Source organism: Denticeps clupeoides, chromosome 6, assembly GCF_900700375.1.
Source record: "Denticeps clupeoides chromosome 6, fDenClu1.1, whole genome shotgun sequence".
Lineage (NCBI taxonomy): Eukaryota > Metazoa > Chordata > Actinopteri > Clupeiformes > Denticipitidae > Denticeps > Denticeps clupeoides.
The window spans coordinates 12,336,966-12,461,928 of record NC_041712.1 but is presented as its reverse complement, the minus strand read 5'-3'; the positions used below and the strand labels follow the sequence as shown (position 1 = coordinate 12,461,928).

Sequence of the window (124,963 nt, the reverse complement as noted above, 5' to 3'; positions counted from 1 at the left end):
GTTATGCACTGGTCTAACTGGTTTGCATAGCAAAAGTCAGGAACTCATAAATCAAAGTGTATTTATTTATTTATTTCAGACCCAAAATAAGACTGGAAGTGTTAATCTTTATGGAACATCCTGAAAGCACTAGACATAGTCTCATGGCAATGCGAGAGCTTATTGTCTCTGATATTAAAAAAAAAAAAAAAACGGCTGTGGCGGCCACATAAAAGAAGATTTGATATCCGCAATTACATCTTTAGAGAGAACACTGATGCATGAAGGAAAAACTTGATCAAGACTCTGAGCCTTGATGTACGCCAGTCTCCGGCTGATGAATGATAAATCAAAAGAACACAATTACATTCCTTCAGCCCAGTGTGACAAATTGTTGCTGTGCTGCTGGTGTACTGGAAGTAACCCATGCCATCTGCCATCTCCAGGCCCCCCTATGGTGAGATCATTAATTAACCCCCAACTCAGCAGGAGATGGGAACTAAAACACTTATTTAAAACACTTAAGAGCTTGTCAGAATATCAAGAGTTATTTAATTTGCCAGTTTACTTATTAATGTATCAATTAGGTGATCATTTGCTTCCATCATTTGCTTTCTCATATAAAAATAGCATAGGGATGCATTCTAGGCAAATAAATAGATGAATTGCAGTGTGTGAGTTGTTTTTTTTTTTGGTTTTGCACTGTTGATTTTGCACTCTAGCTATAGTGGGAGAAGCCAGAGCGTACTGTGAATGGAATGGCCAACAGCTGCATGAACAGAAACCCAGTTCTTATGCGAATTCATGTCTGTCTGAAGCGATGCAATAAGGGCTGTGAGCTACGGCCACTTGGCTCTTCCCTTCTGCATCGAAAGCCCCCCGCCTCGCTGCAATGACTATATTAAAAACTCCTGCCTGTGTGTGTTTGTTTGCTATTGGGAGAGAGGACAGGCACTTAATTCACCACAGACCTCCTCACTGTTCAGTTTAGCATCTAAATTAGACAAAGACTTTACTCTGCCTTTTTTTTTTTTCCTTCCTCTGTCTCGCCCTCCCTCTCCCTCTCAGGGACTGGACTGCAGTTCTGATGTCAGGGCAGTGCTGTTTCCACAGTAATGAGCTGTCAAGGATATGAAACTGGCCGCTCTTTTTCACACGTCTGCCCCACCCCACCACCAGCAGCCCTCTGCAACCCACCACCTCGCAAATAAGAACTGGCGACCAGAGAAGCACTTCCTCAGCTGTGTCCCGTGAGACCAAGCCCTGGAGAGCTTGGTCTGAGTGCACCAGGGCTGGGACAACACACTGGAGAAGCTCCTCTCTCCAGCTGCAGCTGCAGCCTGAGTGACTGCTGCAATTAGACCTTCAGAGTCAGGCTCTTGAATGGGCAAAAAAAAAAGTCCCCCCTGTGATGTATAGCAAGTCAGTGGTTTGTGGGACTGATTAAATTCACCAACCTCTAATGAGGAAAAAATCCAAAATCCGTCCTCCCATGTGTTCATTTTTCTGCCTCTCAGCTGATTAAGGATCCACCATTGGTTTTGATCTCTCTGACTAAGATGCTGTGTATCTCAAATATGTTTTTTTTGGAGGTTTTGCCATTGTGTTTTTCATATTTTGCTCCATCCAATTGTCAATTGTTCAAACATCAAGTTGTGTAACTATTCATCTCTCCAATGTTCATCCATTTATTTGTCATCCATTCATCTGTTCATCCATTCATTCATCCATCCATCCGTCCATCCATTCAACATCCATTTGCCCATCCATTCCCATCAAACCTCTACCATCCAGCTGTTCATCCTTCAATCAACTGATCTACACATTCTTCCATCTCACATCCATAAAACCCTCTACTCAAGTCTTAGCCTATCCTGCAAGGTACACACACATCATTTTCACATTCAATTTAGCATTGTCTTTACACTGTGGGAGGAAATCTAAGCACCCAGAAAGAATCCATGGGGAGGACAAATGAACAAAGCACCCAGGATGCAAACCCAGTCAGCAGCACCAACCACTGAGTCACAAGCAGGCTGTGAAAATATATATTTTTGTCTTTTCAGAATGAAAGCCTCCTTACCGCCTGAGGTAGGCATTATAAAGAAACAACTGCTGCTCTTGTAAACTGGGTCTTGTGCTGATCTTCAGGTTACATGCAGGACCGAGCCTTGCATGGACTTGGCACATTACAGTCGCAGAGTTGCCTTTGCTTGGCATCCTAATCGCAAAGTCAAATCTAAATACCGAACGAAGGCTCTGTAATTACCCTATTATTCTCATGGTAAGCCAAAAACATGTTGCTTCATCACACCAGCGATTGTTTGTAGTGCTCCACGCACACTTACACACAGCAAGACCCTCTCATCTCAGCTGCACCTTCATGTTGAACATGGCCTGCTGAGCCAAATCTTTCCGAGGCTGAATCCGTGGAATGAAGCTCAGATGAACTGTGCTGTAATTGATTTGTATGTTTGTGTGTGTGTGTGTGTTTTATATGCTGCCTTTATTCTGCTCAGTATGTGTTTACTGACTCGCAGCACTGTAGTTCCTGTTTGGAAAGGTTTGCAGTGTGTAAGACGGGCATTGCCCACATAGCCACAATGTTTTCTTTCTGAAACTCCTTTCATTAGGTTAGTGTGATTATTAGTAGTCTGGTGATGTATGTGTTAGGCTGGTAGCACAGACGGCAGGAAAAAAAGCCTCTAGGACTAAAAAACAAACAAACAAGAAATAACGCTATTATATATTACTGGTACTGAACCTGAAAGCACTATATAAAATGTATAGAGATGGCAGCAATCTGCAGCTCTGCAATATTTGCATAAAGGATATTAAACGCTATTTGTTAATTTTGCTGGATTTGGTGTTGCTGGATATTGCACTGTGAATATATTACAGCAATGTGATATATTAAACTTTTCTGTTTACAATTTGCGTTATAAAATGTTGTGTTGCAGCAGCACTAGGCAATGTAATTGCATTGTGGTGGATAACAAGGTATTATGTATGCATTAAACAATTGCCACTGCGTTTGTGATAGAGCAAAGATGCGTGCATTAGGATTTTATACAATGTTCCTTTATATTAGTTGAGTTTATGTTTCCATAGTCTCTTATGTCAGATCAGATGTGAGCAGCAACAAACACTCTGGCCTGATGTGGAATGTGACATGTATGGCTGTACCTGCTGGCACAACGGCAGCTTGTCCAAACCTAGAATAAGGTAAGCATCCATTTACACGCTTACATCACAGAGCGCATAGTTAAATCCTGCTCTACGGCTGTCTGCACTGATCCTGCACACAGAGGCTCTTAATCGTTCTGTCTTTCGCTCTTGCTAAATGCTTTTAGTGAGGGGCAATTGTGTTTTTTTAAACTCTGTCTGTTGAGGAATTGTTCCAGATTTTCCACTAGAATAGCTAAAACGTCGATGATTGAGAGCCACTACAGCGTAATGTGTTTTATTTTCCCCATGAAGCAATCTCCATGTCAATGTCACAATCTAGACGTCCATCATGAGCAACGGCCCTGCTCCAGCATGACCTTTCATTACAAATAAAAAGCACTGAATTATCACCAAAAAATGGCTTCTGCCCAGCAGGCCTTATTTGTGGCATAACTCAAGCCATGCCATGTGAAAGAGGGTCTGGTAATTTGACAATAGCTGTCACCAGACCCCCTAACGGTCATTATCTCATTTTAATGGTGCTGTTGTTGGAATATCAAAGTGTCCATGTCAAAATAGCATGTCCACCAAAACTGCTAGCTCTACTTTTAAAATTGTTTGGGAGGGCCGGAGAATTGCCCCTGATAATTACCATTGGCTTTTCTGTAGGGTCCAGTCATTAGTCTTAAACACACACACACACACACACACACACACAAACACACACACACACACACACACACACACACACACACACACACACATACTTTTCAGCCAATGCAACCCACCATGTACTATTTCACTGCCTGGAAGACACACTCATACAAACACAGAGGCCTGGAGGCCAGCCCAGCAGAGAAGAAATAAACACAGTTCTCTGAAGCCGTCTGCCTGTGAGAAGAGGCGAGAGAAACAGTAGCTATATAATTAAAAAAAAAAAAAAAGAAGCGAAGGAAAGGAGAGGAAAAGAAATGAAAACTTTGTTTCACTTCCCCAGGTTGACTGCACAAGTCGAGCTCGCAGCTGCCTGTGGTGCATCCACTCTTTAATTAGAGAGAGAGAGAGAGAGAGAGATCTCCCGCACTCCACTCAGGGGGTCGGTTGAGGTGGGCTGTGGTGATGGTGGGAGGAAGCTGGCTGCTCGTGGCGTAACGCCGTCCTCCTGCAGCACCTTAAACAAGTTCCACTGTCACCATGTCACGATTTTACAAATTATATATTTGGAGACTGCATTGGTTAAGGTATCTGCCTGGGATGTGTACCTATGAATGATAAACCTGTCCAATTAACTTGGACGCGCAGGAATGGAAAGCGTGGTCCCTCAGCTATTTAGAAGCTGTGCTCCTGGAAACTGAAGCCAAGTCGATTTGGTAATTGCTCCACTGTGTAGAAGCAGCAAAAAAAAAAAAAAAAAAAAGATAAACAAGCGAAACATTTCCACCACTCATGGGAAATAAACACTGGCGGAAACATTTACGTCCACACACCCATACTTGCTTGAAAGATAAAAAAAGGCACCATAAAGGGCAGTAGACATGCACACAGATTTCAAAAAAATGTGCATTAGTTTAGATAATCACATGGTTTTGCTAATTTACATGGCTGACATGCAATGGCCAATTCAGATCCATTTGTTTGTAATATTTCAGAATATGATGGGTGGTCACCTTGTTTCTAATGAAAACTACAATTTTCACAAGACACAGAAATAAAGGAGAGGTAGGAATAACAATAATAAAAAAAAATCTCCAGCAGATAAAGGGCACACACTGCCACTAAGTGAAGCTATCTGTTTCCAGACTGATTCCATTCTTCACCATGGCTTTTTTTTCTGGTAAGCTGCCCCAATCCAAACATGGAGGCCGCTTTTTTTTGGGCTAAATGTCATTCAGGTTTTTCTTTTAATCACACAGATAAAGAGATACTCCCTCTTCTTGTTTCTGATCCAGGAAATGGCGGCTCATGACAAGCAGATCATGAATATAGAAGGAAAACACATAAGACTGCTACACCGCTCATTTTGCCACGTCAAGTGGAATTGCAAATCAAATTCTATTTTTTTTTCCTACCCCAACATGAACATCTCACCAGCCTGCCACATGTGATGAATTGAGTAAAAGATTCATTTTTCCCGAATGTAACAGGATCTTCTGGTTATTACTAAACGGTTGCTGCTTGAAATGTTTTCGCTGTGCGAGATAATGGTCCTACAGTAGCAGGAGAACAAATTGCACGGTTTTCTGCGTATATATAGATTTTAATCAGAAAGGGATTGGAAAGATAGAAAAGCGACTTGTCTTGCCTAGCATGCAGATGAAAGCCTTCATGAAGATCCATGTGCTCTGAGCACATCTGAATCTTAAACAAATTGCATTTTCATTTAAACATTTTATTTGTTTAGTTATTTTGGCATGGTAAGGTAATATAAGTTGTCTTTAAATATAGAGCTATGCATATAAGCTAGTAAATGGTATAATGTAATGAAAGCAACAAAATAAACATTGGCACAGAAGAGAAAAACCTGAATAAACATGCTTTCTGCACTTCATACCAGAGGCGGAAAAAACGGCCTTTCACCTGCTGAACATTTCTTCATGCATGAACACATAACAGGCCCGCATCCTGTGACCTTGGTGACTGGGTAGGGTTATAAATACTTAGTAAAGCGGTTAAGTAATGAGGAGTCAGATCATGAATTGCCTCACAGGTCAGCTGCAGAATTTTATAATCTATGCGATACTTGACTGTAGCCAGTGCTGGGCAGAAAAAAAGCAGGACTCTCAACACCTCCGTGGAATTGTGAAAGTTGCATCATCGAGTGACAACTCATTTCTAATCCTAGACAAGTTCAACATTACATGTCACCTCATGTCATATCACACAACTTCTATTGACACATCACTTGTCATTACTATACTGGTACATATTAATACTTTGGGTACTCCGTTTGCCGGGCTGGGGTTTTATGGTGTCGATGTTGTCTGCCTGTAATTCCAAATTGTGTTCAACCGTTGTTGCCTGTATATAAGAAACCCTTTTGTATCTATGCCTTGCCAGGTCATTTCATGTTTGTCTGTCTGTATTGATGCTTGTAGTCATGTATTGTACACCTTTGTTAAAATTAAATCCCCCTTGTCTATGTTAAATTGTGCAAATACATCCTGTTTTCTGTTCCTGCCACGCAGATCACCGTTGCCTGTGACATCTTTTTTTCAAATGTCTTTCATAGCGGTGGCTCTGCAACAGACATTTTAACAGAATATACATGGCACATATAATATGCAATTAGTACAGAAGTTTTAAAAGATATTTAAGAATCAGAAATGTAATTGTGCAATATACAGCGCTGATTCAGTCATCAGTGTGTGCATAGTATTTTAACACGGTGCTATGATGGAGTATAGTTTGAAGAATATAGGAAACAGAAGAAAGTTTCCTTACAACACTACATGTTTCTTGTATCAGATTCTTCACAGTTGCCTCTTTTCCATCATGACCACTTTGCATGCTATTGGCATCTTCATAATCAACTTCATGAGTTCCTCATTAACACATGTGAACAAAAAGCATCCAGCAAGGGTTCCTTAGCGTACGAACTATTTCAGCACTGTTCGAAAAAAAAAAAAAAACATCAGATGAGAGAAGCCAAGGGTGTGAAATGCTGCCATGACAGCAGATGTTTACTGCAAACCATTTTGCTTTGTTTACTATAACCTTGTGCATGTTATTTCATAGTTTTGATAAACTTCTACATTGTAATAAATTATCAGAAAAAGAACATGACTTATACATTGTATATCTGTAAGATTTGGAAATCTCCTGACATTCATTCCTCAAAACATTCATTTTTTACTGCAATCACTGATTATTAATAATTCCAAATTTTCGCAGACTCACCCTTCTCACAACTAAACAAGTTTTATTTGGAAGAAAATAACTGGTTACTGGGTTCAGCACAGCTTCTCCTGTCCTTTGCCTCAAGATTTTTCTGGTCGCTGCTTAAGGCAGAAAGCAAATGCTGCAGCAAGCCGCAGTCAGGTGGAGAACTTCCTGAGTTCTAGAGTGACAAGCATTTCTGCTTGGCTGTGTTTGAGCAGTCTTTTCAGACTTGGGTGCTTGTGAAGTGTTTTTCTATTTTCTGTGTGTGTGTGTGTGTGTGTGTGTGTGTGTGTGTGTGTGTGTGTGTGTGTGTCTTTCGGACCGTATGAAATTAATAAAATAACCAATAAATGAATAAATGTGCAGAAACAACAAACAAACTAAAAATAAATAAATGGGCAGGGCTACAAAGACGGAACCAACGGCTAGGAAAGAGACAGAGACAGAAAACAACACATTGTTGTAGGTTTTAGCGGGGTCATGGTTACATTAAGTTAGCTAATATTCCCATTGCCGGGCCTGCTGGAGTGTGGCTTGCTTATGCTGACCAAACACATTCCCTGGCCTGCAGCAGCGCGGATGCAATCAGCAGTGAGGGTGACAGCGGTGATCGATTATCGGACCGGTGCGGTGGCGGGGTGATTATATATCATTTGTATGTATTGTGTTTACTTACTTAAGTGTTCCAGACCCCAATCAAAGCCGCTCCGCAGAGACACAATGCAGATGCCATTGCCCAACACGAGGGCAGCGCTTTACTCCTGAGTCACTGATTTTATGCCCCGATCAGGCGTGACACTTTATCACTACACTGATAAAACGCCAACAGGCCACTAGTGATTGGAGTGGCTGGCGGGCAGGGCCAATTTCATTAATTCCCAGAAATCAGTCATTAGTGTTATGAAAAAGTAAAAATACATTCTAAAAAAAAAAAAGATAGTATATTGTGCAGCAATAACAGCCCCCCCCAACACCCCCACTTTTCCTCACCATTGCCATAGACACTGAAGGAGACAGATTAGCTCATAAGGGCTGGGGTTATGTGCCAATATTTTATCAGCGGAACGGATCTCAGCCGCTGGATTCGTCCTGTGTTTGCCCCAGTGAGTGTGTGTCATGCAAGTGTATGTGTGTGTATGTGTGTGTACGTGTATGTGTGTGTGTGTGTGTGTGTGTGTGTGAAATGCACGGTAGACAGATAGCGAAGTGAGTACATAGATACAGACCCTATTTCCCATTAGGGACGAAGAGTAATAGTAGCGGCTGTGTACACAGATATAGAGATGGATGATAGAGAGCGACGCTCGCAGTTGGTACCACTGCGCTTTCAGCCCCAACACGTGGATTCCCGCTTGTTCAGTTTATCGCGTTTCTTTTCTGGTCTGCTGGGCAGCAGTGTGTGTCTCTATCAGTGCCCAGCGATGCTGCATGGGCACACCACAGCCGTAAAAGACACCTAACAGTGTGCACACATTTAAGCAGAGTGCTTTATAAATGGAGTCTTATTCTCTGCCCTGGTTGTGGCAGGGAGAGAACCGTAAAATGTTCCAGTGCACGTCTGGCAGTCCTTTTAACAGTGCATGTGATGGCTAGATAAGGACATCCAACAAAAAAAAATGCACAGAAGAAATAAATCGAGCAGAAAAAAGCTGAGTGAATAGTTTCAAGTCTTTAATTTGCCCTTGGAACTTCAAAAAATGTTGGGCACAATGAAAGACTCACCTCTGTGGCTGAACTGGTATTTGTTCCAAATCTACCAAAGAAAAATGTCGATTTCATGAGAATTAGTCAGTCGTTTTTTGACTTTCTGATTCTGATAAGCACATTTCTATTATACTCAAAGTGGAGGTAAGTATGCCAACCACAGACTCATCCCTTTGTGAAAGTAGTGCATTATTGCTGTTAAATTTTAAATTGACGTATCGAATTGGCCCCGAAATAATTTTTAATACATCTGGACAATTCCAGACACACTCTAGACACACAATCCGGACAGATGGTGCCAAATATTTTGTAAAAACATTTTTTAAATTGTGCTATATTTTGAACTGTAGTTCAGCAACACTGTGGATTGATATATATTGCCCTACATGGACTATATGGTCACAGGGCTCCACATCATAAACAAATAAAACAAACGCATCGGCATAGTGTAATAGAAAAAAAAAGATTCTGACCTTTAACACTGGCACAGAACACTAAACATCTGCTCTCGAATGCTGCTGCACGACTCATTTTCAACCTTCCCAAATTCTCCCACACCACCTGATTACTCCGCTCCCTCCACTGGCTTCCTGTAGTGACCCACGTCAGATTCAAAACACTGACACTTGCCTGCAAATCAAAAACAGCCCACCACCATCCCCACGATCTTCCAGTACTCGTCCCACCGTCTCTCAAGCTACAAGAAAGATATGCATCTAGACCCTTCACTGTTCTGGCTCCTAGATGTCTGAGTAGCTGAATCACAAGGGGGACTCACATGCAGACTAAAGACCCAAAAATTCTGAGACTAGCACTTTCTGTACTTATTTGACACGCTCTAGAGGAAAAAATTATGTTTTTTTTAGACTGTTAGACTGATGGTATTCTTATACAAGATTGGTTAACCATCATCAGAATATTTTCACTGACAGGGATTTCAAAGGACTTATTATTGCTCTGGATAGGGGCATCTGTCAAATGCTGGAAATGTAAATCCGCTGGTATTTTCAGTCACCTTTCATGCGTTTTTCTGTTTTTTTTTTTTCTCGACACACCGATGGTCACTGAATCCACATGCATCCAACCGCAATCCACAGCCATTTTACTGCTCTCTTTCCCACTGATGTACATGCACGTCTGTCTAGAAATCAGCCTATTTGCTGTTTCTGTAGAAACACTAGCCAGTTGAGCAGTTTTGGTGACTGAAGCCTAATTGTATCATACGCTACACCTGTCTGGAAGCATCTGCACTCATTACGTTTCTCTGCTCACTTATTCGGCTTTTTTCCTTTAATCTGTCACCCATCTGTATATCGTTATGGGACGGAGATTCATGATATAAGAAACCAAGCCTTTATCATTCCCTCCTAATTTAATTTCCAAGCTTCCCCTGTTCTGTTTCAAGCTGTGCAGCTGCCTTGTTGTCCATGGAAATGTTCCAGGCTGAAAATATAAAATAAAACAGAGAATGAACAATCGCATTTTCTTTCTCACAAAAGCATCGCCTGGTAACATTTGAATGCATTTAGAGCGGACGTACAAATGATTTGGCGCCGCTTAGTCAGCCTGTCTCCCAGGTTATCTGCAGTTTGTGTTTGTGATTAATGCAGCTCATATAAGTATAATTACTGCTACCATCTCCATGATATTTCGAAATTAGGGCCAAGGAGAGTGGCATAACCAAGTAGACACTTGAGAGCTCAACACTCAAACCTCTTTTCTGGTGAAAACCTTACACCTGCTCCCAGAGAGTCTTTTGGGCAATGGAAATGTTCTGGTTTATGGTTATGGGGAAACGTGTGCGGGCATTAAGCAGATGTGTAATGCATCTTCTATCTTGTCTGGGCCTGAAACACACAGGCATGCATGTGGCAGGGCTTTTCATAGGCTCTTAGGTAGATGTGCACTGGTAGACGTGAGAGAGTTTTAGGATTTTTGATTTTGTAATCTTGAAGTTAAAAGACGTACAGGAATATGTGGTAGGATGAAGGTAGAGCATAAAGTATTACTCTAGTACTTCTCAACCGAGTTACCTGCTGAATTCTGTATTTGAGCATGAGTGTTCATATTAAAGAGGTGGGTTATGATGGTAAAACTGTCTAAATGATCGACCCATAGGATGTCTTGTTACAACACACATAAATAACGTGGCATAAATAAATGACATTTCAACTTTAAATGTCACTTATAATATGCCAGTGAGTCAAAAAAGTGGATGACCTTTGGAGAGCAACTAAATGCATTTTTATGAAGGAGCACAAGAGCAGAATTAAGAATTAAGTATTCGTGTTAAGTATTCAAAACTGAAGATAGCAAAATGTTAAGTTAAAAGTGAACTGTGTTGGGAATAAGTGAACAGCATTCCCTAAAATTCGGAACATCCTAGTCACCAGGCCATGATACAATAATGCGCTGATAAAAAGGAACTTGAAAAGGAGTTTTCATGGGATGAGGGAGCAGGGAGTTGGTAATATTGCTTATGTGCACTGTAGAACGGAATGCAGCTTCCTGGTAACAGGGATTGATCAGGTAAAAAAGGGTGTGCCAAGAAGAAGCCTGGCTGAAATGTGTCAATATCGACACAATAAGCCGTACAGATCACAGTTACAGTCTTGTCCTGTTCTCTTACTCACCACTGACTCATTATACATACTACACAGCTTGAAATTAGACAGATAGAAGTTTTTATTCTGTTTGTGTTTCTTACATAACACAGAATAAGCCACTGGCAGCAAATAAATAACACGTTTTGATGGGCTTTCAGTCACTAGCACAATTTTTATAAAATGTAATGGTGTCTGCTTAAGACAGAAAGATTGAACAGTGTAGTGTTGTGAATAGAGGTTTAGATAAGCAAAGGAAGACAAGACCAAAATTCTTACAGAAAAAAATAAATATCAAGAAGTTAAAATTTCAAAATGTATGAATACTGATATTTGTCTTTCTGACAAACTAAAGAAAGCTCATCAAGAGCTTGCTGTATGCTTTACTTATTTTGCAAATGAGATGTGGTTAGGGGGGTTCAAAGCCCAGAGAGGGAATTGTGGAGCATGTGCATAGTGCCGAGGCCAATTTTATCTAGTTTAATGTATACAGGAGATTGTGGAGTATCTTGACTTCCAACCACATTGTCTGGGTGTGTTAATGCAACTTTGCCAAGTTCAATTCAGTAATAATCAATGATTAGATTGTATTAGATTGTCATTTCTGGGAAGTCATGTATTATGTACTGCGTTGCTCCCATTGGTGCCAGTGGGAATTTCTCAAATGACCACAGCTGCTGGGACTTGTGTACATGCAATTAGTTAAAACGATGGTGTTATCACTTATTACCACTTGTAACTATGATAATGAGGCCTACTGCATATGCCTGGTAGCTGCAGTACTCTTGCCTCAGTCCAAACGCTGTCCTAGCACTCATAAATAAATCTAGGCATAATGTGGAGAAATAGCCTTGCTTTTAAGCCAAATCCTCCCTTAATTAGCTGTAGCACACTACTGTTTCTCTGCTTGAGGGTGTCCTGTTGTTATCAAAGCATGGAATTATTTCTTCACACATAACTAACACCTCTGTTTATTTTTAAGCTTCTCGCTGAGAAACGCTAATTATCAAAAGCATAAAACTCCTCTTTCCCAGAATGCCGCAGAAATGGGGATAAACAGCGGGCCACTTATTTTGTGATGTATGGACTTAATTATTTCTGCAGAGAGGTCAGGGATTTTGTTAACCAAAAACTGATAAGTGGGTACTCCGAGGTATAATCTAAAACTCAAGTGTGCGTTTGAGAAAGCCTTGTGCACTGTTCTTCACTGTCTATCCCACAACGCATTGCTTCGTTAACAGTGAGATGGCTGTGTGACTGATTTGCTTGATTATTAGCATTTTTTTTTATTATTGCCCCACAGTGATGTGTTTTTAATGTGTTTGATGCACTATCAGTGTATCAGACATGCAATTATACACTTTCTGCAACAGCTAATGAAAGAGTTTGCCACCTGCAAGATCTCATTACTGCCCTTTTTTGAGTGGTGCTATGGGTATAATCTGTGACCAAGCAAGCGACCACATTTGGATTATGCTTCTGATGGAGGAATAGACCCACGCATTTCGGTGTCAAGCGGCATCCGCTGGAAGAGAAAGTGCATTGTTGTCTCGTAAGAGCTGAGGGCGAAAAACAAAACCGCAAAAAGAAAAATCTGATTGCTACAAAACAGCATGGTCGTCTTGCAACATGAGCTAATTAGCGTAATTAAAATAACACCAATGCTCAAATGAAAGGTTGTCATGCTCCCAACATGACTGCCTAATGGCTGGTCGTGGCCGTAAATTTTTTGTCCACTGGCTTCCTCCCTGGGGTGCCAGGGGAAGCGAATCGGGGAGATTTGTAAGGCATTTAGTTGCGGAAAGCACCAATCGCTCTGTAGCATGGGGCCTGCGAGGACAGTGGAGACAAAGATGAGCTGCGCCAAAACTGTAAGCAGCAGCACGATTGAACTGCCTGATTAAGGTGGGGGGGGACTCATAATTCAGCACTCCGACAGCTCAATCCAGCATTCCCCTCACACAGCACACCCCGAATCCCCCTCCGAACCCCTTCCCGTTCTCTCCTTTCTTCAGTTTTACTCTGCCTCAGCCCAGTCTCTGTGCCTCGCCTTCTTTCCTTCTTTCTAAAGGAGGTGGGTGAGACTTGCCAAGCACCATCAAAGACCGAGGCTTACAAATCCCTCACAAACTTGGGCTGTCAAAAAAAAAAAATGCTGATATTGTTTTATAAATATTTAACACGCTAAACTAAAATGTTACAAGACGGGTGCAACGCACTTGCTGTGATGTGATCAGGATGTGATTTCCTCTCTATAACGTGCAGTACCATGTGACAGGTGGTTCAGAGCAATTTTGGGCGCATCATCCGAATCAGCCCTGAGGCAGAAATACAAACTAAATAAATAGTTGCTCAGCTTAAATATAGAGAAAAAAACAACATATTTCTCACAAAATGTTATATCCATTTTATTTACTCTCAGTCAGCAGGATGTTTTATTGAACAACAACAACAAAAAAAAGGGCAGCTCACTCCCCGGTTGAGCTTCTTTTAATAGTTTTACATATGTATTACATTTTGTCTTACAAAATAATGACTAATCCATTGCAAAAATGTGCAATTCGTGATTATTAGTATTATTTGTAATTATCCATTGTATTAAAACCATGTAGTGATGGGCCACCAAGTTCTAAAATGTCACTACCTATTCATCAGCTCTGTGACACTGGGCCACGCCCCCACTGCAGCACCTGCAAGATCTCATTACTGCCCTCTTTTGAGTGGTGCTATGGGTATAATCTGTGACCAAGCAAGCGACCACATTTGGATTATGCTTCTGATGGAGGAAGAGCTCAGGTTAGGCGCACCAGTGCATCGTCACCAATATGCTGATAAATACCAATCACATCGCCACATCCACCAAACCACTAAGGAGATCCCTTTAAGATGGCAGCAACACACGCAAGTCAGTGTCAGATCGCTACTTTTGTCAGTAATTGTACAGACCTGATTGTCGCGCATACAGATTCCCGACCGCCTCTTGCTAGTGGTCCAACGGTCATCCCTTTGAGGTCAGAACTAGATCTGTTATGGCCTTTTGTTTTGCGTTTGTGCTCTTGATCATTCCCCATGATGCAGCACAGGCTCCCGTGTGGAAATTAGAGCTCATTTTCATCCTGTGTTATTTAGTTAGATCACGAGACGGGCCACGCTAACAGATCTTTCTCTCTTTTTACTTCTTCTACCTTAAATAACGCTCGCCTCACTCTCCATGGCTTTAATTAAATCACCTTATTTACGGTGGGATCGTCTCTCGGTAGAATCATTAGCAGAAAGGATGCCGTGCCGGTTCTGCGCCTGGATGAGCTATAAAACTAACCGCCCTCCCACAACCCCCCACCCCCCCCACCCCCTCGCCTCCACCTCCACCTCCCATCCCAGCAATTTCAGGAGAACAAGGTTCCTGTGTGCAACTTATTTTGGGGCGGGGCACGCACGGCAGAACAAAACCCAATCAGGACATCCGTTTGGCGGCAAATAAAAGCAGGTAATAGTACTTTATTGTGTATCCAAGTCTTTCTTAAGCTCCGAGAGAAGGCACGGCCTGCCAAAGGCAGGCATCTGGGAAAAGCCACAGAGAAAGCAAAACATCTGGCCTCCGGTTTTTAATTAGACTCAGCTCACCTCTGGGATTATTTTTAGTTCAAGTAATGTGAGATCGCAGTTCCTGGCGGACCACCTGACAACAATGAGCAAGCACCTGTATATCTGTGTTCTAGATTTCCAAATGCACTTCAATTCCGCACACCGGGGTGCTTGTATAATGCATCAAAAGCCACCTAGCCAGTTAGACGCGTAAAGGACGGCTGCGTTGGCGTGAGCGTTCCATCAGAAAAAAATCAATCGGCCTGTGTTTCCGATGGGGCGCGGTGCCTGAACGCGCTGTGTCGTTCATCACGATACATTTTCATTAACAAATAGATATAAATGTGGCAATAAGGGATTCGTGTTTTATTGGTCCACTGTGACCACTCTTATCATTAATAATTCAGTATTGAGGGAGGCGGCGCAAGATTAGCTATTTAAACCAATGTTCCATCGGATGTCGTAGAAAAGGTCAGCCGGAACCAGTGCCATTTGGACACTGGTGTGCATTAAATTCTACAGAACAAAAAGAAGAGAGTCTTATGCGGAAATCACTGTGCTAAATCACAGGGGTTACTGGCCCATATTTCTGCCGCTGTTACTTTGTTCCATTTTATCCACCTCCCTGGGCTCAGACACAAATGGCTCAATAATGCAGCCCTGGCTCTCGAGGCGATTGGATGGAAACCGCAGAGGCCTGGCCGGGGCCGATTCGCCAGGCCCAGGGAGGCCACTCGCGTGGCAGAGATGCAGAATCGATTTGGTTTCAGTTAGCTCAGCCCGGCGCAGGATGAAGACCGAAGTGTCTCTATCACAGATGACATCATCTGGACCTGAGTCAAAGCGCAGCCCCCCACACACACGCGAGAAATTCGCCCCGTGCTCCGTTTTCCACTCTGTCAGAGAGGAGCTCGGCCGCTACTCTCACTGCGCTGGCTCTGCCAGACAGACAGAGAGAGAGAGAGAGAGAGAGAGAGAGAGAGAGAACTTCACTGACGGCCACAGTTGGAGCTCATGACATTTTGGGGTTTGATTGAGAGTGAATAATTACTCATGTCAGAGTTGCCCTCCATGAACTCTGTGGTTATAAGGACTTTTTATTTATGCAGTACTCACTACCAAAACCCCAGTTCAAAGTCAAAGGGTTGTATTTTATAAGCTCTAAATAAGACTCATTCATGTCACATTCACATTCATTATATGCATGTTTGGATTAATAGCAGCAATGATGCTGAGATGAATGCAAGGGAAAATACATTTTTGATATACAATGGAAAATAGAGAGCAGATAGCAGAAATACAGATGAAAGGCAGACTGGGCCATGGCCTGTTGGACTGGTGCTTACATTCAAGGAACTATTTGACCCTGAGTGTGTTCACCTTGTCTTTTTATTTAATCAATTTTGTATTGAATTTGTTTTATGTGATCAAACAGTAATTGCCCCAATTGTGTTTACAATGTTTTTGTGTTTGCCTGTATTTGTCCTATCTTCAGTCTGATTATTGTCAATCCGATAGTTGAAAGAGAGTGCTTTGTGTTTGCTGCCTTTTTATGTTTATCACCTGATCTTTAAGAAAATTTTACTGTTGTGCAATTGCACCTCCTTCATGTCCCTCAATCTCTGCTATTGTCACATATCAATTCTTTTCAGCAAAACCAGAAGCAGGCATTCGAAATGCAAAACTTAAAAATGATCTGAAAGATCTCAAATATGAACAATTAGTTGTTCTGGATTAAAGCTATTATGTTTGATTCTTGATAATTTATGTCTTGATAAGTAACATTATTCTCACTCAGCTTAATCCAACTCGGGGTCACAGCTGCTGAAGCCCATCATGGCTTCACAATTGGAGCAGGGCACACACAGACACACTATACGTTCACTCACACTCTCAAACCTACAGACAATTCAGAGCCACCAATCCACCTAGTGTACATGCCTTTTGACAGTGGGAGACAACTGAAACACTAAGCATAAAACTCACTGATCACCTCGATTATAGACTGGCAGGGTTTATTGGGCAATTTTAAACGTATGGACATCTTTGATCTGTGTTTTTTTGCGGCTTCTCTGTTAAAAGAAGATCTATCCATTCTGCCTCGCACAGTGGGCTCAGGCTATGCTTCAGAGGTAATTACTTTTGAATATCATGTTATTAACTGTTCTTCTATATTGATCTAACCAGTTATTAATTTAACAAATAGATTTGCAGCACAGCGGCAGAAAAAAAGTTATATTTCTGTTCAGTACAAACTAAAATGAAAAACAATTCATTTGACCTGTCCAACAGGCAAACGCGATGTAGCCGAAGCGCACACTTAGCGACTTGTTATCATTATTTCCAGGGCCATACCTCATGTAACCAGTCAGGCCTGTGCGTCTTGAGGTATGTGGCGGCTCTGTAAACTTGCGATTACGTGACGTTGGCTTGCTTGTTACCCAAGGTATTACGGAACATGCACCGAGAGGCACAGCAGGAGAACAATTCCTGCAAAAAAGTGGCGTGTTTGTGGAGCAGCCCCTTTAAGTGGCCGCTGGAGCCTCTGTGCCCTGTGGACCAGAATTTAATGGACTGGATTTATTTTATTTTATTTATTTGTCATTCGTGTGGATAATTTCCCTCACTGCACCATCGAGGGCCGGCATTGAGAAAGTGCACATAATCACAGGGAAGGGCTGAGGAACTTTTCATGTTTAATTAATAATGCTAATGAAACTTAATTAGCAGGGCTTATGAAAAATGCATTCAAATGAGAGATGAGCTTTATCCTTAAATAACAAGCATCCTGTGCTGGATTTGGTGTCCTATTACATGCTAATTAGACTGCACCGGGGACTGTTAATTTAACGAGCACAGATCATTTTAATCTTCTGTGTGGTGGAGGGGCAGAGGACCTTAGTGTGTGGGTGTATGGGGCGGGGGGAGGGGGGGTGAGAGTATTGTTAGCGTTTCATATTAACCACTAATGTAATACTAACAGTTTAGTCACCTTTTTCAATTTGCCGGCTCTCAGCCGCTTCCTCTGGTTCTCGTGAGGAGCAGGCGCATGCGGAGCTGCGTCTTATCATACGTAAATCTGGGCCGACTTGGGTGTAGAAGTGTGTTATCATGCTAATTAAAACTTGTGTTAACATTTGTGCAATCAGTGCCATAGCAATAATCTTCAACCGGTCAGAACAATAAGGAGTAAAATAACGGCTTAATTGAAAAAAAAAAAAAATGTTAATAAATAGCACAGCTTTTGCACTCTTTGTACGGCTGTTTCCTCTCGCCTCATCTCTCGCACTTGTCTGAAAGTTCGCGCTGGCTGTCTGTGTGTTTGTTAAAGAAGGGTCGTCGGGCTGGCAGTTCACAGTTTTCGGGGGGCCCTCCGCAGAAGGTGGTAGACTGTCACACCGAGTGCGTCCTTCTCCGCGCCTTCCTAAAAGCACAGCGACAGCCCAGCTCATCCGTGGAAAATGACGTTACACCCTGCAGGGAGGGCCTGTGATCTGCTCCCTCCCCCTCTCCGCGATGCCTCCCTGGAGGTCTGATTCTATCGCCACGTAAAGCCATTAGCCAGATCTGCATTGGGAGATATGCATTGCTCGTAGCGCCTGGGCTTTCCGCAGAATTACAGCAGATGATCCGTTCGCGCCGCATTTATTTATTTCAATATACTTCATTTTCTGCACGCATGAGTGTGCCCCTTTCCAGTCCGTGCTCCACAGCTGCACAACAGAAACCACCAGACAGCTATCCTCTCTATGCAAAGCTAATATTAGGACAGCACATGAATCGCTTAGGACAACTCTACGAAGTACAAGGTTTTATTTTAAGCATGTATTTATTTGAATTTTTTCTGTGTACGTTGTGTGCATTTGCATGTGTGTGTATGTATACACACACACACAATTACCACCTGATATCTGCACACACATTTTCGAATGCATGTTTGAATGTATATGTGAGGTGTGTGTGTGTGTGTGTGTGTGTGTGTGTGTGTGCGTGCGTGCATGTACATGGTACATGGACAGTGTGTCTGACAGACGCCAGCAGGGGTTGGTGTGTTGCCATGGTGACATGAGGCAGGCTTGAAAGAGCAAAAAGGTTTGCCCAACAGGACCAACCTTATATGGACTAGAGAATATCAGGCAGCTCCTCACACTCATCTGCCTCCGCGTCTCACCATCCGCGGTTCGACTGTCTCCTCAAATAACTTCCCGACCATTCACACAAACAGCCCGCGCCTTTCTATGCGTTTTCCCACATCACATCTAGACAATTTATTTCTCATAATCCGCATTTTTCAGAACGTCCATGTTTCTCATCATAGGCACAGTCTACGCCGCTTTGCTCCACAGCGGAACTCTGGGGAAATGGACTTTTGAGTAGATTATGATCTTGTTGCAGTGCAGCACCCCAGGTCGCTGTCTGACATTAAACATTTGTCATGATGGGGGGGAAACAGCTATTTACATTTCTGCATGCAGAACAACATACTAAACAGATTATCAGCAAAAAGATATTTATTTGCTGATATAAACAAATGTCACAGATGAATGTGACCTTTTCAGAATAAATTGGGCTTGACATGCTTTCCCTCATTACCGCAGATTGCTTTGAATGATTGGATTGGATTTTATTTATTTATTTATAACAGAATGTAACCAGGCAACGGTCTGTGGTGATCATTTCGGCATACCATGGCGAGTGAGGCATATATTTATATTAGATTAGAGTGACAATGCTTTATTTTCTGCAGCGTGTTGCTTTTCATCCACTCCTTTAACTCCTGTCATGACTGCCCCTCCCCGAGAGCGCCTGGCGCGCTTTCCCATTTCGCACGAGGCTCGGTGTACTCACGCGCTGCTGAGGGGAGTAATGCCCAGCTCGCCGTGGCCAGTGGAGAGTGGAGGTGATAGGCTGAGATTGGATCTTGAGGATTGGTGGAGAGTCATGGTGAAAGGTTGATAATGGATCTAGCGGGAAGGTTGAAGATTTCAGGGATGGCTGGCCGCTGGGAGGCCGTGGAGGAGAGGTGACAAGAAGGTGATGCTAGGTCTAGTGGATGAATGTGGAGGAGTAACAGACCAATATTTTTCTCTGTCTGCTCTCCACTCCTCTTGTCTCTCTCACTCTCTCTCCGTTTTTTTTTTTGGCTTGTTTCCATTGTGCCTTTTTCAGTCTGTGTGACTAGTACTGAGTCAGTCCTAGACAGTTCACCATATGTCACCTTTTCCCTGCCCATGATGCCTCACTGTGTGCTAAATGGTATGTGGGTGTGAGAAAAGTTTTCTATTTGTCTGCATGAAACATTAGGAGCATCTGTCTATTCTTTGGGGTTTATATTTGAAGAATAATTCCGAATGGATGTGTTTCCTGAAAATCACAGGGAAAAAAACTGTTAAGAATAAATCAATAAATTAACCTATTTGTGGCCCTTTTTTTCTTCTCCAATAAAAGAGGCATGTCTTCTCAGCGCCTGCAAAGATTCCGGTTCTCACCCAGTTCTCACTCTGAGAAGACTAGGGGGATGAGCCTTACCTTCAGCTGGAGATAATGCCCCGACACCCACTACAGACTGCACACATTATTAGATCAAAGCGCGTAGCTCTTATAAACACAGAACGCATTACATCAAAGCGGCAGGCTTCATGTACTTTACCCTGAAATGGCTCTTTTCCCACTTTACCCCACAAACATAATCAATGTCTTCAAGTTCAGCAAAGCCATGCAGATTTAAATGGAATCTTAATGTGCGCAGTGATTCTCTTGTTCCTTGATAGCTTAGAGGCATGCTGTAGGCAAGAACACTTATTGACACACACACACACACACACACACACACACTTACATAGATACATTACATACATACAATACATTAGTAATATGCCCACTGGGGAAATGGGAAAGATGTCTTGCCTAGTTTCACATTTCCAGTGGACCCCCAGTACAAACCCATGACAGTGTCTCAATGAATGTTTTTTTATACCCAAGACCTGCCCACAGTAATAATGAATAAGGATTTCACTATGAAAAATGTCCTTTAAAAGGATTTCTATTTTTCCATTATTTTCTTAAAATAATAAATTTAAATGGTTCTTTGTTCATTTTCTCCCAACTGACAGGGACAGTTCATGCTGAAATGCCGATTCAAAGACTGTTAATTTAAAAAAATGTATAAAAACAGGCTAGTATACCAAACAGCATTTGTTCTTCACATGGAAAAGAAATTTATGGGTGGATGTATGTGGATCTGTCCCCCAAGCATAGTTTTTGACGTTGCTAAAGGCCATGGTTAAGGCGTGTTATTAGGCATTAGTCACAGCCAAGAGCAGAATGATTAAAAATGCATTTCATTATTTCATTTAGTAATAATAATAATATTCCAAATTACTGAAAACAATTCCACCACCAAGCAACGCAGTTCATTAAAAGAGCTGCGGTTGCCTAGCAACATATCAGCAAAAAGGAACATGAAAGCAGCTCTTGGCACATTAATATATAATTCAAGAGATATGCGGTCACAGGTGTTCGGTATTCAAAAATATATATTTAAATATAAATTTATTTTTTTCCCTTGGCTTTGAACAAAGCTCAGCCAATCAGATTTCAGAGCTGTAACTAACCACTTTATAAAAGCTTGAATATAAAAGACAGAAAGGTGCAACTGGTGCAATTAATCATTTAATTAAAGTTCAGCTTTAAAGAATCAAAGCTCTTTAAAAGAACTTAATGGAAACTGGAACAAATACATGCATTAGCACGGCTTATTGACAAGGATATTTGCATTAAAGACCACAGGAAGCATTAGCACAGTGCTTTGGGAAAAATAGTTACATGAAGACAATCGAAAAAAAGAAATGTCCTTTTATCTATGATTGTAGTAGAATAATTATTCTTCCAAGTGTCCAATTATGTCTACTTATCTCAATTGGTTGTTAAGTTACTGAACAGTTAACCAGTCTCAGTAATAATGCGAGATTAAATTGATGAAACAATTACACACTAGATTACACGCTCCTGGGGCAGTGGTGGCCTAGCGGTTCGAATCCCGATCCGCCAAGGTGCCACTGAGCAAAGCACCCTCCCCACACACTGCTCCCCGGGCGCCTGTCATGGCTGACCACTGCTCACTCAGGGTGATGGGTTAAATGCAGAGGACAAATTTCACTGTGTGCACCGTGTGCTGTGCTGCTGTGTATCACATGTGACAATCACTTTCTCATTTCTATAGGGACACCAAATCATCAGTTCCTTCCTCCGAGTGCCTGACACACAGTGTAGAGGACATGCTATTTGACTTTTCCCCATCTTGTTTTCCCAAGATTATGATTTATTTTTCTCAGGATCACAAGTTATTTATACGAGATCACAAAATAACAACACTTTTCTTGCAATGTTTCTCACACTTCATGTGAGATTAACAGTGAAAATCTTCTCAAGTGACATCTGAAAATCATTTGTTACTGACAGACATACCGCTATTTCTGTTCGTGTGAATCCCTGATTAAAGTAAAACCAAATGCAAACTGCACAGAGAAGGGGTAAACTTCATTCCAGATTAGGCCTGTGTTTTGCTATTACCAGTAGCAAGCATTCTAAAACCTACTTCATGCCCGATGGAGATCTGAAAGGGTTGGGCTAGGTCAAGTGCTGGGTTTGTAGAGCAGGCACAGGGGCTGATGTGTACCAAGTTCTCTGGTCTGGATTTCTGTTGCCTTAATTTCCCCCTAGGAAACATGTTAGAATTATTCTGTGTGATTTTTTTCTCAAGGCATTTCTAAGTAGATTATACAGTTTAAACCGGACAAACTCTAAACCATAGTAAAAGCTTGGGGGAAAAAAAATTCCATTTACGAAAACAGCCAAGTCAGTGTCTTCTGAGTACAGAGAATGAATTGCAGCATTGCAGCTCTGATGAAATAAAATAATGAAGCGTGGTTTATTTTTTCCTTTGGGGGTCTTGGGCCTTCCCTCTCCAGACATTAACAATGAAATTGACACATGCATTTAAACTGCCACAAACGATGCATCCTAATAGGCTTCAGTAATTAAGTGTCTAAACCAAATATTCATTCATGACTCAGCCACTGTCAATGTTTTGCATGACTGATATTGCTGCTGGATGACTGACAATGTTTTCTGTTATTTCAATTTTAATACTGTCACTGCAGTCACCCCCCGCCCCCCTTCATAAAAGTAAAATACTATGTACCTTGCACAGTTTTCATTTAAAATAAGTAATAGGTGCTCACTCCAGTGTTCTCATTGCAACAGACATGATTTCACTTCCACAGGGAACAAATAAAAACATATTAAAAACTGATCTATGTTTCCCATTCTTTTTGCATTTCCAATAATAATGTGATCCTGTTTATGTACCATTTTGGCAGATATTATGAGGTACCATTAAAGCAGCATATGCAAGTTATTCTAAAAGCAAGGCCACCTGTTTTGATGGTAAATATACCAAATCATACACTTTAGTGAGGAAAACATTTTATGAAAAGTGTCCACAGTTTTTGTAAAACTTAATATTTTGCAATATAAGTGAAATGTTTCTTTTCTCTGCTCCTTTACTGTCCTTAAATCATTCTTAAGCTTTTAATTAATGTTTTTTTTTTTACAGTGGGGACTTCATAATTTCATACCATGACTCCCCCCACAACCAACGAAATTAAGAAAAACATAATTATGCAGTATACATGGGATATATAATGTAGCAGAGATAAGTAATACCATGAATGTGGCATATGATTACATTTTGGCTTATGCGTAAATAAGCAGTAAGTGTACAGGTCTTGCAAAATAAAAGCTCATTATTCTCCTCTTGCATTTGTGAGTCTCATTGACAGGTACAACAGAACAACAGACTAACGTTTTATCTATGTCAGACACTACCTCCAGCTCCACACGGAACTCAGTGCACCTTCTCAACAAGGCAAGCACAAAACAAGGAAACGCAAGGGCACTAAGTGGTATCATTACAGAAACAACTTTTCTGTCTTGAAATTGTACTTGGGAGCATCAAAGCACATGCCTCAGTCGCATCTGTCAGTTTGCATGTCTATCTGTGTGTATCTGTAAAACACACTCCGTGTCGGTCAAACGACAGAAGGCATTGCATGAACAGAGGCATCTGTGTGCAAAACAACATCCAACACAACAATGGCGTTCCTGTTTCAGCACTGAGAGATTTACCTCTCCTACTGTGGCTGGCAATTAATTATCAACAAATGATTTTACATTTGAATTTACATTTACGGTATTTATCAGACGCCCTTATCCAGAGCGACTTACAATCAGTATTTACAGGGACAGTCCCCCCCCTGGAGCAATTTAGGGTTAAGTGTCTAGCTCAGGGACAGAATGGTAGTAAGTGGGATTTGAACCTGGGTCTTCTGGTTCATAGGCGAGTGTGTTACCCACTAGGATACTACCACCCACCCTTGATAGTAGGACAATAAATGAAAAGTGTTCCAAAATTAATCATAAAGCACCATAATAAGAATAATAACACCAGAGGTAGAAAAAAATGCATTTTAAAATCCAGTTTGCCATAATCCATTGAAATATATTGTACTTTTTTGTTTTTCTCCCCACAGGGAATTTTTTTAAGGACAGACAATCGACTTCATTTTCTGTCCATCTTTTAAAAATTGCAGATATGGATGTAAATTTGGGCATCACACATCCTTCATTATAAAACTTATCCGTAATACCATAAATACTGATAGATCTAATCCTACCAATGGCAGATTGCCCAGGAGCAAAAACAAATAAATAAATAGCAACTAACATCTGCAATATGAGAAGAAGAGATCCGAGACTCAAAATAGAAGCAGTTGTGCTGCGTGACAGAGGAATGCTGTCAGCTCGGTATGGAAATCATCTCCTGCTGATCACACAGTGATTATTATAGTGATCGTCAAGAACATAACTGCAATTAGAATGAAACAACAGTGGAATTTGCTATGAGACAATTCCACTCCCAATCACACAGTGGATCGAAACAGGATCACATAGGCCTAAGTTTCTTCTCATCATCCAAAGTAACGCTGATCTGAAGAGGGTCATCAGACAATTAGCACAATTAATTGAAAATTCATACAATTGCTGCACTGCTTTTACTGTTAATAATTTGGATGGGTTTGAGGGGTACAGGAGACACTGGCAAAAGGTAGGCTCTGGTTCTGGATCATGTTGGCAACCATTGTAGCCTTCAACATTTGAACAAATCATCTGATCATCAAACATAAATCATGTCAGTAATTTAAACAGTCAACCAAGAACATGCTGCACTCATAACAACCACTAGTTGTTAAAAATAATATAAAACAGTCATTGTATAAAACATAATAACTGAACTGGTTATTTAACAGAACAGTGATTGATTAGTGGTCATGCAAATCATTTGCAATTTTGCTGTATTAAATCAATGTATGAAAACTCACGTAGGAGACCTGGCTCATGACAGAAATGGGAGAACCCAATATAGGTACAGTGAAGTTTCTCTGATACTTCTAAATATCCTGGTGAAAGTGCAGCTATGACTATTTCCCTCTTCCTGTAGACTACAGACTGGTCAGCCAGTAAGAAGTGGTGAAAATTGCTTATAAGCCATAACTGATGTTCTGAAGCTGTTCTCAAGTGGGGTGTTCATTGTTTGGCTAAACAGACATTAGCTGTAATGCCTTTGCTGCTATTTCTAATAGACTCTTTGTGTATCATAACCCGATACACCATGTCAGTGAACGCAAACTGAGGTACTGCATGGTCTACAATGCTTCTGTGATCCGACTAGGCTGTCCGACATTAGAGACACCTTCATAATGATTACTGTACCCTGACCTAAACACAGGAAGAACTCAAAAGTGGCCAGTAAATGTGATCTGCAAAAGCATGCAGTGGGTGAAACTATAGGTCAAGCTATCCCAAGATTCATTGCATGCCAGTGACAGCTAGCGAGGCAGAAAGGAAATTATCTTTAGGCCAGACCAATCTCTCCCTGGAAGGAGAGGGGGGATCAGCCTTCAAAAGCCACTTTTTCAAAAGGCAGCCCCTGAACTGGGCCATAGCTAAATTTGAGGTTGTTCCATTCTGGCCTAAATCTACTTTGCTTATACCTTATAGTTATTTGACTAAAACTTTAATTATTTTAGACCATCCTCCTCTGAGCAGTGGCAATATTTGCCCTGTTCCATCAGCTACACTTTGTTATGCATCATGTACACAGTGGTAGAAGGGTACTGATTCGCTTGCTACACCATCTAAAGAGGGAAACAATTATGATAATAGACGTTTTGATCACCATTAAAAGACACAGTGGTGTCATCGATGTGTTTTGTTTATATTTGTGGTGGTGTCCTTTGGCCTCTTAAAGACACAGCCACTGAAAAGCAGTGAAAACCCGCTAAATGGTCCTTTCTCATTCGTTTAACACAGAGTCTGCACTCTACAGGAGAGAAAAGACAGAAACACTGTTTACAGAAACTTGCACCACACAGAAGACATTTCTTTTCACAACATCGTGGGAGGGTTTTCTGACAATGCCACGTTCTGATAACACCCAGAAATGAACAAGTGGTTGTGCTACTTCTTTTCTTCTGTAAGCCATCGTTTTACCACGTCCACAATATCTTGTAAAAAAAAAATAGATATTTATTATTGTCTCTCATGGAAAAGGACCCGTAAGGACATTCTGCAAGGGTGATTCACAAGTTTACCATACAGTATGAACAAAGACTAGTCAAACTCTCAGTCTCAAGAAGGTAAGGAAGAAGCCCAAAGACCAGCTCGTTTCATTTCATTAAGCTCCAACAAACTTAGAAAGCTCTAACCCACCTAGTGTAAGAATGGACATCACGGGAGCCTGCTTTTGCCTTGCATAACATTTACATTTACATTTACAGCATTTATCAGACGCCCTTATCCAGAGCGACTTACAATCAGTAGTTACAGGGACAGTCTCCCTGGAGCAACTTAGGGTTAAGTGTCTTGCTCAGGGACACAATGGTAGTAAGTGGGATTCGAACCCGGGTCTCCTGGTTCATAGGCGAGTGTGTTACCCACTAGGCTACTACCACCCTAACATCAAATTGAAGTGGTTGAATACAGTGCTCACCCGTATCACAGTTTCAAAATTCAAGCAACAATTGATCGGCAAACTAGTCCCCTGTTTTAGAGAAATGACTCAAAATGTGTTGTCAAATTTAGAATATATTTTTTCAAATTTGAGACAGGAAACACCTTCTGCATTGAAGGTGTCTGCAGCAGGCCAATGTTGTAATTTAAAAACAACATGCATAATGGTAAACTAACTATATTTTATCATTATTTATTCCTTTAACTGCTTGGTTGTTCCTTTGAGATTGTTTTTTATGTAAATCACTGTATGTATTATGTTTATGTGAAAAGCGTTACATAACTGAAGTTTGCCTGATTGATTGATTGATTGACAGAGTGACTGAGGGATTGATTGAACATCCATCCTCCAGACCACATACAGCACCCAGGTATCATGTTCATTTTAAATCTCTCGGGACCTCAAGCATACACCTTTGTGACATTTACCCCAAACTCCCAGCAGAGTTCATTAACCCTTCCAGACCTTCCCCTGTACCAATGAATCAAATAAACTGTTTTGAGTAGGCAGTGTAGTCCTCATGGGAGAAAAATACTTCTCTCTGTTCTCCAGATTGCATTTTTTTTCCTACTCCAAATCCTGTTTCCTGGTCCCATGCACCTGTGAAAATATCTCCTGGCTGGAATCCAAAGTGCCATCATTCCAATCATCTCTTCCAGTACTTCCTCCTGCAGTCTAAAGCCCCGCCCACTCCCCAGAGATCCTCCCAGCCTGGCTGCGCTCAGGTCGGGGAAAATCTCAGTGCTCATTAAAGTTTAACGCAGTTTTAATCACTTAATCACTGCTGGAATGTAGGAGCAGAAGCTTTTCCTCCAAGCCTGACAGGATCCTTTTCGCAATATAACCTCCATTCCAAATGAACAACTGAGGCCAGGAAGGAAACCAATGAGGCCAAACCCAGCCCCCCAGCTTTGATCAAGTTTATATTCCACCCCCATAAACACAAGCAGCCAGCAGCAAAGGCTGTAAATAAAATAAATGCCTATAGGATGCCATAACATGAAGCCATGTGAAATAGAGGGGGAAGTGACAGTCATTTAAAACCTCATCTGGCCGGGCTGACGTGGCGTTTCTCAAAAAGACAAATGGTTCGGTCACTCCGCCTGCTGGGAAAGGTATAACCCCAGCCTGGGAAAGCCTGTTTAATAGATATTACCGAACACAGGAAGTCCACACACGTCTCTCTCCTCCTCCTCCTCCTTCTCCACCGTGCTCCTCTCACTCTTTAACCTTCGTGTTTCTGTTTTCAACCTTGTTTCTCCCTAGATTCCTCCCAACCCCTTTCCAGATGTTTGGCCTTGAATCGCAAGTTTGAAAAAGTCAATATTTTAATCCTTCATATTAAAGCATGGCTTTGAAGTGCAATGTGGAACATAACTACATATCATACATTATTAAGAAAGAAACAACATGTGAGTGCATGTTTGTGTGTGCGCATGCGTGCGTGCGTGTAAATGTCTCAAGGCCAAACTTAACTTGAGCACTACACAAGATGCATGTTGTGGTCTTAGAACATAAGAAATCTTCCTACAACTGTCATGGAGACAAGTCAATTCACAGATCAATAATTAAGAGCAAGTAAACACACAGTGCAAAGAAATTGCTTAAAATTCAGGGAAAATGTTTCAAATTTAAAGATCAAAAAGATATTTCATGTATGGAAGAATAAAGAACAAAGAATCGTTTTTAAATTAACTCAGATTCCCCACCCTCACACATGCAACAAAACCTTTTTACTTTGTTTTGAGAAATATATGAATATATGCATGAACATGAAAAAATAAATAGAGATATGAAAATCCTATAATCAAAGAATAGTACTGAGCATGTGAGACCTAGAATGTAAGGGGTCCATACACTTAACCATACGGTTACATGTGTCATGGCGGTGTCAAATGATGTGGAGAGCAAGCGTAGTAGGTGACACCACGAGAAATACTCCACCTCTTTGAGGGACTGGAATATGGCAGTGGCAGTAAACAGTAAATATTATTATGGACAGCAGAAGATCTATTTTGTCGAAAAGGAAATGATTTAGTAAAGTGCTATTGCAGTCTGACACACTTATAAACTGTCTGCAATGTATTTTGATTGTAAAAGATTTCAATTTTAAATAAAAAGTAACTTTATTAATAGGTAGGTTTTTAGAGATGTAAAAGCAGTCAGTTCTCTTACGTTTCCTGTCGAGATCTGTCCAATTTCTGTCCAGAATGGTCATAATTTGGGGATCATTGGTTTAGGGCATTAAGGCAAAGAGGACACTGTATTGGGTAAGATTCTGTATTTTTGTTTAAGGAATTCGGTTAAGGAAGTGGCCGATCTGCCAAGGTACCACTGCGGTGCCTTTGAGCAAAGCACCGTCCCCACACACTGCTCCCTGGGCGCCTGTCATGGCTGCCCACTGCTCACCAAGGTTGATTGTTAAAAGCAGAGGACACATTTTGTTGTGTCATCGTGTTCTGTGCTGCAGTGTTTCGCAATGACAATCACGTCACTTTCACTTTTATAGCTGCTGAATGGAATTACCACTGTAGTTGATCTAAATCACGCTTTGTGACCCGTGAGTGTGTTGACTCTAAAGTCAAAGGGCATCAGAAAAAAAAAAAATGCAAATGACGATAATGCAATAGGAGATTAGACGTGTTGTTGGGAATGGGCTTGGGTTGAGTAGTGGGTTATGAGAAAGCAGCAAGAATGGCCTAGCCACTGCTTGCAGGTGATAAACATTTTATTTTTCAACCTCCTACATTTTTGCCATGTACTGTGAGCCAGTGAATGAAAATCAATGACGTTTGTAGCAGGGATAAATGAACCAGTCTCTCAGTATTGAGGATGAAAAGGGAGTAGACCCAGACCATTGAGTTGTTCTGGCTCTGGACGCAGAAAGTTGGAGACCACTATATCTTCCACACCATGGCCAAGAGTGCATATTGCTGAAACTGCAAATAAACAGACTAATGTCCACCATGCAGTTATATTGCTTTCAACTGACACTAAACTACATATTTTATATTAACTAAGTGTTACAGGACGTGAATCACATTAAAGCTGTTTTTGTTTCCCTCATTTACACCAGCACCGATTTATTTCTGATTATCCAAAAGATTCATACTAAGAACAGAGTGATACAAGATACAGATTTTAAAGCTGATGTTACATGATAAAATATTGTATGGCTATTGTATGGCATTCAGTTCATACATATTAACAATAAGAGACTTGACGACACAAAACTATGAAATATATGACTGGAAACAGACTGATGGCTACTATACCACAATATCTGCATTCTGTCATTAGACTATTGCTCCAGGGAAAGAATTTGTGGTATGCGTTTTATTTGTGAAATAATCATGTAAAAAAAAATACATCACTCAACTCAACTACTACTATTACTACTAATAATACTAATATAAAAAATAATGTGTGAATTCAATACCCAATTTTAACATAATAAAATGTCATTAATAAACCTGCTTCTTACAAACCCTTACAAATCCCACCATAAAAGAATTCTGCTTCTGTGAAGAGCTCCACAACTAAAACTGATCCCAGCCTACGCAAAAAACCCTGACCTGACAGCGCTCTCAGCTGGAATATGCTGATGACTGTGCTCTCCTGGCCTTTTAGCACCTGACCTTTTAACACATTTTCCCTCATATACCAAGCGCCTGCTTTCCATGTCAATACTCAGACAGCAGAAATAATTGCTAACCTCATATCCCATCCTTCTCACCTTCAGCAATGGAGGCGTTGGGAGAGAAAAAATTATAAAATAACATTTTAGGCATAGCTTGTCTCACATGGGACCAAATTAAGATTGATAAATGTGCCTCTACTAAAGCTTACAGGATTTAGATACTGATTCCACACCATCATAATAATTTTTTCCCAATTTCTGTCAAAGATTGTTGTTGAAATGTGATGTTACCCTGTATCTTGATGCTATAGGACAGAATCCAAAGTCCAGATATTGCAGTTCTGGTCTCTAGAATTAGATTTTCACCCATCATGCAGTCCACCACAGCAAGAATCCCTGGTGTGCAACATGGACTTCTGCCAGTCTCTCTGTTCCTGAGGAGCTGAATATAATCATGGCAACATCTTAGAGAGGAGACCCCAGAAAGACACATCTAAACACCAGTGTGTTGGTGGATTGACACAATCAGAAACAAGACCTGCCTGCCAAACAAACCCAGACACAAAAAAAAACAGCACTGCATACCAGCACTCAAACATGCACCAAGTTAACAGACTTTCACAGAGGGGTACATGCATATTCCATTTTGAATGACTAGCATTATGCACTAATGAGTTTTATCAAAATATTCCAACTGTGCACAATATCTTGAAATAATATGAAAGCAACAAAGTACCCTTTGGGAGGAATTAAGGTGTTTTCTATCAACAAAACCTGTTGGAATCTATCAGTTTCCCTACAGAAGTATGTAGAGAGCTCATATTTATTCTATGCATTATTCAATATGCAAAACAATATTTCCAAAATAAAACTTTATTAATTCCAATGTATTTCTTCTCATATTTTTGATCATGCTTGCATGTATATATGTATGTGTGTTGAATATGCCCATCCAAGAGCTATGAATATGCCCATCCTAAGAGCTATAGTTGGTACAAAGCAGCTGAGTGTGAATGTGTGTGTGCGTTTTCGTGTGCATGTGTGTGTGTTTGTGCGTACTTGCATAATGTCACATTTGTACATCGGGCAACGTTGTAGTTTGTTAGTGTTTTGAGCCATCAGAGGTCAGGACACTGATAAGGGGAGTGACAACTGCAGATAGCGTAGTCTCTGATTAATCACTGAGATCTCTAAGCTGTCAATCAAAAACTGCTGTCTCACAAATAGACAAAACAGAAATACACAGAACACTGTGACTAATGGCCTCAGTGTCTAGGAAAGCTTCCATACAAGATGTCTGATCACTGAATATCTTCAGCAGCATCTCTTAAAGGCGCATAAAATGAAAGCCAGTTGTAAGATGAAGAGCGATCAATGATTCTCTTCTTGCTTTTTTTTTGGGAGGTGATTACGGGTGCTTTTGAGACAGATTACAATTGAATTTGCAAAAATTACCCTCCTACACCCTCATCGCCCCATTAAAATTAGCCCATGTTTTTGTCTTGCATGATTGACAGCTATGATTAGAAAGCAACACTGTTTAATCAGGGCAAGGGCATCTGACTGCCTTTCTGTTGACACAAGTGAGTTTAACAGATTGACAGGGGGGTCTATGAAAAATCCATTGTCATACTAACTTAATTATTCACTTGTCAGTACATAATTTCACGTAACAAACACAAAGGAGGTATCATTGTGGGGATATGTGTGTGTGTGTGTGTGTGCCGCCCCTGAGAAGATAATTAGCTCTTCATCTTGTTGATGTTTTCCTCTGGTACAGTCAGCCAGTGTATTATCAAGCAAAGAGCAAACAGTAACATAATAATTATGGAAAAAAAAACTCATAAGACAAGATCACTACTATATAACTTCGTTTGGCAATCAGTAGATTTACAATCACTGACTCTCATGATTCATATGAAACATTCAAGTGAATAAATCATGCTTTATATTTCATGAAAATATAATGTGTAAAATTTTATATATAGCACTAACAGGAAACATTTGAAACTATGTGTCACATCCGTGAGCTGATGGGAGAATGAAGCACAGAGGCGGGGAATTCTGAAAAACAATTATTTCTTAAACATAAAAACCAAACTGGCGCAAGGGCTGAAAACAACTAAGACAACAGTTGAACGGTCCACATAAAATGCAGCCTCGAATGACTGCTCAGAAGGTCCTTATAAGAGCCCTGCTGTCATGCAGATTGGTGCCAGGTATGTCTCAAGCTGCACCCAATCGTGACAGAGCCCCCCCTCCATGGGCTACGGTGGCAACCTGCACACAAAAACCAGGGCTGAACCTTCTTGGTCCCTTCTGACACTTGTATCTCTCCCAGCCCTGTGCAGGGAGGCGGTCCCGGACCCTCCGGCGACTGCTTACTGCACTCCCAGTTGGTGCCTTCTGGGCACATGCAGCCTCTCTCGCTGCACGTCCCTGCTGGCAGTGTGACCAGCTCACTTCCCTGCATCGTGCGTCCTTCTGCATCCCTCTTCCTGCCTGTCCCAGCTGGATCCTCATGCTCCTCTGGAGGTGGACCCAGGCCCATGCTTGCTTTCCGGCAACCTGTGGACCCAGCACCGTCGCTTTACCACCCACCCTGGCTGGTTCTGTCCGATTAAACTCCACCCTCAGTTGCTCCAGGAAGTCCCGGTAACCTGTTCTGTCAGTCTCTCCTCGTTATCACAGGGCCATGCCCCAGTCCCACACTGACACAGTATGGTGGTGATTTTGTCCGTGTCTGAGAGTGAGGGAAAAGCAGCAAAGTTCACACCACAGGATGTTAAGAAGGGCTGGCACTTATCTGCTGCTCTTGACAAGGGTCCGGGCACCCTGGGCAATTCCCACAGGGGGCACTGGTGCTGCGCTGCCCTTCTGCTGGGGAATGTCCGGGCAGAGGGTAGGTGTGTCCACGACCAGAGCTGGACTGGCGGATTCCCCGAGAGGCAGTCCCGGCAGCGCAGTTGCTGGTTGGCGACTTTCTTGTCACCCTCTTCCACCAGCTTACCCCCACGTCGCCATCTTCGTCCTCCCGGTCCGTCTCTCTCCCCCCACAGACCTCTCGACGATCAGGGATGGGCATAATGGGCGTGTGCCATCCAGTCACCGACCACCCACCAACTCGCGTCGTCACTCTTGTCGTCGTCTGTCTCATCCCAGTCCATGGCTTGCCAGCAGAGCGCAGAGTTCCTGGGCCGACATGGCAAAGATCGTGGGGGTCGCATCCTCTGTGCTCGCTGCCACGTCACTTCCTCGCTGCTGTCGACGCCCTGCGTCTCCAGCTACACTATGACAAAAACAATTGTGGAAAAGAGGCTCAGACAGGGACTGAAAGTAATATGATCTGGTCATTGTGTTAAATTAAACACAGTGCAGACCCTGGAAGTAAATATAATGGAAATTAAACTTACTGTGGTTCAAATATCTCAGTAAAGAGCTTCTCATATGGTAATGTGTGCGTTGAAATATTTTTATCTGGTCCTTTCTAATTTCTCTGTGCGACTGAAAAAAAAGACGCATAAAGAAGCCACGTGTCTTCATTTGATAATAATGTGCATGTCTGTGCAAAAGTTGCGTCATCTGAACCAGCCTTAATGCTCCATCCTTCTTCATCTTTATTTCATTTTAATTTAGACTCTGGTTAATATGAATTTTGTATCCCTGTCATAGGTCAGAGCTACACAAGAAGTAAACTAATTTCTGCCAAGTTAATTGTCAGTCTTCAGCACATTTTGATATTTATAACAGTAATGACTAAAATTGTAATTTTGACAGCCATCATTCACATATCATTTCTTAAATTTCAGTGAGTTGCATTGTCTGCTAAGTTTTAAGGTGATGAAAGTATGTTTCCTACAAGAAAACTATTTTGCCACAAAATTTGGAATTTGGTTATTATATTAATTTATTCTGCATGAATTCTGAATAAGTGCACTAATGGCAACTCTTGTGGTCTTTCCTTTTACTTTGCGCAAAGTATCATGTATTTAGGTGGTCTTGTTCCACTTCATCATACAAGGGGTTGATTTGTGCGCCGTGTCAGCAGATTGTATTGTTTTCTTGCCGTTGTGGAGGTGTGCTGAAGTGCAGCCATATTGACAAAGGCTCGGCTTTGATTCCACGCTGGTTGTGATTTTGTGCTCTGGCTCTCGATGGTGCCGAGGTTGAGCACTGCAGGCAGCCAGTCACATTAAGCCAATAATCAGCACTGAACTCATTGAAGTACTGTGGAGCCTTCGAGCAGAGCTTACCCCTCCATATGCTCTAATGTGTCACCATCTCCTTCAGAGCTCATCTTTCTCTCTCATATGCAGATCTTCCCAACAGGAGAGCAGTGAGGGAAATCAAAAGCAATTGTGTCTTTCTTCAATGTGTTAATCACCAGATCAATCCATCCAGCCATTTGCATGGGATCCTGCAGGCCCATTTTTCTCTGATCTTATCTATTTGTCTCTTGCCTTCATGCTTGTTTCCTTATTTCCCCAGATGTCTAAAAGTATAACTTAATCTGTTTTGGATAAGTCACAAACTGCACCCAATTGCCCAAGTCACAGCTCTTTAAACATTTTGGCTTCAAAGTTTTCTGCAATTTGTTGGCAAACAAACTTTTTGTAAACTTCTCTTTGTGCACAATTCTCAACTAATGCCGAAACATTCAATCGTGAGATAATTGACTAGAAATTGTACACCTCATGACTTCTATTTTCTTTTAAAAGTACATAAAAAATCACTTCAGGCGAACTGCTTTTTCCCATTTATCACAAAGGCGATTCTTTCAGAAACAATAGAACTTTCTATCTCACGGCCACATTCTATAGATTACTCTTACTCTCTTTTCTTTTTGCCAAAGCTTTGAAAGTGCTGTCTGTGCTTGCGTGTCTGAACTGTCACCCAGTTGGATTTTCTTTTCCTCCTCGTCCTTCTGACATTTCTCCTCCTTGGATACAACATTTTCTATATTTGTATGTTCGTTACTTGTCTGGTGTTGGGAAAATGTTGATTTCTGCTGATTTTCATATAGGTCTGTCGTTACCCTGAGTTGGTCCTTCGGAATGAATCATGTCATCACATGATGAATGAAATCATCATGTGATGACGCATTCCGGTGATTTTCATACCTTCCATTTAAAAGGGAGCTTTTGCACTGAGATGTTATACAAGCCTTCAGCCCATGTTCTGAACCAGCTCTCTTTGAAAAGCTGCGTCTGGGGACGGAAACAGATTGACCGTATTATTTGCTGGACTGCACGAGACCAAGTCTGGTCCCTGTCCAGCCTAAGTGGTGTCTACATTCCCGGTCTAGGCTGTAAGACAGCGTGTGCGAATGGGATGGCCGAGCGTCTGCGTCTTGCAGGTCGGTCACCTCTGACCCCCGCTGTTGCGTGTGGGCGGGCGAAGTGTGGGCAAGGGGGCCAGGCTGATTGGCTGCAGGCCGGGCTGCGAGTGAGTGGCAGCTACTAATGAGAGCCCAGGAGACGTAACCCAACAGCTGTTTGTTTGCAGCTAATGAGAGACTGGCGGAGGAGTGTGGATCATGTACTGGAACTCTCTGATAGAAGCTGGCTTCAGAGCGCTCTAGAAAAAGAGGGGGAAAATCATGTTTTCTCCAGGGGCATGCGCTTGGGAAGGCGGGGGGGCTGAGGATGGGGTGGGGGGGGTGTCTGTGCTACGTTAGAAGGCTGTGTTAAAATAAAGGCTCCCAGGCCATGGCTCGATGCATATGATTGCTGGTGTCTGCGTGGGGGATTCAGGGAATGTGGGTGGACTGATAAATGCTAGCGGAACTGCTCGTTCCTGTGTTTTTATACGCAGACCTAGCTCACCTGCAATGTTGATGGATTTTTTACATGTATGTAAAAATTTAAACTGGAATTACAACCAATTTGAAGAACCAATAAGAAACAAATTGGGTGAATATGACATGCAGATACAGTGGCCAAACCAGCTTTAATCTAATTCATCCAATCCAGTGTGTTTCATGAGTCTGTGTTTCTCATGGTCTACGTGCAAGCACTAGACCATGAGAAACACAGGCTAAAAGGCTAAAACTAGACTAATGGACAATAAAATAATGACCTCTCTTTAACTGCTTTCTCTTTTTAATAAACAAGAATCAGTCATTTAAAAGACTTGAAAGTCAATATTTCTTCAGTGGCCTTGCATGTTTTAAATGAGAATGTCCTTCTTCTGAGATCAAACATCTATGGGTTTCTTAGTAGAGGACAGACTACCTGCTGCTTTAGTGACCGGCTTTCTCTGCATGACATCTGCACAAGTTTGGAGGGCATCGTTCTAAGCACAGGTTGCTTTGCATGATGCACCGTGAAGTTGCGAAGGCAATGCAATAATGCTGTTCTTCATGCTCGCTAAACTGGCAGCAATTGTATAACAGGTTTTCTAATAAACTACAGTGAATCAGCCTGCTCTTCTACATGCAGCATGACAGAGGTGACAAGATCCTAATTTTTACCATAATCTTCAGACCAATTCAGTAACATTTTCTTTACTTTAACATTAATTCAAACTCCTGCATACTTTCTCCCTCATTAATGTAGACACTGCACAAAGAAAACTGAAATATCACATGGTCCTATGCATTCGGACCCTTTGCTTAGTATTTAGTAGAAGCACCAATTTGATGATACAGCCATGAGTCTTTTTGGGAAAGATGCAACAGGTTTTTCACACCTGAATTTGAGGAACCCCTGCCATTCCACCTTGTAGATCCTCTTCAGTTCTGGCTGGTTTGCAGACTTCCATTCTTAAGGTCTCTCAAGACATGCTCAGTTGGGTTTAAGTTCAAGAACAGTCATAACTCATTCATTATTTTAGCTGTGTGCTTAATAATGGGTCATTGTCTTGTTGGAAGGTACACATTCGGCTACATTTTGCTGCATTCATCTTTCCCTCGATTGTAACCAGTGGTCCGGTCCCTGTAGCTGCAAAGCAGACCCACAGCATGATGCTGCCACCACCATGCATTACTGTTGGGACTGTATTGGACAGGTGATGAGCAGTGCCTGGTTTTCTCCTCACTTACCACTTAGAATTCAGGCAAAAAATGTTATTTCTTGGTCTCATCAGACCCGAGAATCTTATTTCTCACCATCTTGGATTCCTTCAGTTTTTCAACAAAGGAAGGTTTCTGGTGGTCCCAAAATGCCTTCCATTTAAGGATTATGGAGGCCACTGTGCTCTTATGAACCTTACGTGCAGCAGAATTTTTTTGTAACCTTGGCCAGACCTGTGCCTTGCCACAATTCCGTCTCTGAGCTCTTCATCAGTTCCTTTGACCTCATGATTCTCATTTGCTCTGACAGGCATTGTGAGCTGTAAAGTCTTATATAGACAGCGGGTGTGTAGCTTCCTATTCAAGTCCAATCAGTATAATCAAACACAGCTGGACTCAGATAAAGGTGTAGAACCATCTCAAGGATGACCAGAAGAAATGGACAGAACCTGAGTGTCTCAGCAAAAGATCTGAATACTTAGGACCATGTGAAATTTCAGTTTTTTTTTTTTTTTATTTAATAAATCTGCAAAAATGTCAACAATTCTGTGTTTTTCCATCAATAATGGTGCTCTGTGTACATTAATGAGGGAAATGAATTTGAAATGGCTGCATATAACAATGAGTGAACAAAGGGGTCTGATTTCTGTACCCACCGTATACAGTATTTTATGTTTTTTTTTTTTTGCTGGGGGGGTGTGTGTGTGTGTGTGTCTGTAAGTATTTAGTAGTTACTAGTAGTTACTGTGGATGGGGTGGTTGTAATAATAACTGGGGGTTGCTGGAAATCTTTTCATAGAAGAAAAGAAACTTCCCCAATATGAAAAATACAGTAGTTGTGCTTACTGTGTTCAATAATGCATTAGGGCAATGGAAACATATAGCAACATTTGCTTTTTCACCCTCAACTTCAGAACGGTTCAACAATCAAAAAAGGATGAGAGACAGTAAGTCTAAAGTTGTTCCCAAAGCGATCAATTGATGACCCGATCACCCTGTAATAAATAAAATAATAAAAATAAACACAGCTGGTCAAACTATGCTGGCCTTAGTTTGTATGACCAAAATTCCACAAACTAGTCCAACTAGCTGGTCTGCTTGGGTACCTGCCGATTAGGCAGAATTTCCTTAAGGAATTCAGTCCGTCCAGAATTTTGCAATGTTACGATTGCAACCATTTAAATCAAAGTCAACCAATCTTGTGATCCTATCATGAGACTCTGGGCACAAGGTGACTCGTACCTACAATGAATTTAGAGTCACCGATTCATCGAGCAACCTGTAGGAAACCCGTGCCAACTCGGGGAGAGCATGCAAATGCCCACCACAAGGTCCAGGCTGGGATTCAAACTCAAAATCTTGAAGGTGTGATGCCACCTCGCTAACCGCCACGCCACCCTGTGGCCCTGTGATCATTTATGTATGCTTTCTATATGTCTCATAGTGTATGGAATTTGTATTCTAAATGTTTCATTTATATGCTGCCTGGGCACATTTACATTCACATTTATGGAATTTAGCAGACCCCATTACGCATCAACCCAGGGTTAAGTGTCCTGCTCAGGGACGCAATGGTTGTAAGTCCACTGGAAATTAGAATACCATCAGACCGTCGTTAAATGAATCGTGTTATGAGCATGCGCAAAACAGATCGCACTTTTACGCACTGCTCGAAGCCAGAGAACCGAACTCGACTCTGGCTGTTCGAACTGTTCGCCTCTGAGCCCGTGGGTGGCGCCAAAAGAGAAGCGCCCTGTTGCATGCCGTCCCCGCAACTCGCGGTCGCCGTCGCATTTAACGCGACCGTCTCGCTGTTGAAACGGTCCCGACGCGCGACGACGAGACGCCCCGCACGAATGAATAAAACACAGTGACATCGCTGCGTGGGAAGCGGGGGGTGGAAACGCGCGGCCACGGCCCTCAAAGCCGTCTTAATTCGCCCCGCGTGATTTTTTTTTTTTTTTTTCCGCCGTGGAGAAGTTGCTGATGCCGCGGCCACTTCTGTAGCTCCGAGCCCCGCCTGGAAGGAGGAGAGGAGACGAGATAGAAGACGCGACTCGGATTAAAAAAAAAAAAAAAAAAAACCCACGCCGTGAGACGAACATCACGACGCCAACAACAACAAAAAAATTGAAAAAAAAAGGGGGGAACCAGAAACGCAGGGAAACCCCCACCCCCCTAAATAATAAATAATAAAAAAAAACGCGCGCTAAATAGCGCCGATCGCCGCTGCCGGCGGCTCCCGAGCGTCAGAGTAACTTGGAGCGATCGCGAACTGTGAGGATCGTCTGAGCAAAAGGGGGCGGGGGGGCGTAATTCTCGACGACTCCTCGCATATGAAGATATATATCATTTATATATATGTTTTTTTTTCTTCCGTAACGGAATCGAACCAGGACCCAGAATCGAGGTTCTCTCTCTCTCTCTCTCTCTCTCTCTCTTTTTTTTTTTGAAGCCAGATCGGACCACGCAGAAGCCTCGAGAATGGAGAGGAAAGATCGCGCCGCCGCCACTTCTGGATTTTGCCCGTGAGCCGCGGGGATTTGCGCGCTTTTTCCTCGCGTCTGGATTTATCTGAAGCGGTTCGAGTTTCGAGGGCCGACCCTCGGGTGCGTCGGGAGCCCCCCGTGCGTCGGTTTTTTTTTTTTTTTTTTTTTTTTTTACATCTCGTCACCCATGAAAGGGAACCTCTGTCGCGGGCGGAGAGGCTGGGAACGGGAGCGCAGGATCCGGTCTTCAGCGGAGGTACGAACTTTATGGACGTGACCTGAATTAAACGGTCCGAGCAGAGCGACTGCAACCGGTTCAGCTCGAAATATGTAGGCCCTACACCAACGTGCATTAAAATGTGTTTTATGTAATAATCTTGGAGGCGATTCAACGTCGCGCTTTTATTCCCTGTGACGTGTACGCGTCGTCGTGGAAATAACGCACATCACCCGTTTTAAAGTCGATCGGCCGATCGATTGCGCAACTTGATGGGCAGCAAGGGTGGCTGTTGGCTGTTGGCAAATGACGATCTTTCACGTACCGAGCTGGGCGACGATCGGCGATTTGTTGCGGTAAGAAGAACGTTGCGCGCCGTGTGCCGCCAGCTTCGCCGTCACTTTGTCGCGTTTTTATTTGCCACGAGGGCGTGCGATTTTTTTTCTTTTCTTCCTCCCCACTTTCGTGACATTAACTTGCTGCTGTCCTCGACGGTCCCCCTGCCACTCGCGTGCTCGTGCACCGGAACCACGCCACGACATCGCCGATATTTGCGTTAGAGCGTTATTATTATTATTATTATTATTACTGTAATATTTATTTTTGTATCCGTCATGTGTTGCATGCCCTGGTGCCCCGCCCGCCCCGGTTGTCGTTTGGAGAGGCTGCTGTGCGCGCGTCCGCGTGCTGGAAGGTGCCGGTGCGGCGGATTCTGGAACGTGTTTAACTTCGACCTGTAGAATCAAGCACTTGCTATTCCCGTCGTGCTGTCGGACGCTTGGGTTTTTATGATCGGTTGCGACGTGACACGATTTGCGCCGCGAGAGCAACAGGTGCTCCCCAAAAAAAAGAGAAAAGTTTTCGGGTGCGAATCTCGCGAGTGTTTTTTTTCTTACCAGGATTTACTTGCTCTCGACTGCTGGCTGCTCCCTGTCGGGGGCTCATACTTGAAAAAGCTGTGGAGAATATTGTCATTTCGTCCGGCGAACAAGCACACATTGGGGGGACGGAGAGATGGGGTCTTGATATTGGGCTGCACACTGTCCCCGTTTCCCATCAAATGACTAAATAGATAAAATAGAGGCATAAAGCAATTTGAATCGACTTCGAAGCTGAAAAGAAGAATTGGATTTCTGGGACCAGGGGTCTGTGACAGTTTTGGGGGAACCGTTTAACCCCCACCCCCATCGGGTTTATGAGTCCCTGTAATAAACTACATTTATATTCTACATTTACAGCATTTATCGGACGCCATTATCCAGAGCGACTTACAATGAGTAGTTACAGGGACAGTCCCCACCGGGAGACACTCAGGGTTAAGTGTCTTGCTCAGGGACACAATGGTAGTAAGTGGGATTTGAACCTGGGTCTTCTGGTTCATAGGCGAGTGTGTTACCCACTAGGCTACTACCACTCCCAGTTCCTATTAGAATTTTTTTTTTTTCACCATGGAATTTCACAATGCACTTATCCCACTTAATTCCCTCTTCATGAAACATTGGCATGGGCTTATTCCATGGCTGAGACTTGGTGGTTGAATTCTGAGATGTGTTTCAAGCAGTGACTCACATAGTACTCATATGCCAATAATCACCACTAACCATGCAGATGCAATCCATGCACACTGGTGGTAATGTCTGGATGGGGAAGATATCGCTGGAATTTCTACAGGAAGGCCGGTAAACATTACTGCGGTCCATCTTTTCAGTCAAATTTAAAAGCCACTTTATGGCTATAAAATGAAATGCTCTTTAGTAGTTGATGTATTTACAGTTCTGCAGGTAATCACTGACAGTGGGTTGTGCTCTGCGATGCGAACATCCTTCATATACAGAAGGGATCTTTACCCAAATCCCAGAACCCTTGTTCGCTGCTATCATTGGAGGGGAGATAATGAAGATTTAATCACCCACGCGGAGGGGTGTGCAATGTTTATTGAATATTCATTTGGCACGTGGACAGTGTTCAAGAGTCCAGTGCATTCACAACCTCTTCTGTTTATACCGGTTACACAGCTATGGGTGATATGGGAATCAGCGTAGGTTCTGCCAATGTGACTAATAGAAGCAACATTACCATGTGGTCCTCTCAGCTTATTCAAGGACCATTTCTCAATTCTCTGTGACACAACGCTTCTTTATTTCCAGTTCAGTACATTAACATGGCTGTTTCTGAACACGCTTTTCGAACTTAAAATGGACCTGCGGGGATAACACAGTGGCATAATAATTGCATTTGTATTTTCTTTTCTCCCTCTTTTGTGCCTGTAATATTGGGCCCTGTGGCCTTTGCATTCAGCGTGGTGGCACTTCAGCGCTGAGCTGCTGAAATTGCCTTTTCTTTGGCAGATACTGTATTTAGTGCAAAATCAACAACACTTAAATTGTGCATCAAGTGTTTATGGACTCTTGTCTGCAACAGATAGGCTGAACAAACAGACACAGTGTTTGCAGAGTCTCTTATCCGGAGGACATTGTTGGGCATTTGTGGGTGGGTGGGTGTGGGTGCCCATAATACTCCCAAAGACATATGCAGACTTGCTTTTTATTGTCGCCCTTCTTTTAATGTGAACAAGGGTGCGTGAAGGACAGCATTTTGTGGGATTAAGGTTTTCCGTAGGAAGTCTGAATGCTCTTTAGACAAAAAGAAAAAAAAGGAAAAGGCAGACATATTTTCTCGCTTCCGTGTCCTCTGCGTGCATCGTGGAAAAATGAGAAGCTGTGCACCGCTGATCAGGACGTATAGATATTCTCTGCACGGTCAACTTGGATTGCAGGCTCCTTCTGCTTTTTTTCTGACGAACAATTTACGCAGGGACATTTTAAAACGCTTGTTAGACCAAGGGCCTTTGGTTTGGTTCCAGGAAAGCCGGAAATGCCAGCATTCGAATCATTTAAATTCTCTGCTAAATTTTCCTTGACCGAATTGTTATTATTTCTGTAAAATATCTCAAATCTTCTCGCTGCTTCTGTAACACTCGCGCAGAAGGCCAGCCATGCCTGGAAAGGTTGCTCCAAGGGCTCAATTAAATCAGGCTATTTTGCCTCCAAAGGTCATTAAAGTGCGGTGGCATTTTGTTCCAAAGCAGCTTGAATGGGGGAGAAAAATACCAGGGTCTGCAATTTTTTTAATAAAACATCGCTTAGAAACGCCACGTGAGAGGAGAAGGTACGACTCTGAGATGCTTGTGGGGCGTCCGTGCTGTGCCCATTCTTCATGTTTTTTAACAGTTCCATTTATTTCTCTCAGAATGAACACCACTCAGGGCTTGGCTGCAGCGGTGTTTTCTGATTGAAGGGGGTCAACCACAAAATAGATATTTTGGGCATGGCGCGGCCCATTTTGCAGCCCATTTTAGCAGGGACCTTCAGAGTCTGCACCCTTATGTTCCACCTCCTAATCACGTTTTTACTGCGTATGCCATCATTCCCGCCACATCGACAGGACGCTGCCCTGCAAATGCACAAATCAGACACATCAATAGCCTAGCAATTAGCACATCAATAACCTGCACTCCCTATCTTAACTGATACAGAGGAATTAATTCATTTTTTTTCCCCCTATTGGATTTTTTTATGCTGGCTCATGCAAAAGCAATTTTGCGCCATGCTCATTCATTTTCCTTTGGAGCAGTGTTGCGTGCATGCTGCCACAGAATGCTATTGATTTCCGAGACCCGAAACGGTGCGGCAGTAAAGGGTGGAACTACATGGGTGTTTCGTACGAGCCTGCGTTCACAAGGGGTCATCAGCAAAGTGCCGGGACCCAATAAACTGTCTGCTCCTCTTTACACGCTGCGGCGGGGTTTCTGTTCGCTCAGGAAGTAAATAAAGCCTGAAATCATTCGCAGGCCTAGAAAAATGGGGAGGGAATTCTCCTGCTCGGGGAATATGGATCAAAGTGGAGACTGAAGAAGAGGCCGCCGATTAATGAGGAGGCATAGCAGGTTAGAAATCAAACATGAGCTCGGCGGCGTGTAAATTAAGCCCCTAACAGCGGCGCAAGGATGGAGATCCCATCAGCCCCCACAGTATATCTGCGCTCACAGATAACAGCGAGAACACGCGGTGGGCCCGTGCCTCCCCCGTGACGGGGCACTCGGTGCCACAGTAATGGCAGGGTTCCTGTGTTGGTACCCTGGGATCCATGAGATTACAGGGCATTGGACGGATGTCTCATCCGCTCGCTCGTGGGGCAAACGCTTTGTTCTTCCTGCAAAATGAGGTTATTTATTTTTGTAAGGCATGTCTGAGAGTGGCTGGAGTTCTGCGCGAGAAATAGGTTTTCACATTATGCGGCGGGTCCACCGCACGATGCAACGGCGATCTGTTGCGGACTGGCTTAATTGCAGTGGTAAATAACACCGGCTTTGCTGAGCTGTTGTTTTGAGCTAGAATTATCCGTACCATCCTAATAAAAAAGCCCATTAACAACTGCCTTATTAACTGAGTTTAGTCATTAATTTGCAAAAGCAGCTTAGCTCGGACAGACAGTCAAAGGGGTGATAATTAGCCATTTCCTGTGTGGTATTAACAAGATGATTTAGCTTGGAGATGTATGAAGCAGTGAGATTTGGAGGAGACATCTGACACAAATGCATTCTCTAATCTGCAAGTTGATGGAGTGGTTTTAGATACACAAATCTTCATTTTAATACTGTGGACAAAGAGTACAAAAATTACAGTCTGAAATTAATTCATGAATAATTCATGCCATTGCAGATTTCATTGCTTTATGGCTGGACAAATCATTTTTGGATAAGAAGGACCCTTGTAAGCTTCATGGTTTTGTGTGCTTGTGTGTGCAAGGGACACTAATAAATAGAGAGTGGGTAACAGCTGTTGATGAAAACTCACACATCAATTTCCGAGCAGAAATAACATTCAATGCATGAAGCAAATGAAAGTGAATTAAAATTGTATTTGCCCACTCTTCCAGAAATTGTAGTTCCTGGAAAAAAAATTATTATTTGGGAAGTGTTCACTATACATAAATATAGATGGCATATTGTATTGTACATATATATATATATATATACACACACACACACACACACACACACACACACACATATATACATATATACATACATATATATAAGTTGATTTGAATGGCCATATGACTAAATATATTTGCTATTAATAAATATAGATCATGTTTGTGCAATCTAGGTGCATTTTCAAATAATTTACATTTAGCTTTTACGTTAAAACATACTGTCTTATTTTGTGTTTTGCAGATACAGCCTCGGGTATCCAAGAGGTCCATGGATTTGTACCTGCAAGTGTTTGTGCTGGGGACCCTCCTGCTGGGGTCATGTGAGCAGGTCAAGGCTGGAGTCCTGTACCGTGTTCCCGAGGAGCAGCCGCCCAGCACACTGATTGGAAGCTTGGCAGCAGACCAGGGACTGCCAGACAGTGGGCACCTGTACAAGCTAGAGGTTGGCGCTCCTTACTTGCGGGTCGATGGTAAGACGGGAGATATCTTCACCACAGAAGTCCCGATTGACCGTGAGACCCTGAAGGACTGCCGGAATAAGGGCAAACCTTGCTTCTTGGAATTTGAGGTGTCCGTCACAGACCTGATACAAAACCAGAGCCCCAGGTTGATTGAAGGCCGCATTGAGGTGCTGGATATCAATGACAACACGCCACAGTTCCCATCACCTGTCCTCACCCTGTCTGTCCCTGAGAACACACACATGGGGGTGCTTTTCTCGATCCCCATAGCCACGGACAGGGACACCGAAAGAAATGGGGTGGCAGACTACGCACTCACAGCTGGTCCTGAGGCAGTATCACTCTTTGGTCTCCAGGTGGCTGAGGACCGGGGTGAGAAATTGCCCCAGCTTATTGTCTTGGGCAACCTTGACCGTGAGCAAAAAGACTCTTATGACCTCAACATCAGAGTGGTGGATGGTGGAAGTCCGCCGCGCCAGAGCAGTGCCTTGCTGAGGGTTGTCATTGCAGATGCGAATGACAATGCGCCCAGGTTTGAGAAGTCTTCATATGAGGCAGCGGTTGCAGAGAACAGCCCAGTTGGACATTCTGTACTGCAGGTAAGAAATGTCACAGTCATTTTATCATGTTTTGAGCAATTCAAAAGTGATGAAAATAAGCATTTATCCCCCGATTCCTTATAAAATTGTAGCTGTGCATTTCAAGACACAATTTCAGATGATCTTTACTCTGTTTGGTATGGCTCTTCTGTCTTCTGATGTGAACGACAGACGCAGTGTTTGACTTCTGGGGTGAAGTCGGTCCGCAACTGCAGAGAATGTTCAGTCTTTTCAAATGGCCAAGTTTTATACAAAGTGATTGCTGAGTGGTTTAGAGTGGGATCATTTGGCCTCCTGGGAGATTCCTGTTTTTCATTAGATGGGAGCTTAGAGTAGCACAGTTTGATCACGATCTCTCATATGGAGATTACTCAGATTCACAGAGGGACATCCTTCAGTACATTGTAAAAGGATCATAGAATCTCATAAGGACAACTGTGTTAAACAGTCACCTTGTTTTTAGGACTGTGGGATTATTGTGTTTCCTGTATTTGTCTCCCTGTGGAACTGTGCCCTGAGTAAAATTGCCATTTCCTCGGATCAGGGAACACTACATTGATGTTTCCTTATCAAATTCAATCATCAGGAAATAGGTACAATTTTAGGCTGCTCAGATATCCAGATAAAATGGGAATGAGGGTAAACTGCTGTACTAAAAGACTCTAAAAAATGTGTACCTATTTGTAAAACAAGCCCAGCTATTTTAGAACGGCACTTTTTCTATTCAATCGGTGCCTGTGCTAACTGTTCTAAGAGAGATTGAGAATGTGAATTTTAAACACCTTATTATGCCATCCTTTCAAAATCCCTTGAGTTAAAATCTGCTGCTAAACCCACATATCTTTGGTTGTAGGTGAAGGCCAATGACTCTGACCTTGGCTCTAATGGAGAGATCGAGTACACCCTTCATCAAGCCACAGATCCGGTCCCCAAGCTCATGCGAATCGACCGCTCAACTGGCATTATCTATGTCAAAGGCCCACTTGATCGAGAGGAGATCAACAGTCTGAAGTTTTATGTGGTGGCACGGGACAAGGGTCCAACACCCAAAACATCCAAAACTTATGTTGAAATAGAAGTGACAGACCAGAATGACAATGCACCAGCTGTGGAGATCCGTGGCATTGGACTTGTGACCCACAGTGATGGAGTGGCAAACATTTCAGAGGACATGCCAGTTGGTACAGCTGTGGCATTGGTCCAGGTGTCAGACAGAGATGAGGGAGAGAATGCCGTTGTGACATGTGTGGTTGCAGGTGACGTTCCATTTCAGCTACGTCCAGCCAGCGAATCGGCCATTGACAACAAAAGGAAATACTTCCTGCAGACGACAACTCCTCTTGACTATGAGCGCGTACGGGACTACCGCGTAGAGATTGTGGCTGTGGACTCAGGAAACCCTGCACTGTCTAGTACTAATTCACTGAAGGTCCAAGTTACTGATATTAATGACAACTCTCCAATCTTTTCACCAACCGTCTTTGAAGTGGATTTTAAGGAGGAGAACCAGCCAGGGGAAAAAGTTCTAGATGTTGTCGCCACAGATGCTGACAGTGGGACCAATGCAGAGCTGATATACAGCATTATTACAGACTCTACCATGAGAGGGCTTTTTGAGATTGACCCCAACACGGGTGAGGTGCGTGCACGCAGTCCTTTAGATAGAGAACACAGAGAACGTTATGAATTTCAGGTCACTGCTGCTGACAAGGGTGTCCCTAGTCATCGGGGCACAGCCACTGTTGTCATCAAAGTACTTGACCGTAATGACAATGAACCGAAGTTTATGCTGAGCCGCTACAGCTTTTCTGTTCTTGAAAACATGCCGCCACTTAGTCCCGTTGGTATGGTGACTGTACAAGATTTGGACAAAGGTGAGAATGCACAAGTACGTCTCTCAGTGGAACCGGATGGTGGGAAGTTTGTGGTCCAGAATGGAACTGGAACCATACTGTCTAGCATCTCTTTTGACCGTGAAAAAGAAATCAGCTACTCCTTCCACCTCAAGGCTGTTGATGGTGGAGACCCTCCCAGGTCTTCGTACGTAGATGTGGTCATCAACGTCCTTGATGAAAATGACAATGCACCAGTGGTCATCAAGCCTTCCAACTCATCTTTTAGGCGCCTTTCACCCTTGGCTGCCCCAGACAGTCGTGTAGAGGTAGTGGAGGCAGAGGACCTGGATACTGGACCTAATGCAGAGCTTGTTTATAGTATTACTGGTGGGAACCCTCACAAGCTATTCCAAATATCACCTACAGATGGAGAGATCACTCTAGCCAAGGAGTTGACCCGGAAACATGGTGGACTACACCGTCTGGTGGTAAGAGTCAGTGATAAAGGTAAACCCACTCGTCACACCACTGTGCTAGTGCACATCTACGTAAATGAAACCATTGCCAACGTCAGCCTTGTTGAATCACTGGTTGGACACAGTCTTTACACACCATTGGATACAGATATTGCTGGTGACCCTGACTTTGACCCTGCCCAGCGAAGCAATATTCTGTATGGCAGCTTGGCAGGTGTGGCTGGAGTCATCATGGTCATTGTGTCGGTGGTGTTTATCCGGCACCGCCTACAGAGGGAAACCAAGAGTGGCTACCAAGCTGGCAAAAAGGAGACCAAGGACTTATATACCCCAAAGCAGGGGCCTAAGAGCAACAAGGGCAAGAAGGGGAGAAAGGGGAAGCCGGCCAAGTCACCCAAGCCCCTAGGCGAAGATGAGGAGGTCAGCCTTCAGAAAGGTCTAAATTTCAATCTTGATGGGGTCGGAGATAGCCCTAGAATACACTTGCCTCTGACTTACCCACCCGGTAGTCCAGATCTTGGCCGGCATTACCGTTCCAACTCACCGCTGCCCTCCATTCAACTCCAGGCTCAGTCCCCATCAGCCTCTCAGAAACACCAGGCAGTTCAGGACCTTCCTGCCACCAACACATTTGTGGGCACAGGCGGGGATGACAACTCTACCGGCTCAGACCAGTACTCGGATTACAGCTACAAGGCCAATCCTCCAAAGTACAACAGCAAACAGGTGAGGGTCTCCTGATTAATATGCTGCCAGTAAAAGCATATGACACATATTTCTTTAAAATGATGGTAACCTGCCTCTAGGTCTTTTGACGATGTCATGGATTCACTGGCAAATAGAATAAGTAAGAAGATAAACAATGCACTGACATTCAGACGAAGCCCTTTATACCTTTTTAGAAGCCCTTTATACCTTTTATCACAAAGAAAATCGTCAAGAAGATGATGAATGGAAATATGGGAAAGCCATTTATTTTAAGTGTAAGCACTTGTGCTATTGGTCACTCTCAAAGAAACTGTTATTTTTCTGTGTTTGATTAAAACTGTGTCAATAGAGAGAAAAAAAAAATCTTTCCATTGATCCACCCAAAAGGTCAGAATGTACAATATAATCGACTGGTCACATGATCTTATACTTACCCCTGGAAGTTATTATTTTTTTTTACAGCATTTATGCATTGCTTTTCCAGGGAAAAGAGACATTTTATGGATATTTGTGTCCTTAACTATCATCTTTTTTTCTTTTAAAGATACGGTTTTATCTTAGTTAACCATAGTTTGGTTGGCCTTGCAGGGTTAAGTAGAGAGGAAAATGTGCATATTTGTCGGTCTTACCTCTGTCCCTGCATTAATTTGCCTGTTGTGTGGGGAGGGTTAACTCTCATCAAAGCTCCCCCACAATCTTTTATCTGACCTATGAACATCCCACCAGGTCCTGGTCTGTTTTCTCCCCTTCAGCCTTAGCACTGAATCAAGCTTTCGACTATTTCACTGAATTCAAGGAAGTAGGAGGGCATACTAAAAAAAAGTCACTCGACCTGTGAACGTGCATAAGTGCTTGACTTATAATGACCTTTGAAATCAAGTGGGCTTTTTCCTCTCCTGCCCAGAAAGTACGACCCATGGTTTGGTGACGAACTAGATAGCACACACAAGGACAGACACAAGCTCAGAGGCGGCCGGTACCAGTACGCTGTTTGCTAATTTCAGCAGATGCTGAATGACAGTTAGGGAGAATGGAGGCCCTCTGGACTCAGTCACTGGAGAGAACACTCACCCACAGACACACTGACTCAGTGATGGACAGCATATGGCATGAAAGTGACAATAGACTAGAGCCATGGAGTGAGTCTGTGTGTGCGAGTGTGTGTGTGCACTCGGGCTGTGGTTGGGTTCAGCTTCAGTGTGCTCTCCTCTGTGTGTGTCAGTGCACATCTTCATTCATTTGTGTGTCTGTCTCTGTCTCTCACACCTGGCGTGACGGTGCACCCGTGTGTTTGCTTCAGCGTCTTTGTCTGCATTAAATGCTCATAAAGCGCGTGATTGACAGCCACTGTAAAAACAGGGACAGATGCGAACTCATCTGACACGTCTCAGCAGATGTGAGCTCACGTGGGGGTGTTCCTCCCCACATCAGGCGGAACAGATTGACCAAAATAAATAATAAAGTCTTTGCCAAGCAGAATGACAGATGTGGATAGGCCAGCGTACTGTAGTGATTGTAATACATACAACAATGAGTCATTGTGTCAGGAACTTTTCAGGTCGTGTAAATAGGACTGGCTTGGGGGACGTCTCTTTGCTCCAGTCAGCCTAAACACAGTAGGCTTGCTTGTCATATTCTGTCAACATTCTTTTCAGCGAAATTTCCCTCGTCCGTTCTTAAAAATCTAATTAAAGTGTGCCGGGGCTGTCAGTCACAGTTGGTGTAAAGGTGAAATGAATGGTGTCGGTTCAATGCAGTCTGGCACGGCCCTGTCCACAGGGGGACACTTTGTGTTTGTTTGTGCGAGTGTTTGTGTGCCAAGCCGAAGGTTTTCCCCATGTACCTTTCCTCAGTAGTCTAAAGGTGTTGGGTTTGGTGAAAGTTGCTAGGGGGATCACTGACACTTGCAGCAATTGGTGTTGATAATTAGCTTGGTCATAGCAAAGATCTAACACCTTTCCTGTCCCAGCATTTTAATGATGTGTCCCACCTCCCTCGGCAAAAGTGCGGAATTGGAGAGATTAGCACGCAGAGCGAGATCAAGGAAGACCTTCCTAGCTATTTTTAAGTGGGTGTCATGAGAAGCAGTAAATCTGTACTTAAATTAAATCCACACAATTAAAATGCCTTATTAGTCAGAGATAGTGCATCTCCATGGGCTAACCCTTCATCTCTCTGCGGCTTCAAGTCTGACCGGAAGCATAGATTCGATGGGAAAAGTGTGAGAAGGGATTGTAGGGCTGGACTTAATGAGTGGAACGTACCGCTTAATCTACTTTACCTCAAGTAAACTCGGCATGGCCCCATTCCATGTGATTTAACTTCCAGCGTCAGTCTGTCTGCAGAGGTCAGGGGTAGGGCTGGCTACTGAACTTTCATGTTGCCAACCACATTCATGTTCAAGGCCAACCTCTGATATGTAAAGAGTACATTTCTCTCACTGGGTTTAATACATGAGTTGACTTACTTTAGGTCCTGACTAATGTTAATGATCTATCAGATCATATAATTAGTTATTATTATATGCATGATGCTTGACCTAAAATAACAGGGTGACATTTCCTTTTTAAAGCAAATAGCAAAACGGATGCAGCATACTGATTTTTTTGTATTACATAATATAGCACATCCTGCAATGCATATGGCCACATAGCGAAGATAATGTTAAATGAATATATTACACAGGCATTCTGCACGCAATGTCGTATCCAATATATAGATTTGTCTAAAGTGTAAAGTATCCAAAGATGATACAGGCAAAGAAACCCCAAAAAACAACAAATGTTTTGAATGCCCCATTGAGCAAATAATAAAATATTTATTTTATTACACAGACATTTTTAACTGGCACTAAGAGCAATGGTCCACCCTAGCCTCCACCATGGGGCTTTTTTGCTAGTGTAAGGTAAGGTATTCTTTGGATTTAAAAGAACTGCTTGGTTAGCAGACGCCTTCATCCAGAGCGACTTACAGTCAGTAGTTACAGGGACAGTCACCCTGGAGACACTCAGGGTTAAGTGTCTTGCTCAGGGACACAATGGTAGTAGGTGGGTTTTGTTTTTTTGTTTTTTTTTGTCATCCAGACAGTGGTGTTGTGGGATGACTTGAAGCTTTCTGGGTGTTTGACAAGTATTTGACAGATGAGCTGAACTGAACCTGTGACTTTGTGGTCGTCTGGTTCATAGGCGAGTGTGTTACCCACTAGGCTACTACCGCCCCTCATTCTGAATAACTTAAACCGATGCCCATCAGTATGTCATATGCTCAAGCATTATTAAATAGCATTTTATTTATATTGTTTTAATTCATACGTATTTTCTGAGGACATCATTGACATTACACTAGTGAATTAACCCCATGCTTAGCGCATAACGCTGTGCTTGTCCTCGGTTCAAAAGCAGCGACCTTAGTACTTAATGTTTTTTTTGTTGTTGAAATGGATTTAAGGCATATTGAAAATTGAACCTATGCTGAAAACGGGCTACTGTTTCGATCAATATCCAGCCCTAGTCAGGGGTTGTGGTGACTGTCAACAACTCCCCAACTTTGCTCATGACTGGGATATTGGGATTTTGCGCTTGTGAAACAATTTCCCTCCAAATCCCTACTTTTCCCCACCTTTCCGTCTGTCTTTTCTGCCAGGATGTTTACGACTTGTTTCTCATTTTCTTTCTTTGTGGCAAACAGAACCATGAGATCTGAACATATTCACTGTCAGCGGCAATGCGTTTCTGCCGAGCGTGCTCTGTTCCTCGCCGCCTTCCCCTTTTCTCTTGAGTAGATTATGTGCTCCGGTGTCGAGTTGAATGCTCCTGCGAATCAGTCAGTGTGCTGAAAGTCAGACTCAGGAGCTGTAAAATATAATTTACCTTTGCTGCCCTCTTCAGAAGTCTCTCTCTCTCTCTCTCTCTCTCTCTCTCACCGTCTCCCCATCTCTTTCTCTCTTTCCCTGTTCCTCACACCTGTGCTCACATACAGTACAGTCAAAAGTTTTTCAAAAAACAACCCAATTGCAAGAGAGAGAACCCAGCCTCCCCGAAAGCAGCCGTCACGCGTGGTATCCGCCGCCTTTAACATCGTCTCTCTGGAGGAACCATATCAAGGCACTCGCTCGTTCCCATGCCAACAGGCTCCCCCGAACCCGTCTGCCGCCCTCTCGCTTTCCCCGCTCCTTCGTCATACTTTCACACTTTGCCTCATTAAAGAACGATGGCACGAGCCCGAGTTGTCTCCGCGGGGCCTTTGTTCCACCCAGGTGTTCCTCTAGCATGCTAACACTGGTGTGGCCCCTGAGACGACGACCCACCACCGCCGCCACCATCGCCGCCACCGCATCCACCGCATCCACCTCCTCACCCACCCTGAAGGAAGATGAGCAATTATCAACAAATACACTGGCTGCTGTAAAGTACTGCCGGGAGATTTCGCGGCTCGGAGCAAAATTAGGCGAGTAATGAGGAATCCTGATGCTACTCTAATGCTACCGACATTGCTTGCCGTTATTTTGTCACCGTGCTACGGTCACGGTCAGGAGAGATACGACTGAAAACATCGTTCATTCGCGGTCTCCTTAGGATCGGCCCTTCTTTTTTAGGGAGAATTGTTACAAGATACATGTTGCATTTTCATTGATTTTATTATCATTATTATTATAATTATTATTTAAAATCACACAGATTTGCTGTTTGCATTTACATTTAAGGGTGCCATCAGTGAAGTAATCAGTTCTGTTTCACTAGGACCCCAACTGCAAATACAATTATTCTATGTACTCTGTTGTAGTTTTTCTTAAATGGCAAAAAAGGTTACACTTTAGTGTAAGTATGGCTTAAAGAGGAAGCTCGTCTGAAAGCACAGTGACTGTGCTGTTCTGAGCTCCAGGTGAAGTTCATCCCACCACCCAGGGGCTAAGACAGACAACAGACAACTTTTTTTTTGCATTGCATACCTTTCCCGTTGGTTGAAGGAGCATCCATTTAAATTTAAGTATTATACTATACACCGATAACATTATGACAGCTGAAGTGAACATTATTGATTTTCTCATTACAGTGGCAGCTGGAACTGGGTGGGATAAATTAGGCAGCAAGTGAACATTTTGTACTTAAAGTTTTGAGTAACCTTGAGAAGGGCCAAATTGTGTCTAGATGGCTGGGTCACAGAATTTCTAACAGCAGTTGGGTATTCCTGCAGTAAATAGGACCTATCAAAATGGGCCAGTGTTGTCTGATCCAATATAAGAGGTACTGTAGCTCAGATTGATGAAAAAGAATCTGGATCTAATAAAAAAGGTTGTTCTGACACACATCACAGTTTGTTGTCAACCACATAGCAATAGTGCCCTTTGTCTGATGAATCATATTTTTTAATACACGTCATGTAGGTGGCCTGGTGACATGTCCTCAAGGATGCGTTATAGGGAAAAAAGTTAAGCCAGATGATGTTCTGCTGAGGAACTCTGGGTCCTCAATTCTTTCGGATGTTACCTTGACACATACCACCAACAAGCATTGTTGCTGACCAAGTACACCTCTTCAGGTAAATTGATGCCCTCATTCAGAAGGATAATGATTTGTGGAACACAAAAGCTGGTCCACGTTTTCCAGATCTCAGTCAAGCCTCAGATCCAGGCACCACCTGGTGCCAGTGACCACACTGTCACTTCAGAGGTCTAGTGCCTTGATGGGTCAGGGCTGTTTTGCAGGCTAAAGTGGGACCTACTCAGCAATGAGGGGGTCATCACCACAAATCTATAGCTGATGATCGGGTTATACAATATTCCATTGAAAACATACCACCGCTTGGGCAAAATAATGATATATGTACATTGTGTAGTAAAACACAACATATGAATACATTGTGACTAATATTATAGCATAAAGCAAATTGTTATTTTTACTTTGTTATTGCAAAAATGTCTCCAGCTGAAAACCATGGACAGAGTTCCTTTTGACTTGTTTATTTTAATGGCAAGAAAAATAATTAAATATATATACACAAACACACACACACGCACGCACGCACATGCACACACACACACACACACACACATTGGCCTGTAGGCTTGTCAGAGTTCTCCAGATTGATGTCAGAATGCTGTTTCAGCCTGCCTGCCATAGCAGTGCTTGTGGGTGAAGGTAGTGTATCTCCTTCCATCCCTTCTGCTTCCATTATCTTGACAGCCACATTGAGATTGATATACTGGAAATGGCGTGGTGGAATGGACTGGTCAGGATTAGTATCCTTAGAATGATGATGCCCATCCTGAAAATTTTAGGTCAAGTGGGGAAAATGTTCCGTTAACACGGCTCCCCCGTGCCGGTCCATCATGGCGAGATTTCGATCTAACATCTCCCTGATTACCTGCTAAGAGGGATTACTGCAGGTGACCGGCATGATGGCGGAGGGGCAGGAAGCTCAGCCGTAGAGCCCTCGACAGGAGCAGCGGCCATGCGCATTATCAGATGTTGTCATAGTAACGCAGAATTATGGCTCAGCTATGTGTGAATGATGATGATGATAATGATGATTACCATGGTGATAAAAATTACAGTGATAATGATGATAATTAACGACGAGTGTTGACAGTTCCCCCACCTTCACCCCCTCTAGAATGGTCTGAGGTCCCTGACTTCAGTGAGCAGCTATCTCGTTTGCCGGGAGCTGCATGTATTTTTATTTAATCAGAAACCCCTTCCAGCCTATTGATGCAGCTTGAGGAATATTTTAGATAAGGGGCCAACTAGCAGCATGACATTCTCCTTCCCCGTCTATCAGTGCTGATGAAAGGTGGGTCTTTCATTTCCAATGTTCGGTTCGCATTTCTCAGTGGGCATATCTGGATATTTATTTATTTATTTATTTATTTATGTTCTCGGTTATTTATTTATTTGGTATGTAAAATAAAAAAATAAAAAATAGACACTCCTTACTGTGGGGCTGTGTGGAGGCTCAGCTCCCTGATGGCATTGCCTTCAGCTCCGATATTTTATCACCACACATCCCAGCCTCCTTACCTTCTGCCAGGCAGATTAGTGCTTTTATCAATAAGCAGCTTAGCACCAAAGCGTCCCTCAATAATGTGCCACGTTTTTTTTTTTTTTTTCTTACTCATGCTGCTTTTACTCCTGGGTGCCTCTCTCTCTCTCTCTCTCTCTCTCTCTCTCTCTCTCTCTCATCCTCACTCGCTCACCGTTTCGTTTCCATCCTTCTCTCACAGACTTGCTCTTCATCCTCCTCCTGGGCACTCCTCTTTTTATTCAGCTCCATCTTTCTGACTGTGTTGGTCTTCAGCCTGACTTTCATTGCTACCTCTCCCCTTGCCCCCTTTGTCTCTGTGCCTCTCTTCTGTCACACCCTGTTTTGTCAAACCCACTTTTTTTCTGTGGCCAAACAGGCTGGTTCAGGATTCAGAGGACACCAAAAAGTGTGTCCTCACTCTCATGAAGCAGCAACTAGGGCTGCATGATGGATCTTCCTAGTGCTAATCCTGGCCTTGGTTTACATACAAAAGGTTGAAATGTGATTAAGAAAAATCTTGCAACTATTGTCACTGTCTTTTGTGTGCAAGAAGACATAATAATATTATTCTACACATTAGACTAATAATTCATGCAAATTTTATACCTTTAAATTCTTAGCACCATAGAGAGCTCAGTATTTAAATCATGACAATACATCAGGATAATTCCTAGAGAAAGGGATTAATCATGAACATTTCATTATAATTATTCTATATTCTTATCAACATAGTATGTAATTGTATACATTCTGGCTGGAATAGTTATCATCTGTCACTGTGTTGTCATGGTGAGCACCGCAGCACGTCTGCACAGCAGTTTAGAGTAATGGAATACAACGGTTGTAATGCATTAAACAAATAATCTCCATCAGTCTGACACATGGGTGTACACTAAATCATTTTAATGTAGGAAATGTGGCTGCTGAGGCTGACAGTCTCACTTGGACTGCTGCTCCAAAACACAGGCGGCTCTCTCTATCTCTGAGGGAAATCCACAGAAAAGCCAGGGAACTCTGCTCGTGATGAACCGTAAGACGCCGGCGTGTTCTGGGAAGACTCTGCCGAATCCCCCCAGGTCATTCTACTGACTGCAGCGTCATCTTATCTTCCCTAAGCGTCGGGAACAAGGTTTTAACTCCAGGTCAGCCTTCCAGCACGGAACGGAGCGAGTCCAGGGAGAGACGAAGAACAAAGACCTCTGCAGCCGTTTCACCCCATTAAAGAGCCCCAGAGCACTGCGCAATCCATTAAGATCCATTAGGAACATATACAATCGCCCAGACACCTTTAAGGTCTCGCACAGTCTGGTGTACCCTTACATCCCTAATCAAGTCGGGTTATGTTTAAATGCCATATAAGCGTTGTACACGTGGACGACATTGAAATTTCACACCTTGTTTTGTGTTAGCTGCGGGGCAAATTGCATGGGTGATTACCGGGCGCTGAAACACGCTGTATCTTTTATCAGGGATGGGATTTGGAATGGGCGCGTCACACCGGCCTGAGCTTTCAAGGCTTTCAACAAGCCTTTTTTTTCTCATAGGCGCGTGGGTTTCAGGCAGGAACTAGCAATGCAGCATCGATTTCTCAACTCGTTGTGCTGCTTTCCTGGGGTTAGGTAGGCCTGGGATTATTAAGACCTTATTCTCCTTTTCGGTGTTTTACAGTCATGCTTGTCCACCCAGCAGCGAAAGAAGGAACCCTAGTAACCACCAAGCAACCAATAAATAATGAATAAGAGCCACACAAAGAGTCCTTTCAGAGCTTACCTCTGCCAACAGTGGCCTCAGTTTCTGAAGCTCGGGGCCGCGGTGAGGCGGCCTAAACTGGCTTACAATGGCCGTACTCAATGTATGTTCCTCAGAGGATCCTCCAAACACTGAGGATCTGGCTCATATCCATACGCCGGGCTCGTGGAGCTGGGAGGGGGTTGGGGGGTAGCGTGTGATTAGGGGGCGACGCTAATTGCGTTTGAAGAGTTTGACTCGCGTCTTAAGAAGCCGCTCTATGCCAGTTCATCCCACTTTCTTCAGCCATGAAAAGGAGCCACCGCTCTGACTGGCTGAAACATTTATTTCCTCTCACACCACTTGGGATAATAATCCACTTATTCCAATTCCTTAAAAAAAGACAACAAGGGAGGGGGGTGGGTGGAATCATTTTTTGAAAGGCGGAAATGAAGTACAGTATGCTATTGCATAATTCCTTTTCCCAGGCCGCTCTGCACAGGCTGACAGAGGAAATAATCATTATTTCTGACTCTATGCTCACCCCACCAGGGACACAGGATATTAGAATATTTCATGAATATTGAATCTTTCTGGCTCTTGGGTTGCGGTGAGAAGATGTTTGCCGCTGTTTCATGTTAGCACTTTAAAAGAGCTTGGCTTAATTGCACAAGTCCATGGAAATAGGTTGGGAGAGAGGAGGGGAATAGAGGAACTATGACAATATGAATTGTTCTGATGTGTCTGCGCCCATTACAGTCATAGGCATGGGTGCTCAGCCACATGCATTTGAAGAAGATGAAGATGAAAAGACTCTAGACAGTGTCAGGGCCTCGGCTGTCTGTGTGCATGTGCAGGTTTTAATTGTGTCCCATTCTCCATTTTGGAAAAAAAAAAAATCTCCCTTGTCTTATATTACTTTCATATGCAACTGGATAGGGGGTTCTCTCTGGTATAGATCTGGACCTTGGCATAGGTGGTATTTCCTCCAGTATCGATTCTGGTGCTTTCACCTTCTTAGAAAATGTGATTATTGGTGTTGTGTGTCAGGTGCTGAAATTCTATATGGATCCCACATTTACAGCAATCTTGGAATCCCTGGTTTGTGGAAATAATGAAATAATAGGATGTGTGAAAAAGAGAAGGGCCAAAGGGAGACCTTTGTCCAAAAGCCCTGTGTCTTTCACCAACGAGGCTCAGGGGCGAGTGGACTGCTCTTGACTCTGAGATGATTATTTCTATAGCAGTTTCATGCTCTTATCTTTGTATTTATAGCGTGTTTAAACACACAGGGCCAGGAGGTGAGGGTATGAGTGCTCTGGACAGAACAGCGGTGATAATTATCTTTTTCAGAGTACTTGTCTGGATGATGAAATCCAATTAAAGGGCTTTAAAACAAGCGAGAAAATTGGATAAATAGAAGGTGAAGCGTTGGGCACGAGGGGCTGTGTAAGTGAATATTTGAGAGCACTAAGACAGCTCTTATCTCAGGATGACACGGAAAAGCACCTGGACAGAAAGCGCAAGGCTCAGTAAAGAAAACATAAAACGACAGTTCTGTCTGGCGACAGACAGAGTAAAAAATCATGGCCAAAGTGAGAATGTGGCTTAATTGAAAAAAAAAAAAAAACATAAAACGAGCAAATGAAGATTTTATTACTTTTTATCACATAGTTGCTGCGGGTAAGGAAATGGACCCGTAATCAGAAGGTCCGAATCCCGAACTACTAAGGAGCCACTGAGGTGCCACTGAGCAAAGCACCGTCTCCACACACTGCTCCCCGGGTGCCTGTCATGGCTGCCCACTGCTCACTAAGGGTGATGGTTAAGAGCAGAGGACACATTTCATTGTGTCACCGTGTGCTGTGCTGCAGTGTATCACAATGACAGTCACTTCACTTTCTTTCACTTAGCCTTACTCAGGGTTGCTGCTACCAGAGCAGACACACACACACACACACACACACACACCATTCCCTCACACTCTCACACCTAATTCCTCAACTCACCTAATGTAAATTCCAATCGAATGCAAGCGGAAACCCGAGAACCCAGAGGAAATGCAGCATCATGGGGAGAGCATGCGATCACACACAAGGTCTGAGTCAGGAATCACACTCAAAGTCATGGAGGTGTGAGGTCGCATCACTACCTGCCCTGCCACCATGCAGCCCACTGTTAGAATTGGTGAAAAAGGAAACTGAGGCCCCTTTTATTCTGGCTGTCCACAGCAGGAACTGGTGGGCTTGATTTGCAATCACCAGGCATCCTGCAAACACTACACAATCACACCAAAAACACCAGGACGTAACCAGGACGTACAGTTGTCATGGCTGCTGAAACCCAGCCTTTGACATTGGGTGCAGGGTGGGGACTCAGCCCACTCAGAGTGGGGTGTCAGCCCACTGCAGAATCATAAAATTGTTGTATTAGTAATTAAAAAGGACACAGTCACAGACTAATGTAAATACCTTTTTTATATTGCTGTATTCAATGAATGCAATGTATCATATAATAATAATAATAATAATAATTGTAATGGCAAACTGTCTGGTGGGAGCAGATTGACCTTGTTTAGCATGGCTGGAGTTGCTCACTGATTTCATCTCATTATCCATTATTCAGTTGGGTGCGCGTTGTAGAATTCAGGTTAATTATCTTGCTCAAGGATGCACAACACTGTCCCCAGACAGGGCTTGGACCCGCAGCCCCCGCAGGCCACCTGTCGGCACGCCACCGTCCTTTTTTAGCCGGGGTGGGGGAAACCGGCCAAGGCTTGCCGCCACTCATTACACGCCCCTGACCAGCGTGGACATGCCGCCAGTAAGTGAGCTGGCCCAGTTCTGCCTGCAATCCGTTCAGGATTGCTACTTCAGCACCCACCCCCCCCTCTCCATGACAACAGTCCCATCCTGGAGGCGTGGGGGGTGGTGTGTGTTTGTGTGTGGGTGGATGGTGATGGTTGCAGGGCAAAGTTTCTGCCAGCATTGTTCGCTTAATCCACCTAGAGCATATGTGCTATCCAAACAGAATGTCTTATGGACTGAGATGCAAGATCATAGCACCAAGAGCCCAAACCAAGGGTTTATATTTAATTCACTGACGGGTCTCACTTGCGTGGGATTTGGGGAAGTGTTGGGTCAGCTGCTAAATATGATGCATCAATTTTTAAAAAAAAATATTTTTTTCAACACCATCTCTCAGACTTGTCCGTATCTATTATTGCACAGAACATTGCGATAGAACAGAGACGGATTTCCCCCCCAAAGTGGTAATTTATTTAGGACGTACAAGGATAATATTTTGAGGACTTATCATTTGCCAGGCTTAAATTTTTCATTTATAGGAGAGCATAAAAAAACATGCCATAGAGCCCTAAACTGAAAGGGGGCAGTGTGATTCCTGCAGCATTAAAATGTCTCTCTTTTTTTTTGGTAGCTTTTATTGAACTGTGGCTTCTGCCCTGCTGTGCTGTCCGTGGTGCTTAAATCAGTTCAGCAGAACCAGCGACACAAAGAACACTCAGATGCAACAGAACAGAATAGCGTTGATCTCGTGCAAACCCCATTTAATTGTGCCTGTTTTCATCTGCATTAGTGTAGTAAGTAGACACTAAAATAGGCCACCCCCTACAGGCACTCGTGGGGCCCGTTCTCCCATGTGACAAACTACGCGGAGCTGGACACTATTGTGCCGTTGGCTTAAGCGCTAGAAAAACGTTTCGAATGGAGTAATGGCGTTCTCTTTAAGGTGATCTTGGGGTTAAGGGATGTGCAGTGCATCTAGCGATTTCAGCCCTGCGGGGGCCCACGCGGGGGCTTTTCTGGCCACATAAGTCAGGTACTTGTCCGTAACGTGCCGTTTATCCCGTCATCTTTTCACACCGACTCGTTTGAACTGCTCGGTTGCATGTGTTTTTTGGTTCGGACATGAGTGGCATACTTACTGTGAGTAATGTTAGTAAAAATACTGAGTTAATATCCACTGTAATATCCACTTGCCGGTGAAAGGACAGTTTGCATAACAGGTACAGTGTCCGTGATGAGAATTTAAGATGCTTTGTGACATACTGTGAAAAGAAGTCTACATCTGTGTAAAGCCATACAGAACAGTGACCACATTTTGCATGTGCTGCATGTGTCCCATGGCAAAGGGGACCCTAAATCCGTTCCACAGCAGAGGAACGTTTTCCACAGTGTTGCCAGATGAAAAACATCAGATTTTCTGAAATGTTCCACAGTACGCATCATATCTGACGCAACCGTCTGATAAGTATTTCCATAACTGCTGCTGTTACCTACTTGAGACATGGGTTCCTCAATGTTTACATTTCCCAAAACATAAAGCTGAAATCCACCCAATCTGAGTCTGGAGGCAGCAGCAGACCTTGAAGCCACATACGTGATGTTGGTGATGTTATTGGTTATACATATTTAATCCAAGCAAAACATTTAACTGTACAAATGATTAAAATGGCGTATTGAGGCTGTGTATGTATAAACACAGTTAAATGTTCTGGAAAACGCTTCAGTTTAAAGGCCGTATGTCGCACCTGTTGACACTTTTATCCACAAACATGTACAAGTAATTTTTCTAGCATGACGAATAGAAATAGAAATATCGCTGCGCATTGAATGGAAATCAGGTCCTGTAACATGTTGTGCAATCACGTCCCTCAAGATCGCTGCATGGAGGCAGAGGTAATGGGGTGCTGAGTGGCTGCCAGCATGCTGCCGCATGTCGAGTTGTACTCATTTCACAGGGGTGTCCTCGCGTGCCTCAGGTTCGAGATTGGGTCGAGGGGCAGTTCCTGTCCCCGCATTTATGAAGGAGAGGCAGTCCAATCTGACAGAGACAAATAAACCATGTCCTCGTCCTCTGTTCTAAAGGCACGCCGGCACTACCCCTCCTTCCCCTTTACCCCCCCTCCTAATATCTTCTCTTTATAGAGTCTTTGTCCACTTCTTTTTTGCGAGTCTCTCGGTAGCCTTTCAGCTTGGCATGTTTTGTAAAGGTCACGCTTCAGGCGAGGTCTTGATCTGAGTTTAATGGCCGCCAGCCATCGACATGGGCTCGGGAAATTAATGAATGTCTGTGTGGCTTCACTTAGTTTTTTTTTTTTTTTTTCTGCCAAACACGAGAGTCCGCTGAAGCGCTAGAGTCCCCCGCCCTCTCGGGAGGATCTCCTTTTATTATGGTTTTGATAACACAGTCACAGTCTGGTGCGGCTAAGATGAGGCTGGTTTGATGGTCTGGCGGTTTGGTTGCTGTTGGGGTGAGGAGAAGATGAAGGTACGCTCTCGCCGTGATTGGTGCTCGGGCTTAATGATCACCGTGCTCCTGTAATGGACTTTCTTTGCTTGAGTGTTGAAATGAGATGCCAGCCAGAGAAGACAATTAATTGCTTGGCTTCCTCCGCTCTTGTTTTCCTTTTGCCGTTTTCTCGCTCCCCCCTGCTCCTGCATTCAGGGTGTTGGCTGTGCTGTGATAAGAGGAAGAGTAGCAGGGCCACCCCGATATGACAAGCAACCCCCCCCTCCTTCTCCCACTGCTAGTCCCTCCATTCCTCTTCACTCAGAAACAATAAATCCCATGAGGACGGATCAGCGCAACGCTACCGCAGAGCCCCTCTGTGCATGCCGCAGCCGTGCCCGGCATAATCACACCAATCAAACGCTCTCCGCTGTGGTGTGATAAAGCCCAAATTACCAAAATGTATGTTAAATGCAGGTCTACCCCTGCAAGGGAAAGGGTGGGGTGAGGGGAGAAAAAAAAATCTATTTCAGCGAAACACTGAGAGCTGTAATTGTCAATATCATAATGCAATAAAGCGTGTAATCACAGAGTGCTTGAGAATGTGTTTTGTTGAGTGGAGGATCAGCATATTCATTTCAGTGAGAAAAGCCCTGATGATTTGCTACACAACTGGAGCCAAAAATAACAGCAATTCTGATAATATTATTAATCATTACAATAATGCATGTCGTTGAGTTAGTATTCCCTCCCTGATGTATCCAAATGCCTGTTTGCACATTCATTCACTTTACTGCTGTGATTTCATTTCTTATTTATGTTCTGTGAAATATATATAATAATATATATAAATATAATACACACACACACACACAAGTTGTCCTGGATGTTTTTTTTTTTTTTTTTTTTGTAACCCAGCTCGAAGCAAAAAGATTTGCAGAAACTGCAGGAACCCACCCAGGGAAGGATTGGGTCTGATTAGAAGCCATATGAAATGTCAACTGGGATTTGACAAGTATTATATGAAGCAGGCAATCCCCGTCGGAGATTTTGTCTGAGCCGAAACATATTGTCTGCTATTGTTCGCTCCGCAGCGAGCGATGCGCCCTTCTGGGTGACCCGTGTCATTGTGCGATGAAGCTAATTATTAGCCATAGAAGCGATGGCGGATCTTTGTCCATGTACGTCTGGAAGCTGTCTGTTCTTTGGAGGGGGGATTTTATTTTTTTATTTTGCGGGAAGATGGGGCGAGCCCACAAACTAAGGGCGAAGTGTGACATGTTGACAGAGTGCGATTCTGTCCTACATGTCCATACTCAAACACGGTCCTGTTTTCTGGATTTCTTGTGACAGCACAGCTGATGCCCACTTCTCTGCATCAGTACTTCTCAGACAAGTCCAATTTTTTTCTCAGAGAGTGTGCTCATTTATAGATAAATATCTAAAAAAGAGATGAATGCATTACTCCACTGCCAAAGGCTTTGAGTGAAGACTCCTCATCCAAAAATTAAAGCAAAATACACATTTTGTATTAATATGCATTCAGTAGTGCTCATGCGTGCTACTGAATGGCTTCCATGCATTACACTTTGCAGTTCAGCTCTGCACATGCTAATGCAATTCACAGGAGTCGTGGGCTCTAAATGGAAGCACAATTTAATTGAACTGCATGATTAATCATTGGGGGAAAAAAACACAAATTCGATCAGTGGCAGCTGTATAGCTATTGCACTCCAACAGAGTGTCCAATTTCCCATGTGGTAATTTGCGAAGGAATGCCCATCACACCAGTAAACCCGGAGCATGTCATGTGAATGTTGCCATGGCGATTTGGTATGACAGAGATTGGTTAAAATGAACAGTTTATTGAATTTGAATTACCACCTTGCGGTTGCGTGCCCCCACATGCCAATTGAGTGTAGACAACCATTAACAATTAGAATCAAATCACTTAGTCTGTGCGAAATTCCCTCAAGGCATTGTTCAGAAATGATGTTGCATTGGACAGAAGGGAGGGTATATGGACAACCCAAAACCACAAAGAGCATAAAACATAAATCTGGTTTTATCCTACTGCTCAGAATGTTCCTTCACCTACTTTATTAACATTTCAAAAGCCTAGATTTTTTTTTGATTGCGGGTTTTCTCATGATGACCCATTTCCTTGAGTATTGTGATAAAAGATCTACAGAAGGACACATGTAAATAGGTTTCCGGACAAAGTTGTTCAAGAGCCTAAATACATTAATAACCTTTGAAAATTTGGAAAGCAAATTAGTAAGGAAATATACATTTGTAGGGCCTGCTTTTTGAAACACTATAAAAAAAAAAAACATAGCACACAGGGAATGTTTGCCAATGTCATGTATTCAGGACTTAGAGAGAGGAAGAAAGCACGAAAAGTCTGCTTTCTATTTATCTGTAACTCAAGGATGAGAAACCACCCACACTGCTTTTATTTTGTTCGAATGTAGGTATTTGCCACCTAGAACATGTTTAAAAATGCATCTACTCCACAGCAATGACTGAAACCCTACTTCCTAATGGGTGATTTAATTCAGTGTTTTAGTGTTGCTAAATCATCGAATATTCGATCCCTAATTTTCCCCTCTGAAAACTGTCTGATTGAATTCTCGTGGCTGCGTATATGCTTAAATTCTCAACCATTCAAAACCACCCAACCTGGTTTTGACCCCGCCTCCTCCTTTCCTGCTGCATTCCCTCAGTGAATCTGACATTCACAAATACTTATCCCATCCAGTCAAACGCATCTGTTCCGTACTATTGGCTTTTAAATGTATGTCATTGTAAATCAAAAACTCCACACACTACCATTTAATGTCTGCTGCATGATACAAACGAATTTTTGCTTACTATCAGTTGGGCTGGATGACTAAAGGTCAAACAGCCCCCCCTTTTTCCCCTCCAATCAGAACAGCAGGGTTTCAAATGGGTACGACCCAGCCTTGTCCTGCATAGCGGTCCCACCACAGCAGCACAGCTGGGAGGCAGACCCACATGCACACACCCCTGTGGCACATTCTGGCGCGGGCGCGCCATCCCAGCTTGGTGCTCAGACGACTCCGCGATGCCCCATTTCCCCCTTTTTCCGCCATGGTCTTGGCAGCACAGCTGGAGATCAAATAGATAGAGGCGCTCTTGTGCCGTCTTGCTCTATCGTCACAGAGGAACAGCTGGAGCCCCAGTTCATCCACACCGCCCCTGCCCGACATCTTGCCATCACCATGGCAGCACAGCTGGAGCGAGGAGGCTCGTGTGCCGTGAGGGTCCAGCGCGTTGGCTGGCTGGGCTGGCGCAGCTTGAGGTTTGAAGGAGAAGAAAAAAAATAAATAAAATAAAAGTCTTGAGGCACTTGCCCTGTTTTCTCCAGCGGTCCAGAGGGGACCCGTCGGACTTCAATCACGCCGCACGGCACAACAGACAAACACTCAGTCAGAGCACATAGGAAGGGGAAAAAATAAAATAATAAAGAAAAAAGTTCTTCAAAGCGTGCTTCTGGATTGTGTGTGTGTGTGTGTGTGCGCTGTTGCTTGCCCGGAACCATTAGCTGCTGCTCCGTGGCTACTGTATCACTTTAAAAGGGGCTGATAAAAGCTGAAGGTCCATACGGAGCGCGGCGACTCGGCGCGGCTGGAATCACAATTAGCGTCTGGCGAGTGGGGTGTCTCGCTGCGCTTTACTTTTGGCGAGCGGGGTTCACGCCACCCGAGAGTCGCCTTGGAGCCCCACACCAGGCCTCACCGCTCTCGTGCGCTAATGAACACTTACACCCGACAACGAGACGCGCAGAGATTGTGCCCCTTTGAGGTCGGCGAAGGCCGCGTTTACATTATGCGCCAAGTGCAACGCGGCGTCGCGTTACGGTTTGCGGGGGCGTCGGGCCTTTTGCGCGTCTCCCCTTTGTGATAATGCGCCATTTTGCATTTAGATGAGAAGGCGCCTTTGATCTGTTGCGGCATCAAGGCCCCGTGGTTCGGAATTTGGCTTTGGACGCGTTCTGATTGAACTCGTGCATTTGATGTGGCTTCTGTGGGCATTTCGATGAAACCGGGCCACTTGATCACGCGCCCCTCAGCCGCGGCCACGCCGCCGCCGCCGACTCCCGGCGCCCGTGCGGTGTGATTAAGCCTCCGGTTTAAGCATTTATTTATTTCCTTCTTTTTGCACTGGGCTCCCGTCCTCATTAGTTCGATTGATTGCAGCGAGCGTTTGCGTTGCGGACTGGCGTCTGCACCCCCACACCCCCGCACCCTCGCCCCGCCCCGCCCCTCCACGCACGCATCCCTGCTGTCGGCCATGCTCGCCGACTCAGAAACAACCGGCTGAGGGCGGTTATGGGGGGACCTTGATGACAATAATCGAATTTATTCTCCTTGATTTGGCTCGTGGTGACGCTTGGTTGCAGTGCGGTGCAGTGAGGTGCGGTGCATTGTGGGACGCTAATAAATGCCGCGCCGTGGCTTGTAGGCAGGGACTGCTGAAGTTCTGCCAAGGTTTTTAAAGTCCACTAAATCAAACCCGCGGAGATGGCGGTTCAGGGGGGGCTCGGGACCAAGGATGAGTTAAATGGTGGGGGAGCGGTGGATCGGGGTGAGGGCTCGGAATTCATGGAGGAGTCAGAGGGAGGGCGCGCCGGAGGAGGATCGAGGACGGAGAGTAAACCAGAGCTCAGGGTCAGACAACAGAAGGGAAAAGGCGAAAGGTTAGAGAAATGGGGGGGGCAAGTCGGGACGAGAGGAGATGAAGGGGTCCCTCCAGGGCCACAGAGACGGTGGAGGTTGCTAGGAGACTGGGGAGCCAGAGCGCAAGACGTGTGTACGTGTGGCGTTGCTTGCAGGGAGAATATGGCAGCCGGCATCGCGCCGGTGATTACCGGCTGCCTCGGCGACGGCGGGGGGATCACGGCAAATGAACGCGAGGCGCCGCGGGAGGGGAAGAGTTGGGGGGTGCCGCACAGTAACGGGATGGTGGGCACGAGGGAGGGCGGCACCGAACGGGGCAAATCGAACCTGACGCCGGGCGAACGCTCGCTCGCTTGCTCGCTCGCTCGCGGTGTCAACGTGGGGGCGGGATCTCGGCGCGCTAGCCGGCTAGCCCTGCCCATGCATAATTTAGAGGGAAGATGTATCAGTAATTGGCAGGGTTTAAACATCTTGAGCCGGGGTAATTGAACAGTCTCCCGGCTAATGGAAGCGTGTCGGACACAAGCTTCCACCCGGCAGACAGTGAGTGACGGGCACGCTCACGGGCGAGTGCGGAGGGAGAGAGGGGGGGGTCAAGAGAAGAAAAGGAGTTGGGGGGGGGCACAGAGATGACAGAGCGATAAAGAGAAGGGGGCGAGAGGAGGGAGGCAAGGGAGAGGCGAGAGAGAGCCTGCAGAGGGAGGCGATTCATTGGTTGGTTTTTGGTATGAAGATGTCCTGACGAGACGGAGGGTTTGGGGGTCCGCCTTCTCCCCACGATTGTCGTTTAGTCGGGCCCCCTCCACTCCCTCCCGGTGTCTTCAGCGCCCACTGTAACCCACCGGGCGAAAGGAAGGGTGGCTTCCTCCTCCCCCCGTCTTCCTCGCTCTTCGCTATTGGCACAGAATAAAAATGGGATCGTATTTGACTGGGAGGCAGTTTGTGACCAGCGGTCCTGCATGCTACGCTGAGCTTGACTGTCAGCGGCGCGGCCGTAAAAGTACGGAGTTCAGGAGTTCAGGCAGGGGGAAGAGGAACTGGTGCGCGGGGGCTGCTGTCTCTCTCTCTCTCTCTCTCTCTCTCTCTCTCTTCTTTTGCACAGCCGGACACTCGTGGAGGCCTGTCGTAATGCGGGCAGAGGCAGAGCGGCCCATGAATCACCGCGGCTCCGAGGCGCAGCACAAAACAGAGAGCCGGCGCTCATAAATAAAGCAACGAGGCGCAAGCGTCCGCCGCCGCCGAGTCGCAGGGCAACACTTCATCTGCGTTACGTAACGACACAAACCCCCGCAGGCCCACCGCGGCGGCCGCCGCTGCGGCAGAGAGCAGGCAGGGATACGCACGCGCACCCGCACACACCGGCTAACGCGACAAGTCCCCCCCAAGTGGAACCGTGCAAACTTTTCCTTCTTGATTCCTTGACGCCCCCCCTGCTTTTTATTTTAGTTTTGGAGGTGGAGATGGTCACCTCGGGTCCGGCTGAGCCGCATCGATCGGCGGCGTTTCGGGATGTTATCTGGCGCCGAAAAAGAGCGTTTTTATCTCTATCGGATTTCGCCGCGCACTCTCTCCTGGGCACTCTCCAGATACTCACATCAAAATGCCACGAAAATGCCAGCAGGGAAATGGAGGCATTATTCACGGCCCCCCTGTTCACACCAGTGCCGGAGAACACAGGGCCGGCTTCCTCCGGAGCCGAGTGCCGCTTCATTATCTCACCTGCGAAATGCCACAGTTTCATCCAGCCACCAGCAAAAAGATGGGAAATAATGAAATAAAAAAAAAAAAAAAAAAAAAAAACGTTTTAAATCAGGCCGGTGTTGGAAGAAATGTTTTTTTTTCCTTCCCAGTTTGAGACCATTCTCCTGAACGTCATGCGCACAATGAGGCTGGCAGGGCCTTGATTTAAATAGAGGAGGAAAACAGCACGCTTCATATTTGATGAACTGGATCAAAGAGCAGCCACGTCGGCTGCCACAGGAGGTGTCTCTTCCTTTTCGTTCCGTTTCAAAAAAAAAAAAAAATTTTGGTTATTATTTATTTATATCTTGACAATTTAATGTTGGGCTCTTTGATATGAACTCTCTTGCGGTGTGCAAGGGTTGTGTCGTTTTCGTATGTTTGTCTTATGTGTTTGTGGCGGAGGCCCGCAGGAGTGAGGGTGTCACAGCAATATTGATAAAAGCAGCTCTGGAAATGTCATTGTGGCTTCGTAAGTTGGCACAACGTCTGTGTCAAAACGGTGACAGATCAGTTGGTAGCAACAAAAATAGAGAAGGAAATTGTGTGCTCGTTAAAAAAAAATAAAAATTGCTTTTCTATGGTGTGTGTGTGTGTGTGTGGGGGGGGGGGGTAAACAGCCCCAGTGTAGGAATTATACACACACACACACACACACACACACACACGCGGATTCACTGGAAAAAAAGAGGAAAAGAAAAACACCTTGAGTCAGCTGAGAGAATCCCAAATTGGCCCGCGGAGGTTCGCTCGCGCCGAATTTCTCCTACCACCTGGCTAAAGACAGAGGCAGGGCCGAACGACAGGCAAGATTTATGGGGAACTCAAGCTGCCGTAGTTCAGCTAAATTGATGCGCGTTGTTTAACAACAGCAGAAAAAAGTTGCAGCGCCCCCATACAAAACTGGAGGCGCATCTCGTCTTTTTCTACAAATACCTACTCCCATCGTCCCTCCTCCCAACCGTAACGTTAGTTGTCACATGACACAGCACAGCACCCAGTGAAATGCGGTCTCTGCATTTAACCCATCCCCCGAGGGAGCGGTGGGCAGCCATGACAGGGATTCGGACCGGCAACCTTCTGACTACGGGTCAGTTCCCACGGCACTGCACACAGTTCACAATGATTTCAATTAACACTGAACATTAGAAGGAATGCTACTCGATCAGATGTGTGGCTTTCTGTGCCCTCCATTATCTGATCATTCCTTTTTTTTTTAGAAATAATATGATTTGCTAATAGCGACGGGCCTAAAAAGGCCCAATTTACTATACGTGGTCAACAGTGTGTCTGTGTTTAAACATCAGGCATCATACAGCCATGTGCACATTGTTGGTGATTACAAATGCCGCCATCAACACCAAATTCATGCAAATGAAAGATGCAGGACCTAAAATCCATTCATCAAACCTGATTACCTCACGGCTCTGAAAAGTGCCTCAATTAAAGCTGACGTTTTATAACTGTCTAGTGAATATACTTTGGATCAAACTTTGGAATGCATACCAAACAGTTGTTGCAATGGAGGATTTATTCAGCTTAGATAGCTTTTTAGTGAGCCAGAGTCAGACACCAGGTGAATACTGCAGCATTTCAAAAATTTCATGCAGTATTTCAATAAAAAGTTTGACTGCCTTAACGAACGGTGTCTTAGCGATACTTCAACATTTATGGCCTGAATGGCCCACTTTATGTTAAATATCTAGTCACAAATAAGACTAAGGCAAAGTTCTAATTACCTTAGTGCTATGATTGTCACTCAAAGTCGCAATATCAGTTTGAAAAATCTGATTATTTCCTGTACTAAGCGAAGGCTGCAGCTTCTCATGTAACGTGTACTTCATGCAATATATCAAGGCTGAGTAATATTTAAAGTGTCCTACATGAGATATTGTCATAACTAGGATTTCTCTCATCCAATCACAACAGCAGGTTGTGAAAATAACTGTGATAATAGCAGTAAAAAGGAATACAAATGATGTGCAACGCAGAGGCCATGATATTTGAATAATAATACGTAGGAGGCCAAGGTTCAAAATGGATGCAAACAATTAAACGTAACTCAGCTCTGACTATTGTTTTCCTGGATCATATTCAGCACTCTAAAAAGCTCCGTCCTCTCCCCGTCCACCCGCCTCTTCTCAACAACGCCTCCAGCCAGATCTCCCAGAATGCATTTCCAACTCAGGAAGCTCCACATCTGCTCAGTGTCACCTCATACAGTCCCGGGCACCGGCGATTTCAATTAACAGCGTCTCCGGCATTTACGTAGGGGGCCGTTAAAGAAGGTAATAAATAAATAAAATAAAACCCAATAATGAGCTGGCCGCTGGATCTCTCTCTTTACAGCCAAGGAGTCTATTTCACGGATTACCTGGCCACTCACTCGGTGATCGTGTAATTGAAGATAACACCCCCCAGCCCCCCGATAGTACCGTGTCAATGCCAATATCACGTTGGCATAATAATTGGGTCTCCGATTGTCAAGGCGCATTTAGAACTTCACAGATTCCCAGCAATTCCTTTCTAATGCATATTGGTCTGTGCAGGCAAATAGGGACTGGGGGTGAATGGCGCCTTTATTCATGCAATTGATGTGGAAAATATTAGACGCTGATGATTTGTGAAAAGTGTAAGGCAGGGGCTGGTGCTATGGTCCCCCGTGCACTTTAGGTGCATCAAAGTGAGCGGCACGCCCCTCCTCGATTTCCATGGTGATAAAGGTACAAAAGACTTGAATCAAATCTAATAAAGAACATCAGTAGCATAATTATACCTCTGCCGAATAAATGGGGACAGACAGCAGTGAGGCCTGCGTTTTATAGTAAGAGCCAGCAGCGCAAACCGCATTAATTACGCAGCGTTTTATTCATCTGATGAGCTAATTAATGCCCATTTTTAAGGAATCATCTTAATGAACCACCTGGTCATTTCATTGATGAGCCTTTTTACAGCATTCAGACCTCCTCCTTGAGAAATTGATTAAATTACCCAAAAAGCAAGGGATGTAATTCAGCGCTCAAAATGATTCATTATCCGTTTGGAAAATACACTAGCTGGTGGGATAAACTGTAATGAACTGCAGCGAGGGCCCCGTAATGAATCGCATTTCTGCCGGGGCCGGCCGCAAAAGGCGCCCTGCTTAGACGCGCCGCCATCGACAGCGCCATCGATCCGTTATTATTTCGCCAGCTGCCACGCAGTTCTTCAGCTGACAGGTTGCAGCGGGGACGGCACTCAAACATGACATTACACAAGTGCACAAAAGTGGAGTTATTAAAAAACTCAGCTCGGCGCTACCACTCCCCCCTCCCCAAACAGACTTCACACAGAATAAAGGAGCTGAAGATCTGGAGAGGGGGGCAGCATGGCCTGTCAAAAGTGTGTGCGTGTGTGTGTGTGTGTGTGTGTGTGTGTGTGTGTGCGTGCGTGCATGCGTGTGTGTGTCTGAGCTCCTCGAAAACCAGGAACTTAATGCTGTTTGATGTATAAACCATGAGGATTGGCCCTGCGTGCATCTGTGAGAGAGATGTACTGTATAAGCGTCACCCTGCGCGCATGCATTTTGCGATCGTGTGTGTGTGTGTGTGTGTGTGTGTGTGTTCATCAAATAATCATGTTAGACTGGGACTCGAAAGGGTTTGATTTATTAATCATGCGATTGTGTGATTGAGAGGCTGGTTGATGGGTTAGATGGGAACGGGCCGCGTCGTCAATCAGTGTCTTATTTGTTTCCCTTTGACACTTGGCATTGTTCAGTGAGACATAAACGGGACTCATTCATACGTGAACCGTGCACGATGTGACAGGTGTGTGCATGTATCTGTGTGTGTGTGTGTGTGTGTGTGTGTGTGTGTGTGTGTGCAATGCATGACTAGATAACAGAGAGGTGACAGTGTGCAATGCATGACTAGGGCACCAAGGGGTGAGAAAAATAGTAGAGCAACAGAAATAAAGGGTTAAAAGAAGAACATAAGTAAAAGTTCGAATTTGTTGCAGTTGCAGCTTCATTAATTGTTACTTGGCGTCACCGCCTTTTTTAAAGTTGGTTCCCTGTCTTTTTTTTAGTTTGTCATTATGTTTTATTGATCGGGGCTCACTTTTTTTCTTTTTGAACATAATTTTCTGTTGTTTGATGACACGCCTGATCATTTCTGAACTCCTAAATAATTGAGAGCGCTGAGTGACAGCAACCATTCATGTGTTTCCCAGTCTGCTTCTGCTTCCGTGTGAAGTCTGGACTTCAAATGAAGGCATATGCCCTCCAAGCTAGGATCGCGTTAACTGTTCGTACCACATTTCTCTGGTATTGCTGCCTTGCGTGCATCTCACCGTAAGCGCTGCATGCATATTAAAACAGGCGATTCGTTACCCGAAGAGAAAAAAAAGGAAGAGTCTTCGCAAATAATGCTTGCTCTCCTCAGGATCTGGTCCATCAGATACCATAATGTCCTCATTTGTCTTTACGGATAATAAGGTGTGTTCTTAACCTCTGAGTTTTCTGGGTTGGTTAAAATTGCACCAGCTGGGAGAAATCCCCACCAACACCAAGAGGACGATTCAGTCCATTGTCCTCCTAACGCTGTGCTGGGCTCTGTCTTCAGCCGAGTAATGAAGTCCCGTGTGCGTTGGGCCATGCCCACGTGGAGCTGGTGATGGATGCGCTACCGGATTGGTCTCTGTCCGCATACTGTCCGTGGCTGGGAGGTCAGTATGCCAGCCCCTCCAGCACGGACAACGCCCCTCCCCCCCCGCCGTTTCCAGAGTTGGGTCCCACTGCTCAGTAAATGGGGTCAGTCGCAAAGATCGCACATCACCTCTGGCTTCTGATTAGCCCAGTGACCTACAAACACCCACAGAAAGGAGTCGATATCCTAAAACCCAGCCGAGCTCGAAAAAGCCCGAGCCAGAGCGAGAAGAAAATACGTGGTCATTACCATGGGAGCTGCCCTATAAACTCGAGCTCGGCTTGTTCCACAGCTACTTCACTCATCAGAAATGATAAAATAAGAGCCCTGTCTCCATGGACGAGGGTTAGGGGACTGATTGCAACATGGAATAAATCTCTTTTTTCAGTCTTTGTCTGCATTGGCTTGTAACCATGTGAGTGTCGAGTTGTAACCATTGTAACCATGTCAGACTTTCTTGAGGCCTTTAAAGTGGCTGAAGTTAGCATTAAAAAAATACAGTAATAAGGAATTTTTTATTTGTGTCTGCCTTACATGAACTCCAAACAAAGTGTGACGGATCAATAATTTAAGTTGTTAGACATATAATAAACAAATAAATAAAAAATAATCCCTTTCTGCATGCTTTCTGCCTTGCACTGTGCTGTCTCAACATTTGCTTGTTTTTTTTTTTTTTTTTATATATTTCACACTTTTCTTTCGCTACTTTATTTCTTTATATTTTACACAAGAAGGCATTTTTTTTTTATGAAATAAAGTGAAAGTGAAGTGATACACTGCAGCACACGGTGGCACAACAAAATGTGTCCTCTGCTTTTAACCATGACCCTTGGTGAGCAGTGGGCAGCCATGACAGGTGCCCGGGGAGCAGTGCGTGGGGACAGTGCTTTGCTCAGTGGCACCTTCTGATTACGGGGCCACTTCCTTAACTGCTAGGCCATTGCCCCATGAGGTGGCAATCCCCCAAATGAGGTATGGTTGTGCACACTGGCAATGAAATTATTTAGGCACTGAAATTATATTGTGCTTTTGCCCAACATCTTAAAGGCAGGGTGGAAGATACTTATATGTTTTATTCTAAATCCATTTCCTCAGGCAAAAGTAATTTTACTTTGTCAGGTCAACATGCCATCATATTATCAGCCTGATCATCATAACAGGACCCGTTGTTTCTAGGCCACCATAGGTCTAGTTCCCCTACTGTCTGACTCCAGTATTCATTTCCAACCAACAAAATAGAAAGAAAGCAGCTAGTACTGCAGCTTTATTGTCCACCCATCCATATAAATAGTACACAGTGAGATGAAACCATAGGTCCATGGGTCCGACAGAACGGCAGCACAAATCAACAGTAAGGGTAAAACAGGGGGAAATTACTGTTATCCTATATATTTATAAATATATCTAATACTTCACTGTAAGAATACCAGTGAAAAAAAACGTACTGAAGAGTACACAGTTATTCCTGCAAATGCAGCAGTTGTGCAAGTATTGCAGTGTGAGGGCCGTGTTCAGGTAGGTACGACAAAAGTTATGCCTGAACAATTTGCTCCTTCACATCCGTTTGGGGTGAGGCGGGGTGCGGTGTAGTATTTTCAGTGTGCGGGGGGAGGACATCATGGGGGGAGCATGGTGTTCAGGAGCCAGACTGCTTGGGGAAGGAGCTCTTGTCCAGTCCAGCAGACCTGCTCCTAGTGCTGCACAATCATCTACCGGATGGGAGGGGGGTAGACAGTTGGTGGGGGGGGTCCTCTACAATGCTGGTGGCTTTTATGGATGCAGCAGGAGGTGTAAATGTCCTGCAGGCCTGAAAGAGGGCTGCTGATAATGTGTTCAGCGGTCCGCACAATCCTCTGAAGTGGTCTGCGGTCAGAGGCGGGGCAGCTTCCGTACCAGACTGTGATACAGCTGGTCAGTATGCTCTCGGTTGTCCCTCTGTAGAAGGTGGTGAGGATGGGTTGGGGGAGGTGCACCTTCTTCAGCCGCTGCTGGGCTCTTTTTGTCAGGGAAATTGTGTTGTTGGTCCAGGAGAGGTTTTCTATATTATGAACTCCAAGGAATTTGATGCTACTCACTCTTTCCGCCATGGCGGGTTTTGATGTTTAGTGGAAGGTGGCCAGCCTGGGTCTTAGTGGCAGTGGTGGTCTAGCGAGTAAGGGTTCAGATCCGTAATTGGAAAGTTGCCGGTTCAAATCCCGAGCCGCCAAGGTGCCACTGAGCAAAGCACTGTCCCCACACACTGCTCCCCGGGTGCCTGTCATGGCTGCCCACTGCTCACCACGGGTGATGGTTAAAAGCAGAGGACATATTTTGTTGTGTCACCGTGTGCTGTGCTGCAGTGTTTCACAATGAAGTAAACAATCAGCTATTTTTTTCTTATCAACATTATTAGACAGATTTCAGTATTCTTCTCTACCATGTCTTTCTATCATCAGTCCATAATTTAAATCTTCCATGGATTCTCCTTAATAGTTCAAATGCAAGCGCCAAAATCTATTTTTACTGCGGACTCCCTGCTAATTTATGAACTCGCAGGTGAGAGAACAGTTTGCCATAGGCTGTGTGAGACTTGCTTGACTTCTAAAAGTTTTGTCATAGTGGGCAAGAAATAAGTAAACACACCTGTGTGCCATGCGCACGCACACACACACACACACACACACACACATGGTCAAGTGCTGGTGTGCACATCCCCTGCACCCTGGTGTGTGCTCTCTCTTAATTGGAAATGTCAGATCAATGGCTCCTGATTACAAGGCTTCAGAAGATGGTTTGTTTCTTGCTTGAGGCAGTGCTTTGCGGCATGTTTTTGTCCACATGATGACTTCTTTCCACCGTGGCCCTGTCTGACCCGGTACCGCAGACTTCAGCATTGATCACTAATCAGCTTTTAATTCATTAAACGGGGGAGCTGCAGAATCATCAACTCTGCTCTGCAGAATTCCCTCTCCTCTCCTCTCCTCTCCTCTACTGTTCTCTTCTGTTTTCTGTATTGCTCAAGAGAGCAGATGGTTTGTTTGCTTGTAATGACCGTAATATCCTTTGATATCTTGAAACCCAAAGCCCAGACTGTGGCCAGTCATGTGATGTTGAGGTGCACCGGGAGTTTGGCTTGGACACAGAGAGCAGGCGGCTTGTCTCAGATAAAATGCTGATGTGATCTGACAATTATTATTTTTTTTTTTGTTTGCTTTGTTGTGTTTTAAACATTATTTTTCAGCTTCACCAAGCTCAGCAAAGCGCCTGCCAGACCCAAAGGTTTCTGTGCTAATGGATCAATAGAGAAACATGTCCTAGTTCCACAGCAGTGGCAAAGCGCTCACAGCGTCAGATGAAAGCACCGGGATCGTCTCTAATTAAACATTATTTTTTAATATCTTCTCCCTCGTTTTACACGTCGGGCAGGAAATCCAGTGAATCATTTTCCGTACCGTGTGGGTGTAGGTAATGTGGATTGAATTGATCGTCTTTGTCCAAAAGGCTGGCAGCATTCACTACTAGATCTCAACATAAGATTGTCCTCCAAATTGAACCATTGCTGGCTATTAATAGAGATCGAGGGGGATGGGATGGAAAATGATACATAAAAAATATAAATATATATTCTTGAGGAAGCCCCGCAAGTCTTAAGCACACTTGAAAGCTTTGTCATCTCGCTCCGAAATCCCATTATGTCCCACATCCTTAAAGCAATTGGAGGCCGAGCGCTCTTTGCCTTGGAGCCAGACATTTTGGAAATATTAACTCTGGCTTTTAAAAAAGGAAGTTTGAGGAGGAATAAGGTGCCCACGAGGGAGTGGAAACTAAGGATTAATTTCCGTGCTGTCAGACGTTCCACTCTGTCTCCACCGTGCACCTCTACATCTCTCTGGATTAACAGATAGACCGGACGCTCTGTCAGTCAACACTCCTTAAAGGTGACATATATTAACACGGCCCATCCCGAGGTCTGTGATGTGCTTTTGGTCAAATTTGTAGCACCATTACATACTGGGGCAATGATTATTATTTTAGTCACGATACAGAGAAATTTAAATAATTTATTTCTATTTAATTTAAGACAGTTTGTAGTGGGTGGTGCAGAGGATTTTTTTTATAATATGTGACCTTTAAATAAGTCCTGCTAATCTTCCTTGTAAATAAGATATTTGAATTTGGAACTGAAAATGAAAGTACACGGAACTGGTATGTATTGGAAAGGAACACTGATTTTTGAATGAACTGCTTATGCAGTACCATTGTAAATTATTGTCAATATTATTTGCATTATTATAACTGATCATTGTCAGTTTGGCCGCTGCTGGAGAGTAAATCCTGCAAAACTGACACTGTTCTTCATTTAGAACTGACGTGAGGAGTGAACGAACAAGTCTGCTGCCTTTAGGTGATTAATTGTGCAGCCCTGAGGATTACTGGGGATTTCGCTGAGGATTTCTTGCAACACTGAATGTTTTGTTTCAGCAGTTTCAGTAATCAAAGAATGCAAATTGCTGTTTTCCTTTCATTTTGTAGTGACAAAGTACCCAGAAAGAAATGGTCAGAAAGTAAAAAAAATGACAACTTTATGAGGGCCCTACGTATGTGAGTTTGGAATGAGAAGGTTTGTGGGGCAAGAGGGTGGCGGAGGGAGAATCGGTTGTGATGGGTACAGTAAGTAAAGCCAGGGAAATGCCTGCTTGATCTGTGTGGATAAAATTGCTATGCTCTGAAAAGAGGACTGTGAAGACCTTTACGCGGCACCAGCATGACTCCGCCTTTTTCATTTTCCACAGAAATTCTTGTTCGCCCCCCCCCTTTTCTTTTCTGTTTTTCATCGCTTAGCATGGAAGCGTACGGGCAACTGCTGGAAGTCAGATTTTTCACAATGAGTCACAGGTATGTGCCTCTTAGATGTTATGAAATGGGTTTTTGCCTCCATCTTAAAGAAATGGCAGATGTCTCCGTGGCCCCGTGATATGAAAAATTCAATTTAAAAGGATGAGAGAAAGAATGGTGCGCAGCCTATTTTTCATTCCCTCACACTGAGAGATATGAGAATGATGTTCTATTGTGAGGGGGAAATGATGCCAATCGTGCTGCAGAGAAATTCCTTCATAATTCAATTCAATTTCCTCTAAATCCCAATGGCAGGCTACTGTGCCAAGGAGACAGAGAGAGAGAGAGAGAGAGAGAGAGAGAGAGAGAGAGCGCGATAAAGTAGGAGAGAGAGAGGGACGTAGATAGGTAGAGAAAGGGATGCTAAACAAGACAGCAAAGAAAGACTGAAAGATGGAAAGGAGGGCATCGGAAGAAGTGAAGTTATGGGCCAACATCATGTGTGAAAAGAGGGGGAGGTGAGAGAGAGAAGTGCAACCACAACTGTCCTTTAATGTGTGATTAGGGCTGTTTTTTCCTCCACACCCTATCCCGGTGATGGATGGAAGATGGAGGTGTGCGAAGACGACTTCGCAGCACAAGGTCGATGGTTCATGTCTGTGTGAGATGCAGCAGGGAAAAGCGCAAAAACAGTTGTCTTTGACTGCTAACTAATACATAAGCTGTCAGAAAGATGCATTTTCAACTTTCCACATTATTGCAAAATAAAGAATGTGTGGATGCTTTTTTACTTCTAAACCCATGCAAGTCTAGGTCTAAAAGATCAGCATTGGCATTGATCCGTGACAGGGTGACTGGGTTGTATTAGGCAGCCAGTGAAAGTCGGTGTAAGGTTTTTGAGTGACTTTGATGAGGGCCAAGTGGTGATGGCTAGACAACTGGGGCAGAGAAGCTCCAAACGACAGGCGGGGCATGCAGTCATTAGTACCCAGCAAAAGTAGTACAAGGAAGGACAACTGGTGAACCAGCTACAGGGTCATGGATGCCCAAGGCTCGGTGAAGCGCATGCGGAGTGAAGGTTAACAACCCCGCTCTAATCCCGCACAAGGGCTACTGTTGTACAAATTCCCATGATGGAAAGGTGCCAAGTAGCAAAGCTCAACTTGGAGTAAATGGGACAGTAAGGCCGATATAATGTTCTTTGTATTTGGCGTATGTGTATTTACCAAATGAAGATTGTAGGACATTTCTAAGAAGTGACTTGGTTTTGGGGGATTTAAACGATTTTTACCATTCAAGATTACCAAAACCCTAACTTGAAACCCTAATCGACCACTTATAAGAAAACAGTTGCGTCTCCACACCCAATACAAACCTGTCAGTTTACCATTGTTCATTAAAAGGCTGGTGTGTAGAGATGTGGCACGGCGAATCCTCAGTGCGGTTCTACCGTTATCCGGATCGCTGTTTCCCTCCCGCCCCAGTACCGACAGTCAAGGTTCAGTGGGATTCTGAGGTAATTGGAAGGGGTTCACAGGCGGCCTTAAAAGTCGCGCATATCTTTGCCGGAACTCCTGTGTTTGCCGCGCGTCATTAAAGTTTTCGCGCCGCGAAACTCTGCAGCTCTCTCTCTCTCTCTCTCTCTCTCTCTCTCGGCCGGTTAAAGTTGCCGCGTAAACTTTGGCTCTCGCAGTTAGTTAAGGCCGCAGCGCTGGGGGGGCCGCGTGAGGGGATCAATGAGCCGATTCCTCACAAGACACGTCGAGCGGGGAAAAAATGAGCCGCGCCAACGAATATGACAATGAAGGAGTGCACCTCTGAGGAGAGGCAGCGGGCATAAAATCACAGAAAGTGAAGCAGGGAAGGAAGGAATTGCATTTTATTTTTCTGTCTCACCTCTGCTCCCACGATCTCTTACAACTCTTCCCCCTTTTTCCGAGTTGCTGCGTTTTTTTTTTTTTTTTTTTTTTTAAAAAGGTGCAATAGCTTGAAGGCAGGCTATGTGGTCCCGGATTCTTCAAAGACTCTGAGCTTATCAAAGGAAGACAGAAACTGGCAAACGGTGGAAGGGACTGTGGAGGGGAAAAAAAAAGAGTCAAAGACCCGGCCGGCAGGGGGACGCGAGACGGGGAGTGAGAAGAACACGCGGGAGGTTGGAGTCCTCCGGGACCTGGGTCGAGAGGCACTGAGAAGGGAGGAGAGCTGAGACCACCCTTCCAGACGCCGCTCCTTATGCGGGAAAATGATGCGCTTGAGGCTTGATGGCGGGGCTGTGAAGAACTGCGGCGTTGTCACAGCGAAGCCCAACATTATGGTGGTTCAGGAGCAGGGAGCGGTGGGGACCTCGGTGCCACTTCCGATGACGGATCGCGCTGTTTGCGCCATCTCGTCTGACAGGGCGCGGGAGTAATGGTGTGAATGAATCAGCGGCTCTCCGGCCGGCCGCTCGCAGCGGAGCCTCGGAGCGTCTCCTCCCGTCCTCTCGCGTTGGACCACACCTAGCGCCTCTCCAGGACAGGCCTTTGTTGGGTGAAGTATCTGTTGAATAAACTGTTTGAATCAACTGTCTGCCAAGCACAGCCTGACCATCCATTTACATTTACCGCATTTATCAGACGCCCTTATCCAGAGCGACTTACAATCAGTAGTTACAGGGACAGTCCCCCCCTGGAGCATCTTAGGGTTAAGTGTCTTGCTCAGGGACACAATGGTAGTAAGTGGGATTCGAACCCGGGTCTTCTGGTTCATAGGCGAGTGTGTTACCCACTAGGCTACTACCACCCCTTGCGGCCACTAGGCTACTACCACCACCCACTCCTCCGCTGCGGCGGTCGCTGTGGTGCCGGTCCCCTCCCCGTACTCTCCTTCCCGTTGTTTCTTTCGCGGCTCCCACGTCTGAAATTCGACATTGAAGAAAACAATATAAATACGCTGGCGTGAACTGCTTATCGTCCGCGTCCAATTGCACTGTTATGTACTGACTCCAGGGCAGAGGTGGCCTAGGCGGGTAAGGCCGCAGTGCAAGGTACCGTACCCACACCCTGCTCCCCGGGCGCCTTTCATGGCTGCCCACTGCTCACCAAGACCGTGCGCTGTGCCACAGTGACAATCACGTCACTTTTTCACTTTCACTTAATCGACATAAAACAGCAGATTAATATTCATTTACAGAAAATGCTTCTCATTCTCCTCTTGACCTGGCAGACATCATCATGATCACAAACCAACAGGTTCTTGGGCCAGATGTGGGTAAAGGGTTGTGGACGGTCAAGGCACTGTCCCCTGATACTGCTCACTAAGGGTGACGCTTACAGCGCATCACAATTTAAGTTGGTTAAGTGTAGTGATTGTCACACGTGATACACAGCAGCACAGCACACGGTGCACACAGTGAAATTTGTCCTCTGCATTTAACCCATCACTCTGAGTGAGCAGTGGGCAGCCATGACAGGCGCCCGGGGAGCAGTGTGTGGGGACGGTGCTTTGCTCAGTGGCACCTCAGTGGCACCTTGGCAGATCGGGATTCGAACCGGCAACCTTCTGATTACGGGGCCGCTTCCTTAACTGCTAGGCCACCACTGCCCACAATGACAATACCTTCAGAAAGTGAGGATAGCAAATGATTTGTACATTTCAATTACAAGGAACTGTCCTACATACGAGTAGGGACTTCCCTCTGTGTACACATTTGCCTGTTATGTGGGGCAGCTGTGGCCTAGCGGGAAAAGAAGCGGACTCATAACCGGAAGGTTGCAGGTTCAAATCCCAAACCACCAAGGTGCCACTGAGGTGCCACTGAGCAAAGCAGCGTACACTGCTCCCCCATACACTGCTCCCCGGGCTCCTGTCATACCAAAGGTATTAGGTTAAATGCAGGGAGCGTATTTCATTGTGTGCGCTGTGCTTGCTATGCATCGCAGTGTCAATCAGTTCACTTTCTCTTGTAGTACAGTGTTTGCCTGAATGAAAGACAACCCAGATTATTGCATGACTCTCCTGTTTCAAAACTAATTAAGGCACAAAATATTGTATTTGTCTTCATCTACCCATATTGTGTTATTTCTCTAGTGCGGTATTATTTGTCTACAGTAATTGCCATTGTAAACCATCATGAAATTTGAGGCTAATGGTTAATGTATCAGTAAACAGATATTGAGAAAATCAATCTGAGTTATGAAGATGTTATTATTTAAATATGAATCTATATGGGCTTGGTGCTAACAAAAACTTGCATAAAAGGCATGTCTGCTAAAGTCATAACGGTCCCAAAGAATTATTGTAATTATTTATTACATAATTGTTTTTTTGAACAAAGCTTTAAAGGAAATGTCCAAAACGATGATTGACAGGTGTCACACACCCAGCTCCCACGTTCTGCAAAAATTAAACCTCCACCTTTACCCTCCTTTTATATTTGTTACTCAATTCCATTTGTTCTCAAACTGTGGTACGCATGGTACTTGGCCGGGAGAATATTGTTGATATTCACAGCTATGTTTGCATGCAGTGTAGTTATTATATTTAATATCCTCAATGCAGTAGAGTTAATATCCTTACTTGCTGCAATATTTACAGTGAATAGAAAGTGATATTCATGTATTAGGATTAAAATTGCCTCCTGTGTTAAATAGGCCTACTCTAGTGTAATGTCAGTCATAATGGAAGTGATTGGAAAGGCAAATATATTACAGGATGGCACTGATGTTTGATGCTCATATTACCCTTTGATGTCAGTATTGTATATATATTTACATTATATTACGGCATTTAGCAGGTGTCCTTATCCAGAGCAACATACAATCAATAGTTACAGGGACAGTCTCCCTGGAGACGCTCAGGGTTAAATGTCTTCCTCAGGGACAAAATGGTAGTAAGTGGAGTTTGAAAATGTAACAATGTGATCTTCTGGTTCTTAGGCAAGTTTGTCACCCACTACGCTGCTACCACCCATGACAAATTTACATTTACATTTACATTTACGCATTTGGCAGACGCCCTTATCCATAGCGACTTACAACGTGCTTTCAAGTTATTATTTGTGTATTATTAAATTCATTTCGGAAACCTCAAATGACACCAACTCACATGCATATGATCGGTTGGGGACAGAGTGATGGGGAAATATATTCTTGATTAATACATTTTAATAATGGGACTCAGACTCAGCCTTTTAAGATACTCGAATAAAATAAAACACAAATAAAATACTTTGCTTTGACTGGAAGGCCCGCAGTTGAATAGCCCTGATGTGAACCCTCCTCTTTTGGAAAGTGTTTGAATGGGTGATTCATGAGTTACACTGCAGTGAATTGTGGGTCTTGTGTAAGGCTCTGATAGGTAGAAATCCTTGATAAAACACTTGAAGGCACTCCAGATATTTTGTACCAGAGTGAAACTTGGAGCACCCTGAATCATTACCCCAAATGCACAGCACCTCTGCTTGAGGAGAATCTAAACCTCAAAATCATAAACAAAGTTGAAGGCTGCCAAAATGTCACATCAATTTAAGGTAAAACATGTCAAGAGCTCTTTGGGTTAAAAACAGAGAAAATGGCTGCCAGTGCAGTAAGTAATTCTGCCACCATAAAACAAGATGTTTGAAATTTTATTTACTTTTAAAAAGATTTAAAACGGAAATACAAGACTCTGATATCTGCAGTTTTGCAGTCAAGTGACGCACAGGACTGAAGAGGAGACCAAGTGAGGCACCAATACACTTTCTGAAAGCCTCTATCAGAACTGGAAACATTCATCTACACAATTGATATATATTGACCTTCACACAATAATTATATTTATAATGTGTGTGTCAAGCTCTGTGCATTCACAGTTCTGATGCATTCATGGTGCAGTCGTACAATTGCCTTGTTCATAATGTGACAAAGTTGCCACGTATGCGGCATAATTGAATGAGTAGTGTTGCGAAAAATATAGTTCAATTACATAATCAGTTTACAAAATCAGCTTAACATGAGATGAACTGTACATTTTTGTTACTTATGACGAGAAATTCTGACCCCTATTTGAATGAATGTGAATTTGCTCATTACCACCAAATCTTACACATTGTCCCTTTAATGTGACACATTTTCAAATGCATTTCATTAGAGGGTCTTTCAACAAAATTGGCAAAATACAAAAGACATTACTGAGTGATCAATGTCATGGGGGACCCTAGAACCTTCCATTAAACGTTCAGTGAGCTTGGCATTTGGGCAAAGACTTGGTCAAATATTTTGAAGGTGCATTACCATTACCATTGCAAAAAAAAAAAAGTAACAGCATCAGAAAATGGCCAAGCCCAGCTTTTTTGTAAACGGAAGAAAAAATGTCATTTGAATTCAAGCTGGAGTAACTCGTAAAATGACCAAGGCCAGAGAGATTGGGGATTTTTCATATTGGCCTGGAGGGGAAAGTGCCTGTGAATGTTTCAGTCCTTAAATTGTTGAGCATGGGTCATACCAAATATTGTGTGTGTGTGTGTGTGTGTGTGTATATAACACATACAGCCCGCTTCCCCAAAACTTTAATTATTCAATCCATCACCCTTGCATAGAACCCAGTTCTCTTCTTCAGACAGTTGAGTTGGCATCCATCCATTTTTGTAGATTCAGTTTGCCTGCAGGTGCTCCCCCCTCAGACTTAGTTTTTGGTCTCTGAGTTTTAAGCATCTGTGCTTCTTGTTCGGTTTTTGTTTCAAGTCCCGGGGAAATAGAACACTGAGCAAAATACACACCTTCTCTCACACGCTGCTGCAGACGTGAACCCCGCAGCATCCCTCTGCCGCCCTCCACCACTTTCTTATTATTGCCTTTGTTCTGGCAGCAATCCACCTATGCATACAATTGTACGCTGTGTTTAGGTTTCGCTTGATCAGATAAACCAGAGGTTCGAATCGGCCAGCTTCTCTTCCAGCCTGGAAAGGTCCCGGCAGCAGGATCTGTGCTCCGACTTAAAAAGCAGGGAATCTGTTCCCCATCTGCATAGCTAAGGGAAACTGCTGACTCTCTGGAGCGATGCCTAGAGGAGCCGTTTAAGCGAGAATCCATATTTAAACAACTAAATGCCCCCCTTACATTTAAATAACTGTGTGCCTGCCTCAGAGACCTTTAATCACGCTCCCGCAGATCCACCATAAGTTTCTCGTGATGACTCTAATTTTAATATAATGGCTTTGATTGAAATGTCATAATAAGCATGGTAATCATCGGCATTGAAGGGGAGAAACATGTCCAGACAGACAAAATCAGATGATTTACCACAGGGCCCTACAGTAAGAAAATCAAATAAAACCACGCATTTTTACACGAGGCGCAGTAAACAAATTCCCTGTACAGCACGATGGCTGCACGTTAAAATGATGCCTGCACTGGCAACCTGGAAAAATGAAATGGTGCACACACATGTACACACACAGAGTGCTCTTTTATTTTACACAACAAACAGAAAAGGAAAAGGAATTTTCTAAAGAGAAAATGCAGAATTGAAGGAGTAAAGGCCGAAGCGCATTAAAGAAAGAGGCAAGACAATAATTCCTTCACACACAGAGCTCTTACTGAGCACAAAGCCCATCTGGTAGCAGGGCCGTATGTGCGCGTAAGCAGAGAAAGGTGATAAGTAGTCATTTCCGAGCAGCGGAGTCCGTGCCAGGGGAGCGTGGTCCTGAGTTGCTCTGTGCCACACAGGCTGGCGCACACGCCAGCAGCTTGGCAACGTCGTGTTGGGATGTCAGCAGTGTCATGACACAGGGGTGACTTGCGCAAGATGTGGCGACGAGAAACGTCTGCTACCGTCTAACGAAACTGGAAATAAAGAATGTAAACAGACAGATGGACGGATATGCAGAAATAAATAAATAAATAAATAAATAAATAGGAGCAAAACCAAAGGCCAAAAGCCTCTTGCCCCCGCTAAAAGCACGGTGTAAATAGCTTGTGTGTGTGTTCTAAATGGCTCCGTTAATGAGGCTTTTATACCCTTGGTGAGGCGGGTGGTAATGGGACCAGGGCATGTGCTCAGGCAGCCGAGCGGATGGGCGGAGTACAGTTCTCACTTATCGATCCCCACCTGCCCTCCCAGCTTCAGGGTACAGAAATCTCTTTTCCTGCAGAATCAGTGATTTCCACTGTTTTATGAGATGTGTGTGTGTGAGAGAGAGTTCTTTATGGCATGTAAGATGCTATATGCTATATAGATGCTTTTTTGCACTGTTTTGTACGTTTATATTCATCTTATATACATATTAAACACACAAACACACACACACATATATATATGGCTGAGTAAATTAGCTAAATTCTGCCTCATTAAGGGTCTCAGGGAAGAAAACACATTACTGTCTGCTCTGTTTCCTGAAGGCCACTTTGGTGGTCAATTAGCCTAGTTTTGAGTGGCTATAATTAGATTCTTATGACTGAAAGCCCTGCGTTTACCCCCTCCTCCTCCCTCTCTTCCAGCTTCCCCATCGCCGGGTGACATTCTCTACTGCCAATCCGGTGCAAGATCTGCAGGACTCCTCCCAACAGAGTTACTATGACAGTGGCCTGGAGGAGTCTGAGACGCCGAGCAGCAAGTCTTCTTCTGGACCTCGCATTGGGCCGCTGGCCCTGCCTGAAGACCACTACGAGAGGACCACCCCGGATGGCAGCATCGGCGAGATGGAGCATCCCGAGACTGGTGAGACGTTCTAAACCATCCCAGCTTAGAGGCCATAAAGTAACACGCACACAACCACTGTTTTTTTTTTATTATTATTATAGAAGTAATAAAAAAAAACAGAACATAATCAATTTAAGTTCTTTTGAAAAGAAAACATTCTTTTTTAATTCTAGATCATTGTAGATTTATCATCCTCATCTTGCCTGGTTAAAGGTCAGGTTAAAGGACTACTACGTCCCGCCATCAAGGGGTGTAAATTTTGTGCTGTTTTTTTTTTTTTTATTGTTTTCTTTGCTTTGGCGCTGGCAAATAAATGTGTGTCATGTCAGGCGTTGAGTCAGCAGTGCCTACATCCCATCAGCAAGCTCTCCATCAGGGCCCCAAATCATTCTTAATGACCCTCTCACGCAAGTGTGCTAATTAAAAAACCTGACCTAATGGAGCGTTTGGACGGGAAATAAATTTGCAGCCTGACATCTGCCCAGGCAATAGCGTGTTGGTTGTAAACATTTTTTTTTGTTCCCCTCTCCTTGCCAAGCGTCCACTGAGGCCCAGTCCAAAAAAAAAAAAAAAAATCCTTAATGCACACAGCAGCCAAACTGCTCACACGGTGTCAAATGGCAGCCTTATTCGCAAGGGCCAGCGAGCAACTATCCAAATCGGCTCTGCGGCGGTGTCCGAAGGCTTAAAACCAGACATAACGCGCCCAAACCAAAAAAAAATTGCACAGACACAAACCATCGTCTTATAAAAATAAAAGTATATAAAGTGATATCTAACTAATATACACTGATAAACCCATACAGCAACACAACACAAACCATCCACTGAACCGGATTTTTTTTGTCCGTTTGTGTTTTCAGTTCCAGACAACTGGTTAATAATTTCCGATTACATTTCCCAATATTATTGATATTAATGCAAAGATGATCTACCTGGAAATTATTTACTTGTCTGTGTTGACAAAATGTTTCTGGTATGACCATATAAAGATTTTTGATCTGTTGTTTTTTTTTTTTTTTTTGTTTATATCTGTTGTTCAGGGGCTTTGGAAACTGCTGGAATGCCAAAAATTCACTATAAATTATTTTTCCAAATGAAACAAATAGGTTTCCCTTGTCCTTCGGCTTGCCGTAGACCTTCGTTATTGTAGACGTTTGGGTCCAAAAATCTTTCTGACTGTCTGTCTGTTTTTTTTTTTGTTTTTTTTTATCCGCCCTTGTCGCTTTCTTCACCATGCTGTAAAACATGGCTTCCTGCAGAGCTTGTACAGAGCATCAGAAACCCCATGTGGGAAGTGGCTGTTATCCACACATTTCGACAGAAAGCAGCGGAACGTTTTAGGTGCTGAAATGTCAGTTTGTTTTGTCACTACTTTTTTTTAACCTATTTTTATTGTTTGGTTGTTATTACCAAAAAAATGTTCCCACTCCCCTCTCCATTGTCTCCATTGAGTGTAATGACTTGGATAAACTTTGCAAGTGTTGGCTGGAATATAGAACATTTAAAAGATCCGCTGGTGGTGTGTATGGGGAGAACGGGCTGTGCGATGGAGCGTCAACTCGGGCTGACAGAGGTGCGCTCGCTCCGGGCCGTCCATGCCGGGCCTGGGAGAGAAGGAAAGGAACTGTTAACCAGAACATAGACCTAATTAAAATGTGATTTTCACCCAAGGGATGATGACTGAACGTGGCAGCCTTTGAAAGACAGATGAAAAATGAGTACAGAAGCCACCCCTCCCTGCAACAATCATCTGGATAGAGGGAGAGGAGGTTGTTTTTATTTATTTATTTTTGTTAATGGTACGCCCATTATTCATGTTTCCACCTGAAGACAAGTGACAGGCAGGACCAATGGTGGCTTTTTGTGTGCTGTTGGGATGATTGGCAGGTGGAGGGGTGTTGGGGGGTGGGGGCGAGTGCTGTATGTGTTGCCGCATTTAAGCTGAGTGAACAGCAATATGTGGTTTCCGACTTAGAGCCGCCAAATATCTGCCCTGCAGGGTGTTCACCCAGCTCTGCCATGGCCCTCGGTTATGCGAAATCTCCATTTTCTGATGGTGTCAGTGGCCCATGGTGGAGCAATAATCGTGAACAAAAACATAAAAAATAAATATATAATAACTTTTTTAATGTCTGAGGGTGACAGCGGCAGTGGTAAAGACATTTTTTGATATATATAATGTCAGTCAGTATAAAGTGTCTGTGGTAGATTTTTTTATTTTTTATTTTTTGCCTGATCCACTGCAACCATTCCTTTCGCACCTCTCCAAGTGGGTGATGGGATTGCTTGTTAGTGCCCGAGGCTGTGGAGCGCTCACCTTTTGAAAACGATGCTCTTGGCATTTAACACAGTGGCCGCCTCCTCTGCTCATATATAGCCGAACGTACACAATAACCGGCAACTCTGCTGCCCCCCTCCCCCTTTCCGCCCCGTTACACACATTCAACCCCAAATCCCCTAAATCCCAGACCTGCACTTTGCAGCCCACGCTAAAGACATGAACACCACCTCTCCTTCTGGCTGTAGGCGCCTCCCGTGCTTATCTAGTGTCTAATAAGCATTGATTCTCAATTTTGCCCCCATCTCCTGTGTACAGTGTTGAGGTAAGTGTAGTTTGGAGCCCCTGGCTGTGCAGGGCCATTTTTTTCTTGCCATAAACTAAATAAACAAATAAAGGAACTGAAATAAAATATTTCGCCGTGGTTAGCTGGGTTTATTACCAACCATCTATCTTTGCCGTGTCATTTATACCAGGTTAGCATATTATTGTTGGCAAATGTTCAGGTAAACTAATTAAAAACCTGCCCTGACTAGTGTGGGAAGGAAGTCAATATGCATGTAGATGCCAAGGTAATTAGAGCTTAGAAATTAGTATCACTCTTCTGAACAATAAGATCGAGACTGATTGTCTCTTGGGAAACTCTGATCTACTAGAAATGATTGATGCTTTACAATTTACGACTCAGAAGTTTTACTAAGCCAAACCAGCGAACCAGTATCATCAGCAGACATCTACAGGAATGCAAGAGCGAAATTTGTGTAAGCGCTGAGTGCAGTCGTCGGAATTTACAGAATCACATTATTGAAAGGTCAACATATCATTAGTGCATTTTCCATCAATTAATTAAACGCCGCCGTGTCCTACATTTACCGTAAGAGCATTTCCACTTAGGGCTAGTCAGGCATTACATTACAAATGATGTGAACTGGGGAAACAGAAGCACCCAGAGGAGAGGCATGTGAACACGGGCGGTACACAAAGACCCTATGCAGTGAGATGTGTAAAACCACTGCACCGTGCATTGGTCTGCCCATTGTGCTAAAGCAATAAGCCTCCTGAGGGTTTGGTTATACAGTGATTCCAGTACACTTAAGGCACACTGCAAAGCGGAGCTAATTGCAAAGGAATCACTGTAACTCACAGCCGGGCGGCTTATTGATTTCATATGATGTCCCTGATACGAGAACGATTAAATAAACCAATATTCAATGGATTTAATTTATTACCTGTCGGCTGTGTTTACTTGTTTCCAAATAGGGGTCCATTTTAAACTCGTGGCAAAAACACTGCATTTAACTAACGTGAAAACAAAGAAAGCAAAGAATTTGAACAGATGCATAAAAATGTTTTAAAAAAATTCTACATTTATATATCTATATGTATATATGTGTGTGTGTGTGTGTGTGTGTGTGTGTGTGTGTGTGTGTGTGTGTGTACACAAAAATCTATAAAAAAATCTATAAAATTTAAAACAACTAAGCAATTGTGTGCAAATGTAACAATTTCCATAGGTCTAACAGATCATTTATCTTTCTGGCATTTAGCCGACGCCCTTATCCAGAGCAACTTTCACCCACTAGGGTGGTAGTAGCCTAGTGGGTAACACAATTGCCTAAGAACCAGAAGACCCAGATTCAAATAGGGTGGTAGTAGCCTAGTGGGTAACACACTCGCCTATGAACCAGAAGACCCAGGTTCAAATCCCACTTACTACCATTGTGTCCCTGAGCAAGACACTTAACCCTACGTTGCTCCAGGGGGGACTGTCCCCTGTAACTTCTGATTGTAAGTCGCTTTGGATAAGGGCGTCTGATAAATGCCATAAATGCAAATGCAAATGCAAATCTACTTACTACCATTTGTGTCCCTGAGCAAGACACTTAACCAGGTTTGAATCCTACTTACTACCACTGTGTCCCTGAGCAAGACACTTAACCAGGTTTGAATCCTACTTACTACCACTGTGTCCCTGAGCAAGACACTTAACCATAAGTGTCTCCAGGGGGACTGTCCCTGTAACTACTGATTGTAAGTCGCTCTGGGTAAGGGCATCTGATAAATTAGTAGTTATTCAGGGTTAAGTGTCTTGCTCAGGGACATCATGGTAGTAAGTGGCATTTGAACCTGTGACTTTGTGGTCATCTGGTTTATTGGCAAGTGTCTTTTTCTAAATAATTGTCCAAAACATCTTCAGGATACAGAGAAAACAGAAGGCTGGTGTTATTTAGGGATTTCATGAATGTGACTTTGACGCATACCACCCACAGTCCCCCTCAGACCGTGCAGTCCCCTTTCATGGGAACAGTATTCCCTGATGGTGGTGGCACCCTGCCACACAGCAAAATAACGTTCAGTAATGCTTTGAGGAACATGACAAAGAGTTCAAAGTACCTTCTCAGAATCCAAAGTCCCCAGGTCTCCGTCCAACCAAGAAAATGTGGGAGGTGCTGGGGAAAAAAAGGAATAATTCACAGGACATAAAGAATGTCTTAAGCTGTTTTGGCAGAACAACGTTCAATGTTATATGCACTTCATTTACAAGTAAATTATAAATCACAAATAAATCATATACGTGAATGTAAAGTTGCTTAGAACAGTGTAGTATTATTATAGGCATGTTGCATATTCTAGGCAAAATAATTGCTTAGTAGGCCTCATAATGGTGTCCAGTAAGAGAATTCATAGACAGGTTTACTGCCGGTGTTTTCAGTTTCTTGTACATTTGTGGCAGCAGTGTAATATGAACCATCAGAGTTGCCGGCGTCCTATGCTGATCCCTGGTTTTGCCATGTATATTTGATCAGGGATGAGATTCATGTGGGTGGTGCAGTCGTGCCATGGGCTGAGTGAGGGCTAGAGGGACAGTGCGTATGTGCTTGTGTGAACGGTCCAAGATTGTGATTCACCACTGCAGACGGAAGCCGCCTGGTTCCTTGCGATCCTTCCTCTTGGCTGTTTTCCTTGGAAGAGAAGGTTGAGGCAGTGGGCTTTTCTCGCTTTGTGGAGGTCTGTGATGCCATGTTTGAGTCTCACATCACATGAGCTGTAGATATTGATTTCCCAAGTCCCACCGGCTGGAACAACAAACCTAGGGCCCGGTTTTGAAGGTCTCAAGTCTTGGGTCTTATGCACAAGTAGGTGGGAAGTCATAAATGACATGCAGTGTTTAGAGGATCCCACTGTGCCAAACAGCGCCATGCAAAAGAGGGCCCTGTGTTTTCTTAGTGAAGTCTGTTCTCCTCATTGACCATGCAGTGAGAACAAGCATTAATGTCATATTTTCAAATCCGCATCATATCTGGTCAGAAGATAGAGTCAGAAGTCTGACAGGAAAATATGACTTGTTGTTTAATGAGTATTTTGCACAAATTCTTCCAGTTTTAATTAAAAGCTGCCATCCCCCTTAATTACTGTCTTTTTATTTCATGTTCACACTGTGAAAATCTGTCTGCCATCAAGGGAAAAGAAGTCATGTTGGCCAATAAGAGCTAGTGACTTTAAGAAACTTTGACAGCAAAGTTAAGTGTTTTGGTCGTTATAAAACTTTGCCGCAGCTCTGTGAACAGACCACTGAATTGCATTAATTGGCTTGATCCGGCACCAGGCAATGCATTCTGACACAGAGGTCTCTCCTCTCAAGAACAGTGTCCATTAACTTAAATTAATTTCGACTTTTAAGCCAAGACCTGTTATTTATCATGTTTCAGGGATGCAGGTGAAAAAGAAATAGCTCTCTCTTATTATATATATATACACACAGACACGGCCTCCCTCTCTCACTCGCTCTCTCTCTCTCTCTCTCTCTCTCTCTCTCTCTCTCTCTCTCTCTCTCTCTATATATATATATATATATATATATATATATATAAAAGAGAGAGCTATAAAATGCTCATTAATAAGGTCTAGTACAAGCACAAGGTATCAATTTACAAATGCTCAACACAAGGATTATATGTCTATGCATTTAGCCTATTTTGTGTAGGTGTTTAAAGTGCACATGTCAGAGGGCGTCTGGGCTTTAGACACTTCAGATGACTTTTTCTTGTGTTTATTCATTTAATTAAGATGCTGGAATCACTCAGGAGTTTGCGGGCGTGAAGAGAGGTTCAGGGGTTCTGAATTAGGCTCATTTAATTTGGTAGCTCAGGTGCGGTAAAACTGGCAGAGCTACGTCTCATTCCACTGCCGAGTGACAGCAGGTGAACAATGTGCTGCTGGGTAACACTGCTCTCCTATTCTGTTTTTTCTCTTCCCTTTGGCGGGTTGCACGGATGGAGATGAAAATGTGCGAGAGGGATTTGGCGCTGATGACTCATCCTTCTGGATGGGATGGATGTTTGATTCTGATTAGAAATGGTGAAGTGCTAGTTCTCATTTATGAAGGGCATGACAAGGCGTGTCTTAATCGAACATCAGGCTGTCAGATCTGCCATTTTTCCGCCTTTGTGTCTTCGGTGGTTTCAGATATTTCATTTGTTTAGGCATAAATGCTAAGTGACAGAAATATGCATTGCTCTCTGTTTCTGAACTGTGTATTTTGGCATAATGTTCCCATAAACCTGCTAATATTATCAGCATCCACAGTTTATGAACGCCGATCTGCAAATGCCTCTAACATCCAATGGCCTTATTTTTGTGTGTGTTCTTGTTCTTGAGACGCTTGTCTGTTTAATCTCAAGTTGTGCAGAACATAATTTTTTAATGTGCCTTGCAGGAGGAAATTTTTATATGAATGCACCATTTTTTTGTTGCAGGATGTTACCTGGTTTCCTATATTGATGACAAATTAAATGTGAATATAAGTTCCAATTATATCTTCAAAAGTATCTCCAAAAATATTGATAGATTGAAATACGAACATGAAATTGAAAATGTGGCTTGTACAAGATACAAACGTGATCATGCTTTTAGAGCATGACTACTTATACATCCCTTGATGTTAAGAAATGTGAACCATAATTTGATTCTTGCAATTCTCAGAACTTTACATTGATACTGAAAAGGCCTTTGCCTGGTTTAAACCAAACATCTCTGGAATGCCTTTATTCATGTTTCATCTATCACAACTCACTGTAAAAGAATTGTGTTCATATAAGAATATAACAATGGGAGGCACTGCTTTTTCTGAAAAAATGTTCTTTGAACAGTGGAACTTTTTTTGAAAAATTCACAAGAATGTTGAAGGGAAAGGGCTCCAACACCAAAAGGTGTTTCAAAACACTCTGCAGTTGAGTTTAAAAGCAAAAGTCTATGAAGCTTTTAAATGCCTGGGTGATACAGCAAGATGGCCCAGTTGATGCAGAAGAGGGCTGTGCAGACAGGAAAGCCCAGGGTAGTGATAAACAGAATTGAAGAAAAAAAATGGTCTGAATTTCATTCTCACATGCAAGCTTTCTAAGCAGCTACACCTTAGAGGGATTTTGCTGGTAAATGAGGTGAACGAATTCATGTCAAATAAATATACGTTCACTAATGACAAAATGTCATCATTTTTAAAATCAAGAATGCACACCAGTTAGATATAATAGATGAACTAGACTAAATGCGGATTGCTGTACTGTTGTGACTAATTTACCTTGACTTAGGTAAATCTGGAGTACAAACTAAAAAAGCTAGGGTCTAAAGATTATCTGACGAGAAAATGCCGTTAGTTCTAGATAGACATTTAGAGCTGAGCTGAGTATTTTAATTACATAAGGGATGTAGTAGGAAGTGTACACATTTTTGAAAACTAACATATCCCTTTCAGGTGTTAAAATGATTACATTTGTGGGAAATCATGAATTTCCTTGAATCGTGAATTTTCTATTACTATATTTGACAGAACTTTATTACATGTGTAGGGTTATTAATAGCTAGTTTAAATTCTTCTAGGATCTAGCGCTTAATTAGTCATCTTTTCACACAGTCTGTGCTGAATTCTGTTGAATTATTCGTTTGGAGGAGGCAAACTGGGTGACATCCATTAATTTTCCCCAGCCAGACTCTCCTTGTGTATGGTTTAGCTTCATGGCACATAGCCTAAGAGGAAGGGAACTCTATTAGGACCCTTTCCCAGGTCACTAATGAAGTGCAGTGGGGTGCATACACAAACCCAGTAGGGACCATACACAGGTCCCAGATGAACCCCAGCACGATGCTTTCTGGCGTCTGGGATGAGTCATGACGGGGGTCGCACACATGGCGTGGCTCGGAAGGCAGTTGGACCCGTAGCAGCATGCTGATCCAGGTCCCTGGTGGACTCGTGAGTAGAAGTGGGGAGGGGTCATTCTCTCTGGCATCAGCCGGGCCAGTTATAGCCGTGCTCTGCTCTGTGTTTACCCCAGATGGACGTATTTGCATGTGGACGGTCTTGGAGAGCAAGGCTTCGCTTTGATGCCACAGCAGGAGTGGATGCACATATGGACAAGAGAGAGCAAGATAAAATGGAATAAAATGGCATTTGCATAATGATGAGGAACTTTAGTCATGCTTTGTGATTTTTTTCCCCCTCCTCTTCCTCTGATGTTTCGCTGCTGAATGGGGCCTAATAACATATCAGATTCTTTGAAGTCTCCTGTCATTTTTTTTCTCCCCCTCTCCTTCTTTCCCTCCCATTGTCACTTGGCCTCTTTCTATTCTTCCTTTAACTTGCTCCCATGTTCCTCGTCACTGTCTTATTGATTTTGCACTCTAAAGTCCTGCTCTTTGTCATCGTCTGCCTCACATCTGTTTATTACTATGAAATGTCAGCATTTTACAGTGTGGGTGGCTGTCAGGCCCATGCCAATGCGGACCTTTCCCGGGGTGCAGACGCATCAAGCCTATATGTGGCTTGTGCATGCGTGCATTTTGGGTGCCTGTGTGCGAGAGCGGGCGAGTGAAGAAAGAGACAGACTGAGGAACAGAGTGCGAGTCTGAGGGGGCTTGTTTGTCTTGCGGGTGCCAGCTTGGGCTTTTGCCCGGGTGCCAGCGTGGCGTGGCGTTGCGGGGCATGGGTTTGCTCAGACAGATGGCGTTGGGCCTTGTCAGAGTTCCTGCCTGTTAGTAGAATTGATTGCGAGGGCCTGCGCCCGTCTCTCGCAGGACAGTGCACAAGAAGAAGTGCCACGGGGGGAATGGGCACACGTGACTCCAGGCTCGAGTTCTGGACGAAAAAAAGCGGGGGTGTGAAAGTGTGTGACGAATACACCTCCATGCAACAGATCCCCCAGAGATGTGTTGTCATTGCTAATCTGTCTTTAACACAGTGTAGCTTCTTGCACACGGTTGTGTGTTAGCTGCTAAGATTTCTTTTTGTTCCACAGCAATAACAAGACAGTGACAGTGCTCTACCACGACAGCTTTAAACACTCTCTGCTCCGCAGCTCAAGCTTTTTGGCATTAAACATAATAATTCAATATTCCCGGCAAACCCCTCTATAGGGAATACTAACAGCGTGAGGAAATTTGAATTTGAAATGAAACAGTCATTCTTTTTTTTTTTTTTTTGATGGACGTTTAATGTCTCTGGAGCTCTCCTGCAGCCCGGCTCTTTCTGCAGACTCTGCACTCATAACCTAGCCCACACGGTCCACCGCGGCCTCGTAACACGTCAAGCCAGGGCCCGCACTGTTAGCCGCAACAGCTGGAATGTGGTTGTTAGTTGTTATTCATCATTCTAACTAGCTGACTTTGGATTGTGTGTCAGATGCACAGCGGTTGACTTAAAAAATTCTGAAAAACAAACCCCAAAAAAGATAAAACGATTATGCTTTTCTGGCAGATCAACGACAGCAGCAGCAATAATCCTGGCTGAGTGGCTGAGATTCCTGCCCCGATCATGCCGGAATGTCACGATTGCACATAATCTGCATTTTGTGCCAATGGCTGCTACTTACATGCAATTTCCTTCAAAGGTTTTCCAAATGTTACATCATGCAAAACCAAGTCAAGTTGTGTTGACTGTGAAAGCTGGACTGGATTCTGTCACTACTGTCAGGTTGGGGCTTTTCAGGGTGTTCACTGTGCAATTGAGTTTTTTACTTTTAGAATGTGGTGAATATAATGTAATACTTTATGTATCCTTTTATTATTAAAGAAATAACAGATACATTTACAGAATATTTTATTTAAAACAGTAATATTTTTCACAACTGTTTACAGATTTATGGAGTTACAGTTGCTAATCACACAATATTTGGCACAGATATATTCCGTGATATGTCCATTATATATACCTCTTAAATGACTTCTCTTAATGGACTTGGAAGATCTTTTTTATATGTGTGTGGTACCAGCGGGGGGTTTGAGCTGAAGCCCATAGATGGCCTGGTGATAAGGCTATCTTGGGATGTGATGGCGTGGGGAAAGAGCGGATGTGGCTATAATGATCAGTGGCAAATTAGCTGCAGGCCCTTCAGTGCACAGGTGAGTCTTCGCCTGCGCCCCCACACCAGCAGGGGTCCTGCCGAGGCTGGGGAAGGTAATTAGATGATCATATAGAACATGCGGTTGCTTCCCTCTCATTTCATTTTCTTCTTGTCCTCTATCATTCTCTCTTTTTTTTTTTTTTGTAACCTGTTCTGTTTTTCTCCCACCTCTCCCCGTGCCTTGTGTACAGTCCATTACCTCTCTCCCTCAGCATTTAATTCTCACTTCTTTTTTTTGCAGTCATTACTTGTCTCTTTATGTAGTATGGCATCTGGGTGAAAGGCAGGATCATATGACACAATGCAACAAAGAGCTAGTTTGACAGTGCTATAACAGTGCTCACCAAAAATGGCACAGTAAGATCCAAACAGGAAAAAATACTAGCTGCATCAATTCTGGCTGGTCCTTCTTCTCCTTGCTAGTCTAACTTTTTTCCTAATTATTTCCACATCGTTTATTCCATCAGAATAAAGCCGCTGGAGTCAGATCTGACATCCTATTTCCAGCGTGTTTTCACATTTTGTTTGCCTGAAGAAGGAAAGTGACCAAAGAGTCACATCCAGGGTGTTTCTCAATACACATTATTCACTGTGCTCTGAAACATCATCTGTCAGGGACCAAGTTGCATTTAGTCAAGTACAATGATGAGTTCTGGATTCTTTGGTTTTGTACAGTGAAGAGAACAGTGAAAAGAGAGGGAATAAAAATAAGCTGAGCTCTGATCTCAGCAAGTACACCCCTGTCTCAAAAGCTGATTGAGCGTTACGCATCCCCCTGTCCTCCGGAGTCTGGACTCCCAGGAACGCTGGTCTGTACTTGATTTACTTCATATTGATGAACCTCCCACTGTTCTCCTCTGACTTCTGGCCTGCGGTACTTCTTCTCCTCTATATCTCCCTGCAGTGCAGTAGTGGAGAGCCTCGCCGAGTCACAGAGCAGGTGCCTTCCATCTGTTCGGGGAGCTCGGGCAGACGAGCCTGACATCACGGAGCGGCTCCGGGGGGGGGGGGTCACCTGCATCCTCACTGCCCCCCTCCTCCCAAGCCCACACACACGTGCACAATTTCTGCCACCTCCGGGCCCGATCGCATCACCCAGGAACAGGCCAGGCGAAAGCACTGAAGGGTGGACTAACAACCGCCCTGCTTTTGCAACGAAAGGACCCGCGCTGGTCACTCGAGTGCTGGTCACTCGAGTGCTAGGGTGGTAGTAGCCTAGTGGGTAACACACTCGCCTATGAACCAGAAGACCCGGGTTCGAATCCCACTTGCTACCATTGTGTCCCTGAGCAAGACACTTAACCCTAAATTGCTCCAGGGAGACTGTCCCTGTAATACTGATTGTAAGTCGCTCTGGATAAGGGCGTCTGATAAATGCTGTAAATGTAAATGTAAATGTAAATGAGTGCTTCCTCGGTCTCCATCGGGGCACGGAGGGACCGGAGTCACCGTTTGACAGCTTTTTAGAGCCCATCCCAGTGAACTGCAGGCAGTGCACTATTCTCTGTGCCACCGTGCCGCCTCCTCGCCAGCCTGAGAGAGGCAAGAAGCGATCGCACGATTCCATGGCGAGTCTCTCATGATCATAAAAACGCTGCCGTAAATGCAGAGTGACACTGCCAACATCGCCCATGCTGCCTCCGGATATCGGCGCACCGCAGCCAAATAATACAGCCACACCGCCAACATATCACCACTATTTAGCCAATTATCGTCGTTTTTTCCTCCCCGCATGTGAGAATGTGAGCTGCCGAGCCTTGAGCAAAGCGCAATGTGGTCGAATGTAAAATTGTGTTTTTTTTTTTTTTTTCCCCCTCCTTGTTCCACCTCTCCGTTTCTCCGCAATTTACCTCAGCCACGGGCTGATCTTTGCTATTTTTATCGTTCCTGAGTGCATCTCAAAGCTTCCTGCAAGAAGCTGCAAGCTGACCCCTTCTGCTCATCCATAAAAGGCTGTCAGGAAGCGGGAGGGCTGAATGAGATGGATTACACAACAGACAGAAACTATGGGAGAGGAGGAGGCCGGCGAGCGCCGCGATGCTCCAGCAGCCAGCGCTGCCAGGCTGGAAACCGCAGCACCGACGGAGAAGCCGCGGCCTGACCATTTGTTCAATTATGAATCAAAATGTTCTGCGATCCTCGCAGTTTCTACACTTTAGCGTGAAACATTTACACGCTGAGATCGGCCTTCACAGAGGCGGGGCGGATAGAGGGACGGGCCGGCTCGGCTCGATCGGCGCGAGGATATGCGGCTTGTCATCTTGCGGCATCCCGCGCTCTCTCTCAAAGAGCATCTCTCTCTGGATTCGCTCTCATGCCACATAATTGGACTCCGCCGAGGAATTCACCTGCTGAAACTTTCAGTGCTCAGAACGAGATTGGAGCAAATTCATTTCCGTTCGCCATACCGTACAAATCCCATTTCTGTGCTTAAAGGGGTCTGAACAATCAACTTCTAAATCCATGCACTAATGAGTCTTCCCTTCCCTTTTTTCCACTTACCTTTCGTTCCCTTTGTCTTTGTCCCGGGCTCTGAGAAAACATGATGTGCCAGCTATTCTTCGCTTGTTAGAGCGCGCTGCGCAGTGTGATAACACACCCAACACAGCACGGCTCTCCATCATGTCCTCGTTTCAAGATGGCTGCAAAAACAGCCCTGATAGCGAACATTACAAAGACATCGGCAATTACTATTAACCATGGGGCTACCTGATTAATAATAAATGCATGTGCCAACTTTGTCGTATTTATATTTATTGTTTTTTGTATTTTTATTCATTTGATTATATCAGCCAGCCACGGCCTTGCTGCACGGTGTCCGCTAACCGGCCTGTAATTTCGCGTTGATTACGACGCACTGGTGCACTCAGACACGGCGGGTGAGCTGTCTGGACTCCGAGGCGGCGATGCTCCTGTGAAGTCGCAGGAAGAGCACCCCCCTCCACCCCCTGGCCCAAGCCCGTGGGCACAGGATCAGACAGACAGGAAACGTGCCACTGAAGCTATCCCGCTGGCGCTCTGATGCAAGCTGTGTGCAAACCCAGGGACGAATCCTTCCTTCCCTACACCACCAGTTCAGGGACGAGCGCGGTCCGACGCTGCCTGGTTCAATGCCTCATCCCATTCTATTCTGTGCATACTATACTAACCCTCCCCTAAAAAGTCGCTCCACTGATCGTCATGGTTTCCAAACTAAGCATTGCAGTTGTGTTGATGACGTCATTTCCGCGAATGCCCGCTCACTTCTAAAAGCCGCTCTGCTCCTTGTCCCACCTCTCTCATCCTTATTAGCATTTAAAGTTACAGACAGTTCCGCAAAGTGACTGTAATTCAGTCTTTCATCTGCACTATTTTGTCCACAATGTTCCTTGTCATGTTTTTGTGTTGTGTGTTATTTTTGTACAAAGCTTCGTAATCTCCTCTCTCTGTGTACTTGTGTATAGTGAGATGACAATAAAGTGGACTTTGACTTGACTTTGGCCTCTCACACCAAGGCTAAATTTTGTAAAGAGACTTCAGTATACAGTATGAGAGGACCACTAAGGCCTATATAAAGGCAAAAAATCACATTATAGAGTGCTGAACCTTACCATGTTGTTCGGTCAACTATTCCTAACCTACAACCCATTACGATTCATCCAGTCTTACTGCACACTGTACATACCATGCCATAATCCCCTGTTCTGCCCCGCCCCATCCTCTGCAGCCATTGTCAGTTACCTTATATAATCCTATCCTATCATCCCATGTACTACAGCCCAAATAATCTTATCATTGGCCATCCCATTCGTACATATGCAAATGTGATTATTCAGCTTTCTGGTGTTACAGAAGGAAGGGACATGAAACAGAGAAGATAAACATTATGGCCAGAAGGCTATGGGACAAAAGTGTTAGCATTTTTCTTTGCCCTCTTTTTCTCGCTGGACCATACTGGCCAGAAGGTAAAGGATGATCTGCCAAGCAGCATCATAGTGTTCTGCTTTAACATGTAGGAAGTTTTTTTTTTTTTCTCTCCTGGCAGGCTAACCCAAATGCTTGGAGGATGTGCTTCTCAGCAAGAGAAAACCTTATTGAGTCACCTTCTCTTCCAAACCAAATCACCTACTCTTCAAATCCCATCAGCCTCCCCCTTCAAGCCAGACAGTTGGCAGCGCCACACTCCACCCAATCCTCCTTCACCTTCTCCCTCGGCCTTTCTCTCCTTCCCGCACTACCTCCTATTTTTTTCTCTGTCTGTCTCCCTCCCTGCATTAGCCACTCACTCACACACACACACACAAACACAAACTGAAACCCTAATGTGTTTGTTCCAGCGGCAGAGATGATTTAATCCCAGCTCTGTTCCAGTTGAAAACTGGTTTGTGAGGAAATAAAGCAAGCCCCATCGCTGTCTGTCGACTCTCTATAGCAACAGTCTTCTCTGTTAACCTATTCTGCTCTCATTTCGATCTATTTTCCGTGGCCACCATGTGTTTCCAGGCATGTTTAAGTTGGGAATTTGAACTATTTTTTTGTTGGAGAATGTCATTGGAAGGGCTTTTTTTCACATTTTTTGTTGCCATGTGGTATTCAGGTTTAACGGTAGTGTTTTCCCAAGGCCAATGTCCTTGCCTTCAGGTAGACAGTTGCCTATTGTATCCTTTAAGCTGCTAATCATTTGTCCTCCAATGCAGCAAAAGGTAGAAGTATGCCACTCAAAGAGAATGAGAGAGAGTAGGAATAAGAATGCCTCCAAGAGACACGTGTCAGTAGAGAGCATGCTGTGACTATTTGCAAGAACTTTGTGTGGCTCGGACCCAAACATCCACATGGGATGCAATAGCAAAAAGTATGCCGCATGGAAAAATGAGGTCAGTGGGTCTTGGCCCTATTTAATTAAGTAGGTGGAGCGGAATGGAACACAAATCAGGGGCATACACTAATTTCAGACCTGCCAGTCAATAAGCCATAACAATGGATTTGCCTTTGGGGTGATGGATCCCGTTTAATTCCACATATAGGATGGGCTTGTTTGTGCCTCTGTGTCTATATATATTTCACTCTCTATCCTCTGTGTGTGTGTGTGTGTGTGTGTGTGTGTGTGTGCATACACCAGTCAGCTGATTTGTGCGCCATGCACTTAGTGCAGTGAAATTCATTCAACTGGCCTTCAATTCACCTTTTATTATTGAGTTGTCTTTTAATACTATGCATTTTTCTTTCCTGGTTATTATTGGAAGAAATGTTTGCTGCCTAAATCTATGCAGTGTGACACTTTACATCCAGCCCCCCCCCCCCCCCCCCCCCCCCCCACACACACACACACACACACACACACTCAGGCAACTAGTGGTGCTTTCTTAAATAACATAAAATCAATAAACACAAATAGCACCGGGGCTAATAGCACAGATACGATTTGTATTGGGAAATATATAAAGTCTTCTTCTTATTATTTAGGCTGCTCCTGTTAGGAATCGCCACAGTGGATCAACCTGGTCTGACTGTATTACACCAGATTCCCCTCCTGACACAACCCTCCCTATTTACCCGGGCTTGTGACTGGCACCAAGTTATGCATTTGCATCACCCGTGGCTGGGTTGGAAAAAAAAAGAAATCTCTATTCATCAAAAAATGACCCCAAATCTAACTTATATAGGAAGGAGTTACCTAAATTTCATTCATGGGCAGGGTTAGCATTAGTCACACATTGAGGCAATTCTGCTTTTCCGGTGCGCATTAGATGTTTATTACAAAAGGTGTTGTACAACGAGGTGCATGGTGTGAAACTGGGGTTTTCAAGTAACAACCTCAAGGCGACCTTTTTTACATCGGAACTCTACACTTTCCATTCACTACAGCAAGTACGATGCACAGTGCATAGCAACCGTTTTTAATGCTGTCATTATTCAGTGACTAGGATCCACAAAGGAGCTACTGCCCAACACTTATCAGGCACTCTCAGGTCACCAAAGCCACTACACGTTTCATGACAACCACTGTACAGTGCATAGCAACCACTGCACAGCACATAGCAACAGTTACACAGCTCATAGCAACCGCTACACAGCACATAGCAACCATTGCATAGCGCATATCAACTACTGCCATTTCTGATAACCCCTTTCTGTTGTCACATTAATCATGTCTCACATTTTCAGTTTTTTTTTTCTTCTTGATTTTCTTTACCAAAAACAAGAACAGTTCTAAATTGGCCTAAACTTTTCAGAAGTATTGTGTGTGTTCAGTGACTCTGTTCCATTCCTCTCTTCTGAATTAATAAGGTCACGTCACTTTTTTTGTCCTCACAGATATCCGATCCATTCCAGATGTGGCCATGACAGGAAACTGCACTCAGGAGTGCAGCGAACTGGGCCATTCAGATGCATGCTGGATGCCCGGGCAACCCTCGCCAGTCCGCAAGACCAGGAACCCACCCAAGCTCTCCACGTTTGTGCCTTACCAGGAAAGGGGGAGTCTTGGACGGCTGGCCAATGGGAGTGCGAGGGGAGGAGGGGAGGAGCAAAGGTCACGCATACCACCTTCTCGCAGTGCCTACTCCAGCAGTGGCCACGCCCCCACCCAGGACTGCCCACTGGAGGAGGTTCCTCTTAGTGTGGCCTCTGAATATCCCCCCACGAGCCCACCATCCAACCACACCTCCAAACGAGAAATCTACCTGTGAGAATGCCAACCACATCTGGGCCCTGTCCTGTTCTGATAGATTTATGACCAAGAGAATCACGTACAAACACACACACAAACACACACATGTTGAGGAGTGAAACAAACTCCCACACACACACACACAATAAAACCACTGCTACAGCTACTCAGTAGTGACATTTGATTGTGAATCATGGAATACGTACTCATGTACAATATTTTTTATTTATTTGTTTTTTTTTTTCTTTCTCTATTTATATGAGTGTTTAGTTTTTCATAGTTATTTCTTGGTGAAGAAGAAAAAAAAATTACCATCAACGATTACAAAAAAGCCAACCCTTGGTGGTTAGCTTTAGCTTCATTAGCAAGTGGAGTGTTTTTTGGGAAATAAAAGTGTGGTGTGTGTTTAGTGCCATACCCAGGTGATCTAGACCTTAGGATCAGAGCGCCACTTCGAGGAAGACAGGAAGCGCTTTTGATCACTCAGTCGATGCTGTAAATATACTATTTGTAATATGTACATATAGGATATTTCTGTCTGGCTCAAACTGGGGAAAAAAATGAAACTCCAAGATCATTCGAGCCTTTTTTTCCCCCATTTTCTTAGTTTATTTGCTGCTGCTCACAATAGAGAGATTTTTCTTTTGGGACGTTTCGATTGGGGGGGGGGTGTCAGGGACGAGTGGCGTAAAAAGGAATCTCAACTTGTGACAATTTCTCAGAGGTTTCCCGTGATGCTCCCCACCATCGTTCCACACTGCTCTCATGGACAGTCCTGCTTCCAACAGCAGAACGTGTGTTTGGCACTTCAGCTGAGACACTGTGACCCTCTCTCCTCTCGCTACGTGGACGCCCAACACAGCGATTCGCCTCCCCATCCGCTGGCTGTGATCCACTCCAGAGCGGGTCCAGCACTGTTGTTTTCCTAGAGTACAGCGTTCAAGATGTGCCTCTTCATAGCACCCGACTCCATGAGAACCACAAGCTACTTGTGATAAGGTCACCTTTTAAAAGAATCTGTAGCTTTTCTTTCCATTCTTCATTCCCCCCCACGTGGGCTGTGTGTCCCTGACAAGCCAGATAGTTACTCCACAGACTCTACCTCGGCCTACCCAGGCCAGAAATGTCTCAGATTGAACTGTGGAATTATTGGTCTCCTTTTTTTTTCTTCAGGAAGTAATACTTTGGTGAACACGACATGAAAGTAAATGCCTTAAAAAAAAATGTTGAGATTATTTGGAAAATTTCCAGAAGAAAGTCGCTTGACTCCATTGGCATGTCACACTTCTGCATGAAACAAGTCATTAACTGCTACTATTTAAAGGTACAGTACAATGAGAAAAAAAATGAAACGAGGACTATTTTATTTTGGAAAATGGAGTGCACTGTTTCTTCGTTCACCGTTGTGTATTATCAGCTGTGAGAAGGTCACGTGTTTCCACAGTTTGGGGAACAGAACATCACGTTCCTGTAGCTGTCACGTGGCCGTCAATAGGCCGCACCCTGGTTGGCCAGAATTATCATCGTCTTCACAGTGATCGTCATCATTATCATCACGGCATATTGTTCAGTGGGGTAAACATCAGTTGTGCTTGCTGGCCGGCTTCGGACGAACGAGCACGCTCATATCACAGTGACCCCGCCCCCTGCATATCAGGCAACGTTTCGTACTATATCAGCCTAGGCTCCGTGTATTTACTCACCGTCCCCGGGTGGATTTTCCTATAATTAGGGTGAGCGGTGAGTCAAGTGCAGGGCCGTGTGCAAGCACACCCCGAGGAAGCACAGAGTGTTGCAGTTAACCCGGGCCCGTAATGGCAACCAGCGAAAAGACAAGCAGGCAGCGCTCACCTCATCGCATCGCCTTCGGCACCTCGCGGTGAATAATTAAAGCAGAGATATATGAAAATTACTGGACATGGCCATGATTAAGGCGAGCAATTATCCCGCCTTGAGGAAACAAAGCACATTATCCTGTTTTCAAAGCCACTTAGTGACTGTGACTATTTATATATATCCAACAAGTCATTATCCGTCATTATTATTCCTCCTCACTTGGCCCCGGGGCTGTGCAGAAAGGCTGTGCCTATAGCTCGTGTGATTTCTGGGTTGAGTGACCCCGTGTTAGACACCAATAGTGAGGCCAGTGTAGCCATGAGAGACATGATAACCAGTGATCTAGAGTGATTTAGACCCATTTAGAAAAACGTTAATGATATTGGGGTGACATGATGGTCGCATGTTAGTTTGACTGTAGCTTTGATATTGTTCCTCAAATAGGTCCTCGCTGGCTCTGCAGTCAAGATAGTTGGCAGGGTTACAAAGCCTGCATTTTGAGGAGGCTCGTTGTCAGTGAGGATGAGACCATGGAAAAGGACCACGTTACAATCATTTTTGTAGACGTTCACTCTGCCACGTTGCTCAAAGATTCACATTGGAATCTGTTCTCAGGCAGCCAGAAGCCAGCGTTTTGACTTCTGCGTGGTGTCCTGTTCACAAACCACAGACACGAATCTGAATCAAGGCACCTTCGCCTCCTCCAACTCATGCCCCGAACCACAGGAAACGAGCCCAGGAGGAATTTCGGGACACATACTGACCGTTGACTGGCCCTGATGCCGACGTTTTTTCTATCTGCTTAATGTGTTTCGGTGTTCACTCTTTTTCCAATCTTTGTGCTGTTCCTAGTCGAGGATGTGATCAGATCACTGCTTATTTATTTATTTATTTATTTTAAAATATATATATAAACAAAAAATGAAACCCAATAAATATAATTATTCTGTACACAGGGAAACAAACACTGCTTGTGGCAAAACATTGGATGATTTAATTTTCTTTTTTTTACTGTACATAGGTCTCCACCCTCCCCTCATGTGTGCTGTCAGGCAGGCAGTGAGTTTAGCATGAAATCCAAAGATTGGTAGAAAACTGTTTACTGTTCTTGATGAAATAAAACCATTAGTACAGGTTACCGTCGCAGATCCTTCTCTCTGATGTCCCTCTCCCAGCCTCCCCCCACCTGCTAGATCCAGACAACCTGAACCTCACCACACAACCCGTCCTCGTCACAGTTCACCAGAAATAAAGACAGCTGCCTTGAAGCAAGTCTTCGCAGGAGAGTAACACAGTTGTTATCCTAATCGTTGGTTATATTTATAGGAACAAATGCTTGTGATGCCATGTTTTTTGTACAGTTTTATGTACATGCAAGTGAAGCTTTTTAAAAAAATAATATATATATATATATACATATGACAAAAAGTCGATGGCATATTAAAAAAAAAATTGTAAAGTGTTTATTGAGATGTGCTCACCTTGCCTTGGTTGGATTGATCTTCGCCGAGTCGGTGTGAATGTGGCCGTTTTTATGCCTGCACTGTAATCATCACTGGCCCCCACCCCCCACCAAAACCCCCCACCCCCTTTACCCCAGAGGCTTTATCAGATTTTATATTTGTTGTGAACTGTGGATTGTCTGACCCCTACCTGTTTGTTTGATCTTCCCTCTCCGGTGTTTTATTTTGTTCTGTTCTTGGCATGATGAGAAGACCCCTTGTCCTCATGGAAAAAAAAGAAAAAAAAAACTTTGTAATAAAAATGTTCGGGAAAAAAAAAACAATAAAGAAAATTTTGTGTGATAAGTTGCTGTTTTCTTTTTTTTTTTTGCTGGAAGTAACTAATTTTACTGCATATTCCAGAAAGCTTTTACATTTTGTGAGATTTATTGATTGAACCTGTTCTCTTTTTCTTCCTTTACAAAATAACTGCATTACAGAAAAGAGATTTCACTCCTTCCACTCCTCCACCGCCTGTTTGGAGCTGGACAATCGAGTATCTCTCGACTCTCTGACTTCACATTGATAAATAATGGGTTCGCTAATGTGGAGCTCGGTCCATTGACTGGGAGTCATAAATGTTATCTGCCTATTCAAGTTGTAGGAGGGCTGCAGTTAATTCCGCAAGTGAGCAGCCGAGGGGATGACAGAAAGAACAGACCCGAAACCCAGCAGTCTTCCACAGAACATTAAGGCAACACAGCAAGGATGATCCCGCAGAGTTGAAAGACAATAAATCAATTCAGATCTTTCGTTTGCTGTTGTTCCTTCATGGGAGGCTGATCCCAGAGAGCACGTCTGATATCACAGGCACCGTCGGTTTCTTCACTTATGAAAAGGGACCGGCTGCAGTCGAGAAAATAAACGCCTGTAATAAGTATACATCACCGGCTCAGAGTTATAAGGGAGATAATGGATAGATAAATAAATAATTAACTCCGACTAGTCTGGACTGCTAGAGGTGGCGGGCAGAACTGCAGTCCTGCGGCATGCAGCCGAAGCCGACCCCACCTGGACGCCATGGAAACTGCATCATGAGTGGCAGTAGCAGGTGGTGCAGAGAGGTGCTCTAAAGCACCAGACAAGGAGGCTGAGAAATGCTAAAAAGCTTTCTCCTCATTTTAATAACTGCGATTATAATAATAATTAAACCCTTTATTATTAGTTACAAAATGAGGGTGGTAGTAGCCTATAGGGTAACACACTCACCTATGAACCAGAAGACCCAGGCTCAAACCCCGCTTACTACCATTGTGTCCCTGAGCAAGACACTTAACCCTAAGTTGATCCAGCGAGACTGTCCCTGTAAATAATTCGCTCTGGATAAGGGTGTCTGATAAATGCTGTAAATCTAAATGTAAAATTTGGCCCCAGTCAAAGGAAAATTTGAACTAACAATTGTAATAAAACATTAACTTATTTATTGAATTATTGTATGCTTTGATTAACAGTAACAATATCAGAAACAAATACCCTCAAAGTGACTTATTTCAATTCTTTCATAGTAAAGGCCACATGTATTAACATGTATAGACTTTTTTCGTGTGTGTGTGTGTGTGTGTGTGTGTGTGTAAACACTGCGCTTTTTGTAGCTCCCTCCTTTGCTAGGCAAAACTACCCCCTCGGCTACTGCCACTGTTGATCAGTGGTCGTCATGGAAACCTGGCCCCTCGCTCGCTCTCTTTCTCCCAGCCGCACCCACCTTCCTCTCTCTCCCTCTTACTCCATCCACTTCGTTAGGCGCTCTGCTGCTGCCAGTTAGGAGTAAAACCAGTAGCAGGAATGGCTGCCTTTCAACACTCCCTCCAATTAAGCACTGTCAGATAGCAGCGTTTCCCAAACCGACACTCAGCGCCCCCAAATAATGAAACTTCTTTGTCCAACGAGGCTCGTTTCCAAGAGCTGAGTGGAGATATTCTGAAAATCGGTGGCTGATCGAAGTTCATTTTAACTGGTGACCAAGAGCTTCTCTCACCCTGGTCCTGTAATGAACAGCCCGATGTTCTCCTACTCATAACAGCTCGTAGAGCTGATGCCCCACACCACCCTGAACCAAGGACACACATAATCATGAGCAATATATCAAGGCCTAAAATGATTTGCCTCTCGATATCGATTGAATGTGCTCCACTAAAGTGTGGTGGTTTAGAGATCTTAAGCATTTACATCGTGAAGAAAGTCACTGGAGTATAGCCTGCTCATGTATTAGCCATTTGTATTACTGTCTGCCATATTGACTCTCATACACTAAAGATGTAATTGCTGCATTAAAATCAATGGGGCAATTTAAACAGCATCATCATTAAACGAGTTTGCGTGTGAAGTCGATAACAACAGTTGAGAAGATTCTGCACCATATGTCCTACAAAGACAAACTTCATTACCACACACCCACTTCTGCGCATACAGCACACACCCAGGTGTTTTTGGCTTAAGAATGAAAGAATGCTGCCCCGCCCTGTATCTGTTGTACTCCTGAAACCTCTCACTTAACTCATTTAACAAGCTATTAGCTCCCACCTGATGCCAATTTCCGATTGATTTCAGGTATACCAGTTAGTCATCCATCACATGTGGCACCTTCTTCTAAAAGACACCAGGGACCTCAGTAAAGAAATCCGAGACTGTAGATTCATCTTTAAGATCAAAGACCTTATACCACACCTAAAAAGCAAACTATCATGTCACCAAGGCAACATATATATTTTAAATGACTGATCAGACATGGCATTAAAACCTTCTCCAGACATTAAAACTAGCTTGACCCATCAAGACATTGCCTCTGATGATGCCTGTGGAATCTGGTGCCAAGCAGTTAGCAGTAGATAAAAAAAAATACTGTTAACTGGAAGAAGCCATATTCATGTTCATTAGGTAAAAGGCCAAAGGACTTGATTTGCTTGTGAATATTCACACCTGCCCCATCCAACCCTTCACTAGAGGGATCAGGTGTTGCTGGGCAACAAAAACCTGAAACTGCATGGAACTGTGGATGCCCATGAATTGAACTGAGAAGCATTAGCACATAGGACTTACGAGGGAATTTATATGTATTTTAAATAATATTAAATAATATTATTATCAGCCACAACATTATGACTATCCACCTAATATTTAATTCTTCAGACACACATGCCTCTGGGTAATGTGAAAGAAAACTAGATTCATAAGATTAGACACCTTCTTCAGTTGCTCCATGGTGATCTTAATGTGCTTCATGTGATTTTTAGTGGTCGACTTGCTCAGCATGGGTTTACAGCTTTTACAACTCATATGCCTCATATGCTTATGTCAGAGCCACTATTACATTTTTCCTGCAATTTGAACTACAGTAGCAACACAAGCAAGCCAGGCAGAATATATATCAACAGTCAGGTCCCATTGTAAGCTCTGTGTTCATTTAAAATACACCAGCCATAGTCCAGCCATAGACCTGTGCACCTTAACCTCAATTAACCCAAAGATGACAAACCCCTTAATCCCACTTCATGGTATGAGGTTCTGTGAGGCCAAAAACAACACTCTCATACAGCATCAGGAATCAGTCAGCAACTCCTCTGCCTCGTACATCATATCGCTCACACAAAACCAACATTTTTGTCCAACACAGCCCCATTCACAGACACACTTATTTATTCTTCAGCCCGTGCTCATCCATGACCACACAGATGAAACTGCCTGCCCCATAATTCACAATTGAAACAAGCTCGGCATGTGGCACAAGGAAATATTTGTCTCCCGGTCGAGGGTTTTTTGGCGATTATGCTAAATGAGACAGGCTGCATTATTTCTCTGCCGCTGGAAGAACTCGCTCGCAACGGTCCCTCCCCACCTGCCTTGCAGGAAGGCACAAGTTCTTTTTCCTTCTTCTTCTCCCCGTCTAAATCCGAGCAAACCTGAGACGCTAACATTAATCTAATTAGCCAGTGCTCACTGTCCAAATAGAATTAGCGCAGTTTTTTCTGTATTCCCCCTTTCCCTGTCACGCCACAGGCCCCTCTGTCTGGATCGCTCTTTGAAGTGGCTGTTTCACTTGTGCGCTCACACACTCGGCAGTCGGGGGCCATGTCGTCTTGTGTGAGGTTACACCGCAGGTTGACAAAAGTCACCTGCGGCCAAGCTTTAAAGTGCTGCAATGGTTCCGCCATTGGCTTTGGCACCATCGCCCCGCCAGATCCCCAGCGAGTCTCTTGAGAAGTCTCAAGCACTCAAGCTACTTAATGCAGAGCCACCGTACTTGTAGCTGCTATTAAAATGTGTTTTTTTAAACGTGGAGGAGGAAGCAGTGCACACAGCAAAATTAACAGGTCCAGCAGCAAGACATATTGTAATACATTAGTTTCATATTAGCTTTATTAAAAAAGATCCCCTCCAATCATTAGCATGAACTAAATGGCATTGTGTTCATTTAACAAGATGGGTGCAAAGTAGCCCACCTCAGATTTAAATTATCTCCACCGCAATAGGACTGTTCAGCCAGAACTTATTATCCTTACATACCAAATAACTACATGTTAGCACTCTACATTTTTCAACATCTCTAAGAACAGGAATATTCCGAGAATAGAAACATGTGGCTACAAGGTCTAGCAGACTATAATCAAGATGTATAGAAAGATTGGTGTATATGTAGACCAAAGAGCCATAACATTAACATTGCTTAATATTGTGTGGGTCCACTTTATGCCAGTAAAATACACTGCTCGAAACATTAAAGGGAACCTTTAAACAACACAATGTAACTCCAAGTCAATCACACTTTTATAAAATAAAACTACTTAATCTACTTAAGAAGCAGCACTGATTGACAACCAATTGCACATGCTGTTATAGACGACGTGTGGATGTTATAGAACCACGCCCCAGTAAAGGCGTGGTTCTGCAGGTGGTGACCATAGACCACTTCTCAGTACCTATGCTTTCTGGCTGATGTTTTGGTCACTTTTGAATGCTGGTGGTGCATTTACGCTCGTGGTTCCATGATGTTTGCTGTGTCTGTCAGTGTCATGCCAGAGAACACCAAGATTGGCAAATTCGCCACTGGCGCCCTGTGCTCTTCGCAGATAAAGGTAGGTTCACACTGAGCACATGTGACAGATGTGACTGGAGACGCCGTGGAAAATGTTCTGAAGCCTGCAACATCCTCCAGCATGACCGGTTTGGCAGTGGGGCCGTAATGATGTGGAGTGGCATTTATTTGAAGGGGCCGCACAGCCCTCTGTGTGCTCACCAGAGGTAGCCTGACTGCCATTAGGTACTGAGATGAGAACCTCAGACCCCTTGTGAGACCATATGCTGGTGCGGTTGGCCCAGGGTTCCTCCTAATGCAAGACAATGCTCGACCTCACGCGACTTGAGTGTGTCAGCAGTTCCTGCAAGATGAAGTCATTCATGCTATGCATTGCCCCGCCCGTTCCCCATACCTGAATTCAATTGAGCACATCCTGGACATCATGTCTCACTACATCCACCAACGCCACGTTGCACCACAGACTGTCCATGAGTTGGCGGATGGTCTAGTCTGGGTCTTGTAGGAGATTCCTCAGCAGGCCAATTGCCACCTCATCAGTAGCATGTCCAGTCATTGTAGGGAGGTCATACAGGCACGTGGAGGCCACACACACACACACACACACACACACTGAACACCATTCTGGCTTTGATTACATCAAAGATGGATCAGTCTGTAGTGTGTTTCCACTTTCAAATTTGAGTGTGACTCCAAATCCACACTTCCATGGGTTGATAAAATTGATTTCCATTGAATATTTGTGAGATTTTGTTGTGAGCACATTCAACCATGTAAAGAAAGTATTAAATCAAAAATATTTCATTCATTTACATTTTTCCCTTTATTCTTTAGAGCAGTGTAGTTCTCACTCATTGGTGTGTGGAGACCACAAGATCATGAAGTGAAAATGAAGTCATTGTGAAACACAGCGTAGCACACCGTCCTACGGGGAGCAGTGTGTGGGAATGGTGCTTTGCTCAGTGGCATCTCAGTGGTTCAAGATTTGAACAAGCAACCTTCTGGTTACATTTCCTTACCCTCTAGGCCACTACTGCCCATCTTGGAAGATGTCCTGTTGTATCTTGTAGCCCACAGATTTTTATTGGACTTTTGTCATGTTCTTCAAACCTGTATGCATTAGCTTCCTGAAAGAGGCCAGTGGAAATCCTTTACACTCAGATTACTAAGACCTTGGCCCTTGAAAAGTGAGGCTCTTACATTTTTCAGCATACCTAATTTGGCGATGCAGTGGGGGATGTCCAACCCATACATGGGAGCATTTTAATACAGGCTAGCATTACACCCTTCCAATAAATTCCAAAGAAAGCAAATATTTGGTATTATACATAAGTGTCATGATGGCTGGACATGGCGAGGAAAAAGGACTCATACGCACAACGTCACGAGACAGGGCTTTAATACTTTGTAGACAGGACAAGGGGAACATCTACAAACAATGACAGGACGGCGAACAGACACGAACAGGGCAGCTTTACACACTCATACACAGTCGATAACAAATCAGGAAACATAACACAGGACCAACATGAAACTCCGGTCCCAACTCTGGACCCGGAGTAACCCCTGCCAGACTGGATCATGACATTACCCTCCCTCCAAGGCACAACTCCCGGCGTGCCACCCAAAACGCCTTGCTGGGAAGTCCACCACTCTCCTCATCTTGGTTATTGCCAGGAGCACATCAACTGTGTGATGGGTTGCTTTCGTAGGCCGTCGAGGTCCGGCCGCAGGAATTTGTCAGACCCGAACAGGGCAGTTTTATACATTAGACACAGGTGAACACGATTAGGAAACATTGAACAGGACTAACGTGAAACTCCGGTCCGGATCTTGGACTGGAGTAACCCCTTCTGGACCGCATCATGACACTATGGTAGAGTGCAGTGAAGTGTTTTCTCCAAAAAATCATAATCATATCAGCCCCAAATACACTTTTTAATATACTTAATGAAATATATCTAAATTATTTATTTACTGGTGTTTTTTAACCTGACACAATAAATATTACATTAGCATAAGTATAATGTATATGAATGTAACCAATATAAACTGGATATTGAGAGACTGTTCTGTCAAAGCCCCTTGCTAATTTATTTTTCATCATTGTTAAGTCCAACATTGCTCCAATGTCACAGCTTGGGAACATTGTACTTCCATTCTCTATTGGTTTACATACATAGAATGTAAATTAGTCAACTGCCAAGTTAAATAGAAAAACTGCTATCCAGAGTGTGGCTCCCAGAGCGCTTACAGGATCCAAAAGAACCATTCGTATCATTTCAATTCCTAAGACACTACACTGGCATCCAGTCAGTTACAAAATAGATTTTAAAGAGCTTGTGCTGGTTTATAAATCTATAAATGGAATTGGACCGGCGTTTAAAGAGCACACACCTCCAAAATCTGCCAGGTCGCTGGGGAGCAGTCTGCTTATAGTGTGCCCAACTAGAACTAAACATAGTGAGGCAGCTTTTAGCCAAAAATGTTGTGCATTAATGTTCGTCTCGTCACGTATTGCCCCAGACAATACGGATCCTAAACGATACTGCTCATTATTAGCCCTGGATATGAAATCTGATTTTTAATTGGGCACTCTTATTCTTTTACTTCGTTTTAAAACATATAATTTTTGTTTTCGAATACAAATCTGTCAAGCTCTTTTTCAATATTGGGCATACAAGGTATTACAGTGACATGTATTATGTTCATGGTATTATTGCGCATGATATAGTTTTAATCAAATAAAATCATATTTTTCTTCTCCTGCTGTGCTACAGAGATGATTACGTTCAAGATCATTTTGAGCCATCTATATAAGCCCACTGCTAATATGTTGCTGTGGCAGTACAAGCTTCAAATAGCAGAGCAAAGAGATGTGCAGCTATGAGCTTCATCATCCAGCCTGATCAATAAATGGCGAGAGACTCTGAAAATGTCTGGACCGCATGCTATCAAATTTGGTTGGATGGGAAAATCAGTGTGTGTTTAAAGACCATCAGAAGAAACCCACACTTGCTGTGCTGGATTTGGTGTGTTTGTATTTTAGCCGCAGGTGTGGTGTGTATTATTATGGAGATATTGCTCGCTGGGTTGGGGGGAGCGATAAATTAAAGTTACATTTTCTCCGCTGCACCAAATTTTCCAGTCTTTTTTTAGTCGTGGATTGTCACGGAACAACATCGGAGGAGGTGAAGGTGCCTCTTTCTTCTTTTAATCCTTCCACGAGTCTTAGTGATTATGACATTTTACATTGGCTGGTGTGTCAGCGCAATCTTGGGCTCGTTTTAACCAAAATGTGTAGGTGATCTGTATTGATTTACCAGGCAGTTGAAGGGACTGCCTTCCGCTACCGCTGCCATCCAGCCGCCCACTTTATGCTGTGCTTCATTATCCGATGCTAACAAACATGCTTCAGATCCTCCCTGCATTATCTGTTTTGCCCCAGCATTGGTCAAAATTCATTACCCTCCCAGTCACCATAAGAATATTCCTGCGTGTAATATTATACATATTCAGCAGAGCTTTCCATTAGGCACAGGAACACAGTACGTTTATGTAAGAATGGGACAAGAAACCTGGAGATGGTGAGGACAGGGAACCGAAGCCTTTGGCCAGGGCACGTTGTCAACTCTCTCATGTCCTCTCCAGTGCTTAGATATTTATGTCCAGTTTTGTGCTCGATTATTTATTTCCACTCCGCTAGCTTGTCATTTCTTTCTGCCTCTGTGGTCAGTTGGTTACTTCTGGTCCTGTGGTCGACAATTTATTTCACGTAGGCAGTGGTGGTCCACCGATTTGGTGATGCACTGTCAGTTTTCTCGCTAACAGAATGCCATATGTTTTCTATTATGTCAGCTTGTTTTGGGGTAACTTTGATTAATCCGCAAAGGACTCATTTAATCCTGTGAAAACACCTTTTTTGTCAGTAAGAAAAGCGTCCCCAGAGAGACTCAAATCCATCAGACAGAAGCAGAGTGAGAAAGAAAGCAGGTGCTGAGGAAAGAAGGAGTGAGAGCAGAAAACGTTGTGTCTTCGGTTCGAGCAGGAACAGTATTGAACATGCAGTGATGTTTGGTAAATTCCTAACATGAAGTGTAAAGATGAAGTTGATTCACCAACATGCGAGAATCAGTCATGATTAGAAGCCACACTGTGCACCAATCAGCCATAATATTACAACTCAGGGCTGAGTGTTACAGTCGCATCTGGAAACGGGTGGAAAATATTCAGCATCAAGTGAGCGTTCTGTTCCAGAAGTATGCTAGAAGCAGAGAGCATGGGCAGATATGCTAGAAGCAGAGGGCATGGGCAACTATGATAGTGAGGCAGCTGGGTCATAGCATCTCCAAAACAGCACCTTTTTTGGGATGTTTCTGTACTGCAGTGTTCGGAACCGACCAAAAGTGGTCCAAAGACTGAAAACTGGGGAAACTGCATCAGGATCATAAGTGAACAAGGCTCATTGATGCCTGTGTTGTCCTATCCAATTGAAGAGCCCTGGTAGCTCAGCTTTAGAGAAAGTTCATGTTGGAATTTTTATGACCAAGACTTCTGAAACAGTATTCCCTGAGCATCCTCTTTCAACAGGATAATGCACACGATAAAAATGTTAACGTTACATTTTACATTTTTGACATTTAGCAGATACCCTTATCCAGAAGAAAGTTCCTCTGGAGACATTCAGGGTTAAGTGTCATACTCAGAGACACACCGATAGTAAATGGGGTTTGAACCTGTGACTATGTGGTCTTACTGGTGTTACGCAGTAAGCTACAACCATTTCCAACAGTTAACAACAGTTAACACAGCAACAAGTTTGACATTTTAACGTAATCCTTGGAGGCACCACCTCGCAAATTATAGGACTTCAGCAGGAGTTCATGCCTCCAGTCCATGGCTTTTTGGGTTAAAGGGGGGGATCTAATGGCTCAGTGATTTCTGGTCAGGAAAAAAGGCAATGCAATGGCAACCATTTTCTATGCTTACTAGTACAGGGCAAGACCATGCCTTCCAGAAGTCATAGCAACTTCTCATAGCAACTTTCCTAGTTCACTGCATTAGATTCTAATAACACTGTATACGCACATTTAAGGGCACCTTATGCTTTGCTTATGTTGTCATCAACAAATGAGAGCAAACAACAAAACCCAGACTTGCTGACAGTTTGAGGCGCAGCTGGAAGGAGCGATACTGCGCTTTGGGACAGTGCAAAGTGAGCCAAACTGGCAGATCCTGGAGAAGCCCAGACAGGCAAGATAGAGCCGAGAAAGCAGGTTCTCATTTAGAAGATGAATGCTGACAAGTCGTCTCCCGCCGGAGCAGATCCTTCTGTCCAATTTGAAATCAAAAAGAAAGGTACCTCTGATAATCGCTACACCGGAGCAACTAAGTGGCATCTGCTGCACCCGTCCTTGCCAGTCAAAAATCCGCTCCTCTTGTTTTCCGGATGAAAGCAATTTCTGGACTTGGACGGGCTGCGTGGTCTTGTGATCTGACCAGACACATATCTACTATTTGCCTCACACAAGATGGCCCTGATCTATGCTCTTAATTATCCTGCAAACAAGAAATGAATGGCTTCATTTTTGGCTTGATGCATGTGGCGCTGGATCAAGAGGCCTGCAAATTCTTTATTCCTTTTTTTGGCTCAAGAGAACAATGCAACCAAAAGACTTTTTTTTTTTCCTTCCCTCTTTTCATGTTTCATTCATCGATTGTTACTTAATTAATGTAAATCCCTGTACATGTTTATTCTAAAATGTCTTTTCCCTTGTAGTGTAGGAATAATATCAAGCATACACGATAACATTATTAAATGGCAGGTTCACGTAATCCCCCATGTCACCTGTCAACAATAAAATGAACATCCTTTCTTTTTTCTTTTTCAGAAAGAGATAAAAATATCTTCATGTTTTACTTTCCCCCCTCCTTACGGGGAAGCGATATTCAGCTTTCATTAAAGCCCCTTCTCTCTGCGTCTCTCTCACACTCTGGCAGTCTCCTTGCTCTGAATAAAACTCACACTTTTTTCTCAGTCAATTTCCATCTAATTAAAAGTCTCTTTCTCCGTGTCTGTCATCTAATTAAAACCCTCCCATTCATTTTCTCTTTTTGTCAATCCCCTTAACTGCAGAAAAAATCTCACCTTTTCGCCCACAAATCTATGAGCCTGGCTCTCTTCTGTCCTCCCTCACATGCCTCCCCCAAATTGGACAGAGACTGGTTGGTAATTGAAGATTATTGTCTCATTCCATGGACTGTGAGGGTTCCCGGCAGCCTAACAATACTTTCTTCATCCCACCATCGCTCAATTTCATCCAGTCCTGTTTGTTTGCAATTTTTTCTCCCTCTTTTATTCTCTTTCTCTCATGTGACTTTTGGAATTGAGGGCATCATTTTAAAACATCTACCATCCCTGTTTAATTCATTTTCCCTGCTCCACAGCCAGTGGGTCGCTAGCATGTTTCCAAACCCTCTCGGAACATGCATTCATCAAAACCACAGGCTCAAAACAGCTTATTTCTTCTCCCCACTCGATGCTACCACATGTTAATCAGTGAGGAACGAGTGATGAGTATGGGTACAAATTATATATAAAAGTTTGGCTTAACTATTGTATGACTTTGGATGATGTTTCCTTACTGATAGAAGTGTGGATGCATTGACTGGTGAGGAAAAAGATATACCCAAGTATCCGATCTGTATCCTTATTGTGAAATGTTACCACGAGCAGAAGGTCAAGTCATTTTACATGGATTTCACTTCATTTATTTATGTATTTATTTATTTATTTCCATTGCATTTAATGAGGAGTAACAGAAAAGAAAATGCCTGATAACCTCTGGACCGCCTCTCAAAAGGTTCTTTCATAAGCAGGCAAACTGCTCCCTTGTGGATAAGTCATCTGCATAAAGTCTGCAGATGAATTCTCCCTGTCTGGCGACACTAATCATTTATCCACAAAGCACTCTATTGTTAAAGAATATGTGAAGTCAAATTCATTTTTTAAATTCCTTTTTTTTTGTTGTAGAAGAAGCGACATGTTTCACTTTTATAATGAATTGTTCCTTCACACTTGACTAAACTTGTATTTCCTCTGTTCTTGTGAAATGGAGGACATTTTGGCTCGGCGCTGACTTTCTATCACAACACACTCAACCCAACCCTCCCCACCCTCTTCTGGCTTCTCATCACAACAGACGTTGTCTCGAGAAGACCTGACAGGCACGGTCAGGTTTGTCTGATGCAGAATGAAAAAAGGAAACGAATAAGGCTTCAAAAGCTGCTCACAACACCCCTTCCCACTATACCCCCCCACAATAAAATAAAAAAGGGGAGGGGGGGTTGTGACAGAGAGGTGTTTAATACATGCTGATGCTGTGGGGTGGAGTGATTCTGCTCTTTCCCTGTGGTTCTGACGGTGTGTGGTTCTCCCTCTGTTCCATTTTTTCTTGGTGCTTAATCTTCCTTCATGGTGAGCTAACTTTAATGGCCTGTTGTGGTTTTAGACTGCTTCTGTGGCGATGGAGCTTGCAGATACGGGGCGTTTACTCATAAGGTCTTCTCGGTGCTTCATCGAGACGTTGGATGCCGGTGACAAATCGCCGCGCGCCCGGGGCGGTGAAAGAGCCGAGTGATATGGCCATTCATGCAAAGCAGCGTCTCCAGCCTGCCTCAAATGAGATTCATATCATGAGGGAGCACTCTCTTGCCTGAGAGCAGCCTATTACTAGAGCTTCCCCTCAATGGCTTTCTTTTAGGACACCATCCACAAATCTGCTAGGTTTCAAGATGTGATGAGTTTGGAAATCTGTCCAGTTGCTCCTTGAAAATGCATTTTCTTTTTAGAGAACTTGCCACCAGGTCAATTTTCTTCCATTAAATCTTCACATGGATGTCACAATCTACTCATCACAATCATGCAGGTCATTTTTGTTGTAATGATTCTGAAGGGTTTCACAGTCCATAAATCACATATAGGGCACTATTTTCAAACGTGCATTAAGCACAACGCTACATGCTAAGCTTATGGGGCTGCCAGTGTAAGATCACACAGGTCCTCAAGATCTACATAAATAAATAGATTAAACAACTAGCAAAGACTATATATATTTCTGATTATGCATGTGACCAAGTATCAGGCTCCTCCCATTACAAATTTGTGGGTTCTGGGTGAGAATTACCAAGCAGTTCTATCTATTTCTGTAAATCTTGAGTTTCCTTTACTCTACATTAGCAATCTAGCCTTATGGTTAGTGCCAGTTCAAAAAATACTGCCCTACATGACAAAACTGGTAACCAATCTTACTGCTTCCTACAAAAAATAGTACAAAAGAAAGGTTGATTAACTCTACATAATTACCATTTATTAGTTTGATAACTAATAAATGAATAATATTAACCAATTATACATTTTGTAACAGTTAATTAACTAATAAGTTATACAAATGACCTATTTAATTATTAATTATATTACCTAATAGTCTACAATATTAATTCAACATAAGACAATATGCTAGGAGTTTATTATATGCTAGATATGATCATGGGCATGAATTTCTAAAAAAAAAAAAAAAATAGCTCATCAACTTTCTGTTAGGCTGCTGGATGAAATGTAGAAAAGCAGAAACCCACACACAGAGACATCTGTGCAAAAATATTTTTTTAATTCAAAATCTTTTTGGTCCAAATCACATGGGCATGGATAAAAGTAAATCATGTATCATTAGCTGACAAATTATTAATTGCTGAATATCAATTTTTACTTGAATTCTCAGCATTCCAGCATAGTCTATGACTTGCTGACTATTGTATTAGAATAAAAGGGACTTTCTTGGTTGGGTTCCTCAACTGGGTGCCATTATCAAAGGCACTTGGATGGCCTTAATTTGCAAGGACTAGCTGAGCTGCAGAAAGTGTACCTGTATTTGCTGTCAGAGCTGGTGGCAGGTGGCCACCTAAACTGAATCAGTAATTAGTCGCATGGGACCCCAGGCATATAATGAGTCAGAAGGCTGCTGGTCTGTAATATGTAGCTTTTGTGCGATCAGGGTACACCACACGCAGAGCCATTGTGACGACTCCCTAAAGACCCACGTATGAAACGTTCAGTTTATAATGCCTGGTCGCGCTTGTTATAATAGGACAAGGAAAAGGTAATAATTAAGCAATGCACAGGAATGTAGCGGTGGTTAATGCTAGGAGCATCCATCAGACTTTATGGTGGGGAATGGGAGAGCATGTGTAATGCAGCTAAATGAATTGGACACACAAGTGTGCACTCCCAAAGCCTAGGTTAGGCTTTATCCCATTATTGTGAAATCAGTGTGAAGGAGTCACAATGATAACTTGTGCAGTTAGTCTATTATTGAGTGCAGGGCACAGTGAGTTGATTTTAATCATTATTTTATCAGTCATTTTGGCACTAATACAATATTCAGGAAATGACTATCCAATTAGAATATTATCATGACTTGCTTTGCTAATGCAATGTGTATTTACATTATGCTCTAAGTAATATTTGAAAGCATAGCAAACATTAAGGTCCAATAAAGACCCGTAATGTTTAAAGCATGAGGCATTTAGTTAGGTAGTTAGTATTCCAGGCCTCGGTAACAAAGGTCACAGGGTCTATCCCTGCGCAGGAGTATACAGTGTTTTTTGGCAATATAAATATTTATCAGAATGTGAATTCTGCAACAATACAGTATGATGACAAGTCTTCTCTGCGTGGCCCTGGGGACAAGAGAATATCATCATCGGCGACGCCCAAACAGCACGACAAGCTTCCCTATGGCAAAAAACTCCTTTTCATGTTGGGTGACTCTCTTAGGCTCAGCACAGCCTGTCTCTTTAGACAAGCTCACCGATAACATCTCCAAACTGCAACATTGCGGAAAGGCAGTGAAACCCAAGACGCGTCATGAGATTTCATTTCCTGCTTGCCATTTTGGTGGCCTTAAACTATCTGAACAATATACCAGCAGGCTGGCTGATGTGCTTTGAGTGGAATGAACTTTGAACTATCAGTATTAGTGATTGGAATGAAATAACAAATAATTATTGTCTAAGTCTACTTCCAGGCATCGACCTAACCCCAGCAAGACTTTTTTTTTTCATGTGCCTTTTTAAAATATACATAAAAAATGTGTGTGTGTGTGTGTGTGTGTGTGTGTGTGTGTGTGTGTGTGTTGTGTGTATATATATATATATATATATATATATATATATATTTAATTATTATGTTTGAAAGAGAGAGGATATTCACTATTCAGCAGAATGGCATGTAAAGCAATGGATAGAATTTTGTAGCCTCTCACCTTTTGAATGTGAAAAGAAAATATTGAGTCCATTCAATCCTGAGAAAGTGTCAAGAGCGAGGAGAATTTTACCTTCCTCTGAGAGACCTGTTGAATTGCTTTCTTGTCAGTTTTCATAGGGTTTTAGTGCTCCCATCTGATATCCTAGAAAACTACCAATTTATCTGATGTAGTTGAATAGTGAAGGAATGTGTTAGGGAGACACACACACCTCATAAGATTTACATCAAGTTGCCAGGAAAAGCCACTGATCTGCTGTGGTTGTACACTTTTAATTGTGCAGTAAAATAAGAACTTGGAGCCCTATTGTCATACTCTATAATAGATGTTGCATGCAGGATTTGTTTATCTGAATATATGTGATATTTGTTTCTTTGGTTGGTATGTAATTATTTTTGTCACAAAGAATAGATCCTGATCCTGCATGTTTTAGGCCCAAATCCAAAAAAGCAGCAGTATTTATGCTACCACAATGTAATGTATTTACATGACACTTGGGTTCCTCAAAATCAATTCTCAGCAAGCAATTTTTCTTAAAATGCCAAATACAAAACTGGCAACTCAAAATGTTTACCATCATCAGTTTATCTCCAGTTCCTGTCCTCATAATAAATCTTGTTCAGGGCACTATCAACAGACATCACAAACATGATCTATGTTATAATCATCTCAGGGTTTATCAGGGGATTTATTAATAAAAACAAAAGAAGAACATTAAAACCTTGGTGTGCATAGGAAATAGGGTGCAAATGTTAAGAGCTCTTTCTTGCAAAAAAGGGTGGTGGGGGGGTGGCTCTTGTCAAGAATCCTACATAAATAAAGCCATAACCAAATGCCTAGGATTTGCATTTGGTCACGAT

General features: G+C 43.6%; 1 protein-coding gene across 2 annotated transcripts; it reads left to right on the top strand.

The window, feature by feature from the left end:
• Window positions 1-40,375: 40,375 nt before the first annotated feature.
• On the top strand, window positions 40,376-109,017 carry pcdh1a (protocadherin 1a). 2 transcript variants are annotated; one of them, XM_028984620.1, is made up of 5 exons: window positions 40,376-40,448; window positions 45,649-46,467; window positions 47,321-49,504; window positions 87,890-88,109; window positions 105,060-109,017. In XM_028984620.1, the coding sequence occupies exons 1-5, from the start codon at window positions 40,380-40,382 to the stop codon at window positions 105,431-105,433; spliced, it is 3,666 nt and encodes a 1,221-aa protein (XP_028840453.1). In that variant the 5' UTR covers window positions 40,376-40,379; the 3' UTR covers window positions 105,434-109,017. The 2 variants fall into 2 exon arrangements, with proteins under 2 accessions (XP_028840453.1, XP_028840452.1); XM_028984619.1 differs by lacking the exon at window positions 40,376-40,448 and adding an exon at window positions 40,455-40,765.
• Window positions 109,018-124,963: the final 15,946 nt, after the last annotated feature.

What these genes read in the sequence shown, in the direction of transcription:
- pcdh1a (XM_028984619.1), top strand. Translation starts at nt 40,682, where the DNA reads ATGGGCAGCAAGGGTGGCTGTTGGCTGTTGGCAAATGACGATCTTTCA. An exon ending in CAAAGTACAACAGCAAACAG is followed by an intron (nt 49,505 to 87,889) that starts GTGAGGGTCTCC and finishes CCTCTCTTCCAG; the next exon opens with CTTCCCCATCGCCGGGTGAC. An exon ending in GATGGAGCATCCCGAGACTG is followed by an intron (nt 88,110 to 105,059) that starts GTGAGACGTTCT and finishes TTGTCCTCACAG; the next exon opens with ATATCCGATCCATTCCAGAT.